The sequence below is a fragment of the Lingula anatina genome, chromosome 5 (genome assembly GCF_051362555.1).
Source record: "Lingula anatina isolate TDL-2025a chromosome 5, LinAna3.0, whole genome shotgun sequence".
NCBI classification, from domain to species: domain Eukaryota; kingdom Metazoa; phylum Brachiopoda; class Lingulata; order Lingulida; family Lingulidae; genus Lingula; species Lingula anatina.
In genome coordinates, this window is record NC_141771.1 from 24,920,828 (window position 1) to 25,047,971 (window position 127,144).

A 127,144-nucleotide genomic window follows, 5' to 3' on the forward strand; every position below is an offset into this window, starting at 1 on the left:
CATTTTCATTATGTGCACATTTTTAATTTTTCTTTTTTTTATGAAAATTTTCACCTGCAAACTACAAAAAAGTGCCAATGTATCATCCATTATGCATACTACAAAATCATAGTCATTTACTGAAATAAAATGAGATTAATGAATGTTTTTTGGGGGGAGTCAAAATTTCATAGGGGGAGTCACATTTTCATTATGAAAATCTGACTGGGGAGTCACATTTTAGGGGAGTCAGATTTTCATGGTACACCGGAAACGTTTGGTAAAGTATGGTCCAGGTCACTCAGTTTTAATTTTTATACCGCGTTTATATTTTGTAGTTGTTCAGTCATGGTAAATTAGACATGGCGTAAGGAGGGGCTTTGCGTCACGGCTAAAGTATGTTCCCCAAAACAATTGTCAAAACGTTTTATTTTCTTTAAATACTTGCATTTGGTGTTTTCTGTTGCTGACCGAAAAAAAATATATATTGTGATTCCATGACAGATTGTCATTTTTGATATAATATTTGGATCACAAGGAGAAAATAATTTATTTAATGCTTTTTTTTTATTCAGTAACAAGCGACATAAAGACGCTAAAAAACAATTGACTGATCTATAAAGAAGATATTTTCAACAGGTCTAATAAAAGGCAACTATAAAAGCCCTTGGAGACCCCGAAACTAATGCATGCAGCGATTTTAAAAATAGCTGATAAATTAAAGAACTACGCATCTAGAAACTAAAGGCAAATGAGGCCACAGACCACATATTGTATCAAACCAACAACACTTACTTTTTCGCGCTGAGAAAACTATACGACATTGGTCAAAAAGGTTGTCCCACCCCCATTTCCATGTACTTTTATTTACAAATGATCACCTCACAGCTGTGAACTGTTAGAAATAGTGCTTTTTATTACGGATACCGTGTCTAACATGATTAATGGTTTAAAAAAATACAAAATAGTGGTGAAAATATACACATTTTATACCATTTAGTAAAATTTATAAGGGGTACCCCCTCAAATCGACTGTTTCACTGTGACTTCTACAGATTTAAAGAAATGTCTATAAAATTGAAAAGACACCATCAAATGTCACCAAATTCACACACAATTAGCATTAGGGTGTGCTCGTTAAAGATCACGTGCCTAACAGCGTGTGCGTCTACCGCGTACTGCAATGGGGAATACCCGCTTTAAGGGTATGCCGCTAGATGGCGTGGGGGTGAAAGCAGTCCTTCTAAAGTCTCGCACAATCTCGCTCAATGCTTTACACCAGAGTTTAACATGGAGCGTGTGCACGCGTCGCTGACAGTGAACCAACTCAAACGCAATTTACTTGAATGTGGTGCCATAACATCTGGATGAAAATGTGAATTGACTGAAAGGTATGTGTTTTCTTTTCATTTAGTGCTTGAAAAACACGAATGCTAACTATTTTCCTTGAAAAAATGAAAAATTAGTCGAGGTGTGTGTGTCAAATCTGACATGTTATGTACATGTAGACTACATGTTATGTACGAGTAGGCTTACGCTCATATTTTGTTTAAGTAGCACGAAAGACAAAGATTTTTTATACTTAATAAATGAACTCATTTATTTTCTTTATAAGGTTACCCAAAGAAGGCCCATATATTGGGGGCAAAGCCTGAAGCTGTCGATTTCAGGACTCCAGGACAGTCAACTTCAAGAGCAGGATAAAATGATTACTTCAGGAATCTTACCTATCACTTCACATCAGCGGTAAAGATTGATGTAGCCACCAGTTATGCCTACCCTAAAGCTGACTTACAGGCGGCTGTGATGGACAACAACTATTTCCAAGTGCCATGAAAGAATAAAGCATGGATAGAGGGGATGATGTAAGTGAAAACAGAGGTCTTTGAGAATCGGGCCCAAATATCAAACTAGGTGATGTGTGACATCATAGAATTATAATATTGTATCTAAACTATTTAATGCTGTAACCATCTACTATGCTTTAATGGGATATGAATATTTCAGGTTGAGGAACAACCAGCGAACACTGAGCATAGCAAGTTATAACCCAGATAGCAATGAGCGGTCGGGCCGACGTCGGCATTGGTCGGCACGGTCGCGGTCGGCAGTCGTTGTCGGGCCGACGTCGGGCCACTACTAGTGACCCGACGTCGGGCCGACGACTGCTTCACGCCGTTGGCCCGACGTCGGTATAACGGTGGCTCGTCAGCTTGACGGTTATTTCATATTTTCCGTATTTTGCATCAAATTGTTAGGTAAGTATTTACTTTAAAGTGTTTATGTTTTTCGTACTATAGGTGGAGGTTTATATGTTGTATATGAATTAACGAAAACAAGCAAATCTGTCAATAATTTGTTAGTCGTAGCTGCAGGCAGTTGGCGCGCTGCATGCCACCTTTGAACCAACGTCGGGGCGACGTTGGGTTTCCGGCGGCCAAAAAGATTTTCCCGCTCAAATTCTTTTATGCTTTGAAAGACATTTCAATTACCACATTTCATGTATAGGCAATTTATAAATGTGAATGAGCAACGTTCTAGTACTTTTTTTGTACTTAGGAGTATATATTGTTTATATTTTCTCTAGTTGAATTTGAAATGCTTATATAATAGGGGTATATAGCAAGGCTGCATGATACTAACATGTAAACTTATAATGTCAGCATGGGTTTAACACTGGATAAACCTTATGGCATACATTCCAAACTGAGTTTAGCATTAAGGGGTATAATGTCCACTCAGATTTTTACAGGTTTTCTGTTCAAAAATGGACCTCAGTAGGCTAACCTAAAATATCCAGAGGTGGTTCTTTTAGGGAGGGGGGGGGGGGGGGCAAGTTTAAATTGAATTTTTTTCTAGATGTTTAGTCAAATACCCACAGGGTATGATATAATCATGTTTCTTTTTTGGTTTAGGCTCATAATTAGACAAGGCATTTTGTGCACATTACAAAGCCACACTTAATATGTATCTCATATTTCTCTTATAGTCTTCCATCATGCATTACTACCTATTTGTGGCCTGTGTTGAGCAGTCAATCCTCACAAGAAAACACACTTGAAAGGTATGTGTGTATATAGTTAAAGTGCTTCAGTGTCTCATTGCCATGGTAAGATGCAGTAGTTTAACTTATATCATCCCTATCAATGGATTAAGTAGTAAACAACTAAGAAATTAATTTAGCCTACTTCTTGCCTGCGACTCTCTTCTGGAATTTAGTACATTATTCTTCTTAAAATATATGTAAGTGACAGGGATGGGGGTAGGAGGAGGAGGCTGGAGAAGAAGAAGGGTAATATATTTAGCAGAGTAACCACTTCCCTGGAAAATAATTACATTATTTCGTCTATATTTCAAAGTATACATTAACAACTTCATTTCAATATGCAACATTACGAATAAGCGCGGGTGGATTGGATGCGAACTAGGAAATAAGTCATTAGAAGACAACTGAAACCAACGGTTCAATAATACGATAGAGAAACATGGATTGTTGATTCGTTGCGGCCAAAATCAAGCGTACAAAACTAACCTGTCTGTCCCTGACCTCATAAAGTTTAGAACAATTCACATCGCAAATAGAAAAAATAATAGTTAGAGAAATGTGGATCAGTATCATGCTAGATTCCTTAAGCTTGGTTTCAGTTGTCTTCTTAGCCGTTTTTTATTTTGCATATCAGTGAAATAACATATGATATTAACGGTGAATTTTGTATGTTTTATTAGATTAAGTGTGAGTTTTTATATTTTTTCTGTTCTCTTCACAGAGAGAGAAGCAGCCCAGGCGCCGCAGCAGAGTTCCTCAGATGAATCTTAGTCATCATCATCATTCCTCTTCGTCCCGTGTGGGAATTAAGGCCACAGTCACTTCTTTCCAGCGTAGTGTCGTAGTCAAAGATATGCTGCAAATCCTGCGACTCACAGAGCGTCATCTATTTGATATGATGTTAACAATGCCATCAAATGTACGTCGGGGAAACGAGGCAGAAATTAAAAGACAGAATTTGTATATTTGTATATAAACAACAAAAACCTCTTCGTGCCTGTGGGACAACACAACACTCAGCTAAAGACATCACCGTCACCGTCTTAAAAGGAAACGACACTAGGCAAAGACGGATCGTCGTACAGAAATGTATTAGAACACTAGACACCTTGAATAATGGACTCAGTAGGGACAATAGTTTCTTAAATGAATATTGATTTTTTATATGTTACGTTTAGCGTTTAGGACGCTTTTGCAGCATCGCGTGCCTTTAACACATCATCGACGCCACATACCCCAGGAGTTTTTCTTCACCATTTTTTAATGTCTCTGAAGAAGGCCTAGGGACCGAAAGCTTGGATTATATATGACATCTGTAAAGTAGATCTTTAGAGATGCATCAGTAATAATATTTATTTTCAATAACTAATTGAATTATCGTTATTAACTCACTCAGATTTATAAAGATGTTTCTTCACAAAACATGATTCACGTTGTTATTATTATTATCTTTTAGGCCAACGGGACTTTTTCACTTCAGTGAGAGGGTTATTACGAAGAAACGCCGCTGCTACCCTATTGCCAACGTTCGCCAATTGATTCATAGCTGGCTGACCATGGAGAGTCCATAATAACATTGGCTAATTAAAGAACGGCATTATTTGCATAACGGTGGTAAAACGATGGTTAACGACGTTGGCGCGAAGTTGGCAAGAAGGTGGCACCGTTGGCATAACAGCGGCTAACCGCCGATAGTAATAGCTCATAACGACGTTGGCCCAACGTTGGCGCGACGTCGGCAAAAGGTCGGCATTATATATAGTGGCTGACCGCCGGTTATCGATAATAACGTTGGCCCGACGTTGGCGCGACGTCGGCAAAAGGTCGGCATAACAGCGGCTAACCGCCGATAGTAATAGCTCATAACGACGTTGGCCCGACGTTGGCGCGAAGTTGGCAAATTGTCGGCATGACAGCGGCTGACCGCCGTTTATCCATAATGACGTCGGCCCAGCGTCGGTGCGACGTTGGCAAAAGGGTGGCAGACCACCGGTGGGCCGACGGCGGGCCGCCGGACACGCCGACTTCGAACCGACGTCGCCTGCCAACGTTGGCCCGACGGAGGCAAAGTCGTCGGGCCGACGTTGGCGCGACCACTCTTTGCTATCTGGGAACAAGGAAAGAGCGCAATCTGACACAAGGAGAGACAATGGCGGATCACTGCTTCCAGATTTGGAGAGATAATTGCAGCTACAGAGAAGAAGTATATAAACAAAATGTATGAATCATTGTTGTGTCCAAAACCATTCCAGACACATGACAGTCGGACCCGGACCTGATTTCCCCTTTTGGAATGTGTATCTCGTGCACGAATTTGGGCCTAAAGAAAACCCGCAAATACTATACTCAGTTAGAAGGCCAGATGTTCATTACAAATCGCCCATTCTGCTATTTTGTTGTGTTTACATTCAAAGATCTGTTTGTGGGGTTGATTCATTCTGACACTGGATATTTTTTTACATGTATTTTGCCCAGGATAACTTTTTTTAATGAAAAACACTATAGGAAGTATGTGTCAGCTAGTTTATAGAAAGTACCCCTGTATGAGATGGTTTTAGCTGAAATCACAATTTTGAAGTGCAATTTTAAAAAAATGTTTTAACTAAAATGAAATAATTTGGTGGTGCTATATTCTTTACAAAAAGTACTTGCCTGTTGATGCTGTTTTTAATAATATTTAACTGTAATGAAAAAAACCTATTATGCTATTTTGTAAAATATTTTTAGTGGGATGAAATAATTTGATAGTTGTATTTACAGCAAATTGTTTTTTTTTTTTTTTTTGCTTTTTAAAGAATTTTCAAAGTGATGACATAATGTGGTGGTTCTATTCAAGTAAAATAATTCATAAGTACTATTTTGTAAAAAGGAACAAAAAACTGTGTTCGTTTGTAAAATGTTTGCTTTATTTAATTTTTATTTCTTAAACTGTTACAAAAAGTTTCCCGTACCTACAGTAATCCATTGGCTGAGAAATTGCAGCTATACATTCAGGAAAGTAATAGCACAAATAAATTATCTAAGTATTACATGGTTTCATGGTTTTTACTATGGACTGAATAATTATTTTGTTTAAATAAAATATTTGGTTTTGCTACTTTTTAATGAATTTTCAGAGCGATGAAATAATATGGTGTTTCTACTCAAGTAAAACAAGTAAAACTTGTAAAAAAAAAAACAACAAAAACTGTTCATTTATAAAATGTTTTCTTTCTTTAAATTTTATTTCTTGAACTGTTACAAAAAGATTTCCAAACCTGCATTATTCCATTGGCTGAGAAATTGCATCTATACATGTACAAATAAATTATCTAACTATACCTAGTTTTATGATTCTTACGATGTACTGAATTATTATTTTAAATAAAACTAATTATTTAATTAACATTACCGGTCATGCTCAATACATCAATAAAAAAGGATATTACTTAATAACACAACCTTATACGGGTAGTAGGCTACCGGCACTTATGTATATTTACTGACAACTCTTCTGAAGTTGCGGACATAAGAAAACGCACTTTGATAAATCATACTTCCTAGGGGTACTTTCTTGCTATGGAGCTCTCTTTCCAAAACTTTATAAGTTTTGCCAAGATCAATTAACCTTTTTCCGTGTATTCTTTTTGAGGCAACTCGTCTATCTTTAGGGGCCTAATTACTGTGCCTGGGTCAAGTTGTAACTGTCCCTTTAACATGCAAGGTGTGTTGACATGGGCAACCCTTCACTTCAAACGAAGCCCTGAATCCTCAGGAAAATTATGCCCACCTTGCCGACTTTAACATTCAGGTACACAACAATACTGAGGCAAGTTTATTAAGGCCAGTGCCACAGTCCAACACATGTTATTTCCAAAATGGCGACTGTGGAATGACTGAATTCACACTAGCGACACCTGGTGCCAAGCGGGCTGGTATCCCCCATTATCTCCTGTAGATGGCGCGACAAGCCTTCAACATGGGTAACAATTCTGTTATGTGGGATATTGTCCCATTCATCCTAAAGAGCGTGGCGGAATTGGTCAAGATTCTTTAGAAATTGATTCTCCTCTGCAATGCACATTCCAATTTATGCCACAGGTGCTCAGTAGGATTAATATCAGGACTCAAAGACGGTTGTCCCATCCTCAGAGCCCTGTGTTTCTGCAACAAATCGTTTGCCAGACGAGAGTTGTGAGCAAGTGCGTTGTCATAACGAAGCCAGTAGCATCCCTGAAGTCACCTTTTGCAAATGGAGTGAGATTTCTGTTGCGAATGTTACATTAAAATGCCCCTGTTACGTTTTGTTCCAAAAGGAACAATGTACTAATACCATGGGCTTGGAATGTTCTCCAAATGCGGATTGATCTAACACCTCAGGCGATATTACCCTACACACACCCTTCCGAGAGGCATTTTTTAACATGTCTATGGACCCTCTTTGACCATCGATGGGATACAAGAAATAATTTGATTCTACATCAAAATCGACTTTCTTCCAGTGATGGATGGCCAGGTTCAGGTGCCTGTGGGATCACTGAACGTAGCATTCTCAGCTGATATCTCATTCCATCTTCAAGAACTGACTTTGGGGTTAACTTCAGGTTTTATCATGACTTCACACTTGCGCACACCTCTCGCCTGGCAAGTGTTTGTTGAAGAAACACAATGGTCTAACAATGGAACCACCATCTTTGAGCCCTGATATTAAACTTACTAATCAACTGTGACATGAATTGGAGTGTGCAATGCAAAGGAGAACCAACCCCATAAAAAACGTGGACCAACTCCCCCAACTTGTTTAAGAAGAATGGGACAATATCCCACAATACAGAATTGTAACCCGTGTTGAAGGCTTGTCGCGCCGTCTACAGGAGATAATTGCAGTACGCGGTAGACGCACACGCTGTTAGGCACGTGACCTTTAACGAGCACATCCTAATGCTAATTGTGTGTGAATTTGGTGACATTTGATGGCCTCTTTTCAATTTTATAGACATTTCTTTACATCTGAAGAAGTCACAGTGAAACAGTCGATTTGAGGGGGTACCTCATAAATTTTACTAAATGGTATAAAATATGTATATTTTCACCACTATTTTGTATTTTTTTAACCATTAATCAGGTTAGACACGGTATCCGTAATAAAAAGCACTATTTCTAACAGTTCACAGCTGTGAGGTGATCATTTGTAAATAAAAGTACATGGAAATGGGGGTGGGACAACCTTTTTGACCAATGTTGTATAGTCAGCAGGCATCAACATCTCAGTGTATCAAACAAATCGTCTTTCTCGGGGCAGAAAATTTTAAGTGATAGATACAATACGAGTCGCCGAGCTGTACGTGAAATATTACGAGTGTATTGGCGAGCCGCAGGCGAGACAATACACGAGTAATTTTCACGTACAGCTCGGCGACGAGTGTTGTATCTGGCTTAAACCACGGCCTCTGATTGGCTACTACACTAGTAGTGCAACAGACCGTGGAACGCACTCGTACATGACGTGCTTGTATGTCGCATACAGCACGGCCGAGTCTTTTGTTCTACGCACTAGCCGTGGTTTAAATAATCAACTATCATCTTTGTATCATACAAAGAACTGGAAATGGTGTATATCCACCTTTGATGTTGTGTCTGGAGGATAGTTGCTCGCCGCTGCCGCCGCGTCTTTCCTATAGTTGAGCAATCTATAATCACGTACCTCCCTATTTCTTGTGGACGTTTATGTTTAAATGTATTTTAACGACGACACGTTTGCATTCTCTGTATCCACGTTTGGTGGCAGTTCGTACGTGTAGAAAATCCTATTTACGACTAATTCAGTAGGTAGAAGTTAAACGGAATTTGCTAAATCCCAGACTTTTGCTGCATTTTGAGTTGGCAAAGACGGTGACACAGTCAGGCGAGTTATTTTATTTTATTTTATTTTATTTTTTATTTTATTTTATTTATTTATTATTATTTTATTTTTGAGAACAAGAGAAAATTAATGCACGGGCGGATGTCATGCATAAATTAAATCGGTGTAGCCTTAATTGAGTTAAACAACTGAATACTTATAATGAAAATATTTGTTTTTATTTTAATTTTATTTTAACATTTCCTTTAAAGTTAACATAAAAAGAGATAAGGCAATTTGTCAACTGTTATTTAATAACGTGTAGTACTCGGAACTGTCTGAACTCTTGAAATAAGGTACTTCCAAAATATCCCCCTCCCCCTCACGTCATCTCTCCTGAAATCCCGACCACAGTTCACCATAATCTACCAGTGACCTGCATAGCCTCTGTTTAGTTCATCTGCCTTACAAAGATGGACTTTCACAAAAAACAGTCTATTTTCAGGCATCAGTTCCAACACGTAGGCCTACTTGGTTAAAGCGTTCAGAACACGCACCTAGAGTCATACAACTTCAAAAACACAACAACGATACAAAAATTGGTGCAGGAAGTGCTCCAACTGTATTTTCACGAGTTGGGTTGTCACAAAAATAAACATACTCATTTTGTTGCCTATAGCTATAACAGCTTGTCTTGTCACGTGACTACATCATACAATTTACTTTGTAAACTAAAAAGTACCAGTGCCTCTGAAAATCCGAAAACTGTAAAATACGATAGAAATATCTAGTCTTATTTTTTGACACCAGTAATAAATATTATACTATATAAAAATATAAAACATTTTAAAAAATTGGAATAATTACGAAATGAATCGACTTTGTGTAAATCTTAATTAACGCTGAAGTTTAAAGTATTATTCAGACTATAACGCCAAAAAATACCCAAATCCGCACAGTTTGATAATATAAAAGTCGGTAAAATAAATTTCATCCATAGCTGATACATCTGTGTGTTCAAATATCTGCGTTTAATCCTCTTGTAAGGGCGACATAATACATGTAAATTTTATTGTCGAAGTATACATGTATATTTTTAACTTACTCTACGCAGGTCCCAGTGATATTCATCCCGTTTTCTTACTACTGTTTTCAAAATGGTATTATCAAGCCTTATATAGAGCTTATAAGCATCAGAACTCAATTTGTGTTATTTGTACACATAATCGTTTCCTTTCCTATTTATCGGGGATGCCCGCTGCAGAAGAAAGCATACTTGTTAATTTTGTAGGTGCACGAGGCCCGATTGCGGTAGATGACACAGCGGTGATCTTCTCATTGCGCTGCACAACACTTGCTTTAGTTGTGAGAATCAATACACGATATTTGATCGGGCCCATGAAAATTTATCCTCAGTAAAGTTAGCAGAATGTTCTCTGCTTAATACGAATCCGTTCCAAGACCGAAGAAATCTGAATTTCCGAGGAATTTGATTGCTCCTTGATTTCCGAGTACCTTTGCGAGTTTTCTTTTGTTGATCTTGCATAACAAAGGTGCAACTAACGTTCCTAAAGCTCGCAGACAGGAAAGTGCCCAGTTATTGCCGGCGGGGTACTGCACACACTTCAAACTGTGGCGGCGCATAGACCTTCTCTTGTAGATTGGGACCTGGTTTCTCCTCGGGAAACTTCCAGTGGAAAGCGTTCACTAGAGACGCCACGAAGGTGAAGAGTTCCCGCCGCGCGATGCCCTCACCCATACAGCTACGATCACCTGGCAAAGATACGAAGACGGATATAAATTAAGATTATCTTCATACACTAGCTTTTTTATTAGACGGTGCTTTCATGACCTTGCAAAACTAAGGCTGAGATACGAATGCATGAAATGTACGTAGCACTAGCAACTTTTCTGCCACACTTGATATGGCCTTAGACATAATCCGTAATTTTGTCTATGATGTGGCCAAATCCTTGTCAAGCCATAAAACGTCCAAATCTTGGACCATAGAGCTGAGCTTAAAACTCGGATAAATTGAGATCAGAAGATCTGTTGGATTTACGTAAAGATCTTGGGATACAGGGGCGGATCCAGAGATATTTTCTGACAGTCTTCCAAATTATCTTTGTTGATCCATTCTCCATTTTTGACCGTCTTCCGACAGAAAATATTAGATGCCCGACAATGTAAACTTGAAAATCTGACCGTCTTCCGGAAGACCCAGAAGACGACCTAAATCCGCCCCTGCGGATATGCTTTATGTAGACAGAAGGATAACTTAATTAAGCCATAAAATATTTGTATCTCTTTTGAAAATATCAGTCAGTATTTCACATAAATTAGACAAACAGTACCTGGTGGTGGAGAGACTGGCGAGGGCTTAAGTCAGTGGGGATCTTAAGAATGAGAGAGATTTTAAAAGAAAACTTGTACATACATATTCAACTTGGAAATACAGACAAGCTTATTTATCATTAACTGTATCTTCCTGAACCTCATATAAACACCCAAGGTCGCCGAGTGCGCGTTGTGACCTGTGCACATCTCTTCGTTTAATCAGTTCATCCTGAATACTTAAGGCGAAATGGTTTCAATATTTTAACGTCAGAGATCTGATTCTTATCAGCGTGTAGCATAAAGTATATCCTACATCGGATACACATGATGTGTACATTTACAGCTGGAAGAAATAGAGCACAGTTATATAAAGATATTGGGGGGGGGGGAATCACAATACATTAAGCAAGTGTTGGGACGTACGTATTGCATACATTTGCAGTAGATGGGTAGAGTTTGAGGGGTTTTCTTTTATTTCTTTCTTTCTTTAACCTGCAGTACGTCCTTAGCCCGGTTTATTACACTCACCAGAAGCGGCATTTTACGTGAGATGGACTGTCAGTCGTTTAAGGACGTCAACTGATGGACTTCAAGTCTAAGTTAAGCTTTATAAGATTTAAAATCTGAGCCTCGGCTACATGTGGAAATTATTGAAGCCTGGTAACATCTGATCATTATGTTTTGTATAACATTGTCTGAGAGAGCATTTTTTCTCTCCTTTTTAGCCACAAGACAGTGAACTAACTCCAATTTGTTCAGACATTCAGCAGTAGCAGCTGCAACAACAACATCAAGAAAGTTTGCTAATGAGCCAAATAAAATTGCACAAAAAAGCCATCATTTCACTACTAGACATCTATTAACGAGAACATGCGGTTTCATTCCTCCTTAATTGAAGTGAGGGCGGTCTCGTCATGATCATCTTGACAGGTGCAAAGCTATTAACAGTACCCTCCATAATGCTCACGTCTATTCAACAACCAGTATTCCCTGCAGTGTTAGCCTTCTGGAGTAAGTTAAATCAGCTGATTAACGTGATACAAGTGGGGAGCAAAATAATTACATCCAAAATATAACAGTCCTCCATAGCGGACCAATTAATCAGGTTTTCAAAATATTTACAAAAAAAAGAAAAAAAAAAAAAAAAACTCTAATCTTACCTAAACCAAAAGGCATGAAGTATTCAGGCTCCTTGACTTCTCCGCTCTCCGCCAGAAAGCGCTGCGGTCGGAATTTCATTGGCTCCGGCCACAGCTTCTCGTCCATGAAGACGGAGTTCAGGTTGACGCTGACGTAAGTGCTTTTGGGGATGACGTATCCCCTGAAGGTGACGTCACACGTGGTCGCGTGAGATGCACCAAGAGGGAACCGTCCCGTGTTTCGTCGTATCACCTCCAGTACTGTGGCCTCGGTGTACGGTAGCTGTGGACGGAGATCGTAGGACAAGGGGTTGTTCTCTAGCACCTGAAACATGATCATTGCTTTTGAGAAATTTGCCAAATAAGTTACAAATCTATTTTTCGTTAATTATTTTAACTTCAGGTTATTGCTTTCCATCAATGTATTGATGACGATAAGATCAAATTTTTGTTTAAAGAAAAACAAAAATAGACACGGATAATATAAAAACTTGGTCCTGCTTTGGAAATGTAGAATTTTCATAACTTGGATTTGGATTGTAAGAGGGAGTACTCGAAGCTTAAACTGAGATAGCACAAATAGGGGGCCTACCTGCTGAAGTTCAGAATAAACTGTCGTCTGCACATCTTGGTGTGTGGCCAAGTAAAGAAGGCACCACTTCATCATGGTTGTTGCATTCTGGGAACCGGCCAGTATGACGTCAAGGACGACGGACATCAGCTGATCAGTATTGAAGGTGTCCGAGTGAGGCGACTGGTGGATCTTATGCATATAAGCATCTAAGAAATGGCGTGTCTTGGTGGGGTCATATGAGTCCAGTTGGGGCTTAACGATCTTCTCCACAGTCTTCAAGATCTCGTCTGCCAGTGCGTCGAAGCGTCTAGCCGACGGAAAGAACCGAGCAATCCATATGAAATTAAAAGCACCATTTGCAAGTTTTAGCGCGTCTGAAATGAGACTTAGTAACCGCTGTATGTCTTCATTATCGAAATCATATCTCTCCCCAAAAAGCACCGAACACATGATGTTGGCAGCGGCAACGTTCATTAGTTTGGCAGGGTCAAAAGGTCGCCCGCCAAACGTTTGAATTCTGTCCGTTAAGTGGCGAGATTCTCGCTGGATGATGGCCTCCAGGTTTTCCTCGTACATCAGTTTTTCTGTGAACTGTCTCTGGTGGCGCCAACAGGGGCCGTAGTCGACGCTGTGGATACCTGGGAGAGAAAAATTAAATATGTACAGAATTATGTATAAAAATAAAGCACCACTTTTCTTTCTTTTTATTTATTTATTTATTTATTTATTTATTTATTTATTATTATTATTATTATTATTATTATTATTATTATTATTATTATTATTATTTTGTTATCGTCATCATTATATTTTTTGGGGGGATGGCGTATATATTACTTACATTATTTTAAAAACATGTTTGAAGGCATTGAGAACAGCGACCTCACAGATCCGTGGATAAAATATGGCGATCGACCCACTGAAAAGCTTGCCGCTGATTCCCCGCTTGTATATGTACACTGAACATATTCCCCGCGGGGATTACTTAACAAGAATTCAAGTGAGTCTCAAATTACTATGTACATGCATCTTCTGTATTCTTTTGATGCAGTGAAAATTACAACTGCATCAACATAATAAAGAAAATACAGCGTAATTTGAGATTTCGTGAAAAGGGGCGACTAAAAGACGCACGCTTAGGCTCCTGTGGGCCATGGTAGAGAAGGGTGTGGAAGAAAAATGGAAGAAAAAGAGAGACCCCTGTCGCTAGGTGGAGTTCCTGTAGTGTCGTTAAGCAGACGATATGCTAAGTTGGGTGGCTCTAGGCTAGGTCGGCCTGACGTTACTAGAAGCAACACTACCGAACAAAACCAGCTGTTTTTAAAACTTTGATCGAGACAGGAAATCGCGTTATAACTTGCTTTCTGGATTCTTCTGTCCTCAGCTTAATATGTTTATTGGACCGATGTCACGTTCAATACAATGTGGTTCAAACAGTTTAATTATGCATGACCAAATTTGCTCCATAAATTGATCAATGGATTGCGTTTCCCGTCGAATTGTTTGGTAACCTTTTCGATTTTTTCTTGTTTGGTTTAGAGTGGAGGCGGGCTGCCGTCTGCACTGTTAGGTGTGGTAAACAATGACAGCTATTTTAAACCCATTTTGTTTTTACCCACATTCATAGGACTGGGAAAATATTATTGCATAGTTAAATAGTTTTATCATTCTATCTAGAGACAATGAGAAATCTCCGTAATACAAAACTGTCATTTAACAAACTGCCATTGAACGAAATTGAATCGAATTCCTTTTCAGATGGTATTTGCCTCGAAGACATCTTTATTTGTAAGTCATAAACATGTTTTCCCTACTGGATATTTTCATATACACGACATTCCTGACATGTAACAACTCATTAGCAACAGCTAGTGATGACGCTTTGATAGGGGGATGCCCGTACGTGCATCTTTGTAGCTTGAGACAAAAGGGGTAATGTGCAATCCATGCACTGTAGTGGAGCAGTGGAAACTAGCAGCTACCAGTAATCTCACTCTTCTAAACGCCATGCGAAGTTTAATTTGGCCAGATATATTAGGGCACATGTATGTAGAATTCTAGCTCCCTGTCACCAATGAAGGTGACGCCGCGGCCCTAATTTCTTATACACCACCAAATGACAAGCGCTTCATAAATTACTGAAGGACAGTTACTATATAGATTAATGGACGTAAAGAAATACAAATTACTGACCTTTTCCCTTGAACACTCTGTGGATAGAATACAAGTACGGCCGTCCGGAGAACTCGGACCGCCTGGTCACCAGCGCCTCTTTAATCACATCAAACCCGTTCAGAAACACAACAGGTCGACTTCCAAAGTTAGCGCTAAAAACAGGTCCGTACTCCCGCCCCCAGGTCTCTAGAGTCCCCGTAACGTCACTGCCAAGATACGGCAGCGCCCCCACGACGGGCAAGCCCCGGGGTCCCGGGGGGAGAGGGCTGGGCGGGAACATCCACCGCCACGTGTCCCAGATGAAATTGAGCATGTTGCGGCGTGTAACAGTCACGCAGCGAAACTGTTTTGTGAGGTACATGGCTCTCGTGTGGGGAAATTTATAGTCACCACCTGGTTGAATAATTCACGCTCTGTTTCTAGAGATAAGGATGGCACTGATTAAGGATTCCTGCTGCGGTTGCCCTGGCAAGATGTCAGGGACGCTGTGACCTTCCTTGCGTGCGAATGTTAAAAGTCTACTAATATGTGGGGCGTTTTTGTTTATGAGCAACTCCACGCAGATTCGAATATGTGTATGCTGTAAAAATACGCTGGCGGTGTCTACTAGTTCTCACCGAGTTGAGAAAGAGAACTCAAAATTGATCGAAGTTATTTCCACTTCATAATCGATCTATTTTATCTTCTCTTTATTCTCGCTTCGATGTTAATCTACTTTGGAGGCTCCAAATTATTTCTACGATTTGGCGCGCTATCTCAACTTCGCTGTCTATGAGATAGGCCTATTGTACAATTCGTGGTCGGTCCTCTGAAGTAGATAGTTTACTGCTTACTTCACTTCAGTCATATTCGAATATCTGCCGTTATGTCTTATAAAATGTCCCTTAACCACGATGGAAATTCCTTCACCTGTCGCCTGATCTGCTGTTTCACGGCTCACTGCCTATATAACAGTTTTCTCAATGAATCTTCGATCGAAAATATTGGGAAACATTGTCCACCGGAAATGGGGCAAGGAGTGGAGGGCGGATTCCAATTTTTTAAGATCTACTCATTTTTTCTTCTTCAATGGACATTTCGTTTAATCGTTTATTTCTTAAATAAGTCATGCTAAATATAGGCCAATTCGATCAATTAGTCGATATGTCCTTTATCAATTTTTTGTCTAACAAAAATCTTTAGCTCAGCTACAGCAGACGACAGGTGTTTTTAAGTCTCGTGACCGGAAGCGCGTGTTTACTATTGTTTACTATAACACCATGGCGATCGTATTGATCTATCGCGTAGATATCGATGTCTGGGGGGACAGAAAGTGGAATGTCATTCCATGCGTCACATTTTAATGATGACGAGTCAATCAACAACATAATTAAAGGTAGATTAAAGAGAACTTTGGCGTTTTATTTGTGCCAAAACAAAAGCAATGGGCTTAACTGGTTTTTAATCGATCAGTAGGCCTATAAAACTACTATTCAATATTCAACATCGCAGATATTTGTATTATATAAAATTATAAAAGTAACAAAAGGGTGATTACATGCTGAGACTACTGATAACAAAATACGACAGAGATAATATTAGTCGTGTTTTGTACATCGGGCGTAAACACCACAACTTAAATGGGCGGCGGTTAACCAAACCGGAAGAAAATTAGTTCTAGAGTTTGATGTAATTTTCTCGGGTTATCTTAAGAAACGGTTGGGTTAAGAAGTGGTTATTATATCCTTGGCACCCCTCTACTTCCTGCGCTCATGAAATAACAGTTGAATATGTGTTTTTTCACTTTTTATCAAATTAAATGTAGCTTTTAAAACCCGTCAGCAGTTGCGCAAGAAATAGGGGTCTACGTTTTAAGAGCAGGGGTTTGGGGAATGATCAGAAATATTTCAAAATAATTTTAAATATATTGAAATGTTTTAATATTTGACTGAAAGATGTAACAGGACCACGCGATTTCCGAAAAAAAAAAAAAATTTTTTTTGAAAATGGACTCGCCGAGCATTGCGTTATGTCCTCTAATTGCGGATTACTGGCAGTACAAGTAAAACGTATTACCTTACCCAATAACGGATATAAAGAGGGGGGGGGGGGTCAGGGGGTCTGAAAAAACCAAACCAGTGGTCCTTTCTTGAAATTAGAATGTTGATTAACTGAATTATAGTTCTAAACCGTAAAAAAATGGCACCGTTCGCCTCGTAAAATACTTAAGTTTTTTCAACGCCAATGGGGTGTGGAGTCGGCTTTGCACCCCCCCCCCCCCCCCCTTTTCAAATAATCCTGGATCTGCACCGAGTAGACACTTGAGTCAATTTACACCATTATGCCAGCTACAGTAATTCACTAACTGTATTTGCTTGTGCTCTGTACAGCCATGTCTTTACTCTGGTACGCAAGCAACACTGAAAATAAAAGCGACGGGGCTTTCTTCTTTCATGACTGACATAGTTAAAAAATGTGCCCCCCCACCACCACCAAAGAAAGACAACCACCTTCCCCCCGCCCACCTTCAGCTGCACCCATGTGCTTATAACGGGTGGGTATACGGAGATTAACATTTGTCTTAAAAATTGAGCGCCACATCCGAATGCATTGCTCGGGGATATTGCCAAAGTCCGTTCTTCCGTTTATTGTTATATCATTAGAATTATACCAGAGATTAATAGAGGAAAAACGTGGGAGATACTCGTAGTGGCAAAGATGTTTAGGCGTCTTGGTGTCAATGATAACTTCCACCCCCAGTTATTTCCTTGGTGCGGTTTACACAGGTCGCGGACAAGACAGGTCTCATTCAACCTCGTCTTTATCAGTGTATATAGGTGGGAAACACGCTTAAAAATAGTAATTTGTATTCATTGGTATAACCTCGCTTCATGCATGGTCTGCTTGCAATTGTTTGGCAACATAGAGGTCACACACGTGAACCATCCTCGGCGTGACTTATACTACCACAGAATCAAGATTTCGCGAGACTTCGCGGGGTGTGAGATCGTATATAAAGGTAGCTTAAAACATGTGACAGCATTCACCCACGGATATTTTTTCTGGTTACTTTCCTATAGGATCTGTCAAATTGCTGTCTTCTGCACAACAGTAGAATCCGACTGGTTTGCGTGCAGACGAGACGAAAATCACTGTGACCAAAATAGGTCGACTTAATCACTGTACAGTACGTGGCAGGTATAATTTAGTTCAACTTCATGGTGCCAATTTTGTTCAGGGTGCCCCAGGCCGCCTACCCCCGCCACTCAGGTGTGTTTACCTATGCCCTGTCCTCCTACACATATCATCACGTATTATAATGCTAATCATTTCACAAATTCCGGTCTTTTACAAGGTCTAACTTCATTTTTACATAAGTATTTATTTCAATTCATGAAAACCGCAATATCCACCCCGCATTTTTCAATGCTTGAAGCTGGGTAAATTATTAACCACCGCGATATTCACACCGCCTTTTTTAATGTTAGAAGTCGGGTTGTTATTTTCCTTTTATAAAGGCGGATGTTGCCCTTCCCGACTTTCTGAACCTTTTAAAACATTAAATCCTACATCCATCATCAGAGCAGGAGTATTTCTCAATGCCCTAAGTCCAGGAAAACAGTTCCACATCCAGTCTTTCACCGCAAGTGTCTCTCCTCAAAAAATGTCCCTTTGCTTAATTTATCACATCCTTAGAAAATCAGATTTTCTGGTTTTCCCTTTTTAATTGCACTAATATAAGGTTTCCTTTCAACAGATACAAATCTTTTCTTTATTAAGTTTAGTATCAGTGCGGCGCTGAATGGCTGCAGTGATAGTCAATAATTATATCCAATAAAACGCTGTATACATCGTTTACTAGACAACGAAAACAACAGCTGTTCAGTCTTCACTTTGTTAGATTTCACAAAATAACTGAAATATTTTACAGAATATTAACTTAAACAACGCCCTTGAGTTCGTCTTGATAATCATGTTTTCAAAATTTCCTCCTAATTTTAAAGCCGTCACTTGCGGAATCTCTTGAAGAGCGGGTGGACGTTCTTCATCTTACTGCGGTACTCCATGTAAATAGTGTCGTCAGCCCCGGACATGGAGGACATTGTACCTGTCTTCCTGGTAACCTGAAATAATAATAATAATAATAATGATAATGAAGCTAATGAATACTTATGTACCAGTCTTCCAATTCACCTGAAATAATAATAATAATAATACTAATAATAATAATATGATAATAATAATAATAATTATACTAATGACATCGAAGTTATCCATGTACTGACCTGAGATCTGTTAGCAGTGAAGGTACTTCCTCCTCCCGTCTCTCTCTCCTCCTCAGCATCTATATCACTGGCTGCCAGCACCTTCTGTAGCAGTTGAGCCTGCTCTTCCTTGGTGGAGTAGTCCAGGAGTTCCTGGAGAGAAATATAAACTTAAGGGAATTTCAGAATCTAAGAGGTCAACAGACTGAAGCAATCAGAGAATAATGACAATTAACCCCTAATTTTTCAACATCCAATTTTAAAATTGCAATATTATTACAAAATATACTCATTGTGTTAAAATCCATGATTAAATCCTTCATATCTGGACAAACTTTACTTGTATTTAATTACTATCAAAATACAGTTAATGGACCAAGTCCACAGCTGGAGATCCAGTGGTTAACAACACAACCCAGTGTAACAGGAATGGAAGTCCACTCGGTACCTTGGTCCCTTTCCTAATACTATGTACTAACCCCATCAGCCTGTACTTATCATATGGGATGCCAGTGTTCCATTCCTAGGACTATTCCTGTCATACCATCAATTCAGATAACTGTTATAAATCCTAATATGGACTCCAATCAAATGGGAAAATTACCCCTTCCTCACACATGGACACGTGCAAACATGCGAACACACACACGCACACACACACACACACACTTGCCTCCTCCATCCCAGGCAGTTTAGTGATAACTTTATAGCTGTAGCCTTGGTTGATAAGAAATCTCTGCCTCTTGGTGGCATAACTCATCTCTACTGTATCTTGTGACACCAGAGAGTAGAAAAAGGCATTGTATTCCTCTGCTGCAGAACCTGGAGAACAATTATAACATACTGAATATAATATAATATAATATAATATAATATAATATAATATAATATAATATAATATAATATAATATAATATCTGTCTCTTGGTGACATAACTCATCTCTACTGTATCTTGTGATACCAGAGAGTAGAAGAAGGCATTGTATTCCTCTGCTGCAGAACCTAGACAACAATTATAACATACTGAATATAATATAATATAATATAATATAATATAATATAATATAATATAATATCTGTCTCTTGGTGACATAACTCATCTCTACTGTGTCTTGTGATACTAGAGAGTAGAAGAAGGCATTGTATTCCTCTGCTGGAGAACAATTATAACATACTGGATATAATATCTGTACTTAATTGCATACAGATGGCACTGTATTCATTCAAGTCAGAACCTAGGGAGAATTTACCTTCCCAAACTCCCAATATAGATGCCAAGACCTGAGCACATACCTTTCTTAGCTCTGAGAATCCTCCCAAGACGCTGAGCCTCTTGTCTTCTGGAGCCTCCGTGAGCAGAGATCTGAATGAGGACATTAGCCTCCGGGAGATCAAATGATGTGTCTGCAACCTAGTCATGGAAATATGGAATTTTTAGAATTATAGAAGGAATTTCCTTTAACAAGGGGAATGTTCAGTAAGAATACTGTCAACCTAGATAGTGTGCACTTACTCCAAGGTGACTGTTGCTGAATGTAATCAGATCAATGGATTAAAACACACCTCCTCTAGCTTCAAACGTACTACAGTAGTAGTAGTATATTCACCAGCTTTTTTCTACATCACAATCAATTCTCTCTCATAACAATATCCGACATATAAGTATGATGCAACACATACTACCAATCTCAATGTATTTTCGTTCAAGAAAATTATTCACAAAATCCAATAACTCCTTGTTTCATGTCAGTATCTTGCTTAAAACTTTCACTATGTATGTGGTCATCCTGTTAACAGAAAAATCTGATGGATTCCACTAACAGACAAATAAAAAGTACCATAAACATAACAGGATAACATGAAACTCAGGAATGTTATCTTACCTTGGACACAAATATTGTGTTCACCTTGGGATTATGTACAAAGTTCTGCAATATCTGCATCCTTTCTCCTTGGGAAGTTGGGCCATATAAATAAGGTCTGGATGAATGAATAAACAGTGACTCATTAAAGGTACTATTATAATACTGATATGTGGAAATTATGTGTTTTTTAACTATCAAAGTGTAATTTTCTTTACTAAATAAAAAAAGTCCCACTGACTGTGCCCCCAATTAAACTTAGGTTCTGGCATATTTTACCATAAAACAAGGTAAAAGAAAATAGACAAATCTAATAATTTTCAACACAGTCATTTTCTATGGAAAAGCTTGTTAGCTTTAGAGAAGATGACTCCCATTTATCCAAACATTTCATTGTTATGTGTAAGAGTTAAAATCTTCCTTTCTAGGTCACATACTTGTTCATCTTTCTGGCATACGTGATGAGGGCAAACACATTGTCTGAGAACACGATGATCTTGTCATTTCTTCTCTCGTGGTACTTGATCAGGAACTGCGTGGCACGGAACTTGTTAGGGTTCAAAATATAGAGTAGCTGAAATAATATATAATATGTAAATATGTAACATTAAAATGTACAGTAGCTGAAATAATATATAATATGTAATATCATAATGTACAGTAGCTGAAATAAAAATCAGTATGTATTTTTATATCCAACTGTGAACAGTTGGTAAAAGCAAACAAATATTATAGTTTTGAAAAAGCTGAAACGATAAACAATGTTTATACTAAACAGGGTACGGAGGTTCAACCTAAGACAATGCTTAAATTACCTGTACATATAAGCTGAAAAAATATACAATATGTATGAAGTATGTCAAAATGGACACAACTGGTTGAATATAAGATAAAATCACCTTCAAACTGATTTTTTAACATGTACTATTCATCTTCTATTTCCACCCTGGACACAAGATCTCAATTACAGTAAGCTTACCAGTTTTCTCTGTGACTTTGTCTGTAGATATTCCCTATAAAACTCTGGGGTCATAGGACACCACACCTCAGCACACTGCACTTTAGCTATGTAGCCAGCATTCTGGAGTTCTAGCCAGTTAGCCTCATAGAGCTTTGGACCAATCAGGAAATTCAGGTCAGCGATTTTGTCGTCTTCTCGTACCAGGGTGGCTGTAAGACCGAGCTTGGAGTGGGCTTGGACTATGGTGAGGACTCTTCTGAACATCTTAGCCGGGATTGTGTGAACCTCTGGGAAATTAGATGTCAGTGATACATTGATATGATCACATAATGAGCATGACATAATAGCCTAGACAACAGGCTAACTGACACAGCAAGAGAAGAAAACATTTATGGGAACATGAATTTTATCAATCATTTCGTTACTGAGAATAGTTTCTCCAGTCAGTTTTTGGAGTATTTCCATCACAAAGAGAGCAATGTAGAGAAATGAATCAACTTCATACATCATTAAGTTAAAATTAACATAAGCATTGTTTCTTTTATCTACCACTAAAATTAGATTTTGCATCTCAGAAATATGTTCAAGAAGACCCGACATTGAGGGACACGCCCCCTCCCAAATCTGACATACCATCCAAGACCATCATCCCCCACTCCTGTTTCTGGAGCCATTCCATCATCTTCTCTGCCTCCCACGAACGCTTTGTGGAATGTGCTAACATGGAGTATGTACTGATACAGACACTACAGCCCATGGGCTTGTCTTTGGCATCAGAGGTAAATCTTTAAGAAAAGAAGTGTTATGCATGGAAAGTATTCTTAAAAATTATCTGATATATTCTACCACATATTAGAAAAGAATATTTTTGAATAGTAAAACACAGTTTGGTCCGAAAAATAATAAAAAAATAATAATTTTCATCCTAAAATATCTGTTTTAATTTCTTTATTTCTTTGTCTCATTTCATATCATTCAGCAGATGGAATCAATAAAGGGAATGGAAATCAAGTGGATATCACCAGCCCCAGGGAGTGGAAAAAGCATCCCCGAGGGAGTGGTTATTTAAGCCCCAAGGGAGTGGAGAATCAAGTCCCCAGGGATTGGAAAAAGCATCCCAGAGGGAGTGGACATTTAAGCCCCAAGGGAGTGGAGAATCAAGTCCTCACGGATTGGAAAAAGCATCCTAATGGGAGAGGGCATTTAAGCCCCAGGTAGTGGAGAATCAAGTGACATTGTACCTGCAGATCATGCTGTCATCAATGGTAGACCACATCTTGAACTGTGACCGCCATTGTTCCACGGAGACGCCTGACGTACACAGGACAAGACAGCGCTTCTTAACAGTACAGCAAGCTGTAACACCCACTAATGTCTTACCAGCACCTGAAAAAAGTAGACATATATCCACAAAATGCCAGATATACTGCAGATTACTATGGTGTATGTGAGCATGTGTAAGTGTGATTAAATTCATAACTTTCACATTCAAGCCACAAAAACCCAGTGGCGATAGAAGTATAAAATTAAATATTCAAATATAATTTAACATTTGACATTCCCCTCTTGCCTTTCAGGTGAGGGAAGAAGGTGTTCAATTAACCGCAAGGTGACACCAGACCTGTTTTACAAATCACACGGATGAAATCAAGACGTGTGTGCCTATGTGCATGTGTGTGTGTGCATGTGTGTGTGTGTGAGTGTGTGTATATGAGTGTGTAAGAGAGAGGGAGAGAGACAGTGAGCATGTGTGTCTGCGTTAGTTGTCCCACTCACCACAAGGTAGCACCACCACTCCAGACCTGGCTCTGCCGTTTCCAAACATCTTCCGCAGACTTTTCTCCTGGTGCGGCCTCAGAATGGTGCTGGGTTTGATGTCAATACTGGCAGTAGAATAATAATAATAATAATAAGAAGAAGAAGAAGAAGAAAGGTAAAATCTAAAGGATTAAAAACCTCAAAGTCTAATGAACTCAAATGTTTCTGCTTACCTATTATTTTTCTTTTAGTATTATTAATTATTTTAAAGTTATGGTAAAATCTTCACCTGCCCACCAAACTGAGTGAATCATTTAAAATAATAACTAATGCAAGGTGCAACATTACAAGTGTGGCATGGACATAACAACAACAACAGACATATTCACCCTGTGGGCAGTCAATCTACAACATGTTACTACTCACTTCAAGTCAGGATTAACTGTGTCATTTCTGAAGTCATATTCTGCAAGCAGGGGGTACTCCAATTCTATACACCTATAGAATAAATGAGGAAAATTAATATTTCACTTCAGCAATATTCAATTTGTTAAATTAAGCTAATCTTTAGCAATAATTTAAATAAGAGGCAACATTTTTTTATAAAAAATATTCCGTAAAATGCACATGCTAAACAGACAACAACATACCTTTTATCAAATACTCTATTGATTTTTCTTCATGCATGTATTATAGCGTTATAGTGTTAAGCAATTCATAAGAACAAAGATTCCTGAGTGGGAGAAAATAGCTTCTACCCATCACCCCCCACACCCCCACCCCCAACACCACCAAGGAAATTGCATTTGGTGAGCAAATCCACACATACCATGAGGACAACTTTGTATAATTTTAGTTCCTATTTCAGATACAAAATAATATAAGTCTTGGAAGAAGATATTCTCTTGCCATGCCTCACCTTTTCTGCAGTGTCTCTATCATGTCCTGATTCACCTCAAAGGAGACAATCTTCATGTCCTCTCCATCCTCCTCCTCCTCTCTGTCCATCTTGTCATAAAAATCAAAGATGTCCTCAGGAACCTTGGCCTCACTTTTGTCACCACCGCCATTCTCAGCAGACGTCCCTGCAGAGGGCGCCTCTGTTCCTGGCTTGTCTTGACCACTGGTAAACTGGATTGACACAGTTGGAGTTTTAGTTTGGTTATTCTAAATATGCTGTAGTACTCGCTGACATGTCTAAACCTACCAATAGCAAACTTCAAATTCTTTATTAAGTCTTAAGCAACATAATGTTGACTACAAAAATATCTTTCTGTTGTCAACAGTACTTTTTAAATTGATTTTCAAAAGACAGTCCCTGATTTACACTTATTTTAAAAAATGCGTCTCTATTTTTTTTACTTAAAATACCAGCAAACATTGCACTTTCAAGAACTTGTTTCCTTTTTTTTTTAATTTCACCGCAACATACCTTGATTCCCTTCTGGGAGACCTCAGCCATCGTGAGATCTTCCGTAGCGTTCTCGTCCACACGCAGCCTGCACTGCTGAATGACAGGGTCCTTTAACAGCTTCTGCATCACTTCCTAGAGACAGAGAGAACATATATCTTATCAATATTTTATTTTATCACTAACCCTTTAACAGCAGCGCCTCCTAGGAACAGAATGGACAAATATCTTATTAAAAGGTTATCATAAATGCTGATATAATATCCTTCTGGGAAGAGTGGACATACAAGTGACCTTATTAGAAATACTGACTGGATGTCACTGCCACTTGGCATACGTCTATAATCTTATATCTGAATTTGCATTACTTACAACATAAGACATTTTGAGATAAAATAATAATAATAATAATAATAATAATAATAATAATAATATGTATACCAATGCTGTGATACATGTCATACTCACCGGGAACTGACTTTCCAGGAAATATTTGTTGTGTTTCAGTACCAGCTTCACCTTGCCATAACTCAGAGTACACAGCTGAAAGTGAAAAACATTGGAATGACTTCTCTGAGTGTGTCACTCAAAACAACTTGAAATTACGATTTTACTCGCCCCATATCAGTAAGATTAATAATTGATACTTAAATCTTCTCATGAATGATTTAGATAAGAGGAGAGAAATAGAATATGAAAAGGTGAAAAAGAAATAAAACAAGGAGCCATGATGGCAACTTATGAATTAGATTACGAAATTTTAATTTTAATTAAAATTTTAATCAAAATTACCAATGCTACCTGCTCACACGCACACATCTTAACCTTCTAAGGAAGTGATACAGCATTCTCATGGAAATTCTTATCAACTAAGCCAGACAGCCGACTGAAGTTGTTTTTATGTGACACTGGGGCCTGGAATTATAAGAGATGACAGACATACCACCAGAACTTCTCACCTTGATAAACTCAGCAATTCCATCTGGAATGGTGGTCTTACTCAACCGCTTCAGGTACTCTATGATGTCAGCTGTCTGGAGGCCCACAGAGACAGCAGCGTACAGGGAGTACGCCGTCAGTTTGTACTCATGGATGTGCTCAGGGCGACACACAGGCTGGAGAAGATGAAATGTGTCACAGTGTCACAACTGATGCAATCTGGAGTTTGGGAACAACACTTGCTCCTGTCTTGGTCATGAAGTGACATCTGGTGTTGTCTTTATTATATGTGATGTTTATATGTGATTTTTTAATTCATTTTAAGTTATTTTGCATGACATTTACCTTGTCAACAAGCTACAGCTTTGACAATAAAATTATTTTCAGACAGAATGTTGCTTTTGAGAGCAGAAATTTACAAATTCAAGAAAACTTTCCTGTAACAGCTATACCCTTTCTATTTTCTGAATTGTGCTTTAATCCCACTACATGTGGCTAAAATATTGTCAGCTGTTTGGCTCTCTCTATATATACCTCCTTCCCAGAGATTAACAAAGGAAGTTACACAGATGTTCATTTAGAGCTCATTCAGAATGGCAGACTACTATGGCTAACCCACTTAAATGCCTATTGCCTGATCCCCTTGGGGAATCTATTCAGGGTCTACTCGGGAATTAAGCTGCAATCTGTTAGTCTGCTGTTCTGAATCTGCTCTTAGACAAGACAGATGTACACTTACCTCTGATATGGCAATGAGGAAGTCATGGGCATGTTTGTAGACTGGAGAGAATGACTCCAGGAAAATATGACCGTCTGGTGCCTGATAAAACAAGGACATCAATAAGATAATTATCAACATGTTTGTAGACTGGAGAGAATGACTCCAGGAAAATATGACCGTCTGGTGCCTGATAAAACAAGGACATCAATAAGATAACTAGAGGATCAGAGAGGCGATACCGCCTCCGAATATTGTACCACCAGCTGGAGCAAGCGCATTCGTATAGACCCCCACATACGCAAAATAAGGGACACAGCCACTAGTCTTATGCTTGACAAATTGTAAAAATGCAATCAACAAGAATTTTCAAAATACGCAAAAAAAATATATATATAACTTAAAATGGTACAATCAAAGTTAAGTTCATTGTAAGGTAGGTCAAAGGTCAATTTCAAGGTCACAGTAAATTTCCAGTATATGACTTCCTATTCAACTTCAATAGTAACTATGGACCTATCTCTGCCAGGTTTGGAGTTAAAAGAGAAAGAAATTAGCAGAGTTCAGTTCATGATTATAAGTAGGTCAAAGGTCAATTTCAAGGTCACACTTAGATTGCCAATATATGACTTCCTATTCAAGTTCAATAGTAACTATGGACCTATCTCTGCCAGTTTTGGAGATAAAAGGGAACCAAAATTTGCAAAGTTCAATTCATGATAAAAAGTAGGTCAAAGGTCAATTTTAAGGTCACATTTAGATTGCCAGTATATGACTTCCTATTCAACTTCAATAGTAACTATGGACCTATCTCTGCCAGTTTTGGAGTTAAAAGAGAAAGAAATTAGCAGAGTTCAGTTCATGATTATAAGTAGGTCAAAGGTCAATTTCAAGGTCACACTTAGATTGCCAATATATGACTTCCTATTCAAGTTCAATAGTAACTATGGACCTATCTCTGCCAGTTTTGGAGATAAAAGGGAACCAAAATTTGCAAAGTTCAATTCATGATAAAAAGTAGGTCAAAGCTCAATTTCAAGGTCACATTTAGATTGCCAGTATATGACTTCCTATTCAACTTCAATAGTAACTATGGACCTATCTCTGCCAGGTTTGGAGTTAAAAGAGAAAGAAATTAGCAGAGTTCAGTTCATGGTGAAAAGTAGGTCAAAGGTCAATTTAAAGGTCACATTTAGATTGCCAGTATATGACTTCCTATTCAACTTCAATAGTAACTATGGACCTATCTCTGCTAGTTTTGGAGATAAAAGGGAAGCAAAATTTCCAAAGTTCAGTTTATGGTGAAAAGTAGGTCAAAGGTCAATTTCAAGGTCACATTTAGATTGCCAGTATATGACTTCATATTCAAGTTCAATAGAAACTATGGACCTATCTCTGCCAGTTTTGGAGATAAAAGGGAGGCAAAATTTGCAAAGTTCAGTTCATGGCGAAAAGTAGGTCAAAGCTCAATTTCAAGGTCACAGTAAGATTGCCAGTATATGACTTCCTATTCAAGTTCAATAGTAACTATAGACCTATCTCTGCCAGTTTTGGAGATAAAAGGGAACCAAAATTTGCAAAGTTCAATTCATGATAAAAAGTAGGTCAAAGGTCAATTTCAAGGTCACATTTAGATTGCCAGTATATGACTTCCTATTCAACTTCAATAGTAACTATGGACCTATCTCTGCTAGTTTTGGAGATAAAAGGGAAGCAAAATTTCTAAAGTTCAGTTCATGGTGAAAAGTAGGTCAAAGGTCAATTTCAAGGTCACAGTAAGATTGCCAGTACATGACTTCCTATTCAACTTCAATAGTAACTATGGACCTATCTCTGCCAGTTTTGGAGATATAAGGGACTAAATGTTATAATTTCGGAGTTACCTTAATGTGCCATAAATTTCCTACAGAAAAAAATAATTAAAATAAAGAAAAGGTCATTTTGGTCAAAATTCTTGAAATGGGAGGTGCTCTGAAGTTCCAGAAGTTCAAATTTGATGAAATAATGTCATTTTTGACCACAAGTTGTCTGCTTTGCCAAGCCTTATGTTTTATTTTTCCGGAGTTCAAAATTTATTATCCATTACCGTACTGCACATTTTGCTTTCACCACCAATATGTACTTTTTGATACAGCATAACTCGAAAACCGTATGGAATACAAAAAAACGGAGACCACCTCCAGTGTTGGGCTTTACATGCTCTACAAAATGCAAAAAAGAATGGGTCTCTAGCATTAACGGTTCCCAAATTAGAGACAGTTTTCAGTTTCGGTATCTTATGGCCGCTACACCCGTGAAAATGCACCGATTGACCCCAAATTCACACAAATGAAAGATGACCTGAAGGGTAACATTTTCCAATAATATTATTGGTTAAGTCTGTGTGGTGTCTGAATAACAGCGCAAATAAATTTTTTTTCGAAAAAAAATTCATTTTTTTGAAAATTTTTGCCCGTTTGACCTTGAAATAAAGGTCAAAGGTCAAATCCAAGGGCATATTTGAAATCTACACATATGACTTTTGGAAAGCCGTCTGTAGAAATTTTTCCCATAATTCCTTCCGTAGGGTAGATAATTAGCATTTAATTTTGCCATTTTTGGACAAGGGTGCATTGCAATGAGTGCCACACCTAGACCCCAATACCGACAAAGCCCAAATTTTACGTGGAACGAGTTGAGATTATAGGTGACCTAAATCCAAGAGATGGGTATGGGGGCCCTTACTGTCTAGGAGGAGAAGCGGTAACGGTAACATGGCGGCGGAGCCGGCGGAGCCGCAGGAGCCGGCGGAGCCGGCGGAACGGACGGGACGGGACTAAAACCATGTGTACCGCCAGCGCTAACGCTGGTGGTACAATTATCAACATGTTTGTAGACTGGTGAGAATGACTCTAGAAAAATATGACCGTCTGGTGCCTGATAAAACAAGGACATCAATAAGATAATTATCAACATGTTTGTAGACTGGTGAGAATGACTCTAGAAAAATATGACCGTCTGGTGCCTGATAAAACAAGGACATCAATAAGATAATTATCAACATGTTTGTAGACTGGTGAGAATGACTCTAGAAAAATATGACCGTCTGGTGCCTGACAAAACAAGGACATCAATAAGATAATTATCAACATGTTTGTAGACTGGTGAGAATGACTCTAGAAAAATATGACCGTCTGGTGCCTGACAAAACAAGGACATCAATAAGATAATTATCAACATGTTTGTAGACTGGTGAGAATGACTCTAGAAAAATATGACCGTCTGGTGCCTGATAAAACAAGGACATCAATAAGATAATTATCAACATGTTTGTAGACTGGTGAGAATGACTCTAGAAAAATATGACCATCTGGTGCCTGATAAAACAAGGACATCAATAAGATAATTATCAACATGTTTGTAGACTGGTGAGAATGACTCTAGAAAAGATGTGACCATCTGATGCCTGGGAAAAGAAGGACATCAATTAAAAAGAACATGGACATATTAAATCATGATATCAAATATGAAATCAATAAATTTCTGTAACATGTATAGAAGCAATTCATTTCACAAGAAAGTAACTATAGATTAAAATTCATAATAACTCAATGATTTTAACTACTAGTTTTCTACACAATAGTTTGTACAATGACAATGTTCTCAGCAAATGCACCCAGTCCAACACCAGCCATTTTTATACAATTTGTCCTGCCTACGAAAATGAAACTGATACTAGGCTAATAAAAATATCTGTTAATTTCTTCAATGACTGACCACTATTTCTGCTTTGAGATAGTAGAATCTTAGGCAACATTCACAATGAGTTAGGTCGACCTAGCTAGTGCAACTGAACTCAACAAGGTCTCCGACTGAATGTATTTAAATATTATGTCGCTTTCCACCCTGCTGGCTTAGAGAAGCACATCTAAGGGACCATTCTCAGACCCAGCCGTACTAAATGTGGATTGATCTATCTCCATATGTGACCCAGTCTTACTCACCACCCAGAGAGGTCTTGACTTATGGTCCAGTTTCAGCTGTAGTATACTTCTATAGTCTTTAGCTCCATATTCATCCTCTGGACCCGACTCTTTCACTTGTCTTGACGCCGCCTCTGGTGCATCTAGGATAGGGAAATATGCTGTAATAGGCTTTTCCAAACCAAACAAGCCAGCTAAATATGACAGATGAATTTTAAAACAGAATACAAAGAGATAAATTTTGGGCCATTATGATTAACATTTTGCAGATGTATGAAAAAAACTAATACAAAAGAATATGGCTTTTTGACAAAAGAGTTAAATGAGAGAAGCCTGAAGGACTTCCCAAAAACACTTCTTGAATTGTTACATTCAGTACAGAACAACATATAAGAACTGTAAAAAATACAAAAAATTTTCTCAAATAGATTGAGAACACTAGATCCCACCAAGTCAGCACTGACTACACAGAGTACGCTCCTCTGCGAAATTACAGTGTAATCACTAGTCATGAGCCAACAGTACAAGTACCAGAAGTGATATTGCTATTTTGATAGAGTAAAACATTTTAGCGCTACATAAAAAGGGAGTGTACTCACCTAAAGTGGTGGATTCTGTGTCCTGGGTGTCTTCATCATCATCTGAATCAGAGGCATACTTTGGGCGCTTGGACTTCTTCCCACCTACCAATAAGCAACAGTTAATGAAATCATTCAACATTTGGTCATTTATCATTTCTTTTCTACAATGCATTTTAATGATGCCGGCAGAATATATATTAATATGCTTGGAGTATTCAGACATTTTAAAATGTGCTTCAGCATGAAAAAATAAATAAATTCTGGGTTTAATGTCTAACCACGGAAAAGGACCAATAAATTAACACGAGGGGAGCAATTTAAGTGACTGAGTTACTGTAATATTACCAGCCAAGGTGTAAATTATTGGTTTGATTTTCAGTTTTTTTTTTTTTCGATTAATCATACCCTTATCTTTATCTTTCTTAGATCTTTTTGCACCTCCCATCCTTGTTGCCTTAGCTACTTTCTTCAGCTATGACCATAACATACTGTGAAGAGTGCATACAGCTAAAATCTTCTAAATCTTCGTCTCTTGATTATGACAGCATTTCAGCAGAGCTTCGCTATGTGCGCAAGCTGCAAAGTTGGACATAGCTACAACAGATGCGCTTATAATAAATAAGTAAAACCACATAATTCTCTATTAAAATTTTAAAAAATGAAGTAGAATATTCAATAAGCATAGAATTGATCAAAGTAGGATACATTTGTTACAATTATATAATATTTCTAATGACTTTTTCTCAACATATTGCGCGCGTTTTTTTTACTTCCGGCTTCATTTGCAAAGGCTCGTGGCGTGGAAAAGTGGTAGCCTTATAAGATATGGTAAAGTTATTAGTTAAAGACTTTCTGTATGTTACAGAATTGTATTTCAAATTATTGCAGATATCGTGAACGACTGTTTCATGTGAAAACGTTGTCTGTAGTTTGTTCAGAGATCCCAGAATTGTTATTTGTTTTCCGGCTTCTTGGTTGTCATTGAACAGCGTGTGACTTTTTATGTTGTTGTTTATGTATGCTAATAATAGAAGAACGTTCGGTTTGCCGATGAGTGTGCGAATATTTCAATTTGGTTCATAAAATTTAATATTAGATAACTAGATTAATGGGTTAACTGTGCAATTTTTTAATAAGTTTGTTCTTAATAAACTTTAAAGATCGTCAAGTAAAATTACAGATATTTATTTAAAAGATTATCGTCAAGTTTCTTATAATGACATATATTTTATGATGCGTTCTGTCTTCAGATGGAATCTCTCCCCGGTCAGGTCCCCCTGCCACCCCCCGTGGCGGCGGGACCCCCCTCATTGCCTCCCACCAACCAGATGCAGAATAAAACTCCCATTAGCTTATTACAGGTAGATATTGTTTTAAAAGGGACAATAACAATTGGAATTAGATCCTTATGTCACAATAATTACACTGTAAACAACTCATAGACATATAATGCATTCTATTTTACCACAAAAACAGCAGTTATAGCTATTATTCTGAAATCTGTGCTTACTGATGAGAATAAAAACGTAATTTTCTTTCTTGGTAATGATCAGAATTTTATAAATAATAGATTCATTGGGAAAATAAAGTTAAAGAAATCATGCTTGTTTATATTATTATTTATAATTTTTCTGTGTCTTATATGTAGGAAATCTGTACTAAGCGGGGTATCACACCACAATACGATCTTATTGCAAATGAGGGGGCTGTCCACGAACCAACTTTTGTGTTTCGTGCCTCGGCTGGTGGGTTCACAGGGACGGGAAAGGGTAAGTTGCTCCATCACTCCTGAGATGGAATGATTTCAATTTCAGGGCAAAATTGTATTGATTTAATTAAAAAGCATATACTGGTTGAGACCTTAATATGTAAGAATGATAATTATATATGTAACAGTATACATACATTTTTTTTTATTGCTTTAGCATTTTTAGTAAGCAGACATTTTGATATATTTTTCAATCTTCAAAGAGGAGATAAAAACAGTTCAACTTACTTGTTAATATTTACCTCTCATCCACAGGTCCCAGTAAGAAGAAAGCCAAACACAACGCTGCCAGGGCAGTTTTGAACCAGATGATGGGACAAAGTAGTACAGCTGATACTGTAGTATATGAACCCCCTCAGTAAGTTCTATATAACAAGGAAATAACATCTAATATAACAATGTTGAACCAGATGATACTGTAGTATATGAACCCCCTCAGTAAGTTCTATATAACAAGGAAATAACATCTAATATAACAATGTTGAACCAGATGATACTGTAGTATATGAACCCCCTCAGTAAGTTAATTGATTAAAACTTTGAGCAAAACCACATGGTCTTTATCTTTAAACCCTTAAAGAAACTTGAATAGACATAAAATAAATTGTTTGCCAAAGGTTCAGTTAGAAGTGAACTCATAACAGTTGGTAAGTAGCAAGAGCTCTCTTTTTCCCCCTGAAAAATATATATTTAGTGGTTATGAGGCCTTTATCTGAAAAGCACAAGAAAATGAAAAAAAAAAATCATGTTATATGTGTGTTATATTTTTCACAGCAATTTTGATACCCTCATGTTATTTGCTCATTTGTATGTTTTTACCTTCGCCAAAGAGGTTATGTTTTCACCCCTGTTTGTCTGTTTGTTTATTTGTTTGGTTGTTTGTTTGTTTGTCATCGACATAACTCAAAAAGTTATTGACGGATTTTGATGAAATTTTCAGGCACTGTCAGAAGTGGGCCAAGAAACAGATGATTAGTTTTTGGTGGTGATCTGTGTCAATAATCAATCAATAATCAATAATAATAAAAAATCGTTGCCTTGGCGGAGGTCTGCGCTCTCTGAGTGCTTTTTTTAAAATTTAAATCAGAAACCTGTGGTTCAGAAACACAAGGATTCCCAGTGACAATAAAATCTGTTTTGTTTCCAGAGAAGTGGCTGCTCCAACAACTACTGTAGATGGCGCTGCAGTCAACCCTATTGGAGAACTGCAGGAGTTTACTCAGAAACGTCTACTGAGACCGCCGCAGTATGAGTTCACCTGTGAGCAGGGACCTCCACACGCTAGAGAGTTTGTGTGCATTGTGAAATTGGGGAAAATAACAGAGACAGGTGAAGGATAAGTAGTATTAAGTTATCATAAGTTAAAACTGTCAGTATTTCCCAAGTCAACCCCAATGTCAGTGGTGTCAGTTGCTAGTGTAAATATACTATCCCACGTGTCACAATTGGTAAATAAATGATAATAAGATTGAAGTTTAAATTTCTTACATGTGAAAAAAAATACTGTGAAACTTTGTGGAATAAGAGAGACATTGGCAGCCATTTGAGAATATTGTAGACTGGTGAAAGTACACATATAATAACTAAAAGCTAAACATAACACAATTTGGAGGTGTAATAATACCAGAATTACAGACTGAACCATTGTATTTGAGGAGCACCTGCTTGCTTTGACTTTGAACTATGTTATCAGAATATCTGACAAAATGGGTATAACAGTTTTTGTTTGAAGTGAGTACAGATTTGAAACAGAAAAAGTCAATAATTTACAATCCTGAATTGTCTCAATATATGCCATTCAGGCACTGGGAAATCTAAGAAGAAAGCCAAGCGCAATGCCGCCATGAAGATGATGCAGGCAGTTGCTGTGACGTCTCTGCCGCAGGAAGATCTAGATGGTCCCGGGGAGGAAGAGGACGACGTTCTTCTGGTAAGACATGACTTAATTCTGGATAAGCAGGTGAGATAATCCTCCTTAATTAGTGAGTTATCAATCCACCTTTTATATTCCTCCAATATCTCTTACTCTACCCCAAACTGACTTTGATAGATCTGTTTGAGAGAAAAATGTTTTGTCTATTAATAAAAATCCACTCCTATGTTTTGTATGGACTCCAGTACAACTGCATATTTTATATTTTGATAAAAGTTCACTCCTATGTTTCAGATGGACTCCAGTAAGTCTGCGTATGCTGCTCTGAAGGAAGGCAAGAAAGTGCCCACCCTGACTTCCAGTGCCAGCAAAAAGATCAGTTCATTCTACACCCAGCTCAAAAATGCCTCAGGTAAATACTGCTGGTCTGGTCCACTGCTCTGAGGTCACATGTTGACCTGCTGGTCTGACCCACTGCTCTGAGGTCACATGTTGACCTGCTGGTCTGGTCCACTGCTCTGAGGTCACATGTTGACCTGCTGGTATGGTCTACTGCTCTGAGGTCACATGTTGACCTGCTGGTCTGGTCCACTGCTCTGAGGTCACATGTTGACCTGCTGGTATGGTCTACTGCTCTGAGGTCACATGTTGACCTGCTGGTCTGGTCTACTGCTCTGAGGTCACATGTTGACCTGCTGGTCTGGTTGAGTGCTCTGAGGTCACATGTTGACCTGCTGGTCTGGTCTACTGCTCTGAGGTCACATGTTGACCTGCCGGTCTGGTTGAGCGCTCTGAGGTCACATGTTGACCTGCTGGTTTGGTCCACTGCTCTGAGCTCACATGTTGACCTGCTGGTCTGATCGAGTGCTCTGAGGTCACATGTTGACCTGCTGGTCTGGTCTACTGCTCTGAGGTCACATGTTGACCTGCTGGTATGGTCTACTGCTCTGAGGTCACATGTTGACCTGCTGGTCTGGTCGAGTGCTCTGAGGTCACATGTTGACCTGCTGGTCTGGTCTACTGCTCTGAGGTCACATGTTGACCTGCTGGTCTGGTTGAGCACTCTGAGGTCACATGTTGACCTGCTGGTTTGGTCCACTGCTCTGAGGTCACATGTTGACCTGCTGGTCTGGTCCACTGCTCTGAGGTCACATGTTGACCTGCTGGTATGGTCTACTGCTCTGAGCTCACATGTTGACCTGCTGGTCTGGTCGAGTGCTCTGAGGTCACATGTTGACCTGCTGGTCTGGTCTACTGCTCTGAGGTCACATGTTGACCTGCTGGTCTGGTTGAGCGCTCTGAGGTCACATGTTGACCTGCTGGTTTGGTCCACTGCTCTGAGGTCACATGTTGACCTGCTGGTCTGGTCGAGTACTCGGAGGTCACATGTTGACCTGCTGGTCTGATCCACTGCTCTGAGGTCACGTGTTGACCTGCTGGTCTGGTCCACTGCTGTGAGGTAACATGTTGACCTGCTGGTCTGACCCACTGCTCTGAGGTCACATGTTGACCTGCTGGTCTGGAATACTGTTTGGAGGTCATATGTTGACCTGCTAAAGATCAGTATTTCAAGTGGATCAAGCTTTTACACACAAGCTACTTGGCTATTCTAGCAAAACGTGAAATTTTATGGTGCACACATTTGGAAGCATTGTACAGAAGAAATAAGTCTGTGTTGAGATTTAAAAGTCAAAAAGCAATTATAATGTCCTCTTAATATCTTAAAAGAATGGCTGTTTTTTGGTCAGTGGCACTATTTATTTAAAACTGTTGTAGTTTTAAATTTGAGAAACTGATTCTTTCTATCCAGGTAAGAAGCTGAACGGGCTGCACACCACCTCTCTGAACACACCAGCCAGTAACTTCTGTCAACTCCTCCAGGAGATAGCGGAGGAACAGTGCTTTGAGGTCACCTATGTTGACCTGCAGGAGCTCAGTAACAAAGGTAGGTCACTTTATGTTGACCTGTAGGAACTCAGTCATAAAGGTAGGTCACATCATTCAGCTGAGAAGCAGTACTTTGAGGTCACATGTTGACTTGCTGGAGCTCAGTAATAAAGGTCACTTCCTGGTTGAGAAAATATGATTATCTCTCTCTCTCTCTCTCTTCTCTAGGTAATCACCAGTGTTTTCTCTATTTCCAGGCAATCGTCAGTGTTTGGTGCAGCTGTCCACCATGCCAGTCGCTGTGTGTCACGGCAGCGGACCCACATCTGATGAATGCCATGCCAACGCAGCCCACAATGCATTGCAGTATCTGAAGATCATGACCAAGAAGGCGTAGTGAGGGGGCTTCGATAATCGTGTCACTAAAATGGTAGACTTTGGTCTTTAAATAAAGCTGGAAGATGTCCTGATATCTAGAGTTTAGCATGAATCTAGCATGGATTTTTATTCCTGGGATGATGTGTAAATCTAGGTCAGGGTCAGGTAATGGCTGGATCAAGGTCAGGTCATATCTGGGTCAAGGTCAGGCCATGTTCAAGGTCAAAGTTCAATTTCTACCCTATAGGTGACATTGTTATTGAAGCAGGCTTGGTGGGCTGAGGAAACTGCTATGTACAACGCTTTTCAATCTGCTTTGTACATCATTTTTCTCATATTTTTTTTTATTAACGTTATTTGAATGATTGTGACTATATATTAGTATTTTGTTGTTATATATGAATGTATAGAGGTTGAAAAAGAGACTCTTACAGCTTTTAAAACTGCAAGTGTAGTGAAATTGCATAAGTCAATGTTATTAACTGTTGTTGCATGTTTTCAGTTTTAAATTTTTTCTCTCAAATGCAATTGCACCTTGCTTGTAGATGCAAGCCTGCATTTGTTCAAGTATAATGGTGCTTTATAAGGCAGTTATACCCTTTTTAGATAAATAAGAATGGGAACTAGAATTAAGTTGTCAATTCACCTTGAGAAAAAGGTCTGTTCAGTTTTACTGTCTCCCTTTCAGCTGTTGTAATAATAATCATGTAGTTATTGGTAGTAATAAGTGAGGTGTGTGTGAGGCAGTGAAGTGTTAATGTGTCCCTGGGGCTCAGGATGGTCACATACTCTGTGCTGAAATATTGATTATAATTGAAATAAAAATTATGTATGTAATTTCTTTAAAATGTTTATAAAAGAGATGGATGTAGAGAGCCAAAATTGATGAGGTGTTCATAATGAAATCAGTTTGTGGGTAATCAGAATTTACAATAATGTTGACTTGGAAACATTTTGAACTTAAAAAAAAAAGCTGTCCATAGAATGTGTAGTTTTGGTGGTACAGTGTTTGAACTAGACCAGTGTTGTTGATATTAAGAATGGAAAGGCACACTTCATGTTTGTTCTGTTGTGCACACTGTGTGCTGAAGGTTAGATAGGACAGTCACACTTGTAATTGAACTTCACAGCTAGGCTATATATCCAAGGCTTTATCTTCATGTAGTCTAGGGATGCTGTCCAGAATGGTTGGTAACATTGCCTCTTTCCACTAGGATTTGTGTCACAGTCAGTAGTTTTAGTTGGTTTATACAGTGTAATTTGAGCAGAATCACAGTTTTGTTTATTTTATCTGTGAGGACATTTCTGAGTTACACAATACACTTTCACTGAAATACAGTTGATATTATTCTTCATGTTGATTTCCCCTACTGAATAATTTGATGATATTAGCATGCCGGCTTGGGCTCCATAACTCGAAAGCATCACGGATTGCGAATAGTGATATCACCTTTTATTTCAAGGCTATTATATGGGGCGAGTTATGGAATCAAGACACTTGCGCTCGGTCGCAGTGCATGATGCTTTCAAGTAACAGGGCAAGGTGTGAGTAGGTCAGCTGCTAAGACTGGGGTGCCAGGAGCTGATTGTCGCTGTAGATGCATGTGATATATAGTGTGATGTGATAAATGTGCTTAGTTTTGTATATACACAGGGACTTTTGTCAAGCAGCCTATGTCATATTTTTTGTATATATAAAGTCCTCACCTTTTTCATGCAGATGTATTTTTTTTTTTTTATTTCCCACTCATTTGGAGCTTTTTTGTATCTAGTTTAAAGGAAGCAAATATGCTTTTCGAAAATGTTTCAAAAGTTTTGTGTTCTGTAGAGACTAGCCATTTCCATCTTAGTTTACTATTTAACAAAATGCTTTGTGACCTGTAACTGCGTCTGTATTGTGCATCCCATGTGGAAATCAGCAGAAACTTTGTGTAGAGCAGTTGTTATGGGCAATAAATACAGAATTGAGAAGGAAAGTTTATATAATTTTCTTTTGATATTTGTTCTCCTTTCTAAAAACAGTTTTGCGGATTTAGTAAATAAATGGAATTGAGTTGATATTGTTGGGACCTTCTACAATTTTCAAGCAGTAAGGCTATTATACAAATAGTCTCAAATGTAAGAAAAAACTAAAGTTAGTCTATCAATTTTTACTGGGAGTTATTTTTGTGCGTGGAGCAAAACGTGAATGACTTGTACAAATGGGCAGTGATGCACTTCATTATGCTTGGAAAAGAGAGAAGGTGAAATCTTGAGGAACAATAAAATATAAGATATTTTCTTTCTCACTTATTTTTACTTGGGGGGGATTGAAATGGACACTGGCTTTATTGGAAACAAGATATTCCTGCCACAATTTGGTGAGATGTCAACATGGTCATATCTCGCTTTGATTTGCCACTGCTGTGATTAATGTCAAAAAGAGACCAATAGGAGCACCATAGGTTTTTGAAGCTTTAAGAGGGAAATTTTATTAAAAAATAAATATCTGAACACAATACTGAATTATAGGCAACTGAAGGAGCATTCGAAACATTATGATCAGTTACCATTCCAGTGGCGTTATTTATACACTCTGGACATCGTGTTACATTCTAAACATGTTAGAAAGTAATTTTAATTAAGTATTTTAGGTATTTCAGCTGCATTATGTTTGAATTCTTTATATTTCAAACCATCATTGGCAGCCATAACGGGAGCAGTTGACTGCATTTGAGTTCGCTTCATATATCATTCGAGGCACCTTACATACTTCAGTCTGTATTTGGCCAGCAGTCAAACCACACTCGTATGGCATTTGAATTTCATTTGGGATATTCTGACTGCAATTTGAAATCCCCTCCTGATTATGACACAAAATTTTCAATTAATTAATTAATTAATTCTGGCTGGAACTGCTTGATTCCTGCTGGTTCCGAATAAGTGTGACGGGGGCCTTAAGTCACATGTCAGTTTGAATATCCCTCAAATGTGATCAGAATGTTTCAAATGTTGCCAGAATGCCGTGAGAATATTTAAAATGCAGTTTATAGTGTACATAGATTACTATTCAAATGCCATTCAATAATTATCCACTTGAAATGCACTTCAAACGTTTTTAACATTCAGGCCGACCACAAGAATGTGTAAAACTATTTGAAATGCAATTGGAATTTTTAGAATGCTCTTTGAATATCCAGGAATGCACAAAGAATTGTCTTTCCCACAGCATTCTTGTTCATTCTGCCTCTAGTGTGACAGGGGTATAATGTATGCCAACAAATCTTTTTAACTTCATTTAAGTACGTGTGAATATAATGCTTCCACAGTCCACAGCCTAAATAAACCTTATCATAATAATCTCCTGCTCCTGCTCAAATAAGTTTTGAGCCTCAATACTTTTGCAAAAAAAAAAAAAAAAAAAAAAAAAAAATTAATAATCTATTACCAATAAAATTATTTATCATAAAAGTTAAAACCATTTTATTTAAAATCATGCTTAATTAAATTTACCCAAACATTAGTTATTTGATCATATCATATTCTGTTTATATGAAATTACTCATTCTTGTCATATGACAAAAAATTGGATTAACAATAAAAAATAAAGTAACATGACATAATGTCCATTCCCTCCAGTAAATATAACTAGAATTTAACGTAATATATAATAGTTGCATTAATTGGTTATATACTAGTACTTTATAATTGTACCACCAGCGTTAGCGCTGGCGGTACACATGGTTTCGGTCCCGTCCGGATCGTTCCGCCGGCTCCGCCGGACGGCTACCGTTACCGCTTCTCCTAGACGGTAATGGCCCCCATACCCATCTCATGGATTTAGGTCACCTATAATCTCAACTCGTTCCACGTAAAATCTGGGCTTTGTCGGTATTGGGGTCTGGGTGTGGCACTCATTACAGTGCACCCTTGTCTAAAAATGGCAAAATTAAATGCTAATTATCTACCCTACAGAAGGAGTAATGGGAAAAATTTCTATAGACGGCTTTCCAAAAGTCATATGTGTAGATTTCAAATATACCCTTGGATTTAACCTTTGACCTTTACTTCAAGGTCAAATGGGCCAAAATTTTCAAAAAAATGAAATTTTTTACGAAAAAAAATTTTTTTGCCCTGTTATTCAGACACTACACAGACTTAACCAATAATATTATTGGAAAGTGTTACCCTTCAGGTCATCTTTCATCTCCATGAATTTGGGGTCAATCGGTGCATTTTCACGGGAGTAGCGGCCATAAGATACCGAAACTGAAAACTGTCTCTAATTCGGGAACCGTTAATGCTAGAGACCCATTCTTTTTTGCATTTTGTAGAGCATGTAAAGCCCAACACTGGAGGTGGTCTCGGTTTTTTTGTATTCCATACGGTTTTCGAGTTACGCTGTATCAAAAAGTACATATTGGTGGTAAAAGCAAAATGTGCAGTACGGTAATGGATAATAAATTTTGAACTCTGGAAAAATAAAACATAAGGCTTGACAAAGCAGACAACTTGTGTTCAAAAATGACATTATTTCATTAAATTTGAACTTCTGAAACTTCAGAGCACCTCCTATTTCAAGAATTTTGACCAAAATGACATTTTCTTTATTTTAATTAATTTTTTCTGTACGAAATTTAAGGCACATTATGGTAACTCCAAAATTATAACATTTAGCCCCTTATATCTCCAAAACTGGCAGAGATAGGTCCATAGTTACTATTGAAGTTGAATAGGAAGTCATATACTGGCAATCTTACTGTGACTTTGAAATTGACCTTTGACCTACTTTTCACCATGAACTGAACTTTGCAAATTTTGCTTCCCTTTTATCTCCAAAACTGGCTGAGATAGGTCCATAGTTAGTATTGAACTTGAATAGAAAGTCATATACTGGTAATTTAAATGTGACCTTGAAATTGACCTTTGACCTACTTTTCACCATGAATTGAACTTTGCAAATTTTGCTTTCCTTTTATCTCCAAAACTGGCAGAGATAGGTCCGTAGTTAATATTGAACTTGAATAGGAAGTCATATACTGGCAATCAAAATGTGACCTTAAAATTGACCTTTGACCTACTTTTCACCATGAATTGAACTTTGCAAATTTTGCTTTCCTTTTATCTCCAAAACTGGCAGAGATAGGTCCGTAGTTACTATTGAACTTGAATAGGAAGTCATATACTGGCAATCTATATGTGACCTTAAAATTGACCTTTGACCTACTTTTCACCATGAACTAACTTTGCAAATTTTTCTTCCCTTTTATCTCCAAAACTGGCAGAGATAGGTCCATAGTTACTATTGAACTTGAATAGGAAGTCATATACTGGCAATCTAAATGTGACCTTAAAATTGACCTTTGACCTACTTTTCACCATGAATTGAACTTTGCAAATTTTGCTTTCCTTTTATCTCCAAAACTGGCAGAGATAGGTCCGTAGTTACTATTGAACTTGAATAGGAAGTCATATACTGGCAATCTATATGTGACCTTAAAATTGACCTTTGACCTACTTTTCACCATGAACTAACTTTGCAAATTTTTCTTCCCTTTTATCTCCAAAACTGGCAGAGATAGGTCCATAGTTACTATTGAACTTGAATAGGAAGTCATATACTGGCAATCTAAATGTGACCTTAAAATTGACCTTTGACCTACTTTTCACCATGAACTGAATTTTGCAAATTTTGCTTTTCTTTTATCTCCAAAACTGGCTGAGATAGGTCCATAGTTAGTATTGAACTTGAATAGAAAGTCATATACTGGCAATCTAAATGTGACCTTGAAATTGACCTTTGACCTACTTTTCACCATGAATTGAACTTTGCAAATTTTGCTTTCCTTTTATCTCCAAAACTGGCAGAGATAGGTCCGTAGTTACTATTGAACTTGAATAGGAAGTCATATACTGGCAATCTAAATGTGACCTTAAAATTGACCTTTGACCTACTTTACACCATGAACTGAATTTTGCAAATTTTGCTTTTCTTTTATCTCCAAAACTGGCTGAGATAGGTCCGTAGTTTCTATTGAACTTGAATAGAAAGTCATATACTGGCAATCTAAATGTGACCTTAAAATTGACCTTTGACCTACTTTTCACCATAAACTGAACTTTGCCAATTTTGCTTCCCTTTTATCTCCAAAACTGGCAGAGATAGGTCCGTAGTTACTATTGAACTTGAATAGGAAGTCATATACTGGCAATCTAAATGTGACCTTAAAATTGACCTTTGACCTACTTTTCACCATGAACTGAACTTTGCAAATTTTGCTTTCCTTTTATCTCCAAAACTGGCAGAGATAGGTCCATAGTTACTCTTGAACTTGAATAGGAAGTCATATACTGGCAATTTACTGTGACCTTGAAATTGACCCTTGACCTATCTTACGAAGAACTTAAATTTGATTGTACCATATATATTTTTTGCAAAAGTTTAAAAATTCTTGTTGATTGCATTTTTACAGCTTGTCAAGCACAAAACTGGTGGCTGTGTCCCTTATTTTGTGTATGTGGGGGTCTATACGAATGCGCTTGCTCCAGCTGGTGGTACAATATTCGGAGGCGGTATCGCCTCTCTGATCCTCTAGTTAATACTCCTTCTGTTCTTTAATACATCCTGCAAGAAAACGCAGCAGATACTCCAGCGCAGTAGACTACTGCAATCATACTGCAAACCGCAGTAGACTACTGCAATCATACTGCAAACATGCTTCAAATCTGCTTCGATTTGGGAGCTAATTAGCATATTTGAAACATGCTCATATCATGCTGCTAATCTACTGCATTAATGCTCCTCTCTGTACAAACCTATGCACTTTTTGGAGTAGAATTGCAGTAGGCTATGCTGCATTTCTACTGCAAATATGCTCCGCACCACTACTGCGTTGATACTTCGATACTACTGCACTTTCGTGCGGGAAAAAACAAACTCTGTCTGTTACTGTTATATTAAACTTCGCATCTTATGTGTAAACTACTGTTTGAGTTATCTTAAAGAAATACAGGTACGGGCGAATGCTTATTCTAGAATGCTGACCAAGCACTTAATGCACTAGAACAATTAATCATCCATCTGGTAATCATTATCTTATTTTACCTTAAATTTTATGAATCCATTAAAATATGTTTAAGCATACATATATACAGTTTCTGTTAATAAGTTGCCATTCAGTCAAAAACTAAGCACAAATAATTATGAAGCAACATAACATTATACTTACAAAAACAAATGTTGGTCATTTGTTTACCAATACAATCCTATCATACAATAAAACTGTCTGTTAGATTCTACTCAATTTATAAGTAACAGTGAAGCATCTTCAGTTCATTATGTTAAAATGTACCATTTAAAACCCATTACCCATTACTGACCAATGCTATCTTAATCTAAAAATACTCACTTCCCATTTCATCCTGTTACAAACAAACCAAAAATTACATATATATATATATATATATATATATATATATATATATATATATATATATATTAATTAATATATCAATTTCATATTATTTGTCAATCACAGTATAAATTTATGTTTAATTTTTCATTTGGTACTGTTATGTAAAAAAGTACTCTTTTTGGGGGCATGAGAAAAAACCTAAATAAATTAACACTTTTTTCACATTTGCATTGGTTGTTTCTCCTTGACTTTACCAATGCCCCAGCTTCACATATTTAACAATATAAACAGCATTAATTTGGTAATATCAATAATAATGAAAGAAACAAGGCAATATGCATCCCAAAATTTCCGTGTACCAATCATTTTGAGCAAGAGTATCAAAAAAATTATGAAAAATTAAACATGAATTTATATATACATATAAGTGAAAATACATGCAAAGATATGTGAATATAAAAAATGCTTGTTATAATATTAATAAGCTCATTAAGTTCTATTTTAGCTGAATAATAAATTAATAATTAATTACAGTTATAAACGTTGTTTAATAGTGTAACAAACAATATCTAGAAAGTTGCAAAAAATACTAATTCCATATTATTTCTAAATATGGCATTTAGGCAAATAATATGGCATAAGCAAATTACTAATAAAATTTTACTAAATGTAACGAAAATTAGGCACAATGAAACAAGTGCAGAAAAAGCAAGCATTTGAGTAAACCATCCCCCTTTTGTTTATTTACATGTTTTATTTACTCATAGAAAATAATGTAGTCCCTTTTGGCTGCCTCTGCCACTTTATCAAGTCTTAAACATATTTGTGAATCATGGGCTAAAAATTCTGTTGTGTTGTGTTGTGTTCAAATAATTTTAGTTTAGGAATAGATATGTGAGTTTTTTCCTAAAACATTGTGTTTCCTAAAATGTCAGAATAATTTTGAAGGTCAAAAAATTTATTCAAGACTGCTAAATTTACTGGAAATAATATGTTGGTATCATTTTCTTGCATACATGTATATGAATCTAACAAAATATTTTGAATGCTACAATTGCATGGTATCTTCTTTATACAAAATTCACACCCTTTTGATAGAATCGTTTTGTTTGAACATTTCATTGTGATATTATTCTTGTTGATAACTATAATATTTGATTTGAATGAATGGGTATTATGACTAGTTTTACTTGGTTTGGTAACATACTGAAGTTACACATCTCATGAATTTTCCTTCTGTCATTGTTCATCAGAGCTATTACTCAATGTAATTCTACGTGAATTTTTTGTATTTGCAAATTGACAATTTTGTTTAATCCCAAGAAAGCTACCTTGAAGATTTCACTCCCATATCAAACTTTTTGTAGCAAAAATAAGCGTAATTCTAATTAATACGTTTTTCAATTAATGAACACCAGCAATATATACAATACACAAAAGGAATTTGAATGACACAACTGTGCTATATACATACAAATATTAAGAATACAAATAATAAAATCAATTATTGAAATCTGCCAGTGCGGCGAGCAATGATGGACACGTGAAACAAGAACACAAAACGAGTTCTCAAAATCACTACAGCAATCAAAAATCTGAACAATACCTGCTACAAAAATGATGACCTAATGTCTGTTTTGAGATAGAATCCACTATCAAATGTACATGTCTTATGTCTGTGTACTTTAGCAGTTCAGTATTACCCAAGCTTAAGACTGTCCGCTAAGTCGTTACGTCTAGCCCTTTCCAACGCTTTCTTCAACTTGTCTCGACGCTCCTCATTGCTACAAGCCCCCATTCCTTCTCTCCACTGAAACAGCATATTGCGAATCTGACCAAGTGCGTCACTGGGGAAGTTGAGTTTGAGACGATCTATCTGAGGTCTCTCCACTCCAAGATAGGCAGCTACTTCCTCCCACTCAAATCCAATATTTCTTGCTAAGTCGCACATCAAGTCATCAGGTGGATACACAGCTATAAAAATGAAACAATAGAAACCATAACACAATCGTCAATATATAACAAGTAACATATGTATTAAATGTAACAGTGAATATTTATCAACAATATCAGTTTCTTGGCATACTTAAATAATATTTGTCATTTTGTATTTGGATTTTATGTGTTTACATTCACTTATTATCTAATGCAAAAGTGTCTCAATTATAATGCTTTTTATACAATCTTTTAATGATTATGACTTTAACTGCACGTGCCTTATTTAAAATAAAATAAGTACAAATACATGTAGAAATGTGCAAATCCGCTTAGCTTTGTCAAAACACTGAATTTCTAGTGTTACTTAGTAATACCCGAATCTTGATACATATGTGTATATTTACTTTAAGTAATAAGAAAATGAAGGGACAATACCTGCAGATATTCACCTACCGATTCTGGCTGATGGACAAAAGGTATTTTCATTTTTCCTGAGCCACTTCCTATACGGGGCGGTTTCAATAACTTCTCGGCAGCCAGGCGGACACACGTCGTCACTCTCCAACATCTCTGTCTTCAGATCTTCTGTCAGTTTCTCCAGGCCGTGTGGGAAGCGGAACCCAATGTTGTACTTCAGGTAAGGGAAGTAGGCTCCAATAAGTCGGTCTAGCTCTTGCATGATATAGCTAAGTACCTGGAATGCACTGTCGCCCTCCAAGACGTTGACACTTCCTTTAAACGAGCCAACCATGATTTTGAATGTGCCGTCTCCTTCATTACATAACTCCAATATTGTGTGAATTGAGCGGTCCACCTTGAAGCATGCATAGTCGCAGTATGGATTTTGGTCGTGAGATGACCACTTCCTGTAGCAGCAGACCACCAGGCGATGAAAGAGACCAGGGGGACAGAATCCGCCGTCAAACATCAAATATAATGGAGGAATTTTCTGCATTTTCAAATAACCGTCTGGAATGGGTTGGTTTTTTAGCACACAAGGTACTAAATATTTCTTCCATTTGTTGTTGGCTTGTTCCTCCGGTAGTTCAACTAGCAAGTCAAAGCGTTGACAAATGCGAAGAAGAATCTGTTTATTTCCCTTCAGCTCGGCGTCTTGTTCCCACACACTGTCAATCAGTCGTTCATCTAGTTCTCCTCTATCATCCAGCATCTTCCAATAACCCCTGACTTCTGGTTTAGAAACTTTATGGTACTTCTCTACAGTTATTAAGGATGCAAAGGCATCGATCAGCCATTGTGGATCTAATATGACAATTTCACTAATGCCAACTTCATTGAAGAAAACAAGTTCTCCCAACTCGCTGTAGAATCCCAAAAAGAATAAAACCTTTTCGGCAACATCGAAACCATAGCGCTTTCCCTCCTGGAACACATCCTCTAGGCTCAGACATTTCCGAGATGTGCTCATCTCCTTTAGTCTTTTTTCCAGATGTACATACCTTAATGGCTGCTCTTCTCCCCAGTGTGGCTGTGCATGGATTGTTTCCCAAATTCCCCCTTTTAACTCCTTGATCCCGGCGTCCTGCTGGTCACAGTTATTCACAGCGTAGAAGTACGGCTGCACGTGCATGTCATGCGCTGGTCTGCCGTCCAGGAATTCTTGAATTTTACGAAATTTCTCCTTTGTCAGCTTCACCCTTTCCTGTAGAATTGATTTAAACATCATAGAAATAAAAACATTAAATCAATGTTTTCTCTTTTGTTTGTAATGAGTATGGATAGAAATGTTTAAAAGCGTTTCGTACAGAACATGTAAGCATGGCCTACCTAATTACAATGGCGACTTAAAATATCAAAAATGTTCTATTTAGAATTTTCATGACCAAATCTAATTTTTCTCACAAAAAATTAAACTTTCTCGACCTTTCCCTCAACAAGGATTTGATTCGATCGTCTTTTGTTTATTTATTTATTTATTTATTTATTTATTATCATTAATATTATTATTTTTATTATTATTATTTAAATAAATAAAATAATGTTGTTCCATATGTATATAAATCCAGAGTAATTCAGATCAGTTTGATTTCCAGTTTTTGGTAGTACAGTGTGTATGCTTGTGGGACATCATGTATAAATATGTATGTTTTCAGTATAAAATGTGAATAGTAACATTGTATATCACCTTGAACTTCGCGGCTTTATTTGTCGATTTCGTTTAAAGGAAAGAAATCTATTTAAAAATGCCCAGGCCCGATTTTGACCTCCTACCTCTTCAGTTTTCCCTAGTTGATCTCTATGTGTCCCCACTAATAGGATTCTGGGACAAATATCCACCAATCCAGGGTCTTTTCTTTTTACTATTTCAGTGTGAGTATGGATGGAATTCTGCCAGAATTTTAAAAAATCTGAAAATAAGTTTCCACACATTATTTGTTAATACGTAATGTGGTTTCTTTGCCATAGCTAATTTCATGGCGTGTAAATGGTACAATTGTAAATGTATATGGAACATTACAAGTTCAACTTCCAATGTAATTGAATAATGGTGGGTACATGAACAATAATCACATGTAGTCAAAACAAGTCTGAAAAGATTCTGATTAAAAGAGAAAGGTGACCAATTAATTTAAAAATGTTAAAGACAACTGAACGCACCACCAACAGTGTCTGGGACGCTATCCACTGGTTTTGGTCCAGTTCTGCCCACTCGCTCCACATGGACAGGGTCATTTAACTCTTTGGTGAGGTCAAACACCAGTAAGTAGACAGCTCGCCATGTGAGGAAAGTTTGATGTGTCGTGTAGAAGACATACTGACCACCAAAGTCCCAGAGTGTCAGTAAATCTGGAACATCTGGTTGTCCTTGGCTTTTTTCAAGAACCTGCTTCACAGTTACTTCATCTTCATCTATAATGCTTTTCCGTACAGTAGTCTTGTTTGTTTTCCCTAAAAGATAAAAAAAAAATTACTCTGCTGTGCGATACTTTCTTGTACCTACACCGAAATAGAGGAGTGACATGTAGCATATTTAAATTGCCGATTGTAAAGCGTATTTGTTAAAAAAGTTTTGTATGAAAATATTTTGTATAATAAAGAAATTTTGCTACTACCAACAGCTAATATGGAGGTGGTGACCTCAAATATTCATGGCCAGAAATGCGCAGCATTCACGCGATACGCGAGGGCGCTACAGTAGGGCTTCACGTGACTCAACTAGCCAATCACAGCACAACAATGGCATCGCACACAGACTCTGTGATAAGTGCTCAGCCCATTGTCAAGTAGTGTTAGTTCATGATAACAAGCGTCTGACATGTGCAGAGAAGTTTATTGTAATATATTGTTGTTATTGTTACGTTATTAAATCTAACTCTGTATCCAAGTAGTAACTATACTGTACCAAGTCAGGTACTGATGATGTGCAGAGGTCATATATTCCAGAATAAGCCATTACCACTAATTTATAACTTTAATTTTGTTTAATATGTTATTCATGAAAGAGTTCATGAAAGAGTATTTGAATTTGTTAAATCGTGATCTGATTCTTTTTATATTCAAATAATTGAATAATGTGGGTAAAATTGGTCTTCCACTTCTTATTTGCATATTTCCTTTACTACTGTATAAGATTATTTTGGAACAGTTGAAGCATTAAAATTTGAAATAAATAGCAATCTGAAAGAAGAATTTTGCATTATTATTAAATGATGATAGGAATTTTGGATTAAGAGATTAGTTAAATACTGAGTAGTGATATTGTCAGTCAATTTATGTAGAATCTGATAATATGATTGAAAATACTGATTGGATTCTTGGCCTTGCACTGGGCAGTTTCACATTTGTACCAAGTGCTTTTTTTTGGACTCCATTGTACAGTGGTAAAAGTTCTTCAATTGCCATGAAAGTTTTTAATCAGACTGTTATGGTGCTGCTATCTGCTGGTGCTATCTGCAACGAATGAGTTTGTCTTTGTTTCTGAGTGAATCTACCGTCTAAAATCACTATTTCTGAAAATATGTGCGTTTTGCTGAGGGTAGGCTAGGCAATACACAGCAAACTTCTTAGTACGTGTGTACAACAGAATTTTTTTAAAAACCCTAGCAAAATTTGGTCAGGAGTTGCTTGAAGCATAGCACAGCGTTGCTGTCTATCGGCATCAGGCCGTTGGTTTGTCAATTATCACGAATTACCCACGAATCGCGAACCCATTCAATTTCCTATGGCAATCTAGCAACTCATTAAAAATGCACGCATGCGCAGTGGGCTAAGCGTGACGCCATGCAGTGCATTTCTGGGGATGTATATCCCGATGCCTGTCTAGAGCATCTTCATCAATCTATTACTGATATTGAATATTTTCAATATTACTTGACTATATAATATGTTCACCCTTCATCATAACGACTGCTTATAATATATTTTTTTAAAAATATTGATTCACTTTAAAAAAAAATGAAAAATTCAACATTATCTATTATCACAACATTTACTTACTGTTCTCTCTGTATTCCTTGAGGCCTCTGGCCAGTGCCTCAATACAGTAATTTGTACTGGACTCTACACAACGGGAAATATTGGGAAATGTAAACAGATAATACCGTTTGTCAAAGTAAATGCAATAACAAAAAATTCAAAATTTTATTTCCTATATTAGTTCCAAGTATGAGAGACAGAAAGAAAAACAAACAATATACTGTATATAAAGCCTTTAATAATTTGATAAAGTTGGTGTTATAATAGACGTGAAGTGGTGTTTGTCACCTTTTCTCTGCCATGATGTCCCTGCAGTGTGTTTCTCCAGTATACACCCAGATACCTCAATACCATTCGTCACCGGGTCGTCCTCAGTGAATTCTTCCCCCAGCAGATTTCGGCAAAGGTGTGTTTTCCCAATACCTCCCTGACCAACCACTATCACATTGGCTCTGTACACTCTCTGTGTTCCCTCCGCACACGCTGCCTGATATATGTCTTAATACGTGATAAAAACATATATATATATTAACCTGATATGATTAGTATTTAACGTAGCCAGATAACGGCAATTCTGCACATGTATGATACCCGTGAACTAGTTGAAATTATGGGTTCGTTGTATAAAGCTGTTACACAAGTAGTCACAGAATATGTAAAATGTAGTCGCTTATGTAAAAGTATTGATGAAGATAGGAAGTTAAGGAAATTGGCTAGAATGACCCAAAAAAAACACAATGTTGACCAAAAGCATACACACATCTTTGTTTCAACTCTAGTTCTATTTTACCTTTTTAAGGCTTTATACCTTCTACTGTTCCTGTTTTGTTCTACATACTTACCCAAACTTGCTGAAAGACAAAGATATCAGGATGAATGTAGATGTATAATTGATTAAGATTTTTAAAAAGTATTTACGGAAAATATGCAATATTATAGACTGGTCAAAACGGTTTCCAATTTACAATGTTCACCCAAAGCGTACACAATTCTGTGATGAAAGCTCTCTGGTTACAATTTAGGCCGACTTTGTTTACTCTCATTATATTGTAATTTTTTCAATACTTACCGATCTCTTCCGCTGAAAAATATAATGTATACAAAATAAATGTATTATCAATTTAAATACCACGTAATGTAAGCTTTCCTCCTACTTTTATCGCGGTATGAGGTTTACTGTTTACTGCTAAATATCTAGGATGTACGAGCATATAACTAGTGAAGTTTCATTTGTTAACAGCTGTAGGGGAAATTAGCTGATATTTACCAACAAATATTACGTATTCTGGACTGACAGTACACTTTACATATTTGTGTCTTGGTATATACACACACTGGACAATACAGGTGTCACCCCTACGGAACCAGTACTTTGAGGGAGATAAATGACTGTGGAATGATATGCTCCTGGTATCATTTTATTAACATCAAATTTCACAAAAAGACCAACAATACAATTCCAGGGCACAGCGGTTTTATACTCATTAGTCACATTATACGTAGACCAGGCATTATAACTTTGATTACTCTGGTGACGATTCTATTGTCCAGTGTGTGTATATTGTTTTACAAAGGCAAACACGTTTCCAACACTCCACTTACCTATTACTGTATCCAGGTCTTCACCACCTACAGAATACGACAAAATGAAGTATTAAGGTTTTCAATATGTTCTATTCTACAAATACCTAACGTTTACATTACTGAAATACCTTGCGGTTTTATATAGTACCCTGCACAAGTCCCACTCTAGATAAATTATCATTCCAGAATCAAAATGTTATACTTTTATAGAGTACCCAAAGTTAAGTCCTAAATCACAATGTTTTCTTAAAGTGTACACGACTGTCATTTTGTTATGAGAGCACTCTAGTTTCACATTACAACAAAGATAGGTCATTTATTAGTCCGACTCATACGGGGTTATCAAAATGTCATCGCTTTCAGAAAAAAAGATAATTCACAAAACTTACCAAATTCAGTAATATTTCTTAGGGGGTCAATCCGACCATCTGAGACTTCTGTCATTTTCCCATCTCACTTTCCTCTCGCTGTGACTTAGAATATGACTGAACTTGTAGAGGAGAACGAATGGAGTGGACGTACGTCTCACTTTATATTATGATACTATAAAATGAGAAGATCTAAGGACGACGAAAGAGTATTTAAACGATGCCATTAAAACAGAGTTTGTTAGAATTATTTTAAATCGATATACATGTAAACCTCATATAACGTAAGTATACCTGTTTTCCTTAATCCTGTTACTACCCAGACTTCTACTGAGTACTTTATACGACCGCCATTGCTCTCAGATAAACACACAAATTCTCCTGCTCGGTGTGCACTGGTATATGCTAGTGTACTGCTCTATTGTGTACTGGTATATGCTAGTGTACTGCTCTATTGTTTAGGCCACAATGGCCAACGTCACGTAAACAGTTTATATTTCATTGTAATAATTCCAGGTTAATACCCAGTCGCAGCCGTTATGTTAAAATTGATTGCCCATTGAAACCACGAGGCGTATTGTGTTTTTATATTATTGATATCGTCTGTTGTGGATTACGTATATGTCTTAAGCCTCGGTCACAACCGCACGCACGAATTTCAGAATAGTACGTCCCCTGCGATTTTTGGGTGTTGCGGAGGCCGTGGAGGTCGTAGAGGGACGCTAATTACAAGGAGCGATGGCCGTAGAAATTGTACTCATTTCTTGAGTTTGTCTTGCTTCCTGTGTACGTGGCACACACTCACAACTTACGAAGGGAATGCAACGCACGGCGAAAGTAGTGCCCTTTTGCGTCAGTTTTGCTTCACACTTGCTTCACACGTTTGTGGTGCCGTACTGACGGAGTAAGTCAATTTTGCTTCCTGTTCTCCTCTTCTTTCTCCTCCTTTTTTTTGCTATGTAAGCTTCTTTCTCTTGCCTTTTTTGGAGGCATATAAAAAACTAAATTGAGCAAAGATTTGAAAATTTTGAAAATCGCTGTAAACATTACACCGTCAATGTTCATTGTAAAGACACGAGCGTGCGTCGCGAGCACGCCTGTTATACACCAGACGTGGGGGTGACGCACGTGCGACGCATTCCCGGTGTGCTCTCGACTTTGTTCGTTAGTTGTGAGGGCGTGCGCCTTAAGCCTAGGTCCCAGCTACGTTTTGGACGCACGGTTTTTAGGTTCCTTGCGTCCGGCTAGGACATTGCTAGATCGCACGTAGTGGCTGTTGTTCATGTCGAAAAGTAAAAGCCTAGGTCCCAACTACGTTTTGGACGCACGATTTTTTGGTCCCTTGCGTCCGGCTAGGGTCGACGTAGCTAGATCGCACGTAGCGGCTGTTGATCATGTCAAAAAGTTTCTACGTGCTGTTTGCGTCCTCCAAATGTCGCACGATGGACGTGCTCCTCACGCATGAACTCCCACGTTTTTCCCATTTATTGGCCGTAGACCACACGTTGCAGCCCATACGTTCGGTTGGGGCCTGGGCTTCACTTGATTCCATCCCTGCGATCTAGCTACGTCCTAGACGATCGCAAGGAACCTAAAAACCGTGCGTCCAAAACGTAGTTGGGACCTAGGCTTTACTCAACAAGCAAAGGGCACCTGCCACTTCATTGCTTGCGTCGTGCCTCTTGCACAACGCGCGTCTCTCTTGCTTACTCCGTGCGAGGGGAGCAAGTTACTCTTGCGGCCTTGCTGTTCACAGGCTATTCGTAGAATCTTTTGGGCATGTCCAACAGCCTCAGTACGTGCTTACGGGCTGTCTGCGAACTCGAAATTGCGTAAGAAGGGCTTGCGTGGGACGTGAGATTCTGCGCAAAATTTGGACGCAAACAGCCCGTAAGAGCCCGTGCGGTCGGTTGTGACCGAAGCTTTAGTAAAGGAGCCGGAGTGACAGGAATGATAGTCTGCTAGGAAGCGTAGATCATTCACTAATACTTTGTACATACATTAACCCCGATAATCCGACTAACCCTAGCCTGTACTAGTACTAATCATGGGGGACCCCAGACTTCTCATTCCTGGGACTATATTTCCTGTCACACAGTAAGAATAACGAAACAAATATGAATGTACAATCATTACCGTAGCGTAGTTAGTATACGGGTATTCTATAATAAAGTTGATGTGTACACGTTATCATAGCATATCAGCCTTATTTCATTGTTTGTAAAATGTGCGTGTATACAGGTGGCTGATCCTTCGCCTTGTTTGTTCTGCGTCTATTCCTCTATTAAATCACTGTTATAATGCACTGAATCCTAATTCAACGTCACATATATTTACAAAGTCTGGTAGCGGGTGTTGACTCCGTAAATGTTAATACCGGTGCGCAGTGACGTAAAAATACGGCTTTAGGTGTCCGTTTCCTGAATCCCCCCCCCCCCCCCCCCAAAAAAAAAACAAAACAAATAATAATAAAATAAAATAAAAAACACAGACAACGCCCCCTGCAAACACACACCCCGTCTCCAAATACACACTGCACCCCTCCTCCGCACACACATCCCCTCCCATACTCATACACACACCCCGTCTCCAAATACACACCGCATCCCTCCCCCGCACACACATCCTCTCCCATACTCATACACACACCCCGTCTCCAAATACACACCGCACCCCTCCCCCGCACACACATCGCCTCCCATACTCATACACACACCCCGTCTCCAAATACACACTGCAACCCTCCCCCGCACACACATCCCCTCCCATACTAATACACACACCCCGTCTCCAAATACACACCACACCCCTCCCCCGCACACACATCCCCTCCCATACTCATACACACACCCCGTCTCCAAATACACACTGCAACCCTCCCCCGCACACACATCCCCTCCCATACTCATACACACCCCGTCCCCAAATACACACCGCACCCCTCCCCTGCACACACATCCCCTCCCATACTCCTATACACACCCCGTCTCCAAATACACACTGCACCCCTCCCCCGCACACACATCCCCTCCCATGCTCCATCACAGCTTTAAGAGAGAGAATTTATTGAAATAATTTATATTTGAATACAGTCGGTAAGCATTTGAAATTGAAGGGGAACAAAAATTGAAGTCACTGAAATAATTAAAGTATATAGAATATGTTAAAACATTTCATTTGCATATCAAACACGCAAATTTTATAACAAAACATTTAGTCTGATAAATGTCAACATTAATTACCACCAGGGGATCCTCTGAGCAAGATATACAATGCACAAAAGCAATCTGAATGACACAACTGTACCTTCATGTATCAAGACTTTAAATTATAAGACCAATAATTGAGATCTCCCAGTGTGGCGAGAAATGATGAACAAGAACACAAAGACATGTTATCAAAATCACTTCAGCACGTAAATAGATGAACATGATTCCTGCTACAAATAACATCAACTAGTATACAACACCAAACATTACAAATACAAATTAGGATACATTACACTTATCTTTGTGGAGAGTTATGTTAGCTTTTTTGACTAAATTAACAAGTATGCACTAAATCTTGAGAATGGGCACCACCACAATACAAATATTCCAATAAAATGATAGATACAAATTCAAGCACACCAAGACGTGTTTTCAGAATCCCTATATCTATGACAAGCAAGTCAGTGAACGTAACACAAGCTACAAAAGCAGCCATGACAATTGAATAGCAAATTTTGAGGATAATTTGTCTATATAAATACATTTTAAAATTAAACATAGGGCCACACTTTTTTTAATTTTATGGATGACATCCTGCGCGTGCACGGATTTTCGCCCGTTCTCAAAAAAAAAAAAAAAAAAAAAAAAAAGCCCCCCCCCCCAGCCTCCAACGAAGTCGGTTGTCGCAAAAGTCGTTATTGAATTTGCAATGAAATGAGCTTTCTGCGCATGCGTATGTTAAGATACTTCATGGTATATTACCACTTCATGGGATAAATGCTCTGATTTTACTGTCAAATCGACTTCATAGGATAAATTGCGACTTCATCTCCACATAAGATATTGCCTGCGACTTCATGGGATAATGGTGAAATAGTACCTGTTGTTGGCCCAACGCTATGAGAGAGAACGTTTTTGAAATATAATGTTTTTGTACTGTAAATATTATCCAAAATAGGTAAACTGTACGTTTTAATTCACTTTTATGACTGAATAGGGTTTCTTTAGTGGTATTGGATGCATGTTTTGAGTAATTTTAAAATACACAGGCGTATGTAGGTGAGGATTCAGTATTTCTAAAAATCAGTACATTATGGGACATTATGGTCAGCGTTGAAGAAAAGGGGGTCCAGACCGCCTAGGCCCTCCCTTCCCAGATCCGCTTGATGCATAAAACTAATGGATCAGGTAAACCAGACTATGAAAACAATTTGCGCATAGGTTACTGGATTATAAGACTAATTTTTCCATGAGGAAAGACGCGCAAGTGTAATGATTTACGTCTGTCCCTTGGTTTCCGAGATGCTCTGTTCTGGTCCTACACCTGTGAATGTCCATCATGCCGTGATCAATGGTGTCCCCGAAATGTGCCCTTGGCTGGCTCTCATTTGACCCGAAAGTATTATCTGCGGCACAGTCTGCATTTGGAAACCTGTTAATAAGGCGTCCGGAGGGGGGGGGGGGGGGGTGTAGGCCTACTCGTTGTTTAGCACCCTAACTAACGTAGTTGATCTGCGAGATCAACAGGCTTGTAGATTGATATTTATTCAGAATTGTGGTTGATTGTTATTGTGGTTGATTGTAATTTTTACATCGTAATTTCTGCTATCTACCTTCAGTATTGGGACTTTGCAGTCCTTTTTGGGGGGGGGGGGTATATATTTTCTATATCGTTGTTACTGGTATCCTCTATCCATTAAAGTGAGGAACATGAGACGCTGGGGATATTTAAACTTGCCATTAGGGATGTGCACGTGTCCTTCGGATTTTTGGTGACTTTGGTGACCTAGGGGTGGTTGATTATTATCTTTAAATTGTATTTTCTGCTATATACCCATAGGTCTTTAGTTTGAGGAAACTAAAATGTCGGGGTGTGCATAGGCAGGTTTTTTTTTTTTTTTTTTTTTTTTTTTTGTGACTTAGGGTGTGGCTGTCCCTGGGGATGGTACACATGTATATTACCGTAATTTATTTCATCTCCCCCTAGACCATTCGAATTAGGAACATGAGTCTTTGGTGCATGGTGGGCTACATTAGTGTGACTTGGGGTGTGGCCGTCCCTAGGGGGTGGAGTGATTAGTGGTTTGTCAGGCAATGAAGCTGATTCCATAGATTGCACTTAAGATTCCTTGCAGAGTTGGACCGACCCAGCTATTACTACATCCTATGTGTGAATCTGATGGCGGTTTTCGAGTTAGGAAGGAAGGGGAAATGTAGAGAAAGCAGCAGACAGTACTAAATAACAGACCTTCAGTCGTATTCTTAAATATAGGTCAAGTTAATTAAAACCCATTCAAGACCCCATACTCTCAGGAATCCTAGGGTCCAAGTCCCATTGTTCTTTAACATAAAACACACATGTTAATTACTGCTCTTGGGAAATAAACATTTTGTTTTGTGTTAAGACACAACAGCAGTCAAACGCTAGGATTCCTGATAGAGTGTGTGGGGCCTTGAATTAGTTTTTAATTGGATTCCCTGACCTATATTTATGCATATGGCTGGAAGTCCATTTAGTTCTGTATGTACTTCTGCTGTTCTCTACATTTCTCAAGGACCCTTGCACATTCATTAAAATGACTGGTTCATCAATCTCCGTTTCATGTTCCTTAAAATTTAAGGGTATAGATGGCAGAAATAAAGTTGTGAAAAACAGAATCAACCACCCCCCGGGATAGCCACACCTAAAATATCATACTAACATTCCCGGAAACCTATGCATATCCTCAATGGTAAGCTTATCAGCCCGGAAGGTTTCATGTTCCTAACTGTAATGGCGTAAGGGTAGAAGCACGAATAACGATGTAAAATTTAAAATCAACCTCTCCAGGGACGGCCACACCTAATGTCACAAAAACCCAGAAGGACCCATACACATACCCAAAGACAGATTTTTCAGTCTCCATAGCCTTACGTTCCCAGCTTTATTGGTCTTAAGGATAGATATAGCAGGAATAACAATGTCAATTACACTCAACCGCCCCCAGCCCCCCCCCCCCCCCCCCCAAAAAAAAAAAAAAAAATCCGAAGTGCCCTTCCACATTCAAAATAGTATGTGGCCACGTTTCATGTTCCTAGCATAAAATCCGATGTAAAAATTAGAAAAGACCACCCCCAGGGTCGACCACACCCCAAGTCACAATTGAATTCCGAAGAGCCTGTGCAAATTCCTATAATGATAGGTTTATTAATCCCCGACGTATCAAGTTCTTAACTATGATGGTTTAGGAAGTAACAATGTGAAATAGATTATGTATGTATATAATGAATTGTCCACCACAGGGAAAGCTTGACCAATGTAAGCGTACCTAGCCGAGACAACCCCGTCCCCATTCCAATTCTACCTCTATAGAACTTCACACTAGCTATTTATTGACTAAGAAAAAATTCTGGTTGCAAAATGCGTTCCGGTTGAAAAATTCGTTTTCACGATTTTCTTTGGTTGCAAAATGCGTTGCAGTTGCAAAATGCGGTTCTACACCAGTTTTATGAATCCCCAGTATTTCATTCTCCCCAACATCTATCTGGACAGTTGACCGTTTCAAATCATTCAGATTTCAGACTTTCCGACCTAAGCGTTTTCATTAAGTATATAGGCCAGGAGGTCAATCTTTTTAAACGACCGAGATATTTTCTAAACATTTATGTTGCATATCAATAGAAAAGCCTATTTTTACAGCTTGTTATTGCAAGTCATAACATTTATGTCATAGTTACAAAGGAGATACTTCTATAACACGAATAATGGAATAGACGGTTTGTTAAAGATATTAATGTACACCTAGTGTGGAGCAAAATTAAAACCTCTCTGCCTAGTAGAGTTCTCTACCTACAGTGGAAAGACATACATTCTTGCTACTGTGTACTAGCCACATCTATAAACCTGCGCCGTCAATCAAACCACACATGGTCAGTTTTATGCCCTAGTTTAAAGGCAGGCAATGTGTTTATTTATACACTTCGTTTGTCTTACACATCTAGTGCCTTAGACCCGCCATGATTCAACGTCCAAATATTGTCAGTTTTTAATCGTCCTGAAATCTGAAAAATCTCAAAACTAAATGGGTAAAACAAAAAACTAGCTTTATGCTTTCCGTCACTGGACCGGAGCTCTTGAAATAAAGTACATTATTTATAGAAGTTAATCTCACGGGTATCTACGAGAACATCTGAAAATAACAGCTTCATTAAACTCCAACGAGATAAAATACGCACTATCATGAGTAATGTTACCCTCCCCCCCCCCCCACACCCCCCATTTCAAATACACGCGTCACTCTGGAAATCATGGTCTAGAATGAAACTTCATATCGACCTTTACGCCTAATTTCCACATCCAACCAGAACTGAAACATGTTTGGATACAATGTACCATGAAGTGGTAATATACTACGAAGTCTCCTAAGGGTCCTTATTTTTTAACCAATGAAGTCGCCTTCTATCATGAAGTAGTAATTCTTATCCTATGAAGTGGTAATATACCATGAAGTATCTTAACATGTGTATTTTCGCCACGTGGAAATGCGGCCACTTTGCTGTCAAATTCATCTCTAGGATTACTTTCAAACTACACAACAATAAAAGTCATAAAGAGAACGGGCGCCATCGTTTTGGATTGGTATGCCGTTGATATTGGTCATGGAGATATCACCTTTTTACAGTTGTGCGAAAGGCTGGCGGCGGCCGAAAAATTTCTGTGACATTCTGTACAAAGCAGCACATTAATACCAGGTTTTCTGTAGCGAAAAAAGGGTCGACAAGGGCGTCGAGGTATTAGGTGGGCTGAAGGTCGGACAGGCCACCTGACAGTTTGGATGCTTCGTGTGAGTTGAAGTAGACAAAATGGCATCGTCCGAAATGACCTTTAACCCTTAAGTGACCGAGTGGGGTCATTTACGACCCCAGCCATATGATTTAATGTGCCATCTCTTTATTTTTTATTCGAATTTTCTTTCCTTGCATGAGTTTGTCAGTCTACTAATCCTACACACTTTCACAGTTTTTTGTAGGGATCAACCAATTAGTGTGGCGTATACATCAAAAACTCTTGTGGGGTCATTTATGACCCCAAAGAGAAGCATTGGTTTTTACATATTAGTTTTTAAATTTTATTCAAATGTTTTGCCCACGCAACACTGACAGGAAAATGTCACATACATGTGCTTCATGCAACCAGCCAGTGTGCCCAAAACATAGGCACAAATAAGTGGTTTGTGAAGATTGTGCTTGAAGTGTTATATATAGTGCATTGCTGAATCTAATTTCAGTAGCTTTGTTGGAACTTGTTCTCATAACTGGGTCTCTCATTTTGACGGTTACAATTTTCAGGTATTTCGGAAATCTAAATAATTCTGTCGATATCATATTATACATACATTAACAAATTGTGTGGATTTTGTTTTATACACAGATGCGGTAGTAACATACATGTAAGTTGATTGAATGTGTTCTGAGTAGTATGACTTCCTTACCCGCATTAGGGTATTCCCTACTCAGCAAGTCAGCTAATTATTCTTATTGAAGTTAGCAGGATGCTATCTCAACATAAATCAAAATATTTTTACTCAAAGTAATTTTGTAATGTACTTTTTTCATTTAGTGTGGCAAATAAAAAGAGAAATATTTCTGCAAGTGGAAACTGACAAGGACTGTCTAAATACCGGTGAATGTTGTTCTTAAAATCTGTGCTTGGTTATTTCATGCAATAAAAGTGTTATTACCAAATACTTATTACATTAGATCATTATAAAATACTTGTCTTAAATCCTCGGAGTAGTATGGGTGTGAAAAAGCCTCAACAGCCTTTTATAATAAGGATCCCTGTACAGAGCACAATGGGGTCATAGATGACCCCACTTGGTCATTTCAGTCAGTAAAATAGCTTGGTCTCTTGAGGGTTAATAGATGTGGTAGTATTAAGCATATCTTTGCATCATTTTTTAAACATTTCTGTGAATTGTTCAAAATGCTTTAATATTCTGAGAATATAAATAAAGACACACTGTTTGATTGATATTTGTTTTATTGATTGCTATACCAACTGAATGCATGAAATAACCTTAAATAGATTTGGTAATATGAAGTATATCTATTCATGACTTTTTTTTACATTTTTACGAAGTATTCACAATGCTTTAATATTTTGAGAGCATGGATATATAATAAATATATAATAATAAGACATATTGTTAGTTTGATACGTGTTTCTGTGGTTAAATCTGTGTTTCCAGCTGTGTACTGACAGCATTCCTTTACTTAAGCAGTATTTTTTAAATTTTTTTGGACTGTTTTTTTTTTCGCCCTCTCGCACCGATTTTGGGGTACCCAGAGGATGTCATCCATAAAAATAAAAAAAGTGTGGCCTAGTATAAAATAACCACAGATCAGAGAAACAATGTAGTATAATCATAATTCATATGCAAAACCATAACTAAGTCCACATTATATACCTAATATTGATCTGATTTAAGCAAGCCTTCATATATTCCATAATGTTTAGTATTTTAGGTTTTAATTATCCACAAAAAATACACATTAGGAAGCGTTACACTTATGCATAGAAATATTTTGTGTAGAACCAAACGTTTAGACAAAACACAATTATTCACAAAAAATTGAAATGGTGCACCACCACAATTCAAGTATTCCTCTAGAACAAACTTTGTATGAACATTAATGAATACAATGTATAGAAACTCCAAGCCATATCTGCCTGCCCGCCTTAAAACAAGTTTTTCACATAAGTTTTGGACATTAATATATCTAAATTTCTTTAAGCAATGGCATGTATATGATTATAAGGGATAAGCCATATGTAATGAAATTCATCATAGTCACTTCTTTATTTTTACAGTTGAAACTCCCTTGGATAAAGCAGTTATAAAAATGATAATGTGTTTTGAAATTGAAAAGTTCTCCCCTGTTAAAAATGTGTCACCTCCCCCACATTTTTATACATAAAGTTCCAGAACCTGTCCCACCTGTTAGCCCTTCTAATGACCAGCGCGTGATCTTTACATCGTCATAAAAAATGTGTGAATACTTGGTGGAAAGATGATCACGCAAACAGAAAACAGAATATTTGTTGTTTTGGTTTCACTTTGGTAGGTTTATTTGCTGTTGTACAAATACATCAAATAAAAAAAAACATTTTTTCTAGGATTTGAATTTAAAGTTTTTGGTTAATTACTTTTTCCTGTGCCATTTTACTCATTGTAGTAAAAGTAACACTTTTCTTTTTTTTTTTTTTTTTTTTTTGGGGGGGGGGTATTTTCCTCTCCATCAATTCCCATAATCCATCATGTAAGAGCGTCTGTACAGATACTTAATCTCCTAATGTTCTAAGTAACCTTAAACATATCATTTCGAAAGCAAAATTTTACTTGAACTAATCACATAACTTAATCTCCTAATGTTCTAAGTAAATGGTATTTAAAAGCTCAACCTTAAATATATCATTTCGAAAGCAAAATATTATATTAATGATTATATTAATATTAAAATGTGATGTATTTTAGGATTCTAAAACTCCAAACCTTCGTATTGTATAACACGCATATATAAGGTAAGCGAATGGTTATTATATTCTGAATATTTGAAATATAAAAATAATATTTTGTTCTCAATTGTACATTAGTAAACAATTATGTTAAATACATCGAGATGTATGCAACATTTTCTCTCGTTTGCCTTATAGATTAACGTTCATCCCTGTTTCATCAATGAAAAGAACTTCGTGGCCGCCATTTCCCGCTGCAAATGATAAAGGGATCCTTTCACTGTTTTGTAAATTCGCTCAAGGATCCCTTTATCATAAACATATACAGTTCAATGTAATATCAATCAGAAATATACAGCATAGCTACCATACGACCTTTGTCTATACTAAAATAACTAGTTTCATCTCAAAGAGATGCTTGAAGTCTTATAAACTCTATATATGTGAATTTAATTTCAATCATGTTCATTCATAGAAACAAGACTCAGCATGTATGGCATTTTAAAGTAAACAGAGCAATAAAGCTATTATAATTCCATGTTTAGAGGAAACAGCCACTTATATGGATTTGGAATTATCTCCACATACAAATAAACCTATCAAAAAAGACTACTAAGACCATCATTCAATCCTGCATTTTGTTACCCAGAGTAACAGTTACACTGCCTAAATAAGATCAACACTCTAGCAGTGGTTTGCTGATTACCACATGTGTAAATTAGTCAGTGTCCATCGGTTCACTTGTGACATGTATACTAGCGCCCAGTTCTCGCAACGTAGGGACTATCCTAGAAACAATAGCTGATTTAAACTTAGTTTCATCGTGTTGAACTTCTGTATACATTCCAACCACTAAACCTATGATTTTCGGGAAACCTTTTCATTTCACGAAACTGCTGCGCCAGAATCTCCTTCTCTAGCGAAATCACTGCATTCTGGTTTTGGGACACTAAACACTTCTATCATGTTGAAGAAAGACAATCGACTATGGTTGTCGTACCGTGTGTAACCTACAAAGGATTCGCAAACTCTACCACATTCCCTATTATATACTATACTGGCAACTGGTCTGCCAACTGACGAATCTGGAGGTTCAGAATACGCCCCAACCACATGATAGCAGGTTATAAAGGAAGCCGGTATAACTTCTCTGACCTGGGAATCATCTGTGTTCGTGAAAACACCCAAACTTCCATACACATTTGTTCTGGACACACCTACAGGACAACCTATGAAAAGCTCACACGATGCTCCAACTTCACCCTTTTGTTCCCCGCTATCAGAGAAAAAATTGACTGAGCCTTCCTTAACAAGAATGGCATTATCCTCGAGTTGACTGGGGAACTCTGCTTTTTTCTCTTTCTCATCGCAAGCTATCACAAAAGAAAAGAACTGACAGTTAAAATGCAAAAATGGAAATCAATACTTGATATCTGATGCTTTTTTATTAACATAATTTACAATTAACCATTTTTATAATTCAATTTATTTTAATTCGGGATATATGAATATTTCATTGGCCATAGGAAAAGCGAGGCAAGCCCCCCGTATCTAGATGATCTGACCCCCGAGGTCAAATGATGCAAATGGGATGATTAATAGGCAACTTTCTCTGCTAAAATGAAATGCTTGTGCATTAATTTTTGTACATATCATGTTATGTAAATCGCCTTATTATATTCTAGGTTTAATGATACCATATTCTAGGTTTAATAATAGGAGAGCTTGTCAGGATTTTTGAGGCCACGATTTCCAGACTTCACCACACCTACATTTTGGAGCCTATGACTACATTTGGGTTTCAGAAATTCATTCACATGCACCTCTAGTATGGACACATACTTGACGCATAACTTACCAGTCATTTTCTTTTTTGGATCATACACATTGCCTCTCATTCCCCCCTTCTCAACTTCATCTGACTGAAGACTTTGACTGAAAACAAATGAGAAGATAAATAGCTAAAAATATGTATACATACATAATATACAATACAATATTTTATAACAATTATAAACTAGAGAAGATAAAGGTGTATGTAAATGTACTTGACGTAAACTGCAATAAGGAAATAATTTTCTCTCTGATATTAGTATCTCAGGGTTTGTGTAACGCCACAGGGTATGACTTCCAAAATTAAATATGTGAATGAAAAAATGTAAAAACTCATACCTCTTGGCAAATGATTAATGTAGAATGTGTATTGTAAGAGGTATTTTCCATATACAAGTATTAAGTATTACATAACATGCCATATGATGTTTCATTTGTAGGTTAGTAGTTAGAAGGCCTATACTTTATAATCATAAATCCCATTTTTATCCTTAAAGCCTTCGCAGACTCAGGTTAAGTGTTTGTTTCATACTGAGTCACTAATTCAGTATTACCCAAGACTCTCGGCTAATTCACAACGGCCAGCCCTTGCTAACGCTTCCTTCAGCTTGTCTCGACGCTCTTCTTGGCTGCTAGCCCCCATTCCTTCTCTCCACTGAAACAGCATATTGCGAATCTGACCAAGTGCGTCACTGTGGAAGTTGAGTTTGAGATGATCTATCTGAGGTCTCTCCACTCCAAGATAGGCAGCTACTTCCTCCCACTCAAATCCAATATTTCTTGCAAGGTCACACACCAATTCATCAGGTGGATATACAGCTAAGATATGAAAATTAAAGAATAGAAATCGTTACACAATTAACAATATATAACAAGCAACATACACATTGTAATAGTGAATATTCATCTACAAAATCTGTTTCTTAGCATACTGAAATAAATTTGGTCATTTTTTACTTAGATGTTATGCGTTTGCTTTCACTTTTAATCTAATTCAAACATAATAAATGCCTCTTTAAGCGTCGGTCGGTCGGGCTCTTACGGGCTGTTTGTGTCCAAATTTTGGGCAGAATCTCACGTCTCACGCAAGTCCTTCTTACGCAATTTCGAGTTTGCAGACAGCCCTTAAGCACGTACGGAGGATGTTGGACATGTCCAAAAAATTATACGAATAAGCTGCGAACAGCGAGACCGCAAGCGAAACTTGCTCCCCTCGCACGGAGCAAGAGAGACGCACGTTGTGCAAGACGCACGTCGCAAGCAATGGAGGAGCAAGTGCCCTTTGCGTGTTGAGCAAGGCGCACGCCCTTACAACCAAGGAACAAAGTCTAGAGAGCACATCGGTGTGGCAGGAGTGCACGTCCTAGTAACGCAAGTCCACCCTGGGGATGCAAGTCCAAAATTAGTACTAAGTGGCATAATCATGTGACCTAATAATAGGTGCCAGTCTACGATGCAAGGATTCATATAATTGTCTGATGCGTTCAGGGCTTATGCTGGCCCAAGCATGAAACACTGAATATTATAAAGTTTCTCTGCTGGTTCGACGAGCATTTGTCAAAAGTTTTGACATATCATTCCACACATTTTCTATATATTATGTTTGCATCCAGACTCTGGGCAGGCCACATCACCCTGCGAGTGTCCTGTTGGTCAAACCAATCATCATCTGCTCTGGGCCTGTGACAAGGAGCATCGTCATCCTGGTGAACAAATGGATAATTCCTGTCACCAAACATGTTAGTAATAGATGGTAGCAAGCCTGACTCCAAAACATCGATATGTTTCTAGTGATTCATGTTTCCATCAACCGCTATCAATTCGCCCACGACATTGATGTTGATGCAGCCCCACACCATGATGATGATGCTCCGGGTTCGAAAATTCAGTGCATATGGTACAAATGCTTTACCAGCAGTTCGCCAGCATCGAACCCGTCACCAAAGCGACACTCATCAGAAAAAAAATATATATAGGACCAATTGTCATGGACTGTCCAGTTCCAGATCCTGTTGACCCTAGTTCACTCTACGTTGCCTGTCTGGTAACGATATAAGAGGTTTCACTCTTGCTACCCTTCTATACACTCTCTGGGCTTGTAACCGACGCTTAGCAATTTTCACAGACACGTTCTTATGTGTGAAATTTTTCCACTGTGTTGTCAACTGACAAGCAGTGTCAAACTTTGACAACCCGGACATCAAAATCAGTCGTCGGTCTTCACGGCCAGTAGTTTTTTGGACGACCCATCAGAGGCAATTTGTCTCTTGATCCAGTGTTTCTATACCGAGACCAGACCCTCTGCACGGTTCTGACTGAACAATTCAATTGTATCGATATTCTGGCATTGCTTATATTCCGCCTCTTGACGCCTATAACCGTTAGATAATTGACTGTATCTTGCCATATAGGAGGAAGAAAGGAATAACATTTGCCGTACATGTACAAAACCAACAATACAATTCCATGGTACAGCGGTTTTATACTCATTAGTCACATTATAAGTAGAATCGCCATTATAACTACCCAAGATCTGCCTACTTTTATTACTCCGATTTAGGGGGTGACACTTCTATTGTCCAGTGTGATATAATGAACGTCCACAAAAATATAATAAACGTTTGCTTTATTTTATTCATATGACATTTTATCTTTATATTTTAGAATCTTTTCCGATAGGCATTTGAGGTATATGTACAGTGTATATTATTTCATGTCCTTTTCTACTAGGGTGTACCTTTTGTGTTTTGCGTCGAAATTCTTATTCTCTCTCTCTCTCTCTCTCTCTCTCTCTCTTTTGCAAAACCTTATTCCTTGCCATTTGAGGCGGTATAAGTTCTGCCATTTTTTCTCTTTCGTTCACATGCTCATTTAATTTTAGTAGGAAGTGCACTTCTGTTTCAACATCATTGCAATGTCGACATTTTCGGTTTTCTTCTGGTTTTCTTCTGGTTTTCGGCCTTTGTCTATACTAAAATAACTAGTTTCATCTCAAAGAGATGCTTAAAGTCTTATAAACTCTATATATGTGAATTTAATTTCAATCATGATCCTTCACAGAAACAAGACTCAGCATGTATGGCATTTTAAAGTAAACAGAGCAATAAAGCTATTATAATTCCATGTTTAGAGGAAACAGCCACTTATATGGATTTGGAATTATCTCCACATACAAATAAACCTATCAAAAAAGACTACTAAGACCATCCTTCAATCCTGCATTTTGTTACCAAGAGTAACAGTTACACTGCCTAAATAAGATCAACACTCTAGCAGTGGTTTGCTGATTACCACATGTGTAAATTAGTCAGTGTCCATCGGTTCACTTGTGACATGTATACTAGCGCCCAGTTCTCGCAACGTAGGGACTATCCTAGAAACAATAGCTGATTTAAACTTAGTTTCATCGTGTTGAACTTCTGTATACATTCCAACCACTAAACCTATGATTTTCGGGAAACCTTTTCATTTCACGAAACTGCTGCGCCAGAATCTCCTTCTCTAGCGAAATCACTGCATTCTGGTTTTGGGACACTAAACACTTCTATCATGTTGAAGAAAGACAATCGACTATGGTTGTCGTACCGTGTGTAACCTACAAAGGATTTGCAAACTCTACCACATTCCCTATTATATACTCTACTGGCAACTGGTCTGCCAACTGACGAATCTGGAGGTTCAGAATACGCCCCAACCACATGATAGCAGGTTATAAAGGAATCCGGTTTAACTCTGACCTGGGAATCATCTGTGTTCGTGAAAACACCCAAACTTCCATACACATTTGTTTTGGACACACCTACAGGGCAACCTATGAAAAGCTCACACGATGCTCCAACTTCACCCTTTTGTTCCCCGCTATCAGAGAAAAAATTGACTGAGCCTTCCTTAACAAGAATGGCATAATCCTCGAGTTGACTGGGGAACTCTGCTTTTTTCTCTTTGTCATCACAAGCTATCACAAAAGAAAAGAACTGACAGTTAAAATGCAAAAATGGAAATCAATACTTGATATCTGATGCTTTTTTATTAACATAATTTACAATTAACCTTTTTTATAATTCAATTTATTTTAATTCGGGATATATGAATATTTCATTGGCCATAGGAAAAGCGAGGCAAGCCCCCCGTATCTAGATGATCTGACCCCCGAGGTCAAATGATGCAAATGGGATGATTAATAGGCAACTTTCTCTGCTAAAATGAAATGCTTGTGCATTAATTGTTGTACATATCATGTTATGTAAATCGCCTTATTATATTCTAGGTTTAATGATACCATATTCTAGGTTTAATAATAGGAGAGCTTGTCAGGATTTTCGAGGCCACGATTTCCAGACTTCACCACACCTACATTTTGGAGCCTATGACTACATTTGGGTTTCAGAAATTCATTCACATGCACCTCTAGTATGGACACATACTTGACGCATAACTTACCAGTCATTTTCTTTTTTGGATCATACACATTGCCTCTCATTTCCCCCTTCTCAACTTCATCTGACTGAAGACTTTGACTGAAAACAAATGAGAAGATAAATAGCTATAAATATGTATTCATACATAATATACAATACAATATTTTATAACAATTATAAACTAGAGAAGATAAAGGTGTATGTAAATGTACTTGACGTAAACTGCAATAAGGAAATAATTTTCTCTCTGATATTAGTATCTCAGGGTTTGTGTAACGCCACAGGGTATGACTTCCAAAATTAAATATGTGAATGAAAAAATGTAAAAACTCATACCTCTTGGCAAATGATTAATGTAGAATGTGTATTGTAAGAGGTATTTTCCATATACAAGTATTAAGTATTACATAACATGCCATATGATGTTTCATTTGTAGGTTAGTAGTTAGAAGGCCTATACTTTATAATCATAAATCCCATTTTTATCCTTAAAGCCTTCGCAGACTCAGGTTAAGTGTTTGTTTCATACTGAGTCACTAATTCAGTATTACCCAAGACTCTCGGCTAATTCACAACGGCCAGCCCTTGCTAACGCTTCCTTCAGCTTGTCTCGACGCTCTTCTTGGCTGCTAGCCCCCATTCCTTCTCTCCACTGAAACAGCATATTGCGAATCTGACCAAGTGCGTCACTGTGGAAGTTGAGTTTGAGATGATCTATCTGAGGTCTCTCCACTCCAAGATAGGCAGCTACTTCCTCCCACTCAAATCCAATATTTCTTGCAAGGTCACACACCAATTCATCAGGTGGATATACAGCTAAGATATGAAAATTAAAGAATAGAAATCGTTACACAATTAACAATATATAACAAGCAACATACACATTGTAATAGTGAATATTCATCTACAAAATCTGTTTCTTAGCATACTGAAATAAATTTGGTCATTTTTTACTTAGATGTTATGCGTTTGCTTTCACTTTTAATCTAATTCAAACATAATAAATGCCTCTTTAAGCGTCGGTCGGTCGGGCTCTTACGGGCTGTTTGTGTCCAAATTTTGGGCAGAATCTCACGTCTCACGCAAGTCCTTCTTACGCAATTTCGAGTTTGCAGACAGCCCTTAAGCACGTACGGAGGATGTTGGACATGTCCAAAAAATTATACGAATAAGCTGCGAACAGCGAGACCGCAAGCGAAACTTGCTCCCCTCGCACGGAGCAAGAGAGACGCACGTTGTGCAAGACGCACGTCGCAAGCAATGGAGGAGCAAGTGCCCTTTGCGTGTTGAGCAAGGCGCACGCCCTTACAACCAAGGAACAAAGTCTAGAGAGCACATCGGTGTGGCAGGAGTGCACGTCCTAGTAACGCAAGTCCGCCCTGGGGATGCAAGTCCAAAATTAGTACTAAGTGGCATAATCATGTGACCTAATAATAGGTGCCAGTCTACGATGCAAGGATTCATATAATTGTCTGATGCGTTCAGGGCTTATGCTGGCCCAAGCATGAAACACTGAATATTATAAAGTTTCTCTGCTGGTTCGACGAGCATTTGTCAAAAGTTTTGACATATCATTCCACACATTTTCTATATATTATGTTTGCATCCAGACTCTGGGCAGGCCACATCACCCTGCGAGTGTCCTGTTGGTCAAACCAATCATCATCTGCTCTGGGCCTGTGACAAGGAGCATCGCCATCCTGGTGAACAAATGGATAATTCCTGTCACCAAACATGTTAGTAATAGATGGTAGCAAGCCTGACTCCAAAACATCGATATGTTTCTAGTGATTCATGTTTCCATCAACCGCTATCAATTCGCCCACGACATTGATGTTGATGCAGCCCCACACCATGATGATGCTGCTCCGGGTTCGAAAATTCAGTGCATATGGTACAAATGCTTTACCAGCAGTTCGCCAGCATCGAACCCGTCACCAAAGCGACACTCATCAGAAAAAAAATATATATAGGACCAATTGTCATGGACTGTCCAGTTCCAGATCCTGTTGACCCTAGTTCACTCTACGTTGCCTGTCTGGTAACGATATAAGAGGTTTCACTCTTGCTACCCTTCTATACACTCTCTGGGCTTGTAACCGACGCTTAGCAATTTTCACAGACACGTTCTTATGTGTGAAATTTTTCCACTGTGTTGTCAACTGACAAGCAGTGTCAAACTTTGACAACCTGGACATCAAAATCAGTCGTCGGTCTTCACGGCCAGTAGTTTTTTGGACGACCCATCAGAGGCAATTTGTCTCTTGATCCAGTGTTTCTATACCGAGACCAGACCCTCTGCACGGTTCTGACTGAACAATTCAATTGTATCGATATTCTGGCATTGCTTATATTCCGCCTCTTGACGCCTATAACCGTTAGATAATTGACTGTATCTTGCCATATAGGAGGAAGAAAGGAATAACATTTGCCGTACATGTACAAGACCAACAATACAATTCCATGGTACAGCGGTTTTATACTCATTAGTCACATTATAAGTAGAATCGCCATTATAACTACCCAAGATCTGCCTACTTTTATTACTCCGATTTAGGGGGTGACACTTCTATTGTCCAGTGTGTGCACTAGTTTTAAAGATATAATCAACGTTTGCTTTATTTTTTACGTGTTCAAATTTGCTTACTCAAAAAACTTATACATTTCAATAATCACCAATAATAAATAACTAATCATCAATAATCAATAATAATCAATAAACAGTATCAAACTCACCATTTCTGCCATTCCTTTAAACTATAAATTTCAAGTAGAAATAACGCGTTCAAAAGTAAGAGTCCTATGTGTTCCTCCTACGGAGACACTGTGATGAATGAAACAAAGTGCAAAACTCATGGGGCACCACCCTGAATGAAAACTTGTCATTTATGCAAATGAGTGCATTAGATGAGCCGGACACCAGGCTCCTCAATCACAACAAAAGTAAACTTAACCTTACAATGTACTTGAAGTAAGTTTGAGTCTACAGTGCTTACATCTGTTGACAGTCCCCAGAGGTCTGTAAAAAATTTGACCAGCTAGGCCCTTTTAAATGGATTTCTTTTTCATATATTTGTTTCAAATTCTGTTTGGAGCAAGTTCTTTGAAACGAATTTGGTACTTGTTAGTGCGCCAAGTCACAAGACCCTGTGGTCACTCTAGTTAAATGAACAGTGATCAGCCACGTGGTTTTGGGTGTGTGTGTGTTAGAAATCACGACAGAATTTAGTAGACAAGTAGCAAGCATACCGGTCGGTCACCTGTGTTTGGAACCGTAGATAGCATATAATGTGAGTAATTGTAAAATGTATTTCTTTTTCTTTAACGTATATACTGTAGTTTGTTTCTATAAGTTTCTATGAGTTTATTGTTTATTGCATACTAATGTCATTTTTTCATTTTTTTTTAGATTTGTAGAAAAGCTCAACGTACACAAATAGGTATATCAGAAAAATTTTCAAACAGATCAGAAAATTAAAATACTTATATCATCTGAAAGGTAATGCAAAAACCGGATGAAATCATTAGAAATTTTTTAAATATTCCTACAAGCAATAAAGATATTGAAGTTTTTTAACTGCAAAAATCCACCAAAAGTGTCCACACTTCTCAGCTCAAAACCTGTGCCCACTGACCAGCAGTGATCACTCAGGCGCAGCAGAGCACCCTGTGTGTCTTTGTGTGCTCAGCCTATTGTCTGGCTCACATAGCCTGTGATTAATCAGGGCAGAGCTATTTCCCTGTGGTAATTTTCACATCATGTAATATTGCGGATTAAATTAACTATACTTCGCAACCTTCAAATTTCATGATTTTTCTACATAATATAGCAAATTTCATAAACTTTGCTGGATATAAATTTCAAAAAGATGATACCAGCACTTACCTGAAATTTTTTAGCATTTTGTAGAGGCAAAACTTAAAACAAGCAGAACCGAAACTTGTCAAAGACTGCAACATGGGAAAATCATGTGACCGGATTTTACTCTTTGATTTACAACTTATTTAGTTAATGGCTTGTATTAGTTTTTTTTACGCAGCGCTATAAGAGAGATTTAAAAAAGGGGTTCCATAGGCGAACTGTCAGCAGGCCGACTTCAGTTTAACACTTCACTGCCCGTGGACAGTTACGACTGTAGCGCCCCTAGCGGATTGTGATCTACCTAACACAAAGAACAAACGTGCCACGGTGTCCATTGTTCTAACGAAACTGTAACAAATTGTGCTATCTATAAGACAATAAATGATTCAGTCATGTTATGCGTGACGTCGTCTACAATAGTACTTTAAATCATGTTTAACAATATCTATGTAGAGTGGCATCCTTCCAAGTTCTGCCCTACTTGCATTGTTGCTTGCATATTTCCGTACACCAAGAGCCCACTTACACGTTTTTAGATGGAGCCAGATATAGGCGCACGATGCACCTAAGCAAGTACTTGTGACGCACTTTTATCGTGCTGGTAAAGTGCGTCGACTTAGTGTGAGGCACTTCACAAGGACGGTAGTAGCACTCGCCACGCACTTTGGAAGTAAGATAAACGCACGGAGGAAGTGCGCTCACCCTCCTTTTTGTTTACACGTACATTGAAAGCAAGTTGAACGTACGAGTATCTTGCGTGGTATGTACGTTTTTGTGGTAAAATACCCCGGAGTTTCTGCATGCTTTTCCTGCGTTACACACACACGCCTAGCGCACTTACTCAGTACTTTTGTCTTGCGTGCTACAAGCGTGCTCCAGGAGTTTTAATTGTCGAAGACAGGTCGTAGCGAAAAACTGGCCGGTCAGTTTTCGGGCTGCGTGCTTTGCGTCGTGTTTGCGTCCACCAAAAATTATACGTTCCACGTGCGTGTATTTTACTACTTGGTCAATTTTTTGCACGCAAACCGCTCGTAGAAGCACGCACGACCGGTTGTAAGAGTAGCTAAAGGTGTGCTCACGACGCACGCTCGTGTCTTTACAATGAACGTCGACTGTGTAACACGTAAAACAATTATTTTAAATTTTCAAATTTTTGCTCAATTTAGTTTCTAATATGCCTCCAAAAGGCAGGATAAAGAAGTTTACAAAGTAGAAAAAAGGGAGGAGAAAGAAGAAAGAAAAGGAGTACAGGAAGCAAAACTGACGTACGCCGTCAGTACGTCATCACCAACGTGTGAGGCAAGTGTGAAGCAAACCTGACTCAAAAGGGCACTACTTTCGCCGTGCGTTGCATTTCCTTCGTAAGCTGTAAATGTGTGCCACGTACACAGGAAGCAAGACAAACTCAAGAAATGAGTACGGTCAGCTTTCCTTGCAATTATTGTCCCTGCTTGAAAAGACATCTCATGTGGCCCTTGCAATTCGCAAGGCAGACTTTCCTCTACCTCTACGATATCCACAAAAACCAAAAATCGCAGGAGACGTACGATCCTGAAATTCGTGCGTCCGGTTGTGACCGATGCTTAACACAATGTGTCTTAATAAGTATGACTTTAACTGCACGTGCCTAATTTAGAATCAAATAATCACATATCAGCTCTTTCACCATCAGGGTGAACAATTAAATGTGGTTAATGTTACAAGTGTCTGATAAATTAGCAATTTATGATTAGAGATTGCTGATAGACTGATACCAAAGACACTGTTCATAGGAGCAAAAAAAAAAAGAGTTATGACAATCAGACTACAATTTACAAAAATATAGCCAATTATGTGTTCAAAAAGTACCTATTTTTAGCTGTTACAATGGGTCATTTAAGGTCAAATTAAGGTCAAAATATGATGCACTAGCTCTTTATGTCAATAATTTATGGTGAAAATGATATTGGTATTTAATTCCAACATAAAACGTCTTCTCTTCTAGCAGGTTCTTCTAAGAAACAGGCTTTTATAGATGTTTTACTTATTTTTGTTAATGCAATGAATAACATATTTGATAAGGCCAAATATTACTTTGAAATCGCCTACGTGATAATAAGATGACTTTACCATGTTATGACTCAAACATAATACATGAGTTGTGCACATGTAACCAATATTAATAATGCTATAGTGTTTATAAACATGAGCCCCTTGGCGTCTCCTAATTTTTTAGTGTCCGTAACCCCCCCCTCCACTCCCCCCCACCCCACCCCCCATCTGTTTTATTTAGGAATCACAGCATATTCTGTCTGATTTTATTATTTTATGTATGTCCAAACTGACATTTATTTTTCAGGAAGAAAATAGCACATTACCCCTTATTATGAAAAACAAATGCTAAAACAAATGCTTCAGAGTTCATTTTTCTCTTAATGTGACCCCTATTTTGTACCCCTGATTGTGAAACAGCTGTATACATGTAGAATTGTACAAAATCAATCCACTTAGCTTTGCTAAAACACTGAATGCCTTTACTGTACGTCACCTATCAAAGACACAGACGTGCATATTTACTTTACCAATAAGAAAATAAACCGACAATACCTGCAGAGATTCACCTACCGATTCTGGCGGATGGATAAACTGTATTTTCATCGTTCCTGAGCCACTTCCTGTACGGGGCGGTTTCGATAACTTCTCGGCAGCCAGGTGGGCAAACGTCGTCATTCTCCAACATCTCTGTCTTCAGATCTTCTGTCAGTTTTTCCAGGCCGTGTGGGAAGCGGAACCCAATGCTGTACTTCAGGTAAGGGAAGTAGGCACCAATAAGTCGGTCTAGCTCCTGCCTGATATAGCTAAGTACGTGGAATGCACTGTCGCCCTCCAAGACGTTGACACCTGTTTTCAATGACCCGACCATGAGTTTGAATGTGCCGTCTCCTTCATTAGATAACTCCAGTATTGTGTGAGTTGACCTGTCCACCTTGAAGCATGCGTAGTCGCAGTATGGATTATGGTCGTGGGATGACCACTTCCTGTAGCAGCAGACCACCAGGCGATGAAAGAGACCAGCGGGACAGAGCCCACCATCAAACATCAAATATAACGGAGGAATCTTCTGCATCTCCAAATAACCTTCTGGTGGACATTCAGGTATCTTCAAATAGCCTTCTGCATCGGGGTGGCTTTTCAGCACACAAGGTACTAAATATTTATTCCAATTTTCGTTGGCTTGTTCCTCCGGTAGTTCAACTAGCAAGTCAAAGCGTTGACAAATGCGAAGAAGAATCTGTTTATTTCCCTTCAGCTCGGCGTCTTGTTCCCACACACTGTCAATCAGTCGTTCATCCAACTCTCCTTTGTCGTCCAGCATCTTCCAATATTCCCCGACTCTTTCATTAGGAATCTTGTGGTACTTCTCTACAGTCATGAAAGATGCAAAGGCGTCGATCAGCCATTGGGGATCTAATATGACGATTTCCCTAATGCCGACTTCATTGAAGAATACCAGTTCTCCCAAATCGCTGTAGAATTTCAAAAAGAGAAGTATCTTTTCTGCACTCTCGAGGCCGTAACACTTTCCTTCCTGGATTACTTCCTCATGGCTCAGACACTTCTTCGATTTGCTGATCTCCTTTAGTTTCTTTTCCAGAAGCACATAGTTCAACGGCTTCTCTTCACCCCAGTATGGCTGTGCATGGATTGTTTCCTGAATCGCCTTCTTTAACTCTTTAATCCCGGCATCCTGCTGGTCGCAGTTGTTCACAGCATGGAAGTACGGCTGAACGTGCATGTCATGCGCTGGTCTGCCGTCCAGGAATTCTTGAATTTTACAAAATTTTTCCTTTGCCACCTTCTTCCTTTCCTGTACAACAGGTATAAACATCAGTAAAACGAATACACCTATGATTTTCAGAACTGTCTCTAAGGGTCGATAGAATGGTTAGAAAACATACCGAGAGTGAGACCTTTTGAAGTAAAAAAAGTTATGTTATACATTACAGGTAGCTTATCTGAACTTTTGGAGCTGAATTTTACTTTTATTTATAAAGACATTAACATTTTTCCACTCACTAATCAATGTGCGACCAATTTCTGTACTAAGAATGGTGTTTTACACACCTTTACGTTAGCGAATAAATAATTAAGACTACCATGGTTTCCTCTTGCCGTCAGGAAATAGATTGAAGAAACTCTGTAGGTATTTCATGGTAACTAAACGCAGCTTGTGGTACACCATGTATATGTCAAAAGACCGGACCAAATCTAGTCCTATGTATAAAAAGCCCAGACCCCATGTTTATTACGCCCTGGCTGTGCCCATTCTTTATGGTGTCTTTGTATGGTTAACAGCATAATGGGCAAGTTAAATGACCAAGTTAATTGGCCAAGCTGCCAGTTTGTTTGTATGACATGTGCAGGGAATGTCTTAGATTAAGGCACATATTATGATACTTACAGGTGTGGCAAATGAGATATACTTGTATTTCATTACCTGTGATTTGTAAAATACACCTGAGGATGATAATTTTAAAGATGTTTAATGTTTAAGGAAAATACATGTAGATTGATTTAGTAACATTAACTAAAGAAATGTAAAATTAAAGGTCGGCTACATTTGTTAGTGTGTGAAAAGTATTAAAAAGGTATTTGTATTATCTGCATTTCCTTAAGGATAAATTACAAATACCTGTTTCAAACTTTTCTTTTATGTTAAATATAATAAGGATAAAGGATTGAATATAGGATAAGGAATAAATTGGTATCATTCTAATGTAATATGTATAAGTTTTTAATAGTTTTTTTACAATTGTATCCTAATAAATCGACTTTATCAGTGTTCAAACTTGCATAGATTATGATGTAAATAAAAATATAGTATAATGTAGCTCGCAGGGGCCACAGATAAACGAGGCATATGAAAACGGGCATATTCCTTTTACATGAGCTTTATTTTACTTGTCTCTGCTTGAAACAGCCGTGTAACTAAAACAAAGAAATACAGTTGTCACTTATTTGTCTTGCTGGTATCACCACTTCTCACATAACATCTGAGTTTATAATACAAATTACAAATTAAAATACAATTAGCAACCAGGTTATTTTTTTAATAAAACTATATAATACAAACAGAGAAATACTGGTAATATACATTATGTACACAATTGGCATAAACATCTTACCATTATGCCGTTACTGGGTAAACATAAAATTGCCACTGCATCTCTGTACCTCTGTACTCCTCTGCAGCACACACCTAACTGACCCACACTCTCCTGGGTGTGACAACTAGGACTATTCACTTATGCTAATGGAGTCCTTTTATTAAAGGAATGTGATAGATGTGCTTGTTCAGCATACCTTATGCAATAAACCATAAAATAAGTTTGATACAATCATTTTTGTTATTACATATAACTTTAAGGAGTTTTTATATCTACAGGTATGCCTGCAAATAGAGCAAATTTTTACTATGAATTCCCACCTTTCTTTGTAATTTATCCTTAAGAAAATACAGAATGCAAAAGGTCAACAAAACATTTAAGGGCAGTGTTGCCGACACGGCAGAAATTATATACGTTGTTATCATTTTTATTTTATATTATTTTATGTTCCTATGTTTATTTATATTGTGTTAGAGAAGAAACTAGAACACTGCTCAATATTAAGTAACATCTGTTCATTTAGTCATGTGGTCAACTGTATAAAAGCCGATGTTGCATGTGCTCTGCGCGGTCATTTATTACTTACTGGCAGAGTGGAGGTATGTTATGATATAACGTGTAACTTGTGTAAAATCTATGTATTTAATAAAGTGTAATTCCCTTATATAGAGGTAGTTTGTGTAGTTTACAAAAGTTTACATAAGTTTACATAAGTTTAATCAGTAACAAGTTATGAGCATCGTGTTTATTAAAGTCTATGTTGGTTTGGGTGTGGTATTTTCATGAACAACACGTGTATATCCATGAATATTTACAATATCAAATCAAATTACATTCACAGCACAGAATGTCATGACCGTCTCTGAGCAGCCAGTTGGCAGCAGAAAAAACGAGTCTGGATATTGTTTTAGTGTAAGTGTTTAAAATTAAATAATAATTAATAATCTGTGAAGTAAACTTACACGTATGTAAAGATCGATTTTTTTTTTTTTTTTTTGTTAAGATCACATGAATTAAGTTATTTAGTATATTTAGTTTATGTATCTCAGTATTTCACTGTATTGTTATTGTTATTTTTTTTCTTTTTCATTTCTTTTTTTATAGTTTTCACCAGTTTTTGTTCAGTTTCTGTTCAGATTCTGTTCAGTTCTGATCACACTGCGTGAATGAACAGCAGTATTATCCAGCGGTGTTTCTTCATTTACTCGTGCTCCGCTACAGTGAAAAACTGAAGCAAGCCTAGGCTGGGTTATATTGAAGGGTTCTCTAGAAGAAAACTTGCCATCCCGAGGCTGGGATACACCGGAGAACTCGACAAGTACAAATCTTGTTTCCCCAAGGGTACACGCTGTTTCACCGTCACATCAGACCATGACTGACCCAGGAGAGGAAAAGCAGGACATTGACAGACTGTCAAAACAAAGACGGGCGCGAAAAGGTGCCGTGACGAAGTGTGTAGGTGCCATGGAGAGGGCAGTTGCTGCTGAGGATGCTCACTTGGTAGCTAGCAAGGCTGACCAGTTGAAAGATACGTTTGTAAAGCCTCTCTTCTGGTCCTCAAATCAAGTTCGGTCCCTTGGTTCTAAACTGTTTACCATAGGCTCTGTTCTGGTCCTACACCTGTTAATGTCCATCATGACGTGTTCTAGCGTGTTCCCCAAACGTGTCCTTGGCTGACTCTCTTTTGGGCCCAAAACTTTTTCTGCGGTATAGTCTTCATTTGGAAACCTGCCAGTATGACGTTCGGGGGAGGGGAGGGGATTAATTACTTGCAGTTAAGCAACTCATCTAACGGTCATTTGGTTGATTCGCGAGATCAACGGACTACCTGGCTATTATTTCACAGCATAAATGGAAAGATATAAATTGGAGAGTAACCTTGTGTCGCAAGGATACTACTTATAATTATTTATTCCCTTCATGCTCCCTCTCCCCCCCCCCCCCCCCCCTCCCCGGGCACTTGTAATTGATACTCCGTATCTTGATTAATGTGGAAGAATTGAAAGATGAAAAGAGCGCCCAGACGTGCTTTTGACAGGTCAGGTCACGAAGTAACGGATACGGCATCTCAGGCTACAAAATATGGCTTCACAGGGCAATGAACAAATTCGAGAAATTTCCCTCTCCGACAAAATTCCGAGCATATATGGTCACCCTGCTTCCTACATGTCTTTACAACAATTCAGTATCATTATACTGAATTCTATTACTGTTCTATTACTTATGTTGTATTCAACCATTTAATAAAAATTAATAGTTGAAGAAAATTTTATTGCAGGATTTTACAATATCACTACTTTGCACCATTGTTATTATATGGCGCAGAGTACAGGTTCCAAACAGGTATACCTGCAAACAGTAAAATTGTTTGATATTAATAAAAATATAAACAATAATGTTGATCATAATAAGTAAACCACTCAGCAGTCTAACTGGCTACGGGCTATTGCCAAGATGTGTTTAGTTTATAACACTCTCCCCTAGTTCGGGACATTTACAGAATGTCTTGACCTCTCTCTCCCTCGTCATAAATCTGACATTTAAAATTAGTATATCAATTCAGGATATTTACAGAAATGTGTGAACATTGTATTACTTTGAGAAAGGGTATTTTACAGTGTTCGTAAATGTTACAAAGGAAATTACCCAAAATATATAGATTTCCATATTGAGAAGACATGTTCCTCTACTCCCCCTCTCCAGATTTCCTGGCCCGAGGAGCTATATGTTTGTCCTAAGCTCTGAAGCTCTGAACGCGCTTGATAGAAACCAGATGTGGAGATAGTAAGATTTTATTGCCCGAGCCAGACTACCGAATTTCCAATCTTACAGGTTGAAATAAGTGTGGGCAGGGGGGGGGTATATATCTTCTTAACCGAACCATGATAAAGTATATCAGTAGAAAGGTTCAACTTGACTTTTTTTTTAAATTTCAAATCGTTATTTCATAACATAATTTAGTTGCTATGCCCTTATGCCCCCCTCCCACCCTGAACTCTTGCAATAAATATTCACTTTTTTTTCATATAACTTATCCCAACCGCTCACGTTTTGCATAACGTTTTTATGAATGTTTCACATTACTTTAAATAACTGCTGACGGCTTTCCATATTAGAGGGAACAACAACATAAGCCAGTGAAAATTAATGGAACGTGTCATATTTTTATTCCGATATTTATCTTAATATATGTGGCTCACATTATCACTTTTTGTTGAAAGTTTTCTCACATCGAACTTAATTGGGTTGGATTGTCTACATCTGTAGCGGTGTTTTAAAGGGTCATAAAGTGACCAATTTTTTAGATAGCGTTATGCGGGACTTGGGTAACTTTTATATAAACTGACAATAATATACTGTAGATTGATTCACAACTCTGCCTCCGGTCGAATGCAAGCCCGTAAGGACCAACCAAAATTAAATGCCCGTGTCTGGTGCGAGTGCTCCGTTTTCGGGCCCCCCGTTTTCGTGGTTCTCATACATAATCTGGCAACAAACAGATGAGATGCAAATAAAACCGTATAATGATCGACTCGAAAATGCCTTTAGTCTGTTTTGATGCTTTCCATGTACGCAGATTTACTATAATGTATAGGATTCGAAATTATCAACATCGGATTATTTAAAATAACCATCCAAAGATCATGTACATTACGGCGCGTACACACAATTCATTTGATTTGTGGTTTTTAATGAACTTAAATATAGATGCTGCGATAAAGACCATTCAACTGAATAAGATATATAGGGCGAAAAGAAAATTGAGACGTCCCTGGAGTCGAGACAAAAAAATCTATGTTAAAGAATCCCGATTCTGTAATAACAGCCAGGTTTGTCTCTTTTAAATTTATTTGAATTGTGCTCTATAACAAGAGAGGCAGTCAATGTGAGGGTCGGTGGCACTTTTAATGGTGGGGATCGAGTATTTAAATTCACAGATTTTGGGCATGAAAGAAAATTTTGTGGTTTCCAGGGGTCAATTTCTCTTGCCTAAGGGTTTTGTTTCATACTCGCATATTTTCATTTTACTGACTCCGCAGCGTTGACAACTAGTATTATTATGTTTGACACAAAGAAAGTAACGGGAAAAAAGGCGCGCGAAAACTTACTGTAGTTGAACCCACAGTGCGGAAAACGATATATTGGGTTGGGGCGCTGTAAAAAGCTTTTTTTCCAGAACCTACTACTGTATAACATTAAAAGTGCTTTAAATTAATTCAGATGAGCAGTGCTAGTAGAAAAATATATTACTAAAGTGGAAAGTGAAGGGATTTATTCATTATAATGTTCAGTTGAAGACAACATTTGGAAGAAACGAAAACATCATCAAATCTTATAAGACGAAAACAGACATAGCGGCATATCGTTTATTCTATATTCCTACAGTACTACATACATGTATCATGTACAGCACAGGTGTATGACGCGAATTAATAACTCTAGGGGTTTTAGTAGCAATTCTTATATTCTTGCGTATTCATGTTCACCTTAGACATTCTTGACCTGGTCCCAGGTCTGAATTACAATGCAATTCGTTATGATAACATATAGCTTTCTCTTTCTCCGTCTATCGTTTCCTGCACTGTTACTCTTTCTGAAGACTGGCTCACGTCAGAAGAATTTTTGCTGCGTTGGTTATAATTCAAATCGCTATCAGATCATATATGGTCTGGTCAGTGTTTAATTGGGTCCTACTGTGCATCATACCTCCAGCCAGCAGACAGAGCGAGAGGGGGGAGGTTGGGGGGGGGGGCAGACAACTGTTGGAGTTTTGCCACATATGTCCAGTCCATTTCCAGTCCATGTGCAAGAAATTACAATTGACAGAGCTATGCATCTATTTGTATGTCGATTTGGTTAAATCCAAACTGGTATAACGAGATTCGGATTAGTTTTACTTTTACTTCGAGGCAATTCGCACCATAGCTTTTTACAATAAAAACAATAAGTTTATGGAGCACTAAATGATATGAATACATTTGCAGGCTCACTAGACTACATTATTTACACAATTATTTATTGTTGCATCACACATTCATTTATATTTTTGTACCCTTTTCAAAATAACCAGCTGACTTTCTGTGTGGGAGAAATAACCCAAGATCTGGTATTCAGAATTTGTCCGTAAAATCAGACTTGTTTTCAAGGACAGCACTTTTTCAGGTTAAGAAGGGGAGGGGGGTAGCAGATCTGTGAAGGCGTATGTCTACCGGTATCTTCTTAACCGAACGTGATATTCTAAAAAAGCATGTTGCTAATTAATAAAAGCTTATTTTAACGGTTTTTTCATTTTAAAATCGTTATTTGAAAATTTTAGTTACATAAGAGAACTAACGCATATATGCTTCTTAGGCCTCGTCTCTATAACCTTAGAACTAAAAGTTTCCCACAAACACACAAGTTTAGAATGCATAATTCGTAAGCGTTCTTTGGCAGCAACAGAAATGCGTCTAAAATTCTTACTCTGTATTAAATCTAACTAATTTTACTTAATTTCATTCATCAGTTCCCAACCTACGTTCAATAGGGTGACTCCCGTTTTCGCCCACGTCCACACACATATAATTATAAAACTTAGCAAATTATTTTATTCCATAAGTCTTGATTATAAAATTATCAAAGGCATTCCAATTATAATCGACACATAAATTGTATTCATATTGTCATTTTCATCCACACAAGTGGATGCATATGTTACAGTGAAATAAACTAAACTAAACTAAACATAAACCATAACCCCAACCAAAAATTAATCCCTGACAAAGCTTAGATGTAACGAATTAACACAATCTTTCAACAAAAAGCTCTAATTACTATTGGCGCTGTTCTGAATCTTTCCCTTGAAGTGGTAAATTGAAACGGGGATGTTAGCCTTTTATTTTGCCCAAGGGAGTACGGCGTTGTGTAACAGTAAATTGCATTGGTATGCATACTTATACTACGTAGTTATACTGGATGATCCGATCTGTCCTCTACCATAAGTCCCTCAAATCGCCACAACGTCTTTGGTCAGATCACTGGGATTTCATGATATTCCCTTCACTGTACGCTCCTAAAGCAATACAATTGGGATGCTACATGTAAGTTGTCATCCAGTAGCAAAACATCACTTGAACATTATCCGAATGATATGGGATATATAGCTTGTGAAAGCCTAGGTATAAATACCAACAAGGTATGCAGCTCATCTCTAAACCAGCCCCGTCAATCAAACACACATTATCTTCACTTGCGTCTTAGTTTAAATGCAGTCAAACAGGTTATAATTACGAATATATTGCGCGTTTATTTTAGATCCGCTGATTCGAAAATAATATAATCCATTTCTACTACTTGCACAAAACGCCTACATTTTGGTGTTTTTATAGTGACCATACCTATACCCTAAATCCTGAAAATTGAAAAAAAAAATTCTGAAACAAAATGCGTAAATGAATAAAGTAGCTAGACTATCCTTCATAGGGAGCTCTTTACATAAATTGCAGTATTAATAGATTTATAAAACGTATGCAGTAAAAATCCATTATACTGTGCCTATATAAGCTCTGAATCACTATAGTTCTTGACAGTCCAGTGGACATTTAGGAAATTCACGGGAATAAACGCGTCCATATGAAAATAAGAGCTTATGCTAACTTGAAACGGAATAAAGAACGCACGATCATGACAGTGAGTGAGGTACCCCCCTCCACATGCACACAATCACCCACGAATGTAACTGTCTTGAAAACAAGAAGCAGAGAACGCCATAAATATTGTAGTAGTATTAAGCATCCTAAAGGTAGTCACGCAGCAAAACTTTTGTGTTCTTTAAAAAATCTGAGAATATATTATAACAAATATAATACAATTTAAATAATTGAAATGCATTTCTTTCCAACATTCAGTTTACGTACGTTTTTTGGTAGCCTCTCAAAGTTTTAAACCTCAAATATTGGAGACCATAATAGAGTCAGCCAAGGACACGTTTGGGGAACACGTTTGAACTCGTCATGATGGGCATTTACAGGTGTAGGACCAGAACAGAGCCTATGGTAAACAGTTTAGAACCAAGGGACCGAACTTGATTTGAGGACCAGAAGAGAGGCTTTACATACGTTTTCTTCGTTCGAGGCTGCTCATGATGAGTATCACAGTTATCTGGACGAGGAAGAGATGGATGCAAGCGAAGATTGGTTTCGGGAAGTGGAAGAAAAAGTAATTAAGGGGGACCAAGCCTGGTATGACTTTTTTAAACTCTCTTAAGCAAAAGTCAAATGAATCAGAAACACATTTAATCAATGAAGCAAGTTTGTTTACTTTTTTAAACACCCCACATTGCTCAATTGATAAATTTGAAGGAGACGCCAAAATTTCCATTATTTTATGACTGTTTTTGACGATATGATCGATTCAAAAATGAAAGACCCTCAGATGAAATTAAATAGATTAATACAATTTACAACTTGCGTGTTAATCGGGGGATTGGAGGGTTATACCAAAGCCAGACAGATTCTGAAGGTCCGTTTTGGAAATGATCATTTGGTGGCTAGCTCTTTGATTGAAAATCTCAAAAATGGTAAAAAGATTATGAAAGTGAAAGATTTACAGAGTTTAGCTGATGAATTACAAGTTATGTGTTCAACATTAGAAAATTTGAATTTAAAAGGTGAGATAGAAAATGAAAAGATCATCTTGGAGATTCTGGGTAGGTGTAAAAGTGGGATTGTTGAGCAATGGAGAAAGCGTGCATTAGAAATCAAACACAACAATGATCGTTATCCTAAATTTCAGGAATTTGTAGATTTCATGGTAAAAACTGCTGCAGATGCTAGTGATCCAGTGTACGGTGGTGAGTCAATATATGCAAACGTGTCAAATCACTCATTTGTAACTGCTACTGTTTCTACCCAACACTCCGAGATTGGGTAGAATATCAATGACTGTCCCGTCCGTCATCCGTGTGATCAGTCTGTTGCTCAAAGGACGAATGAAAAGAATGATGTTTTCCCATGTGTGTTGTGTGGTAGTCAACATAGTTTATCTCAGTGCAGTGCTTTTAAAGAGAAAGGAGTGCAAGGTCGTTGTGTTTCAATTGTTTGTTTGCCGTACATTTTGCAAGTAACTGCAGAAATCCTGCCGTTTGTAGTGTGCCCAGCTGCGGTAAAAACATTCAAAGTTCATTCATGTAAATTCAAGGTTGCAAACTCCTCCACGCGCGCACACGGAAAGTGCCGGTGATTCTCGAATCAGATCTCAAAGTCAAATTACGAACACCAGTATTAATTCGGCCGAGATCAAAAGCGTGAAACTACCGAGAGTTTCAGTGATGATAAATGGCATGCACAAAGCTTTAGCATTGTTATACAGTGGGTCGACTTCATCATTTATCTCGAAGCGTTTAGTGTCCATTGCAGCGCTCAGTACTGAAAGCACCGTGAAATATCATTTGAACACAATTGACGGCTCTAGGAGCGCGCGATCTCCTGTGCTTTCTTTTGACATGTCACCAATTGAAAACAGGTCGGTGAAATACCGCGTGTCAAATGTTTTCGTCATTCCTCCCCTTACGAAAATTTCCTAGGGCACATTTCCTATAGGATTTCCTATAGGATCCTATAGGAAATTGTTTTAAGTTAAAATCTTGAGAAAAATGCATATCTCTTAAACAAATATCATTCAAAACAATAGATATTTGATATAGGTCAATTTTATCAGTTGAATTGTCAATTATATATCACTATTAAAGCAAAAATGCTTTTTATTGATTATAATGCACAATCTTATAGTCTTCTATAGGATTCTATAGAAATTCTTTAATTTCGTTTTTAAAGCATTTTTGGAAAAATATTAAAGTAATTTTTTTATGGAGAAATATTTAATCATTAGGAATGTTTTTGTACCAAATCATTGAAGTTGAATTTTTTTAAATTTATGTTCAGAGCATTACAAAAATTCCTATAGGAAATCTTATAGGAATTTCTATAGGAACCTATAGGAAATCCTATGCTAATTCATATAGGGAATTTTTATAAGGCCAGGTTGAATGAAAAATAATGAATCTGGTTTAAATATCAGTACAGTGTATATGATTTTGATTTTTAATTTATGTTCAGACCATTACAAAAATTCCTATGGGAAATCTTATAGGAATTTCTATAGGAACCTATAGAAAATCCTATGTTAATTCATATTAATACTGAATTTGTATAAGGCCAGGTTGAATGAAAAATAATGAAACTGGTCTAAATATCAGTATATAATGTATTTTTACTTTTCGTGTGATCATATTCACTTCATATTTCATATTACTGAAAGTCAACCTTATCTAATCAGAATGTACTTGACCTTGGCTGTTTGAAAAAGTGAAAGTGCAATCCTGCCTAATATATAAAATATAATGTAAAAGTAAGTGAACATTAAGAGTATGGTACTGTCCCTCATAAAGGATGGGAAACAAGGACAAATTAATATGTTTATAAAGATACATTTTATGCTTAATCACTTGTAAGGTTTAACAGTCAACTGATGTTAGCTAGAGAATGCCCTTCTCCACCAGCCATAACCATAGATTCAACAACTCTGAATTTCTTTTGTTAGCCTGGCACCTATTATTAGGTCACTACTCCTTGGCTATTGTTACACTAGTAACAGTAACCGCCTATTAGGTGTTATCAGATGTGTGGTATCCTGTCTAAGTCTTTGTTTATATGAGACAAGCAGCAAATGAGTATACAGCTATCAAGACAGTTTAAATTCAGGAGCATAGTGGAAGGGTACAGAGTGTAGAAAAATCAGATGAGAAAGGTATGTATTACAGTAATGCATTGGATCATTTGGGCATCTAATCAAATTGAAAATGAGATAATTGATCTAATTTGTAGTGTACCTTGTAAACATCATATCTATATTACATTAAACAAGTTATAATTTATAATGTATAGCTTCCCTTTTAGCCAACAAAGAAGTACTGTTTAGTCTCTTTATTTCTTATAAAACTGTGGTCAATTACTCATCAAAATATTTCTTTAAATGCAGTTGAATAAAAAAAAAACAATTTACATTTCATTTAACATATTCCACAGTATGGTATGCAACCAGCTTACTAGAAAATTGTTTCATACATTTTTGCAAATTTAATGGTGCTGCTACTGCTTTTGAATTATAAGTTCTATAAGTTATCACAAGGATCCAATATGTCTTGTTAAGCTGTGGCGTCACTGTCTTTTTCTTGTGTGCGTTCGAACTCCTGCCAGAATGAGTGGCTAAAACTTCCCTTGGCCAGACCGTGTACATTGGAAGCATACTGCTTTAGTCATAGCGTTCAGAGTGGACTGTCAACGGGTCGGTAGATGATACTTTCAATCATCATGTCCCTGTAAATTATTTGTCTGTGGGTGTAATTAAGGGCAAATATTGGGATGATGGTTTTGATTTGGGAACAAAATTGTCTCTTGAAGACAAAAGTGTGCTCCGTTTATGGGAAAACAGTGTTTCCATGAAAGACTGTCATTATGTTCTTCCTATCCTATTCCTATGGAAAGAAAATTGCTCGAAATTTCCCAACAATCGGTATGTGGCTATTAAAAGGCAGCAACATTTAGAAAGGAAACTCACAAATGAAGGACTGTGTGACCGATACAAAGACAATGTTTCAAAGCTTAAGAGATATAAGAAATTCCCTTGCTCAAAGACGCTAGACAAAGGACATATTACTGCAGCTGAACTAAAAATCGCGGAAGATTATATCATCAAGGCGGTACAAAGATACAGTTTCTCTCACACGTTAAAGTCTCTGAACAAAATAGGCCAAGTTTCGAAATCAAGTAAAATTCACAATCTTTCTCCCGTCCTTCAGAATGATACACTTGTTGTCGGTGGTAGACTAATTCATTCTGCACTGAAGTGAAAGCAACCATCGAATTTTACCTAGATTTCCAGTTTAATTGCCCGAGAAGCGCATGAAAGTGCACATTTAGGTACGGAATGGACTCTAACGCCCGTATTCTATAAGGTCACTCACACTCACACTCTACTCCCACTCAACTGAGTTTCACTCAAGTGTGTCTGAAGAGTAACTCAAGTGTGAGTGTGAGTGTGATCTCAATAAAATGAGTGCCTAATCACACTCATTGAATGATACATGTGTTCACTTTCACTAAGCTCACTCAACTGTGACTCAGTTAAGTGACACTTGAGTAATAGTTCCTTGTATTGAGTGTGCACATCACTTTAGTCAGTCTGACTGCAGTCACCATGTCCAGACAATACTTCTCTGAGCTAGAGAAGTCTCGATCTACTGAGTGAATTAGTGGACAAAAACAAATCCGTTCTGGAATGTAAAAAAATGACTTCAGAATGATCAAGCAGAAAAACGATACATGGGAAAGCTTGTCAGAGGAGTTCAACCCGCAAAGTGGGGTGAAGAAACGGGACAGCAAGCAACTAAAAAAATGCTGGGAAAATACAAAATCTCGGGCTAAGAAGTCTATTGCAAAGGAAAAGAGGGAAGCAAAGCTGACTGGTGGCGGTCGAAGTAGTGTTGCGGATGAAACTGCCTCTGCTGTAGCAGCCTTTATACCATCACAGATCGACATACCATCACAGATCGATGATATTTTTGGACCTCTCAAAGTTAGGGTAGGTCGCTCAGAAGTTAAACGCTACGGATGCGTTTTCACGTGTTTTAAAACAAGAGATATTCACTTGGAGGTGTTAGAAAATTTAGAAGCAAACACATTTCTCAACAGTTTCATACGATTCGTATCGAGACGCGGTTGTCCCACAAAAGTTTACAGTGATAACGGCACAAACTTGGTAGGGGCGGTGAATCAAATAAACAAATGTTACACCCCATTCTCATAGATTAGATCGACCTACATTGGATCGACCTAACTCCCTGGGGGTTCACGCTAAATAGCTGTCAGCCGGGCGGACACGAAAGTTAATTACCCCTTAAAGCTTGTAGTAGGCGGGGACGGACACTTAAGGGGGATTATCTGACAGTAATCTAGTGAGACTCCCCGCGGTGATAGATCGATCTAAAAGTTGTGAGAACAGAGCCTTAGACAAAGTCAAGATTATGTCAGAAATGAGACGAAAGGGAATTGATTGGATTTTCAATCCACCACATGCTTCTCATTATGGTGGTGTATGGGAGAGAATGATTCGGACGATAAAAATAAAAATTGATGGCTGTGCTGGCAAACTGTGCTAGGTCTTTAACCGACTGGTCTTTGCAGACTGTTTTATGCGAATGTGACTGTATAGTAAATGGAAGAACCATTACTAAAATCAGTGGGAATGTGAATGATTGTGATGCGCCCACATTTGTTAGCAATTAGAGGAATCCCTATCCTATCCAAAATTTGATATTGCTGACACTTACAGAAAGCTGTGGAGACATGTCCAATTTCTGGTGTCTCAATGTTGGAAAAGATGGACTCGAGAATATTAACCTACATGTACACTGCAGGCACGTTTAAAATGGCATTGCATTCAGATGAATTTGAAAGTCCTTGAAGTAAAAATCAATTCCTCATGGATTTGGGCCTCTGGCCATAGTAGAAAGCACCAACGTGGGTAGAGATGGTTTAATTCAAAGTCATTCGCACTAAAACGTCCAAGTATACTAGACCTATCACAAAAATAGTTTTATTGGAAGGGAATGATAACGCTTGAGATATTTGTATGTTTAAAATGCAATTTTAAAATGTGGATTGTATGATTTTTCAGTTTACATATATATAGTGTATGTATTGCAAATGTGATGTTACCATTTTTTTTTTTTTTTTGTAAAATGCGGAGTGTTGCCGACACAGCAGAAATTATATACGTTGTTATCATTTTTATTTTATATTATTTTATGTTATTATGTTTATTTATATTGTGTTAGAGAAGAAACTAGAACACTGCTCAATATTAAGTAACATCTGTTCATTTAGTCATGTGGTCAACTGTATAAAAGCCGATGTTGCATGTGCTCTGCGCGGTCATTTATTACTTACTGGCAGAGTGGAGGTATGTTATGATATAACGTGTAACTTGTGTAAAATCTATGTATTTAATAAAGTGTAATTCACTTATATAGAGGTAGTTTGTGTAGTTTACAAAAGTTTACATAAGTTTACATACGTTTAATCAGTAACATAAGTTATGAGCATCGTTGGTTTGGGTGTGGCATTTTCATGAACAACACATGTATATCCATGAATATTTACAATATCAAATCAAATTACATTCACAGCACAGAATGTCATGACCGTCTCTGAGCAGCCAGTTGACAGCAGAAAAAACGAGTCTGGATATTGTTTTAGTGTAAGTGTTTAAAATTAAATAATAATTAATAATCTGTGAAGTAAACTTACACGTATGTAAAGATCGATTTTTTTGTTAAGATCACATGAATTAAGTTATTTAGTATATTTAGTTTATTTATCTCAGTATTTCACTGTATTGTTATTATTTTTTCTTTTTCTTTTCTTTTTTATAGTTTTCACCAGTTTTTGTTCAGTTTCTGTTCAGATTCTGTTCAGTTCTGTTCACACTGCGTAAATAACCAGCAGTATTATCCAGCGGTGTTTCTTCATTTACTTGTGGTCCGCTACAGGCAGACATTTTTTCCTATAATCTGTATAAAATCTAAATAACTTAAATAACAAACTTATGTAACAAATGTAGCCTACATTTGATTTTACATTTCTTTAGTAAATATTTCTAAATCAATCTACATGTCTTTTCTTTAAACATTAAACATCATCAGATGTATTTTTCAAAACACAGGTTAATGAAATACAAGTATATCTCATTTGCCACACCTGTAAGTATCGTAATAGGTGCCTTGATCTAAGTCATTCCCTGCGCATACCAATAAAAAAAACTGGCAGCTTGGCCAATTAACTTGGTCAATTAACTTGCCCATTATGCTTTAAACAATGCAAAGACTCCATAAAGAATGAGCCCAGCCAGGGCGTAATAGACATGTGGTCTGGGATTTTTATGCATAGGACTAGATTTGGTCCGGGCCTTTGACATATACATATGCGCATTTTAAATTATATTATATGAACAAAAACAATATATCACGCTGCAAGCAACGTTTTGTTTTCTGTGGTGGATATAGAGAAGAGTTATTTAATAATAAAGCGTCTTTGAACTCCTACCTCTTCAGTATTCCCAAGTTGATCTTTATGTGTCCCCACTAATAGGATTCTTGGACAAATATCCACCAATCCTGGGTCTTTTCTTCTCACTACCTCAGTGTGAGTATGGATAGAATTCTGCCAGAATTTTATAAAATCTGAAATAACAATTTCACATATTACTTGTATCTGTAAAGCTGACTAGATATGCTTTCTTTAGGATAACTAATTTATCCTTATTCATACCAGGCGGATCGTTTAAGGCAATATATATTCTTTATTTTACATTATTGACCACGGAATTACGTGAATTTATCACATTTTTCTAAGCTTCGGGCGATATTTGCGAGGCTTTGCTTATGGTTTACATACAAGAAACAAAATAGCATTGGGATCATCGACGTCCCACCAGATTTCTGCTAATTAAAAGGATATAATAACTCTTCGTATGAGATCTACATGTATATTTCACAATCAAAGCATTGTGAACAACTCATAGAAATATAATATATTCCGTTTTTCCACAAAACGGAAGTTATAGCTATTATTCTGATATCTGAGCTTGTCTTCAGACCACGTGACCTACATTGACGACTATACTCTGTATAATCTCTTAAGAGTCTATAACAAAAAAATGTTTTAGAAAATAACCAGGAACTAACTCTGAATGTAAAAATGGATTTATTTACCATTGGTAAGTATGGGGAAATTGTTGTTTACTCCAGGAAAATTTTTCTTTTTTTTTTTTTTTTTTTGCCAAAACGAAGAGTTATTATCTCTTTAAGCATCTGTTCCACGTGGTATTTTACTTCACTTTAATAATAAATAGATGAAAATATCATAAACAAAAGATGGTTCAAAATATCTTAAAGTGGTAGAATCCCATATATGAGAGTGATTTTGGTGCAAAAGACTGATGATGAAAAGACATATCACGATTTCGAAGCATCACGGAGTTGTAACATCGAGAGAGCAAATTATTATAATCCAGAGGTAGAAAAATGCTTCCTGCTCCCTCAGCAGCCTGTACGTCCCTAGAACAATTGGCTCTTAAGATCGCCTAACACCACGTAAGCCACAAACCGTACATTGTAAACGACTACAAACAGTTTATGATATGTACTTCAGACCAATACACGCAATGCCACTCTAATCATCCCCTCACGCATACGTCATATAAAGAGAGAGAGAGAGAGAGGGCACATCACCTGTGAAATAAAATTATGTTTGGCATAAACACGTATACGTGTTATTGGTGTGATCTAATCAAGGCGCTTTCTAATGATGATGTAAGGCTTACGTTACATACCACCAACAGTGTCTGGGACGCTACCCACTGGTCTACGTCCAGTTCTGCCTACTCGCTCCACGCGGACAGGGTCATTTAACTCTTTGGTGAGGTCAAACACTAGTAAGTAGACAGCTCGCCAGGTGAGGAAGGTTTGATGCGTAGTGTAGAAGACATACTGACCGCCAAAATCCCAGAGTGTCAGTAAATCTGGGACATCTCGTTCTCTGTCGCCAAAAAGAACCTCATCTCTGATTTTTTGTTCTCTTCTTTGTTCAGATTGCATAAATGTGTTAATATTTCCCCTATAAAGCAAAAAAGAGGGTGTTTATAACGCTGTTCTTTTCATGTGTTTTCTTCTAATTGAAACAGAAAACATAACTGACATGCAGCATATGTTACCGAGCATAAAAATATAAAACATTTCCAAAAATATATACAAAGTAGCTGCCATACTTCTTACTGCGACTTCTTGCAAAATTATTTTTTAAATGATTTGACTCTTTAAACAATTTAGATAAAAGGCAATTTATAAACTAAATATCTACATGTACCTACTGGCCTCTACATATTCATCGATGCCCCTCAAAAGTGTGTCAATGAAGTAATTGGCACTGACGGACTCATCTGCAAAAAGGGCTGTTTAGATAATGCTTGTAAAATGCAACAGGAATAAAAAATAAACATAAAGGCATTAATATTTTTTAATGCTGTATCTATTTTTAAAGGATACTTAAAGCATATAAAATAATATTTGAGTAAGAAACACATGCACAGAAGCACGGAAATACTACAAATATGAATATAACATCTATTTAATAATTCATATGAAGGGATATTTCTTTTAAAATTAATTTTAAGGGATATTTCTTTTAAAAACAAATACTTAAGTTTTGGAGATTTCTAACAATGAACATTGTATTTCAGTTCCAATCTATTATTTCGCCCAAAATGCTGTTTTTTTAACTGATCATTTTTCATTTGATATTTTAAGTTGGGTTGGGAAAATTTACAAACCATATCAACTGATAAATTGGCATTGTTTACAAGTTACAGACCTCATAAATAGAAATACCATTATTTTGGAAGAATCTTTGAGGCATTTGAGCACAATACAGATTGATTGTGAACAAGACTTGACATGGCTTGCTAAAGTATTGTTACAAGATGTGTGAACAACACACAACATGTTATTTCCATGACTTTAAGATTAAATTTCCTTGATTGTTACTTTGGTATTTCATGCTGATGACTTTGTGATAAGCACAAAGTTATTTCTGGTTTTAGTCTTGACGATAACTATTATCGTGTAATATTATAACACTTATTACAACAATATTTTTAAAAAAATATTTTAACCATAACATATTGATTTTCATTAGCTGTATTGTGCTCAAATGCTTCGCAATTGCAAAAAGGAGAAAACAATAAATTCATAACATATGGGGAAATTAAACATATTTATGAGGTCGAACCTTATATAAAATTCAATGTTTATTTAGATAAAAAGTATTAGCAAAAGTGAGAATCAGTGAACATGAATTAAAAATCGAACGAAAGAAGCCAATTCACAAAAGGAAATGCCCCCACTGCAACTCAATAGAAGATGAAGCACACTTTTTTCTAGAATGCAGTGAACACAAAGTTGAACAGGAAATATTGTTCGCTTCCATATCAGAGGTGAATTTGCAGGGCCCAACAGACAAAAAACTATTTTACTCAATCAACTCTCTGCGCAGTGTGGGTGCCATAAGTAATTTTGTAAACAGTTCAATTAAAAGACGTGTATCCCTGCGTGGATGAGCATAGTTTACTACTTAAGGACGCTCTCTCATATTTCAGATTTCATATTTCTGTCCTAGCGATTTTGATTAAAATTGTAAGACAAAATCTTCTCACCATATGAGTAAAAATATGAAAAAAATTGGGGTACTCAAGCTCGTTTCCAAGAGGTGGTGTACCGAAAAACGCTATGTTTATTACATTGCGTTTTATGGGGATTTTACCAAAATGCCCATAATTTTGCTGAAAAATGCAAAAATTAAAAATTCTGCCCGAGCGATTTTAATTTTACGTGTATATGTTATAGACCTTGGTATACCTCGAGGAAATTTACAAAAAAATATGTACCACACCCAGCTTGTTTTTGAGCCAAGGCTGCTTGAACATAGATTTTTTACCAATTTTACATAGGAATCAATGGGAATTTCCAAATTTAAATAAATATTTTTGTATCGTGTTTTTTTTAAACTCATACACTTATTTTGCTTCCATGAAAATTATATTTATACTTCTCTAAACAAATTTCATAAAGTTTGCATATTCATACATAATAAATAGGTATTCAAATGTTGAAAGTATCAGTTGGATTTCAGTATGCCTCATGGAATGGCGCCATTTTGGATTTTTCATAGGCTGGACCTACAAGCACATGTATCAATCTCTTGTGACTTTTATCTTCCTATTCCTTTTTTCTTACTGGTTATACATTTTAAACATTGAGATAGCTGGATAGATTGTTTGCTTTGTATATTTAATATACATTGGTTAAATTAACGATGTATCAATTTCTTACTACTGGTAAGTTACATGTAGCCATATTTCTTGACAAACGTGCTTTGGAAACTAGGTGGCAAAAAAGTTAGAATATTCATCTAAAGAAATCTTTTGGTTATCAGTATATTTCGATTTCATATTATATATACAATATGAAATAAAAATCAATAATAAATAACATACTTATTTAAAATTTAGGCAATACAGACATCCTACATGCATTTTCTTATTACTTTATACGTTTTGTTACTCTTTTTTGTGTTTAGATTTATTTCACATAGAAGACAATAAATACCATCTAGAACTTTTTGAAATGACATGTGCAAATGCTGATATGTTTACCCTGGCATCTTGATTTCCCCCTAAACATGAAAAAATTATTTTTATAAACTAGGAATTATAAAGAATTTGCTAAAATTTGAACGCAGGATTTAGTTTATTCACTGGAATGAAATAAAAAAATCAAATAACAGGGATCTTCCTGGGTCAAAATCTGGTTGGGCAATTGTTTAAATGCGTGCCGTGAATTTATTTGTGATAATTCATTATGTTTCAATATCATTTTTTTTATTTCAATTTTGATCATATAAAGATTAAAAAACACTGAAAAAAGGCTTGGTGCTCTTACTCTTATCGCACGGCCCAGGATTATGAGATCAAAGGATTTTCTGCTCTTAATTATTGCATACATCAACTAAATTTTTTGACTCAAGACAATATTCTAATACATTTTGGGCGGAATAATTTCTGTAAAATCTTAGCAAATCACTGTGGTCAAAATGCAAGCCTTTGTGAATGTTTTCCGTGAGATAAGATCATATCACTGCTATACAAGCCTTACTAAATTGCTCTTTTCAATACTTTCTTAGCGTAATTTCATACATTGTGTCGTTTGTAAACAATGCATTGTTGACATATTCATAGCGCTTCGACCAAAATAACATCATATTTTTTATACAGATTTCTTAAAAGGATGAATTACGTATTTTATTGCATGTCATATTTTCCTAATTAGCCACTATCGAAAAAAAACTACTCATGTGCGAAATCTGTGTAGATCGCAAAAAAGCTAATATGAGAGGACCTCCTTAAATTATTTTTTTATATTTGTATTAGTAAAAGAGCCTGTAAATGTAAAACATTTCTTTGTGCTCAATAAATTATTATTATCATGTAAAATATAATCATTATAAGTAGTATATTTTATTTTATTCCCATTGTTAGGTATTCAATATTAATATTTAGCATTTTTAAGCACTTAGAATGGATTATAATATGAACTATTTTTAAATTTTGACGACTTTGTGCATAACGATTAAAAAGATAACAAAATTATCAGCTTATCATGTTAACTTTTTGAGAATTTACGTAAACATTCAATTAATACAATAAGTTGTATTTTAAACAAAAAGAGAACCTTATCTTCACATAAATTTATCTTCTGAATTGTTAAACGAATCAATTTTGCTGATGTTTTGTGATTGCATAGTTAAAATGTTGCATCAGATACCTTCAGGTATCGGTATATGTATTATTCAATCAATATATAATGCATGGAATGTTACTGAATTAGTCAAAGTTACCATATTATAACTACAACATTTTAATATTGCTGTTAAAAATAATAATGAGTTACTACTGAATAAGGATAAGGGAATAACGCATAATAAACTTCGAGGAATCCTTAAAATAATAAGAACTGAGGGTAATTGTGTTCTTACAATAAATGCTATGACACAATGTCCAATTTGTACATGCATTGAACATTAATGCATGCAACAGATTTATGTCATGTATACATTTTACTTCACAAAGATAATATGACGAGTTTATTATTAAATAATTTACGAAATTTATGTTATTCGGTATTTGCTTCGCTTTTAAAAAAATTCAAAAAGGAGACTATGTCGTAAAGTTTAGAATTCGATGAAAAAAGGGTGTATGAGTCAAAGTTTATGACTTATGCTTACACAAATTACAATAAATAATAAAAGAGAAATCAAATAGATGAAAAGTTTGAGTTTCACCGACAGTCAACAATTGTAGAACATGTTTTTAGTGTCAGAAAAGGATGGAAAGGTCAAAGTCAGTAACAGTTTATGTGATGGGTTAATCTCATAATAGATTTTAAATTCGATCAATTGTTTATCACACGATAACTAAGTTGTGGATGTGATTCAAGTATGGGTAATTCAAATGGTAGTTTCAATAACTTTTATTGAAAAACAAGGCTCTTAGACATTGCCTAATAAGGTCATAGTCATAGTCAACATGAGAATGGAATTTTTCTGGAAATCACGCCATAAACAGTGAAAAAAATAATAACACGCTTGATCAAAACGGAGAATAAAAGTATAACAGTCATTCTTTGCTAGTGGTGCACTGCGGGGGGACCATAACAAGAATGTAATTTAAATTTAGATAGCCGACCAAATTCTCATGACTTCGTTGTGTATGTTTCAATAACAAATCAAAGAAGCTGCATGAGCAAGGAAGATGTTGTTATAAAAGCAAAAAAAGAGAAAAAAGCAGAAAATATATCGAAATTACCCTCAAAATGGCGTCTTTTTTTGTGGAATTTCGACCCTACCTCTATTTAGGAACAGTTTGTTTAGGGTTTGAATGAATTATTGAAGCAGGGAATACACCTACTGCAAGAAGATATAATAAACAGAATGTGCAAATGGTTATTTAAATAAAAATTTATTTGAAGTCACTGAAAAATGATCACAAAATTAGCTTAACTTACGATACATGCAGTGTCCCACCCCGATGAAAATTTCATCTAATCCTATCTTTCCGTATTAAAACTGTTCAATCGTCCAAAGTAGTATTTCGGTTAGTTTGTGTCAAGAAATCCATGATAATATCAGTTTTCTTAAGAATTTCACATTTATTGCTCAGCAAGGTCGATATTTCTTCACCGCGTCCCAATATTACGTTCGCAACGCTGAAACTTCAGAGATCGATTCTTATCAGACGACTTTAAAATGCCGCGTGAAAATTATACATCGATAGCGATCTTCTTCCATACTCACTAACTGATGACGTCTACACACGAATGGCTTCTTTTACACACTAAAAAAACCAGCTCAAACTGGCGGGTGGCCCATTCTGATAACATGTTACGCAATGACGCTGTCGAGATAGGATGCAGGGCACAGGTGTAATTCCCTCGATTTAACCGTCACAGGATTGTTTATTGGGATCTTCTTTGTATGAAGGTGAGAAATAATGAGTTTCGTTTCATTTTTCTTCAATTGTTTCAACATATTTGTGTACCGATTGATTTTTACCATTCTATAAGTAGGGTGACTTCGTCTGAACTTTCGTTTTGCGTCTGTGTCACATGGGGGACTAAAGGTCGGGGTCCGCCATATAGATAAACGTCCCAATAAAATATTCGCCCCGATAGATACGTCTCTATACATACACGTCTCAATAGATTTACGTCTCGTTAAATTTACGTTCCGATAGATCCACCAACAGATTCCTATAAACCCACGTATCTTTAGATCCAGGTACCGCTAGATCCATCTATCTGACATCGTAATCGGCTAAAAGGCCCATATCAACTTGCGTTGTGAACTTTAGAACACATTTTTATGTTCTTTTTTGTTTTGTTTTGTTTAGAACACATTTACATGTAAATTCAGAACACTTTTTACGTGTTCGAATGTTGCATTTTGAGAACGCTTTAAACAGTGTTCTGACGCTAGAACAGTAATTAAGCGTTGTGAAATATAGAACACACTTTTGTTCTTTTTATGTTCTTTCACTGAGTATTGTGTGAAAACGATCTAGTAGAATAACATATTGCTGACTGCGTACTGCCGTTTTAAAGAAGTGCATTTTATGTACTGAGTAGTATACCAACTATTTCGAGCAATAGTGTACCTGTAATGGATCTATCGGTATTTGGATCTAAAAATACGTGGATCTATAGGTATGCGGATTTAAAGGACGTGGGTTTATGAGGACGTCATATCTATAGGAACCCAAATATATAGGACAGCAGAAAAAAATCGGATCTATCGGTATTTAAATCTAAAAAGACGTTTTTTCCGTTTTTCCTTTATGTATCTATCGGTAACGGGAGTATAGGGACGTGTAATATTTTGGGACTAAATTTTATCCGTACGTACCCTAAAGGTCATATTGAACATGGTGACGCGGTGATACCGTATTCATGTTCTCTTGTTCTCGAAAACTAAATCATCGAAATTGAATTACTTTTTTTTTTAGTTGTATCTTAAATTAAGCTGCTACACTGTATTCCGTGCGTTTAAAATTTAACCGTCTGTAAAAACAGCAATAATGGATTACTAGCAACACTTACGTTACACAATGAAGCACCGAAAATGGGTGAAGAAAATGTGTCTCAGTAATGCGTGTTTGCCACTCATAATGCACTGTACTTTCTTTGAATAAGCAATAAACTATTTGTGATCTTAGGTTATCCATTGTTCGTTATCATAGTTAACAGATTCTTTGTGTGATTTTTTTTTTCAGAATCCCAAGAGTGGATGCCTTAGTGAGCACAGAACAGATATCACCATTGGTCCACATATGTCAGGAAGAATTTTATAATTATGAACTTTGTGTTACACTGAACTTCATTTTGTTAAATTTTGTATTTAACTGAACTTGATTGGGTTAAAATAATAATAAAAAATAATAATTCAGATAAAAAACTACAATCTGGAACATTCTTTAGATCAACTTTGTTCAGTGTGTGTCCCATGTGACAGAGTTACAGTAAATAAAATATGTGCATTATTCCTCTGTGTTTGTCAATTCCATTTTAAAAGCATGTGAAAGTGGTGTGCCCCTCATGATTGAAGTGCGTATGGATAATAGCAAAAATATTGTTATTATTTACATGATTATAAAAAGTTTGTACCCGCGTCAATAACGTTACCGTGACCCACATATTCACCATTTTTATTAATTATGAAATGTGGATTAAATTCTTCAAACCCAGTTTTGAAGCATTGAGACAACACCCCCTTATGATTTAAACTAAAACTGAAAACATTCCATTAGACTTTCATTAGTTTGTGCAAAATGTATTACCCAGGGTAACACGTCTTGGATTTGGTGGGTATAGCTGTTCAACTCTCCTGTGTGCCCTAAAAAGGGCAGCTGCTGTTTCCCTTTTTATGAAATGATAAACTGTGATGGTGTAGCTATCACATCGCAAAATTACAGCTTCCGAGAGAAAGTTTGAAATTTTTGGTCAAATTCAACATTTTGTAACCACTAGCAAAGAATGACAGATAAATACTCCTAAAATGCTATGAAAAGTGAGTGGTGAAGAAATGAACTCCAGAACGGTGTTACAATACAAGGCTTGATCTGGTATGTGTCACCTTTTCTTTGCCATGTTGTTTCCGTTGTGTGCTTTTCCAAAGTACACCCAGACACCTCAACACCGTTTGTCACCAGGTCGTCTTCAGTGAAGACTTCTCCGAGCAGATTTCGACAAAGGCATGTTTTCCCTGTCCCCTGGAGACCAACCACTATAACATTGGCCCTGTATACTTTCTGAGTCCCCTCCGCACATGCTACCTGATACATTTCTTGATAAATATTAAAAAAGAGCATACATGTACGTGATAAAAAATATAAAAATGGCTTACAACCCACAATGTTCACCAAAATATTATACTTAATCCATTTGCAGTAAGCGTTTTGATAAATAGGTTACAAATCACAGACTTCACAAAAAGCTTTCAACAATATTATAAAAATAAAAATGTTCGAGTCCATTTTTATTCCCCTTTTTAATGCTTGATATATTTTAATATTGTCTATTTTCCTTAATACTTACGCTTTTTCTCTGAAAAATAAAGATATTGTATTGATTTAAAATTATTACCCTTATCTAGGCATGGTGTTGAATCTGTAAATATTTAAGATATTGTTGCTCCAGCAGAAAAATCAATGATATTATGAAATTTAAGTTTGAATAAAATGACTCACAAGTCACACTACCACCCAAAGCTCACGAAATTATAATATTAAATTGTCCAGTTCTAAATAACTTTCAAAGGGGTTACATATGTATTAGTTATTGTATCCTAATTTATTCAATACTTACCATTTAATTTCCCTATAAGAAACATTTTGTAGAGAAAACAATAATTTTATGCAATTATTTCATATAAATATAAATGTGTTAAGGTAAACAGTCAATAATAAACATGGATAAAATGCCTCACAGATCACAAATCTCACAATAAGCACCAATAATTACATTAAAACGGCATACAGAGTGGTTTTAGTTGGATATTATTCACAAATAGCATCAAACACTTCAAATAAACAATATCTATTTCAGATTTTTAAATTAAAATTAAAATGTCTAACAGGCAAGTACGTAGAAAATTAAAATTAAAATTGAAATGAAACTATGCAATATTAGTGATTGGAAATGGTTTTAAATTGCATACACTAATTTCATGTAAATCTCTTTCTGAAATATGCAATATAAGGATATGGATAAAATGGCTCATAAATAGTACATCATAACGTTACAAAATTCACCTCCAGAAATATTCTTCTTACTTAAAGCATGATAGAACCTTTAATGCTTTTTTGATTCCTCAATACTTACGTATCTTCTCTGAAAGAAAGAAAAATAATGAGGTATTAAATTAAAATTCCACTCAATGTTTACATATTTACATATTTTCTATCATTATCAGGACATGTTGTTTCATATTTTACATGTTATTTACTATATAGTTGCTTCTGTAAAAGCCACCATAAAAAAATATGCATTTCAGAGTTTGAATAAAATTAAGAAGACAGATGTTCACCAGAAGTGTACACAGTTATGTAATCGAAACATCCCAGTTCAAACTAACTTTTAAAAGGAAAAAGTATATGACATTTATTTTATGCATGTTTTTAAATACTTACTCAACTATTCATTTGACAGAAAATATATTACACAGATAAAATAATTGTATTACGGCCACATCATTCAAGCTACCATTCTAAAGTTATGAGGTTTAATTTCTCTAAACACCTAAGGTGTACTTCTACATGTGAAAGTCTTTGTGGGGTGCAATTTTGGTGTTAGGATAAATGGCTAATAAATAACAATTATTACCAAACACACACCCAATTATGTTTAATAGGTTTATTAAAAGGCTAATAAAAATAATATTTTATATCATGTTTCTTCAATAGTTATCTAATGATTCATCTGAAAGAAAATATATTGTTGGAAAAAACAACCATATTATTCATTGCCGCAAGTTGTCAGCCCAGGTATGAGTTTTAATATTTCATGCCATAATCGAAATATGAAACATTACAAATTGAATGATCGTTTTGAATTTTACAGTGTCCACTCAAAGAAAATATTCAATATTCGAGTTTGGATAAAATGACTCTCAGATCACAGATCAGTTCACAACAAAAAGTGTACGCCATAAAATCAGTCTATTTAAATTTAGTTATTATTTTTCTTCTAAAACCTTGACAAATACTTAAGGTTTTCTGCTTTCCTTACTAACGGCTTTACAGAAAGAACCGCCAAACCCGTAGTCATAAAAAAATCTGATATTCCCATGCATATCACTAACCAAATGTTAATAAATCCCTACATGCCAGTTTCCTCAATCTAAATATCTAAGGGTATATAACACAAATTATGGTGTAAAGATTAGAACCAACCATTCCCAGGGAGGGCTACACAAAAAATTCAAAGGGCCCGTGCACGTCCCTAATGACAAGTTAAAATATAACCAACGTATCATGCTCTTCACTGTAATGAATAAGGGTGAATGGCAGCAACACATATACGAAATGTATTTTCAACCACCCCAAGGACGAAAACGTTGCACTTAAATTCTGAAGAGCTTTTGGATGTTTCAACTTCCTTAATCTACAGGTGCAAGGGAAGATAGCTGTAATTCCGATGTAAAAATCACAACCGAACATCTCCGGTGACAACCAAAGCCCATGCACAGGTTAATTAACCCCTGACGTTTCAACTTCCTCACTCAATAGTCCTTTACAGTGTAAATGAAATTTATTTTATTAAAGGGATAACAACTGTTCATTTCGGCCAAAAATTAATTTTCCTGGGGTAAACAGCAATTTCTCATTCTTACCAATGGTTATTGAATCTATTTCTACATTCAGATTTAGTCCCTTTTTTTTTCTAGAAAGTTTGCATTTTTGTTATAATCACTTAAGAGAAATATCTTAAGAGATTATTACAGACTACAACCATTGTACCAGAGACACTTGATCCCTTTCAGTTTGCATATACACACAAAAGAAGCGTAGATGACGCTCTTAGTATGTGCATACACAGCATTTTAGAACATGATGATAAGTAAAACACATATGCAATATTTATTATACTATTTTATTATACCATTATTCGACAAAAACTTTATGCTTAGCTTTTAAACGAACTGAATTTTCCTTCATTTTTATGCAGTTGGGTTTTAGATTTTTTATTAGACAGGAGACAAGCTGTGAAAGTGGGTACGAGTATTTCTGATATTGTGGTTTTAAATACAGGTGCGCCTCAGGGTTGTGTTCTGTCACCATGTCTGTACAGCTTGTTCAGGTATGATTGTGTTTTATCATATGAGAGTAATTGCATTGTGAAGTTTGCAGACGACATCACTTTATTTGGCTTAATAAGTGATAATGATGAGACCTGGTATAGAAACGATGTCAACTCAGTTGTACAATGGTGTAAAGACAACGTTTTTTACTGAATGTAAGGAAGACTAAGGAAATGATTGTTGACTTCAGAAATAATAGAAATGTGAAAGAGCCCATTCACATCAGTTGCACTGCAGTAAAGTAAGTAACCAATTTTAGACTACTGGGGGTAGAATTCAATAGCTCACTTACATGGAAGGACCACATAGACAAACAGTTAAAAAAAGCGAGGCAAAGGGTATATTTTTAAGAAAGTTGAAGGATTTTACTTCAAATGAAATGATTTTAGCAAACTTTTACAAATGCGTTGTAGAAAGTATATTAACGTTTGCAATAAAAATATGGTATGGGCGGGCCACTTTAGAAGAACGCAAGCGTCACATCAACGTGCGGCAAAATCGTCGGTCTGGAACTCCCCTCTCTAGGTGCCATCTATACTAACAGATCAGTAACAAAAACAGAGAAAATCACGTCTGACTATACCCACCCCGCACATGGGCTTTTAAATTTTTTACCAAGCAACTGCAGACTTTTAACTTTTATGGGACCTAAAAGGTTCTTAAAGAGTTTTTACCCATCTGCTGTGTCTTATTTTAACAACAAAAAATGGACATTATAATTTGTAACCCGAATAGCAGTCCAATTTCCGTTTTATATGAATTTTTATATTTATATATTAATGGCTGAATAAACTCTTATCTTCTCATCTATGGAGGTCACATTGGATGACAAGCACAGACTTTAGAATAATTGTTTTCATTTTTGGTGGTGAAATGGAATATATTATATTCCCTTGAGTTGTTTACAATGTTTTATTGTGAAATATAGATTTCAAAGGAAGGGTTGTTACCCTATCCGCCCCAGGCCTAATTAGATTCAGCGTACCTAATCAAGGTTGCTGATATAGGAAAATATCAATTGAAAAATTCTTAATGTCCAATGTACTCCATTTTGAGATTCTAGACATTTTGAAGGAATCTGACAGACTGCAATGATACGAGTTTAATTAAATGTTTGACACTTTATTACACAATACACGAAAACAGGTTTGCCATCATTTTTATGTAATAAACAAGCATTATTAGTACGATGCTGAACATGTCAAAATGACACTTTTCGGTTTTCAGTTAGTTCCATAATGAGACGGATACTATGCCAGATAATAGAATCTGAGGAAAAAAAAAACATTTATATACAATAAAGGCATATCAAAACTGAATCGACCAAGACAGTTATTGAGCAGGAGCTGTATATTAACCCTATAAATGAAACCTTCAAGGGCTAAAGCAAAATATGACAAAATGTTTATATTATCTTTATAACGGTGGCTAGAATATACTAAAAAAGCAAAAAAAAAATTGCATAACCATGGAAAATATGACCCAATGAAGCTGACATTCAGCTTGATTTGTCTTTCTTTAACATTTATCACGCCTGTGATTTTCAAAGCAATAGGCCTATCGCAGCCTGGGAGCCACTAGTCTGACGCTATGTGGCTTTAATCATAAAGGGAGTTCTAGAATTTTGAATTGGGTACCTTTTTTTAGATTTGTGAGGGTGTCAGAAACAGTGGAATATCTTGGCTATTAAGGGAATAAGAGTTTTGTTATGCATACTGTCATTTTAAGAAATTAATTTTAAATGATGTGAGACGTTCCTCGAGTTGATCTAAACCCTATTTTGTGCACAAAAGCGAATTTGAATTCGGGTCGGGTCAGAATTTTGAATTACCAGTAGATTGTGACAGATTTCTTAAGCTTTCTGTCAATGTAATCTGGCCTCGTTTTGGTTCACCCTCGCACAATATTGTCTATATAGAGAAACGAAACTTGCAAGGAATAATTATAATCATAATATATATATATATATTTTTTTTTTCTGAGATATCGAGAATGATTCCTGCTTCATGTTTTTTAAGTTTGTATATATTCTTTAGTTTTGTACAGCTTCTCTGTATAATGACTTCACTTCAGTGGTAACTGAGTACATCAAGTTTTGTGAAGAGATCTGCATTCCTTCTAGGACTATTAAGCAATACCCGAACACTAAACTGTGGGTTGACAAGAACATAAAGAATCTTATAAAAGCTAAAGACCAAGCGTACCGTGAGAAAGAAACAAATGTTGCAGCATATCGTAAAACAAAATTGGACCTAAAAATTGCCATCAAAAGAGCAAAGAAAAAGATTAATTCAAAAATTCCAGTCCAATAGTGCAAAGGATCTCTGGGACAATATCGCTCTTGTCACACAGTATAAAGGGACCAGACGTGCCGTTGATACAGAGGACTCCACACTCCCTAACAAGTTGAATGAGTTTTATTCTCGTTTTGATAGGACCAACCACACCCAGGTCCACACACCAACCCTAGGGGAGCGCGTGCCGCCATTTACTATTCAATCATGGCAAGCCAAGTGTTATTTCTCGGCTTTAAACACCAGGAAAGCTCCAGGCCCTGATGGTATAACATCACGACTTTTGAAGGAATGCGCAGCCCAGCTTTCAGATGTGTTCGCGGAAATATTCAACTGGTCAATTGAAATGTGCAGAGTGCCTGAAATATGGAAGACAGCAACCATCATACCTGTGCCAAAAAGTAAAACTGTAGATAATTTATATGATCTCCGTCCTGTTGCTTTGACACCGGTGCCTATGAAGATATTCGAAAAACTTGTTGTCTTTTATTAAAACTTAAGTGCCAAATAGCTTTGATCCACTCCAATTTGCCTACCGCAGTAACAGAAGTGTAGACGATGCTCTTTCTATGTGTTTACACAAAGTTCTAGAACATCTCGATTGTAAAAATGCCTATGTTAGAATTTTATTTGTTGACTATAGCTTAGCATTTAATATTATTGTACCAAGCAAATTGTATTTTAAACTTTTGGATGATCTTAATTTTCCACCAGCACTCTGCGATTGGATTTAAGATTTTCTTTTAAACAGAAAACAGTCAGTAAAAGTCGGTTTTAACTTCTCGGACACTATATAGTTTTAAACACTGGCACACCCAGGGCTGCGTCTTATCACCTTGTTTATATACGTTAGTAGTTAGGAATGTGGTTTTCGACCTGCAAATTGAGAGGCGTTATATACTTTTTAATGTAATTTTTTTGGATGAACCTTGAACATTTTGAGGCGCAGTCTTAGTAAGCTGCTATTTTTAGCCACTGACTGGGTCCGATGTACAATTCTTGCTAAACGTAGCAAGAGCTGTACACAGGAGCTGTTTTTTAACTATTTACTCTGATTGGAATTTTAATGACGACCATTTTATTATGTAAAACTTGTTGATATTATAATTTCATCTCGGACCTTTGTAAGCAAATTTTAATGACGATTATAAAAACTTGAAAACCCAAAGCAATGTTTACGAATTACTGCAATTTTTTAGTCTTAGTAAGCTGCTATTTTTAGCCACCGACTGGGTCCAATGTACAGTTTTTGCTATGTTTAGGAGCTGTTTTGGACCTGTTATGTAATTATGACGTAACAACACGTAATCAATCTGTCCATTTCAAATGGGGACCCCTGGGGACCTGTTACGTAAGTATGACGTAACATCACGTAATCATTTTGTTCATTACCACCGGGAACCTGTTATGCAATTGTGACATAACAACACGTAAGACTAACTGTGACATAACAACACCTAAGCCTATTGTTTTATGATCAATTAGTGGGTTACGTATCGTTTCAAACATCAACGAAACTACATATTGCATTAAAAAATTAACTGGCATCGCAACATCACGTAATTCCATTGTTTTTAGATTAATTAGAATGGCCTTTGGATGCAAGAGGATTGTTTTATGAATTAATTATTGTTTTAAAATCAATCGAATGCAACAACAAAAGCAGAACAGTCTTTTTAATCAATTTATTTTTATCTTTGATCAAGACCACTTACTTGAATGTTATTTAATGTAGGGTGCGTCTTATCTTGACACAAGTGACACCTGTTGACACCATTTTATCCAGGAGGCGGCCATCTTGACCTTGGCACGTGATACACCAACTGACCTATGCTAAGAATTATGTAACATTCAGCCCCCCTTTCCGTTGCGGTACTGCGCTCGACACAAAAGAACGCAAATAAAAATGTGTATTTAAAATTGCAGCATAAACAGTTAGAGTGCGTCGTTGCCATGGAACAGCGTTGTTTATTGCGTCCTACTGGGATTATAACTGGTACACAAGATCTATATATCAGTTCAAAGCAGGCACACGTTCGCCAAGGTAGAATTAAAATGTTGTTTTACATTAATATCGTAACTGAGGACGGAAGAATGTTTTTTTTTACAATAAGCACGGAGGAGATAATGCTCCTCCTACTGATGGCGGAATTAGAAGTTCCGTATGGGTCGGAGCGAAATCCAATTATTTTGGATTAACTGGTAAGTGTTACCTATGTATTCATGTTTTAACGTAATTAAACTTGATTTAATTTAAACAATATTCGCGTGATTTCTTCAACGAGGTCTATAAAACTCATCCCAGCAGACAAATAAAACATGTCAAGTGAGTATACATATATCGTTGAACTTAACGTTTGTTGATTTTTCTAAAATTATTTTTGAGATTATTTATCTATTTATTTTTTAGCTGAAGATTTTCATCCTCAAACCTGTACGTTGTGTATTGTACGTTGGCGGGAGCAATTACCAAACTGACCACTGCAGGGGAACACAGAGCACAGAGAGAGAGAGAGAGAGAGAGCAATAACCAAAATGACCGCTGCAGGGGAACACAGAGCACAGAGAGAGAGAGAGAGAGAAAGAGAGAAACATATGAACTGATACCCTCTGCCACGGTCGCAGATGATTTTTTCACAAGTCAATGTGTTTATATAAATGCATGAGACAACACAAAAACTCTGGACTGAGTTTATTATAATTAATTATAAATAATTACAGCAAACGTCAACGTCAGTATTAACAAATTGGTTTTCTCGGTGAAAAAATAAAACTTTATTAATCTAGATTTGAATCCGTGTCCATAGTTCATCTTCTTTTTTTTACCATTAATAACTCACGCCGAGATACGAGGCGCCTTGGATTAACTATTAAATAAAATTTCAAATCAATAGAATTTCTAATTGATTATTTGCGGCATTTAATCTAAAAAAAAAACGCACACAGTAGCCGAATGTCTATTATTTCATGTTTTAGTCACTGTAAACTACGTCGTACGTTGATTGGAGTCTCGATTCCTCAGCTTGAGTGGTCCATGCCTCGTCTTCCGTGATCTCTCGGAGAAGCCCGTCTTTATCTTCTCCAACCCGTAATATGACGGCCATGACGTACGGATCGTTTTCTTCCTTCGTTTGGGCCTGGTAAAGGTCGTAGGCTTTGAGGATGTGACCTGCGCTGACGAGCTCCAACGCTTGGTCGAAGAAGCGAAAGGCAGACACCGCAAAGATCGGTTCCATACAAGCATGATGCTTTTGGCTGCCGTGATTTATGGCGCAGCCCTCGCATTCCTCAACGGACAGGTGTCGAATTTTTCTTTTCATAAAGTACACATATAACCGACGGACGACCGTCAGGCTGGCGTTGGTGTTGATTGAGGTTGGTTCCTTCGTCATTTTCTTTTGAACCTCTGCATCGATATCATTCATCACGGCGAAAAGCGGCATCCAGTCGTTGATGGTGAGTTCAACGAATGCGGAAGATTGGTAACTGAGTTTGCAGCTTGAACCACTCACCGATATTATATAGTCGTTTTGAATGGGAAGATTCAACGCTTCCCCAGCCAACATTGCGCGGTCAATTTCTGAGGCATTGGACCTCAACTCTGCCCACGCACCTGGGTTGAATCGGACTTTCTGCTTGTTTCTTTTATCGGTTAAAACTATCAGCATTTCAAACTTAAGGTTGAAGCACACCGTGGCGCAGAACGAATTTCCGAAGTTGAAGAATGTAGCCATTTTTCTGAGCTTCAAAGTTAGACGAAGATGTGGAGTGATACACGTCGTAAATGCGGTCAACTTATATAGACGGCAGCTCTGGCGTTTTTCCAAGAAATAACCCCCCTGGAGTGAACTTTGTTTTCTTGTCTAATTTCGAGTTTGCGTTGTGTAAAGAAAAGTAAACATAGCCGCGTGAGAAATTAACCCCCGGAGAGGACGTTGTTTACTTGTCCGCTTTCGAGTCTACGTTTTGAAAAGAAAAGAAAACAAAGCTCAGCAAGAAAATATCCCCTGGAGAGAACTTTATTTACTTGTCCAATTTCGAGTATAGGTTGTGAAAGAAAAATAAACATAGTTGAGTGAGAAATTACCCCCTAGAGAGAACTTTATCAACTTGTCCGGTTTCGAGTTTACGTTGTGAAAAGAAAAGTAAACATAACTGAGCAAGAAATTGTCACCCTGGAGAGACCGTTATTTACTTGTCCAATTTTGGGTTTACGTTGTGAAAAGAAAAGTAAACATACTTTGTGCAGCAGCTGAGTGAGTGCTGTCTATAAAAAAACCATCTCTCACAAACACCACATACACATCCAACCGGAGAGACATGGCTGACTTTGAACTATGGCAGAGCAATATAACTGACTGTGAATTGGTTGCTCACGTGGAACAGTTTGAAATAGAGCAAGGCTTTCAGCACCAAACCATAAGCGATGATGAGCTGGCCGAGCATTTAGAACATTTTGAAGAAAGCACAAAAAAACAAAGGTGAGTGGTAGTATTGAGATCAATCGCGAAAACTATTATAAAGTGTCGTGTTGTGGTTTGCAAAAGTCATTTATCACCATGGGTGACGTGCGTTTTAAATCGCCCAGTACGATGCTTGTTTCTGGTCCAACGAAATGCAGAAAAACTACTTGGGTGAAAAATCTTCTGCTAAATGCGGGTATAATGATATCTCCGCCTCCCGATAAAATATTTTATTTCTATTCGATCTGGCAACCCGTTTTTATTGAAATGGAAGACGTCATCAACAACATAACATTTGTGAAAGGCATACCAGTTGACTTTCAACCGGAGAACTTTTTTGACGCAAATCTAAGCAACCTGGTCATTTTTGATGATTTATTCGCAGAAGCGGGGAGTGACAGTAGAATTCGCGATTTATTTACCAAAGGCTCTCATCATTTGAACGTCAGCGTTATATTTATAATGCAAACACTATTTCCAAAGGAAAAACAAGCCAGAACAATCTCTTTGAATAGCCACTTTATCGTGCTTTTTAAAAACCCGAGAGATGTTCTCCAAGTAAGAACCTTAGCCACACAAATGTACGGAGAAGCAAGCGGTTTTCTCGACGTGTTCAAACAGGCAACAGAAAAACCGAACGGTTATCTACTGATTGATTTGACCCAAGATTGCGAAGACGAAATTCGATTGAGAACTTGTGTATTTCCTGGAGAGACGCAAATTGCGTTTGTGCGCAAATGACTGAGAATACAAATTTGTATAAATATTTAACTTTTCGTATGTGCGAAGTTATTCGTTGGGGGACATTGAAATAGTCACAAGACATTTTTTGGATCAGACTATAAATGTTCGTGAAGCCTCTGTTTTGAGTTATTGTAACATGAAAGCTGAGGCCGAAAAGTTATACCGTGTTCATGTCAAACTACTTTCAATCGCAAATGTACTGTACAACAAGGATCTTAAACTAACTTTAAAAGAAAAATCGGGTTTACGCAGAGTCAAACGCATCGTAGTCCGGCTGGCTGATAAAAAAGTATCCATACAGTCCAAGAAACAACTTTTGTTACGAAACACGCCTGTGGTTAAAGCAATTTTAAATCCGATATCAAGACATGTCAAGCTTTCAGAAAATGGTCTTGATAAGTGAAACCGAACTTAACGCCTTAAAACAACGGGTGAACAGCAATTATTCCCCTTTACAAGAAGAAACATTGCAATTGCAAAATGAAATGGCGAAGACGATGCAAAGGACCGACATACCTTTTGACGAAAAAATGAAAATGTACAACGACCTGCAAGTTCAATATTTGAAGATTGCGCGAAAAAAGGAGCCTGTTGCTGTAGTGGTACAGAATTCACCGGCACCCTCCATACAAAACGTGTCAGCACCAACGGAAAGCCCTCCCGTAAAGACAGAAGACGTTCCTATAAAGCCCTATCTTAACAAAGAAATATTAGACTCGATTCCACAAAGGATGCGAAAAAAGGCTGGGGTAGTACTGAGATACATGTCTAATAATCCCAATGTATTGTCCTATAACGAACAAGGGTTATTAAAAGTTGATGGGAATGTAATAGATGGTACCAACATTGTAGATTTGATGAACGATCTTTACGTATCGCGTAAAAAGTATACCCCTCCCGGGCTTTCCACCTTTCTTCAGGGTTTAAAACGTCTCAATGTACCGTTAAATACTATCTCAAACACCAAGCGACGTAAACAGATTGCAGATGGAGATACCTCATCTGCCAGAAGTCAGATGGGCTCGGGTTATCTAGCTTCGTACAACATATATTGAAACGGTTGTTATAAAGCCATTCTTTATTTTGCTTGAAGAAACGTATTTAATACATAAAACCTAAAGACTTTTTTGATCTGCAAGCTTGAAAACTCGTATTTACAAAACTGGGTATAATGAAATGTACATTAACATAATCATACACTAATATATCATTGAATTGTTTGTCACGAGCAAAGCTTTTAAGAATGTGCTGTAAAGTCTTCCCTCGAGAACGGTTTGTTAGATAATATATACAGTATTGTCCACACACTTTCGTATAAATGCTCTGCAGTGTTTTGGTGTTAAGAGTCCATCCAGATGCGGAATTCTCGTCCAAAAAACGTTTAAACGAATCGTTGTAATAATAAGGTTCTCGACCGTAAAAGTCAAAAAATTCTCCAGTCCCGTTTTCGTCGAAGTAAAATGCGACCCAGTGCACGCCAGGCCTGTCGTGTGGGTCGGTGTTTGCAATTACGCATGCGGGGTAAGTCCTTAACTGACTAGGCAGTGTGTCCGCTGCAAATACTCCTTCAAAACAAGTGCTTGTAAACGGGTCGTTTTTAAGTAGACACTCCAGTTGTTTCGTGTTCATTTTCAATACTCCACATACACACCCCTGCGTTGATCAATTTTTATAACCGAGTCAAATTCGGCTAAAACTACCAAGATGGTGTTATCTACTGCTTGTCCGAACTCCAAATTAACGTTCAAGGAACCCTGCTTCGTTGGCGTACTGTAATTTTCAAAGTTTTTATCTGATGTCAAGTCAAATCCAAACAGAGTGAACCCGTTCAAAAACTCTGTTCTATCTATGTCAATGTCTTGTTCCCCGCTTGCAGCACCAACTGACGATAAAAGGTCGAAATAGGATCTTATGTAACCTAGACCACCATTCACCCCAAAATCTAGATTGTACGGTTTAAAGGGTATTTGCTCCCCTGCCACTGTTAAACGTAGCTGTTTCAGGTCATTGTGCTTAAAATTGAACGGGTTTCTTTCATAATCACCACTTAAGGCAGTGTCTTCAACCATACCTAAAACGAGTCGCTTTGGCATTGTTCCGATGTAAACATTATCCAGATTTACATTTCGGACACCATTCGGTAGGTTGATGACCTTGACCTCTCTTCTGGTCATAGGATAACAGGCCAAATGTTTGGTTAATATGGTGTCGTGGGCCGACTTCAACCGATCAGAGACTTTGACTCGTCTTACGAAAAGAGATATGTTTTTGATCAGAAATTTTTCGTCTTTTGTTTGGGTTTCTGACATCAAACAAAACGCATGCGGTGTTCTCCTCAGCTTAATTCGCACGTCTACGTTATTAAGCAGCAACTTGTCCTGGTTTGCCAAATCTATTTTTAACCCTCCATACATCTCCACATTTCTGCTTCGTTGAAACCAAGCGTAGCGTGCTGTCAACCCATCATTTCCCGGATCACCATCAACATCTGTATCATTCATTTGACCTGCTGTGTCTTGGTACCACATCTCACTCGTCATCCACGTGTTTTTAGCATTACTCCCATGATACAATAGGTTTTCTAAATACGCTCGATAAGGGTAGGTGTTTTGACTCGGGGTTATCAAATAATCGTTCAGCTCCACGTCCACCGATGAAAATAACGAGTGAAGCGTGTTGTTCACGACGCATGTGTTTTGACCGGGATCAAGATCACTTCCATCTGCCTTGACGACTTTGCCTTCTACGAACAGGTTAATATGAGTGGGGTCTATGTATTCGTCAGGTGTGCCTTTTATGACGAATTCGACAACGTTGCTTGCGTCTGAAACAGCAGACGTCGGGCGGACCTCTTCATCGGCGGTAGATATAATATCCGTTTGATAAGCTTCTCGTATATTAGAAAATAGATCAAGTTCTGTTTTAACGATTGGGTTGTTCATGACTAAAAATTTGTATCTCGCGTCTTGGCTGGACGTGACCGTTTTGTCTTCGTTACTTTAGTTCTTCTGACTTTTTTAGGTGCACTGTTCTTATTTATAGTCATGGAGTTTAAAGTTTTTCTTACGACGTCACCATTCACATACAAGTCTGGTGCACGCCTCTTTTTAGGTTTTCTTTTTGCTGTGGTCTGACTGGTTGGTCTTTTTAATTCCAGCATTTCAGCGCGTCGAGGTTGAAGTAGTCGCCCACCACCTCTTTGAGTCCTTGCACCATGAAACTTGTGTATAGAACCCCCGCCTGCCTGTGTCTCGTATCTTCTCACTAATGCTTGATAAACAGGATCCATTATTACAATAAGCTTTTTCGTCGAAAATGTAATGTTGCGATCGTCTTCCCACTATCGAAATGCACAAGTTCACCCGTGTCGCGACTTATATCTATTCGAATGGTATCAATGTGATGTTGACTCAAAGGAATGTAAATAGGTGAATCAAATGTTTTTGTAACAACTTCCTCATGTTTACTGTCGACGCCGACGATCCTCAGTAAATTTGCAGACGCATCCCCCACCAACTGGTTTTGTATGATATCTGCGTATACATAGAGCGAATTAAAACCCAGCGTCATGTTGGGAGGGTGAGGAGCTATCGCGTCCGAAGTTATCTGAGTGTCCGTTGCCCAACCTAACATTTTTCCTACATCGCCGGTAAAATCAAAACTTGCACCGGAACGTAAATGAACTGTGACCCGTCTCGATATAATATTATACCCTAATGTGATGTTTGTTTTTCCAATAGTTGATAGTTCATCGTGGATTGTGGTTATGAGGTCATTGACCGTTCGATAATATCCACCAGGGATAGTTAATGTGTTTGTCTTCAAGCCATTGTAATACGTCACGACACTGTCTTTTACATTTTTCCACGTTTTTGGGTATTGTAGTTCCACTAATGCAACTTCGTAGTCGCCGTCTAAATGCAAGGTTGATGACAATTTTGTCTGGAATGACTCGGCTCTGTTGTTCGGAAAATATTTAAAACTGCTGTTGGATGGTAGGATAACGTGAAAGGACGAGGCCATCGCTCCAACTGAAGTTGCGGACAAAACGAAATATCGTTTATACCGTTTTAACGTCTGATGCTTTGACCCAACTATTAAATTTTTTCGGGTAACCTCGCCATTGAACGAAATGTTCCCTCGATTTACCCTTGCCTCTGGATTTTATAATTTTTTCTACTCTATACACATCGTCTTTCTTCACGACGCGAATCATTTCAGGCTCGTACAAGACACCCTCTATCTCTTCTCCTTCGTAATCTTCCACCTTGTACACCGGCGGTGACCTGTTTAAACGTTGCTTTATCGTAAACAACTCCTGCGTCCAACCCTGCTCGTAGCCTTTCGCAAAGGGAGACCTATGTTTGCTCAACCTTACTGTGTCTCCCACCTTGAATTTAAACTTTGCTTTTTCAAAATTCATATCCCCGTAAAGGTTTTTCCATACTGCGTCTGAGTTTTTTTCTTTCGAGGCCTCTGTCGGCGACATACCGATGCTCCGGTGTTTAGCCCCGTTGTACCCCGTCAGCAGTTGGTCGAGTGCGTGTAAGTACGTCAGCGTACTGTTAGCGGTGAGATATTTAAACATAAAAGATTTCAAACTTCTGTTAAAACGTTCCACGATCGAACTTTTTCGTTCCGACTTTGTTGTGAAAAAGGTTATTCCTTGTTCTTTCAAGTATGCCTGGAATTTTCTATTTGTAAATTCTGTTCCAGCATCTGTTTGTAGGATCGTCGGTTTTCGACCTCCCGCTAAAATACCACTGAAAGCTTGTAGCACGCTATTAGCAGTTTTTGATTCGATGGCCACGGCCCACGCGTACTTTGAAAATACATCAATCACAGTTAACAAAAATTTCATTCCTTTATTGTATTTCGATAATTTGCTGAGGTCAGCTAAGTCGGCTTGCCAGATACAAGGAAGAAACAATAAAAAGTGCTACTCGGACACGATTCACAAAGTCAGTGCTATCCATCAGACAAAACGTCTGATTTGTCACATTCCCTGACCCTGAGACCCTGTAGACACTTCATTTGTCATGTTTGCTTACCTAGTTACAGAGATACAGAAGTAAAACGTTTTTTTCAGTAATGACGATCTTAATTTGCATATTTAGGAAAATTGCGTAAATCTAATTTTTACAGAAAATAATGTTCCTCGACCCTGAAAATATAGGTAAAGACACTTCATTTGTCATATTTGCTTGTCTACTTCCAAAGATATTCCAGAAAATAGGAAATCTGGCGGCCCTTTTTTTTTTTTTTTTTTTGAAATTAGACCGAGAAAAACGCAAAATTCTTTCGGGAACCAGGTTAATTGGAATCAGCATCCCAAAATTATGCTTATGAGCCTGTTTCCCAACTTTTACCCCAAAATGCCCCTTGCCTCTTATGCAGAGCCTTTTTTCAAAAATCTCACTAGACTATGTTCAATTGCAGATGACACCCACTTTTATAATACTTGTGAAAGTAATTACTCTATAGCAGTCACTTCAATAGAGGGATACGTAGCTGAGATTCGTGCTTGGATGAGGACAAATAGTTAGTCTTAAATGATGGAAAGAACTAACTAACATGGTTTACAACAAGGTTTTAAATGAGAAAATACAACAAAACTTAGTACTTGCATCGGGGATTTTACCATCAAGCAATCTACACACTAGTGCGTGAAAGATTCGGATGTTCCTTTTGACTGTCGCGGAATTATTGATAGAGGAATTTCTGGAAGTCAACATCAAATTAACTCTGGCGAATAAGAAATATTTACAGCTTACTGGACAAAAATAACCAGCTGAGAAAAGAACATGCTTTCATGGCATCTAAACTACTGCAATTAGCACCTATATGGTTTAGGCAACCAATATCTTACCTCCACTGTCCGTTTCTCTTTCTGGGTCACTCAGATCATCTGGAGCTTCCGCCATTTTCCCTTTTCGGCTTCCTTTCGCTTAGATTTGACTGAACCTGAATAGAAGAATTAATGGATTGAACGTAAGACTTACCTAGAATAAAATTATTTTTAAAGTTTGCCTACTTAAAAGCGCTCAAGCTATATAGCTAAAGGGATATGTGCATTTTACCAGTAAACAAACTGGTGTATAAGATACGATGAATTTTCATTTCTAAACAAGACATTTCTTAATTCCTATGCAATTTCCTACTTTCCATAATAAGTACTCCTGTATGACTGCATGGTGATGTGAACATTTAAATTGAACAACAAAATAAAAGACATGGTAAAAAAGCAAATAAAATTCTCCTCTACTTCACTGCATCAGATAAAGAAGGCATGCAGCAAATTTGAGTCATTTGAAACATGCTTCAATCCTGCTACACATCTGCTACATTGATCTTATCCTGTATAACCTATTGCGTATTTGAACTAGACGTGCAACATGCACCTCTTCATCTGAAAAAATGCTTCACAATTCCACTTCAAAACAGCTGAAATGTTTCTTCGATCATGTCTGCAGTCAAGCGATCTATTTATTTCAATGGAGTAATGCGAACTTGAAAAAAAACAAAACAAAAACAAAAGACTTTCAATCAATACTAATACAATCCACACATGATATTATATTTAAAACTTTGTTTGTAAACCTGGGCTTGAGACGTATTTCTTAAGTGGATGTTTCACAGTTGAATTTCCGTGTTAAAATTTTTACTTAATCTTTTATTGTATTGTGCGTGGAATGGTGTACCGCTAGATTCAATTATAATTCCATTATTAAAATGTGCCTCCTCATACTACCTTTAGTCATTCCATTGTACCCTATATTTCAATTGCATTTAAACTTATAATATCAGTGGACCTTTTCTGGTCTCGTCATATTCCACAACATAGTGTGTAAACATTGGCTGATACAAAATTTGTGAAGATTTAACTTAAAAATATTCAAAATAAAGGTCAACAGTCAAACCATATGGAACTGAAATTGGCTTTGCTTGTATCCCTACTGTACAGAAAACAGAACTTTTGCATGTTATATCTTATCCGCATTCACAGCGGTAAACACTTAGTATCCAGCTACATCAGTTGTGTCATCAGGCGTATATTTTTTATCCGTATCAAACCAATTCAAAAACATATAAACATAAACACTATATACATAGTTGGTCTAGTAGAAAAAGCACTGATGCGCAGTAAAATGAAGAACAAGATGGCGGATGTCAGCTGAAACCGCTGCTTTCAAATGTCCCACTTTAGTGACCATGTTAATTCTACATTTACATGTAACATCACATGTGAACGAATACTGTAATTACTCTGATAATATTAGATGTATTTTAAATCATTTTGAAACCTCATACTACCACGAAAGCTTACCCTTTTTGCTGAAACTGTTCACAACCAAGACTTCTACGCAGTACAGGTACGTATTCTATATGACCTCAATTGATCAAGGGTAAATGAAAAAAAATCCAATTTTTTGCGTCCTCTAAAAGCGTTATAAAACCTTATACTGTGGGGCAGTCTTACTGAAACTGTGTATATTTTATCAAATGTACATACAGTGTACACTTAGAATCCAGCCACACCTGTTGTCTCACCAGGCGTATATTTTATCCCCACCAGTCTAATTCCGCAGTATAAAAAATACTGTATACAATGTATGTCTGATAGATGTGGCACTCCTGCGCAGTAAGATAAACAACAAGATGGCAGATACAGTGCAGCTTTATATTCTGCAGCTTTCAAATGTCCAACTTATGTCACCATGTTATTTCTACATGTACGTGCAACGTCGCATGTGAACGAGTACCGTAATTACTCTGATCATATAAGACGGATCGTAAATCGTTATGAAACCTCATACTACCAAATTAGCTTACCTTTTTTGCCAAAACTGTTCACATCTCAGACTTCTATGCAGTACAGGTACGTATTTTATATGGCTGCAATTGATCAATCGTACGTGAAAAAAAAATCAAATGTTTGCGTCTTCTGTTCCATTATGTGCACGATAAAAGCCGACATTGTGTCAATAGTTTCTTTATTATTCCTTATAAATCCTTAATTAGTGTGGAATATTGATTTCTTATTCAAGCCACAGTGCATTCTGTATTTATTAATAGGCTGGTGCGGAAAAAAAATACTTTATTCGAAGGTAATTATAGAACAAATATCCAGACGCTCCTCAGGGGGCAGTCATTCTCATAATATTTGAAAATTTTGTCTTTTGTAAACCTTTTTCCAAAATAAAATAGTTGTCATTATTTGAAATATTCGTATTTTTGTTGTTGTTCGGGTTTGTTTATTCCTTAAATTATCATCAAACGACATGTTTGAGCAGTATGCTTCATATATACATTGATTTCTTATATTTTGTATTTGTCGAAGGTGAACAAAAATGTCATATACTTGGTGAAAACCCATTTCATGTTAGTTTTGGTGTTTGCAAATTCACTGTAAGTGTAACTCAACTAAACTTTTAAATCTGTATCCACAGTTGCCTAGAAAAAAAACATGGCATTACAAACAACAAATATATTCACACCCTTCTGACAAAGCTTAAGAGTTCTTTATGTGCCTTAGTCCATCATATATGAAAGGAAATTAATGATATTCATTTTAACTCTGAAACTTGAATTATGTCTTTGGACTGGAAATATATTAATACAAGCTGAAGGGTCAGTTGTTTTCAATGCAATTACTTTAATGCAATGTTGTTTCTTGTTGCATGATCGAATTGCAATTTGTCAAACCCGGATAGAAGAATAAAGCAATAAAGCAAAAGAGTAGCAATGGAGAAGAAAGATATGGGCTAAAGGTAAATTGTTTAATTTATAATTGCAGTTTTCAAATGAAATTGGTGTTTGCTATTTTTTGTTATTTTTGTATGTTATTCTCTTTCGCTCATTTAGTACTGGCAAAAAAGCAAATAGTTCAATATTATAAAATCAATGTCATTCCCGTTGATCAGAAAACTCAATAATCTTAGAGTAGCAGTTATATTGATCACATTATTTGGGAAAATAAATAAGTACACCTGTGTCAAACATGTAACTGTAAATTTACTTTGACAGTAATATATTGAAGGGAATGAGCAGTAAAGGTAATGAAGAGTGAAGGTGATGAAGAGGAAATGTTTAAAATAAATTGGATGGATGTTTTTTTTTTCTACACTACACAGAAAAGGGGGAGTTTGAATGTTATATTTTATCAAATGTACATACACTTAGACTCCAGCCACACCTGTTGTCTCACCAGGCGTATATTTTAGCCCCACCATTCTAATTCCGCAGTATAAAAAAAATACTGTATACATAATATGTCTGATTAATGTGGCACTCCTGCGAAGTAAGATGAACAACAAGATGGCGTATACACAGCTTAAACTGCAGCTTTCAAATGCCCCACTTAAGTCACCATGTTATTTCTACATGTACATGTAACATTACATGTGAACAAGTACATTAATTACTCTGATAATTTTAGACTATTTTAAATTGTTATGAAACATCATACTACCAAGTAAGCTTCCCTTTTTTTTTTTTTTTTTTTTTTTTCCGAATCTGTTCACATCTCAGACTTCTATGCAGTACAGGTACGTATTTTATACGGCTGCAATTGATCAATCGCACGTGAAAAAAAAATCAAATGTTTGCGTCTTCTGTTCCATTATATGCACGATAAAAGCCGACATTGTGTCAATAGTTTCTTTATTATTCCTTATAAATATTTAATTAGTGTGGAATATTGATTTCTTATTGAAGCCACAGTGCATTCTGTATTTATTAGTAGGGTGGCGCAGAAAAAGATATTTTTTCGAAGGTAATTATAGAACAAATATCCAGACGCTCATCAGGGCGCAATTATTGTCGTAATTTTTGCAGATTTTGTCTTTTGTAAACCTTTTCCAAAATAAAATAGTTGTCATTATTTGAAATATTCTTATTTCAGGGGTTGTTCTGGTCTGTATATTCCTTAAATTATCATCAAACGACATGTTTGAGCAGTATGCTTCATATATACATTGATTTCTTATATTTTGTCTTTGTCGAAGGTGAACAAAAATGTCATATACTTGGTGAAAACCTGTTTCATATTAGTTTTGGTATTTGCAAATCCACTGTAAGAGTTACTATATGTATATTACTCTTCAACCATAACTTAAAATCTGTACTCACAGTTGCCCAGAAAAAAACAAGACAGTTCAAACAACATATATTCTCACACCCTTCTAGCAAATCAAAACAGTCCTTTATCTGTCTCAGAAATGAAATTAATAATATTCAGTTTAACTCTGAAACTTAAGCCCGCACGAAAACGAAGTAGATACTCCAGCGCAGTAGACTACTGCAATCATACTGCAAACATGCTTCAAATCTGCTTCGATGTGAGAGCTAATTAGCATATTTGAATCATGCTTCTATCATGCTGCTAATCTACTGCATTAATGCTCCTCCTCTATACAACCCTATGTAATTTTTGAAGTAGAATTGCATTAGGCTATACTGCATTTCTACTGCAAATATGCTCCACACCACTACTGCGTTAATGCTTCTTTGCCACTTCGATACTGCTGCATTTTCTTGCTGGTTGAATTATGTCTTTGGTCTTGGAAATATTTTAATACAAGCTGAAGGTTCAGTTGTTTTCAATGACCTAACATGAATACAATGTTTTCTAATTTTTATTTTATTATTTTAATTTTTTTATTTTATTTTATTTATTTATTTATTTTTTGTTGTTGTTGTTGGTCGAAGTACAAACTGTAAAACGTCGATAAAAGAATAAAATGTCTGTTTTCAGTACAAATTTAAATTACTATAAAACTGAATACTTCATTATATTCAGAATCAAGGAGAGAAGCAATGGAGAGGATATATGGGGTCGATTAAAGGTAAATGGTTTAATTTATAATTGCAGTTTTCAAAAGAAATTGGCGTTCGCTATTTTTGTTATTTTTGTATGTTATTCTATTTTGCTCATTTAGTACTGACAAAAGAGCAACTGTAAGTTCAATATTATAAAATCAATGTCATTCCAGTTGATCAGGAAACTCAATAATCTTACCTTTAAAAGCAGTTAAAAGGATCAATGTTTTAGCAAGTGCTGCTTGCGAAGGTAGCAGTTATATTGATCACACTATTTGGAAAAATTAATGATTACACCTGTGTTAATTCAAACATGTAACTGTAGAATTTTCTTTGACAGTAATATATTGAAGGGAGTGAACATAATGAAGAGGAAATGTTTAAAATAAATTTGATGAATGTTGTTTTTTCTACACTACACATAAAGGGGGGCGTTTGAATGCTATATTTTATCAAATGTGAACACTAAGAATCCAGTCACACCTGTTGTGTCATCAGGCGTATCTTTTATCCATACCAGTCTCATTCTGTTGTATAAAAATACCCTATACATAGTTGATCAAATATATGTGTCACTACTGGGCAGTAAAATGAAGAACAAGATGGCGGATGGTAGCTTAAAAATGTCCCACTAAAACGTATGTTACCATGTTATTTCTACTTGTATATGCAACATCGCATGTGAACGAGTACCGTTATGACACCTCATACTACCACGTAAGCTTAAATTTTGCTGAAACTGTTCACAACCCAGACTTCTACGCAGTGCTTAAATTAAACGGCTGCAATTGATCAAGGGTATATGAAAGAATCCAATTTTGCCGGCCTCTGTTCTATCATGTGCACGAAAACAAGGCGAAACTGTGTCAACAGTTATAGTAATTCCTGTTCATATCGATCTCCTATTCAAGCCATTTTTTTAATACTACAGGAATACTAGTAGGCTGGTGGATATAAAATGCATGTATATTTATCTGATCTTATCTAACTTTCCACGGCGGTCCACACGTTTTAATACTGAGAATGGTCTTATTTTATAACATTTTGCTTCAGAGAAGGGGTGCCTCAAAAGTCATGGAGATCGTGCTTTTATAATCTACGCCCCAAAAGTGTGGAATGCCCTACCAAATTTTATTAGAAAAACAGAAGACTTTGACAATTTTAAATCTCTTTTAAAGACCCACATTTTTAATATTGTCTATATCTCTTAGATTTTTTAAAATATATATGTGTATTTTAATAAGATTGATTTTTAGTAGTGTAAATTTTAAATGGTTTCCAATGAGTGTTTTTTGATTAAAATATTGTAGTCATTTTAATGATTTTAGTATATAAGCCATTATTGTAAGACGCCTTAAGATAGAATGTAAGGCGCCGTATTAAAACATTTTTATTATTATATTATTATTACACCACTTATGTAAGTCAAGAATAAAATTAATGTGCATGTTATTATATCATATTAGCCTTCTTATTCTCTAGGTGTAGTGTACTTGTGTACTGGTGTCTGTGTGGGTGGTCGTCCACCTTGTTTGTTCTAATATATCAGTATTATTACACTGTTGGTGTAGTGCACATATGTACAGGTGCCTGTGTGTGTTTCTCTTTTCAAACATCGTAATAACGCGCTTAATTCCAATCAACCTAACATTCATTTACCAAGTCTTATAGCTGGTGTGTTGTAATTAAATACCGGTGTAAAGTGATGAAGTATCACTGCACAGTTTTTTTTTTTTTTTACCTTAATCCCCCTCCCACACATAAACATACACACACATTGCATTTAGCCACACAAACACACTGTCCCTACACACACACAAACGGCACACTGCATCCCCTTTCACAGAAACAAGCATGCACTCTGACCCTATCACACACACACACACACACACACACACACACACACACACACTGTCCCTGCACACACACAAACGGCACACTGCATCCCCTTTCACAGAAACAAGCATACACTCTGACCCTATCACACACACACACACACACACACACACACACACACACACGCAATGACGTGGCATGAAATTCGATGTGCTTCAACAGCAAATGTATATACATGCAGTACTCACAGCTTCTGTACACAGGATGGCCCGACATAGTCTATACTAATGCAAATATGTGATGAATATGGGATGAATTTGGTCCAATTACAAACTCGGTTTACCTATACTTGGAGATACGAAAAGTCTAAGATATTTCATTAGCCAACAGGCAAATCAGACCTGTCAGTTGCCTTCCTATCAGTATTTCTGTCAGATCAGAGTTGGCTTTTCTTTCATTCTTAAAGGATTTACATGTACTCCCCTCTTTCCAATCATCCTCATCAGTAAAATATGCATACAGTATCCGAGGATTTGCTAGTCAACGGATCAATTTGTTCTGAATGTGCCCTATGTGACATCAGAAGAAATAAGGAAAGGGAGTTTCATTTTTCTACCAGTATTATAGTATCAATGGTGTTTTGCAAATAGACATAGGCATCTGTTATACAACTGCCTTATGTAATGTCATTTGTTAGAGAGAAATCTTTTGAAAATCCAATGTAGAATTTAAAGTTTGTGCGGGTTTCATGATTAAATATTATGTTAACAACAAAGCAATATGAAGGAGAAAATAGCAAAACTATTTTAATATTATTATAAATATTGAAAAAATATAATTAAATAAAATAAATATCCATAAAATCCCTGCTGCGTTTAGAAATACATTTACAAAATCCCTGGTGTAAAAGGGTCAATGTCAATATCATTGAGGGGCTGTAAAGTCTTTAAAAAGGAATTTGCTACTGAACTTTAACATCAAATTCAAATTCTGTACAAAACAAAAAAAAAAGACACATAATGAAAAAGCAATTATTACTATTGCAAAAGAGGTACATATCCTCACGTACACAAATGAAATAGAAGTGCACTATCACCACAAGACTGTAATATGACAAACCATTTGAACGTTATCAAATTCAATGCACATCCAAATAAAATCCAATTATTGACTGGTTCCCTAACACTTTCATGATCCTAGTCTCTCTACTCCATGAAATGATATGTACATATGCTAATCATTAGAAGTTAAGTGAATTGTGCATTGTTGTCGGATAGCTATTCTCATCAACATCTCAAATTTGTGCCATACGAATACACTGTAC

The 127,144-nt window shown here is 37.0% G+C and overlaps 6 protein-coding genes and 1 long non-coding RNA gene across 8 annotated transcripts; 1 reads left to right on the forward strand and 6 right to left on the reverse strand.

The window, feature by feature from the left end:
- Positions 1 to 9,445: 9,445 nt before the first annotated feature.
- Positions 9,446 to 15,969, reverse strand: LOC106151749 (vitamin D 25-hydroxylase). The gene is made up of 4 exons (XM_087012932.1): positions 15,090 to 15,969; positions 12,915 to 13,534; positions 12,344 to 12,647; positions 9,446 to 10,619 (listed from the first exon to the last, which is right to left on the reverse strand). Exons 1-4 carry the CDS (start codon positions 15,430 to 15,432, stop codon positions 10,444 to 10,446), a joined length of 1,443 nt encoding a protein of 480 aa, XP_086869058.1. The 5' UTR covers positions 15,433 to 15,969; the 3' UTR covers positions 9,446 to 10,443.
- Positions 15,970 to 18,412: 2,443 nt separating this feature from the next.
- Positions 18,413 to 32,098, reverse strand: LOC106151759 (general transcription and DNA repair factor IIH helicase/translocase subunit XPB-like). The gene is made up of 19 exons (XM_087012931.1): positions 31,913 to 32,098; positions 31,526 to 31,609; positions 30,948 to 31,069; positions 26,986 to 27,066; positions 26,267 to 26,422; positions 25,776 to 25,850; positions 25,329 to 25,442; positions 24,816 to 25,027; positions 24,323 to 24,394; positions 23,915 to 24,021; positions 23,380 to 23,524; positions 22,772 to 22,923; positions 22,157 to 22,425; positions 21,615 to 21,751; positions 21,199 to 21,295; positions 20,609 to 20,726; positions 19,989 to 20,137; positions 19,337 to 19,468; positions 18,413 to 19,174 (listed from the first exon to the last, which is right to left on the reverse strand). Exons 1-19 carry the CDS (start codon positions 31,950 to 31,952, stop codon positions 19,058 to 19,060), a joined length of 2,379 nt encoding a protein of 792 aa, XP_086869057.1. The 5' UTR covers positions 31,953 to 32,098; the 3' UTR covers positions 18,413 to 19,057.
- Positions 32,099 to 32,267: 169 nt separating this feature from the next.
- LOC106151746 (protein Loquacious-like) lies at positions 32,268 to 39,471 on the forward strand. Its single transcript, XM_087012933.1, has 9 exons — positions 32,268 to 32,335; positions 32,758 to 32,868; positions 33,156 to 33,276; positions 33,531 to 33,633; positions 34,423 to 34,604; positions 35,078 to 35,205; positions 35,443 to 35,560; positions 36,959 to 37,093; positions 37,293 to 39,471. The coding sequence occupies exons 1-9, from the start codon at positions 32,333 to 32,335 to the stop codon at positions 37,430 to 37,432; spliced, it is 1,041 nt and encodes a 346-aa protein (XP_086869059.1). The 5' UTR covers positions 32,268 to 32,332; the 3' UTR covers positions 37,433 to 39,471.
- A 7,130-nt stretch (positions 39,472 to 46,601) lies between these two features.
- LOC106161376 (putative serine/threonine-protein kinase pats1) lies at positions 46,602 to 51,681 on the reverse strand. Its single transcript, XM_087013675.1, has 6 exons — positions 51,471 to 51,681; positions 51,204 to 51,266; positions 49,365 to 49,655; positions 48,978 to 49,114; positions 47,195 to 48,408; positions 46,602 to 46,781 (listed from the first exon to the last, which is right to left on the reverse strand). The coding sequence occupies exons 5-6, from the start codon at positions 48,334 to 48,336 to the stop codon at positions 46,766 to 46,768; spliced, it is 1,158 nt and encodes a 385-aa protein (XP_086869801.1). The 5' UTR covers positions 48,337 to 48,408; positions 48,978 to 49,114; positions 49,365 to 49,655; positions 51,204 to 51,266; positions 51,471 to 51,681; the 3' UTR covers positions 46,602 to 46,765.
- Positions 51,682 to 52,784: 1,103 nt separating this feature from the next.
- LOC147761984 (uncharacterized) lies at positions 52,785 to 54,016 on the reverse strand. Its single transcript, XR_015334795.1, has 3 exons — positions 53,429 to 54,016; positions 53,156 to 53,326; positions 52,785 to 52,811 (listed from the first exon to the last, which is right to left on the reverse strand). It is a non-coding gene; the product is annotated as an uncharacterized LOC147761984 (long non-coding RNA).
- An 8,892-nt stretch (positions 54,017 to 62,908) lies between these two features.
- LOC106160033 (uncharacterized) lies at positions 62,909 to 120,954 on the reverse strand. Of its 2 annotated transcripts, none has more exons than XM_087013468.1 (10): positions 102,438 to 103,483; positions 95,064 to 95,136; positions 94,531 to 94,814; positions 93,243 to 93,379; positions 76,559 to 77,801; positions 70,644 to 70,908; positions 70,115 to 70,191; positions 66,229 to 66,493; positions 65,700 to 65,776; positions 62,909 to 65,214 (listed from the first exon to the last, which is right to left on the reverse strand). In XM_087013468.1, exons 1-10 carry the CDS (start codon positions 102,670 to 102,672, stop codon positions 64,727 to 64,729), a joined length of 3,144 nt encoding a protein of 1,047 aa, XP_086869594.1. In that variant the 5' UTR covers positions 102,673 to 103,483; the 3' UTR covers positions 62,909 to 64,726. The 2 variants fall into 2 exon arrangements, with proteins under 2 accessions (XP_086869594.1, XP_086869595.1); XM_087013469.1 differs by lacking the exons at positions 62,909 to 65,214; positions 65,700 to 65,776; positions 66,229 to 66,493 and adding exons at positions 67,075 to 69,629; positions 119,033 to 119,127; positions 120,491 to 120,954 and having other exon boundaries at positions 102,438 to 103,693.
- LOC147761985 (uncharacterized protein F54H12.2-like) lies at positions 114,795 to 117,652 on the reverse strand. The gene is made up of 2 exons (XM_087014122.1): positions 117,313 to 117,652; positions 114,795 to 116,080 (listed from the first exon to the last, which is right to left on the reverse strand). The coding sequence occupies exons 1-2, from the start codon at positions 117,650 to 117,652 to the stop codon at positions 114,795 to 114,797; spliced, it is 1,626 nt and encodes a 541-aa protein (XP_086870248.1).
- Positions 120,955 to 127,144: the final 6,190 nt, after the last annotated feature.

Coding starts and splice junctions, on each gene's coding strand:
- LOC106151749 (XM_087012932.1), bottom strand. CDS start 15,432: ATGTACCTCACAAAACAGTTTCGCTGCGTGACTGTTACACGCCGCAAC. Junction 12,648..12,914: donor TTTATTCTGAACTTCAGCAG/GTAGGCCCCCTA, acceptor ATCATGTTTCAG/GTGCTAGAGAACAACCCCTT. Junction 10,620..12,343: donor CTTCATGCCTTTTGGTTTAG/GTAAGATTAGAG, acceptor TATCTTTGCCAG/GTGATCGTAGCTGTATGGGT.
- LOC106160033 (XM_087013468.1), bottom strand. CDS start 102,672: ATGCTCTTTTTTAATATTTATCAAGAAATGTATCAGGTAGCATGTGCG. Junction 70,909..76,558: donor TTATCCATCCGCCAGAATCG/GTAGGTGAATCT, acceptor TTCATATCTTAG/CTGTATATCCACCTGATGAA. Junction 65,215..65,699: donor TCCAAAAAAGAAAATGACTG/GTAAGTTATGCG, acceptor CTTTTGTGATAG/CTTGCGATGAGAAAGAGAAA.
- LOC106151746 (XM_087012933.1), top strand. Junction 33,634..34,422: donor GTAGTATATGAACCCCCTCA/GTAAGTTCTATA, acceptor TTTTGTTTCCAG/AGAAGTGGCTGCTCCAACAA. Junction 37,094..37,292: donor GCAGGAGCTCAGTAACAAAG/GTAGGTCACTTT, acceptor CTCTATTTCCAG/GCAATCGTCAGTGTTTGGTG.
- LOC106161376 (XM_087013675.1), bottom strand. CDS start 48,336: ATGCACGTGCAGCCGTACTTCTACGCTGTGAATAACTGTGACCAGCAG.
- LOC106151759 (XM_087012931.1), bottom strand. CDS start 31,952: ATGGGAGGTGCAAAAAGATCTAAGAAAGATAAAGATAAGG. Junction 31,070..31,525: donor CACAGAATCCACCACTTTAG/GTGAGTACACTC, acceptor TCCCTATCCTAG/ATGCACCAGAGGCGGCGTCA. Junction 19,175..19,336: donor TCACTGCTAACAGATCTCAG/GTCAGTACATGG, acceptor TTATTATTTCAG/GTTACCAGGAAGACAGGTAC.
- LOC147761985 (XM_087014122.1), bottom strand. CDS start 117,652: ATGTCGCCGACAGAGGCCTCGAAAGAAAAAAACTCAGACGCAGTATGG. Junction 116,081..117,312: donor TATAAAATCCAGAGGCAAGG/GTAAATCGAGGG, acceptor TCGTTAAAACAG/AACTTGATCTATTTTCTAAT.